We start from the raw sequence: 121,896 nt of genomic DNA on the forward strand, positions 1-121,896 counted from the left end.
GTGGATGGCCGGGTAAGTGTGCGTCGTTTACCTGGGGAAGTGATGGCGCCTGGAAGCACTTTGGGCGCCGATGTTCTGCTGGAATACCCTAGGTCCAGTCATTCATGGGCCTAGCTCTCTGACGTCTACTACCTACCTACCTAAACATCATTGCTGACCAGGTCACCCTTTCATGGCAACGGTCTTCCCCTCTGGCAGTGCAGTCTTTCAGCACGATAATGTGCCATGCCATAACGCCTGGCGTAGCCGAGTGGTTAATGGCGAGTGTGCATAGCACATCTTCCTTGAGTGGACCGGGGTTCAAGCCCGTGACTACTAAATACGATAAATATTTGTATTGAAGATTTATTGTAAACTCTACTGACTTGGTTGTCGTGCCGGAGTATAAACAAAAAATTTATTTATTATAACGCCCGGGTTGTGCGAGACTGATTCATAGAACACGAAAACTTCCAGGTATCGCCCTGTACTCCAAATTCCCCAGAAATCAATCCCATCGAGCATGTGGTTTGTGTTGGAACAGCAACTCCGATCTGCGGCATCTCAACTACAGACCTTACAGTATCTGATAGTTACATGTCGGTACCAGATACCGCAAGACACATTTAGAAATCTTGTAGCGTCCATGCCTCGCCGGGTACAAGCTGTTTTGGCTGCACATGGAGGATGCCTTATATTAAGTATGGTTCACCACTATCAGGCCTGTTTATACTTTGTAGAGGATATGCCGTAATTATATCCTATGACCATATTTTCTAACATCTTACATGACGTGCCTTTATGAAGTTTTGTTTGTGTTCCGTTAATTTTGTTGAGCACTGTAATTTTGATAACAGAAATACGGTATTTTGGTACATTGCTTAAACACAGTAGTCAATTCAGCTACTGATTGCTGGCAAATTGACCTGGCTCAAAGCCACCATTCCAGTCCATCTGATGTTGTAAAACCAAGTCACTACAGACTGTGCAGTATGACATGTTGCATTCTCATGCAGAAACATAAATGGGGCATTCCTCCCTATTGCTGTCAGTGTAAGAGCACCGGAATTGTCCAGAACGTCATTCAGCCATGTTCATTATTTTTCTCGGAGTGACAACCAATGGTCCAGACCCAAAGATAAGACAAGTACTCTCTGTCAAACTTCATAATTGGGTTGACACTATTTTAAATAGCATTTTATAGGCGACCGTCAAACCCACACATTAGCGTTAGCTGAGGCATATTATGCAAGAAAGCAAGCTTATACAGCATCAACCAAAAAAAAAAAAAACGACAAACAAACAGCCCTTCCCTTTTCACCCATCTGCTCACCCCAAATGTTTGTCTAGTTCAGCTTTAAATTTATTTAAGCTATCAACTTCCACAACAGCAGATGGAAGTCTGTTCCAGCAATTAACTACCCGCTGGCTAAAGGCAAACTTCCACACATCTATTCTTCAACTGTCTTTCCTCAATTTGGACCTATGTCCCCTCAGGTTCTTACTCTGAGCAAGCGGAGGTGTCCCATCAGCATTGAGCCTTCTCAAACCATTCAAGGCATTATGCAACTCGATCAGATCACCTTGTAGGTGCGTACTCTCCAGATGCAGCAATTTGCAGAACTTAAACCCTTTCTTCGTAAGCACACCCCTTTGTTCCTCTCACCAATCTTGTTGGCCTTCTCTGTACTCATTTTAGCAACTCTACATCCTTCATAAAATGAGGCCTCCAGACCTGTATACAGTACTCAAATTGTGGTCTGACCAGATTGCCTTATACAAAGGGATAATCACCTCTTATCTCTGCTTAGCAAAATTCCTATATCATTAACAAGACTGCATGACCTGCTCAGAGAACTTCACATCTGACTGCACAATCCCCCACCCCCCGGTCTTTTTCAATCTCCACTTCCCTGAGTGTAGTATGACACAGTTGGTACGTTTCTCTTGGGTTACTGCTACCCACATGCAGTACTTTGAATTTTCAATGTTAAACTTCAGATGCCACTTCTCAGTATATCTAACTTTTCTAGATCCTGTTGCAGTAGTATACTGTCTTTACTGCCAACCTTTTTATCATCTGCAAAATTGGACAATAAGCGTGATACAGCTTCATCAATATCATTGATAAATACACAAAACAACAATAGGTCCAGCACCGAACCCTGGGGAACTCCGCTAATAACATTAGTCCACGTAGAGCAATGTCCATTTATTACCATTCTCTGCCATCTTCCACTCAACAACCCTTTATCCATTGCAGTAACTTGCGCTTAATGCCATACCGCACCCATTTGTACAGCAGTCTTCCATGTGCAACAGTATCAAAAGCTCTCCTGAAATCGAAGTATATATAAAAACAACTTTGATATCGTATACTGGCGCCTAAGTAGCCAGGAGCAGCACGCACTTCTTGATTAGACCGTGGTTCGAGCCCGTGACTACCAAATACGGAGGATGCGGAAAGGTCAGGGAATGACCACCGCATATCCCTGGAGCAATATGGCCTTAGTTGCTAAAGCTCCTAAAAACCAAACAACAACATATCATATACTTGGGGATATATTTGCGCATCTCCAGTCCATGGGGACCTCCCCTGACTCTAAGGATGCTCTCATAATTATGGCTAAGGGTTTGCTTACTTCCCTTGCTGCCCCCGTCCTTTATAACCGGATAGATTCCATCTTCCCCAGGAGCTTTTTTTATGTTTAACTTCAACAATTTCTCCTCCACTTTGCTCTGTTATTGCCAAATCAAGAAAGAGTATGCCCTGATCTGTTAGTCCATAATGCAGGTTTCCAGCATACCAGTGTTCAATCCCCGTGCTACTTTTTAGGTGCGGCTGGTTCAGATTTTCTTTTCATGCATGACACCACTGCACATAGAGCTCAAATCTTAAAACTGAAAATACAGATTGCCATTGCCAGCACGATCAGTAGACTTAAATCCAATCGAACATGTGTGGGATGCAGTTCAGCGTTGCATCACATGACAGCCAACTCCTCAGTCACTTAGTGAGCTTAGGTCTGTAGTAGTGGAAGAATAGGATTTATTGCCACAATCTCATAGTAACCCTTATATCAAGTATGGTTCTCCACTATCATGTCTGTTCAGACTTTTTAGCATTAGCATTAGTAGAGACATTTGATGCAAGAAAGCAAGGTACATCAGCATCAGCCAAATGAATAAATAAATAAATAAAAAATAACCACTTCCACTTCACCCCTCTGTTCGTTCGAAAAAATACCTGTCCAGCTGAGCCTTAAACTTATTTAGGCTATCAACTTCCACGACAAGGGATGGAAGTCTATTCCACCGACCAACCACCCGTTGGCTAAAGGCAAATTTCCTCACGTCTATCCTACATCTGTCTTTCCTCAATTTGAATTTATGCCCTCTCAGGTGATTATTCTGAGCAAGAGGAAGAATCCTATCAGCATTGAGCATGCTCAAACCATTCAAGGCTTTATACACCTCTATCAGATCACCTCGCCGTGCCTAGTCTCCAGACACTGTAATTTGCAAAACTTAAGCCTTTCTTCGTAAGAGCACCCCTTTGTTCCATTCACTAATCTTGTTGCCCTTCTCTGTACTGGTTCCAGCATCTCTACATCCTTCTTGAAATGAGGCCTCCAGACCTGTATACAGTACTCTAGGTGAGGTCTGACCATTGCCTTATACAATGGAATAATCACCTCCTTATCCCTGCTAGAAAAATTCCTATATATCATCGACAATACACCATGAGCTACTCTTGCAGCCCGTCTGCACTGCTCAGTAAACTTCATATCTGCCTGCACAACCACCCCCAGGTCCCTTTCATTCTCTACCACTCTCAGCGTAGTACCACAGAGTTGATACGTTGCTCTGGGGTTGCTGTTTCCCATATGTAGTACTTTACATTTGTCAATGTTAAACTTCATTTGCCACCTCTCAGCCCAACTGCTCAACATTTCCAGATCCTGTTGCAGTAGCATAGTGTCAGTAGTTTCCTTGACAACCCTGCCAACCTTCGTATCGTCTGCAAACTTGGACATTAAGCTTGATATACCATCATCAATATCATTTATAAATACAGAAAACAATAATGGACCCAATACTGAACCCTGAGGGACCCCACTAATAACATTAGTCCACGATGAGCAGTGTCCATTGATTACTACTCTCTGTCTTCTCCCCCTCAACCACCCCCTTTATCCATAGCAGCAATTTGCCTCCAATGCCACACTGCTCCAATTTGTGCAGCAGTCTTCCATGTGCAACAGTATCAAAAGCCTTTCTAAGATCCAAGTATATAATATCAAAGTTATTCCCTGCATCCAGTTCTTTTGTGACTGCATCATAGTATCCAATGAAATTGGTCAGGCAAGACTTCCGCTTAACAAAACCATGCTGTGTCTGAGCTATAACTGAAGTGTTGTCTAGATGATCCTGCAGTGCTTCTTTAACCAGTGCCTTCATTAATTTTCCAGGAACAGAAGTTAAACTAACAGGTCTATAATTACTTGTGTCGCCCTTTGATCCTCCTTTGTGAATTGGGGGTCACATTTGCACATCTCCAGTCCATGGGTACTTCCCGTGAATCCAAGGAAGCTCTCATAATTATGGCTAAGGGTTAGCTTTCTTCCTTTCCGCCTCCTTTAATATAATTGGATGGATCCCATCCACCCCAGGTGCCTTTCTTGCATTTATCTTCAACAATTTCTCCTCCACTTTACTCTCAGTTATTACAAAATTCTCTAGCTTACTGCCAGAGTTGAATACACCTCTGGCATTACCCTCGCTGAATAACTTCTCATGTGTGGATGTCGATGCAAAATATTCATTCAGTTTGTTAGCTACCTGAGTAGGATCATCAACAGTTGACCCATCGATATCAAGTGGACCAATCTGATTCATCCCCTTCCTTCTAGAGTTTACATAAGTAAAGAACTCTTTGCTGTTTTTCTTTGCATCCCTTGCCAAAGATTTCTCGTAATCTGCCTTCGCCTGCCTAACCTCCTTTGTAACTTTGTTACAGATCAACTTGTATCTATCATAGGCTTCTGTGTCACTTGTTAATTTGTATGTATCCCATGCATTTTTCTTCTCTGCCATGTCTCATTAGTTCATTTGACATCCACTTAGGCCTAAACCTTGACCAATATTTCTTAGTTGGTATGTAAAGCCTAGTAGCTTCCAAGATAAGTTCTTTGAATGCTTCTCATTTTGAATTTGCTGTTCGTAACATCATCAGTTGGTCCCACTGTATAGAATTTAAATACTGTCTCAGTCCATCGTAGTCGCCTTTACGGAAGCAATAACCCTTCCCTTTACCCCTAATGGTAGTTACCTCTTTGAGTAAATCCCACTTCAGCACACTGTGATCACTGCCACCTAGTGGTTCATTTACCTGCAGATTCTTAATGCATGAAGAATCACTACTGATAATCAAATCAAGAGTATTACTCCCTCTAGTTGCCTCCCGAACATGCTGATGTAGAAAACAATCATCCAATAAATCCACAAAAGCCTTGCTAGTGTGTGAGTCACCAGCCCCCAAATTCCAGTCAATATCTGGGGAAATTAAAATCCCCCATTACAGAGACTCTCTGATTTGCTGGCCCAATCTATTTCCCCGTACAGTTCCTTATTATACTCATCAGAATCATTGGGCCTATAGCACACTCCTACTCTCAATTTTGATCTCCCAATGCTTATGTCACACCAAACTGACTCGACACTGCACTGTCCAGCGATATCGACTGGTTTCACTTCCTTGGATTTTATGTATTTCTTAACTAATAGCATATCCCCTCCTCCCCTGTCTATCCTTTCTGTAGACATTGCACTCCCCAAATTCCAGTTCTGTATTCATTATATCTGTGTGACACGTCTCTGAAATCCCCACAATATCTGCCTTTGATGTTTTGAGCAATACCTCAAATTCATTTACTGAACTCCTAGCATTGGTGTACACGCAAGTATACATGCACCTGTTCCTTTTTCTTAGCTACCCTAACACAACCTATGTGTTTATTTGTACCCCAGTGATTGCCAGCACTCTGAAATATCCCGCATCTTATTTTCCAGGCTGCGGCTCATTCCAATAGAAGCAGTGCAAGAATCACTTTCACCTCTGTGAGTGGCTACTGTTAATCTATTAGTCCTTGTATCCCCCCAATCTAGCAGTTTTCCAAACCACCTAACACTGCCTTGATAGCATCAGCAAACATTCTTGCACCCTTTCTATTTAGGTGTATCCCATCCCTGTAGAAGCAGTCTCTCCTGTTAACAAGTACAGACCAGGCTGAAAAAAATTCTACTCCATGAGCCTCGCACAATCCTTCCAGTGCCAAATTGATCGACTCCGCTCTCGTCATATACTCCCGCCTATCGTGTCTGGGCAGAATTGCAGACACTTTCAAATTCAACTCTAATTCACGGCTTTTTTTCAACAGTGACCTGTACTTGTTAAGTAATTCCACCGGTTTCCTACTCTTAATATCATTAATGCCAACATGTACAACTATGTCACCATTTGTGCCCTTAAAAGATGATATCCGCTCTACGTCATCAACCTTTGCCCCTGGCAGACATACCCTGGTCCTGTTCCACCTATCCTTTTTACAAAGCATGTTTCCCGTTTCCCTGACAATAGAGTCACCAACAACTACTAGTTCCTTTGGGACCAGCGCATTCTGCCTTGGAGGCTGCCGCTGTGTTGCGCGATGACCAAGTGCAAGCTCTCGCATTGGTGTGGGCAGCTGAGAGCTTCATGGACCCCTCACTTTTAATGCTTCGAGGGCATCCACCTGTCCTTCGAGCTCTGAATCTTCATGTTTTTAATAGGGGTACCATAACTGCACAGAAATAAACGTCCTAAAACCCTATGTGCAACTTTTTACTGGTGCAGTTGGTCCAGGAACGGCAGAAATGTACGTCCGCACAGGCTACCCTTGTTCTCGAACTCCTTGTAGAGGATACGCCGTAATGTCATGTGATCATATTTTCTAGCATCTTGTATTGACTTCTGAGTGATCTTTTTGATAATTCTTATACAACCCCTAAATGTCCCTTATACCCAGTGCTGTAGTCATAAAATTAGCAGAAGGTACTCTGCGAATATTACGTATGCAGAGTATACAATGATTATTAATCAAATTCCAGAGGTATACGGTGTATACCCGTATATGGCATATTTACTTATATATTTTTTTAAAAAAACTATAAGTATTGCCTAAGAATCAAATTCTAATTTCATTTAATTTTCAGTAAATATTTTAATATTTTTTTCAAATCTTTCAAAACCAGAAGGTATACACTGCTCACCTAAAAGAATCCAGAGAGTATACGGGATATACCCTCCACTACAGCTATGCTTATATCTATCTGAAGTTTCTCAGTTTCATTTTATTATTATACAGTACACCACCATACCAAATTTTGTTTTGCTTCATTGCAAGTTACACATTTTCCATGTGTTCTGTTAATGTTGAGCAGTGTACTAAACCAACAGCCATTGCACTTAAAGTATACTTCACCCAGGACATCACTACCTTGAGCCAGAGCAGCCTGACACTAGCAAGTAGAGTGCAGCACGGATATGGGCAACTACAGGCTGACCTCAATTAATGCAATTAATTTGTCCCGCGAACACATCGCCCAAACGTGTTAATAAATATAATCAATAGGAAAAATTATAATTGGTCCTTCATCTTCAGGAATGTCCATAAAGAATTTTAAAAATACCTTTTAACTGTATACCATGTAAAAGATAATGAAAATAATTATGGAATTAAATGTTTATTGCATAAAAGTTCTTCCCAAACTATGCACCACGGAATATTTTAAATTTTCGAGGAAACACAGCGATACTCGACATCTGTCAGACACCGCGTAAACTACTAGCTCGAGGTAGTTCAGTTTCGACATTTATTTAAGTTGTTTGGACCTAACTACTTAATAAACGGAACTGTTGGTCTAGATGCACAGTGAAAAAATTACTGAGACACTAAGGGCGCCATGAACTGAGAAAGTTTGGGAACCTCTGACATAAAATACACAGCGAAGAAACAATTTGTTACAGAAATATTTGAACAGTGTTGACTTTCTTTTCATCAATCAATTTCCGATAAATAAATAAATTTTGTTAATATATTCCGGGACTACCATACGGTCAGAGGAGTTCCCAGGTAGAGAGAACACAAGAAACAGCACCGTATTGTGGGCTTGAACCCGGATCACTCAAGACGTGTACTTATGCACCCGCACGCTTGACCATTCGGCTACAGCAGCCTTAAATGTTGTCGGCCGATAGCCGACAATCTTCTCTGGCCTTGGCGAAATATCGCAGAGAATCTCAAACCTTTTGTTTGAGGTTCTCTGTGATACAAAAGATTTCATCTAGTTCTTTTTACCGTTCTCCTTTGCGGTAACATTTTCATTTGGCTCGTATAAAAATTAGAATTTTAAACGAGTCTGCATTGACTTTATTGGCAGGAGACAAACAAGTAACAACACACTGAGGAGGGGAGCAGGCAAACGTTTATTGTCCGTCCAATGCGCCGTAAGCTTAACGTGTAATTCAAATCTTTTGCAACTATCACATAAAAAAAAGATCACGTTAACTGGAAATTTGCATTGTGTAAAGTGAAAAGTGGTATAATTTTTTCAAATAGCGTTAACTGAAAAACGCGTTAATCGAACTCACGTTATGCGAGGCCTGGCTGTATAAAAATTCCATACTCATTCAAATGTTTTAAAAAATTATAAACATACTAACCTGAAATACAGAAAAAAGCATTTCAGTTCCTGAAGCCTTCTTCAGGGTGATTTTAACAATCACACACTTCTCTCTTAAGTACACATTGCTCCTTACATGGCAATGCATTTCCACTGGTGAATTTGAGCTGTGTAACAGTGTGGGTGATCAATATAGACCTTGCCTTCAAACAGCCCACAAAAAAAATATAATAATTAAGCATGCTGCCCCATCAGGCAATCTTGACCAAGGGAAGTTATTCCTGGACATCATAGCTGTTTCTTGATTAATAGCTGTCTTATAGTATTTGATATTGTGACAGTGAAGTTTCCCCACCTTGCCAAAAATGTCATCATTAACAAGAGGAAACTAGGCCAATTCTTGTGCCAGAAACATCTAAATCATGCAGGCATGGTGGAAAGGTGCCAGTTTCCTTTTCCTCAAACAAGTAAGAACCAATAATGCTGAAAGACAATATTGCACACTCTCCTGTAACCCAGGCACTATGTAAAGGTTTGTGGTACAATACACAGGATTTTCATTGACCAATACCAAAAATTTTGCTTATTAACAAATTGGTGATGAAAATGTGCTTCATTAGTCAAACACATTGTGAACAGGTATTCATCCTTGTCCAGATGTCAGCAGACAAACTTTCAGCAGTTAATGTAATCACAAACCTTCAATGCCTGTATGAAATGTCATGGTGAAGTGCAGTTTATCATGGACTCTGTTCAAGCGTGCTATCCTGGAAACTGCAATGTTTTCTGATGTACACACCGGTTCTGCTAAAGACTCCTGGCATTGTTAGCAGAACCAGTTTCCTCACAGTTCTTAATAACACAAGAGTACAATATTGCATTATTAGTTATTGAAATGGCAGTGAAATAAGTAGAGCAGTGCAGGCAGTCCCATATCTTTATACTTTAATGTACTTGTGCACCTATCCAGCACTCAATGACTAATAACATTACAATGCTGACAACAAAGTTGAATTATCCCTACTGTAGTAGTGCACAAGAAAATGTTTTGTAATCATGTTTCTCTGCCACCATGCATGAGAAGCATAAAACATAAACACTAAGCATGAAGTGCTACCCAGCAGTTTCCTGAATCCCCTACCTGTGATATTATAGTATGCAATTCTACCACTAGGTGGTAATAGCACATACCTTTGTTAGCAGTTTGATGTGAACCTTGCTCATATAGTTTGCTTTCATGCTATTTTAAAAACTACCTTTCCAATCAATCTTTTGCTATTATGATGGATTAGAAATAACTTTGTGATCTCCAAAAACACATTCAGGATGACTCAACCTCCCTTCAAAGGTAATATCATAATATGACATGAAGATTCTGGTTTAAAGTAAGAATATTTAGTAAATCTTAAGAAAGCATATACAGTAGCATCTTGTTAATAAACTCAGTTCACACAAAATTCTTCTTTATACGAAGTACATATTGTTCAGCTGCAAAGGAATAGGATTTTCTTTTGCAGGGGACCGATATGTAAAGATATTTGCTTATTACAAAATTCAGTTAATATGTATCACACAGTTCATTTTAACCCCAAGAGAATGTCATTTTGTATGGTTAATACAAAGTTTGATGCGCATGACCACCCAGTTCTGCATTTCCCAAAAAAACAGCACAGACTTGTTAATTTACTTTATGTAAACAAAGCTAGTTTATGGTGGCTATAACACAAATACACTCTGAAAAACAATGTGTTATGCTAGTTGCAACTATTGTGGCATGATCACAAAGTCTTTTGTTATAATCTATTTTTATGCCATTTTTCAAAGGATCTGAGCTGATATTTTTTTTTTTTGAGCTTGTCTTTAGATTAATTTAAAGTCTGTTTATATTAAACACTAAGCTTTGTTTGTTATTTGGTTTTTAGGAGCATTAGCAACTAAGGCCATATTGCTCCGGGATATGCGGTGGTCACTCCCTGACCTTTCTACATCCTCCGTATTTGGTGGTGACGGGCTCGAACCCCGGTCTAATCAAGAAGCGTCTACTACACACTGCTGCTCCTTCCCACCTGGCTACAGAGGCGCCTAAAAACACTAAGCATGAAGTGCTACCAATATATGGTGACAAAATATAAACAGGGAGAATTAAGCCCTTAAATTAAATATGACTGATAGGACAGAATAAAGTAAAACAGACGATGAAAAAGAATAACATCCCCTTACCTACGATACTGAAAAACCAAAAAAAAAAAACTTGGAAGTGTATAACACTGGAACAGCAATGGGAAAAAAAATTAATTTAATGCAAAACATGAACTTGAAACTAAATGTTTTGAGTGATACCAACAAATGCATGCATCTAATTTGCCAGTACCAGGTCCAATTTTGCAAGAAAAGGTAATTATCTAGTTCAATGCATAATTAGCAACTTCAAATGCAACAGTGGCTGGATTTGAAGTGAGTTTGGATTAGGTGACAAAGAAAAGACCAGGCTAGTTGTGTTCCTGTAGGCCTGTTGAAAAATATAAGCCAAAGGATATTTTTAATCCTGATAAGAGAAGTATACTTTATAATTTACTGCCAAACAAAACACTTGCTGTTTGAGGAGTCTTGTATTTTATTTATTTATTTTTTTTTTATGAAAATCCCAAACGTGAAAGGTATCAAAACCTATAGTACTTAATACCGTGCATGGGATGAAGAGAAGTATTGGGGGGGGGGGGATGCCGGAAACTTTGCTCTAGAGACTAAACATGGGATCACTATTCTATTATGCTGTAGTGCAGACAGCAGTATAAAACTGACAATTTCTGGTTGGGAAATTTTCCAAGCCAAAATGTTTCAGGAGTTAAACAACTTTCATGAAATTATGAGGCCAAATGAAGTGCTTGGCTTGTGGTCAAATTTTCAGTCCTGGTTATTGAGAGTGAACAGAACAGCTTCAAAAAAAAGGAACATTTTGATGATTCTAGACCATTGCATTGCATATTCTGATGAGGAACCTAAGTTGACAAATATATAAATAAATAATAAATAAATAAATTTTCTGTTTATACTCCGGCACGACAACCAAGTCAGTAGAGTTTACAATAAATCGTCAATACAAATATTTATCGTATTTAGTAGTCACGGGCTTGAACCCCCGGTCACTCAAGGAACGCGTGCTATGCACTCTCGCTCCTGACCACTCGGCTACGTCAGGCTATATGGCTGCTTTCACTTTCTAATACCATCAGTTTTATGCAACTACTAGATCAAGACATTTAAAACCTCCTCAAGAGAGATTATAATGTCCTGATCCACCTGATAAGGTAATTGATCAGCAAAGCAGGAGGAGGGAACAATTTGCAACCAGAGTGGAATGTCTTGGATGTTTACTGTTATCGCTCGAGATGGTATTGTATCAAGTGTAATATTCAAAAGCTTCAGCGAGAATATGGTAAAAAAAAACATGGTTTATAAAATGAATATGATAGCAAATTTGAGGAGTTTAAGGTGAATGAATTTAATACCATGGCAACACCAGAAGAGCAACTGAGTACCAAATACAATAGTGAAGTTTTTGTTACTAGTTTTTTTTTTTTTTTTTTTTGTAGTTGGCGCATCGGCTTCTGTGGCCATAATGCACCTCCCAAGGTTTTTGCAGTACTTTGATCCAAGCCCGAGGCGGGATTCGAACCTGCGACCTTTGGGTTTCCAGGCAGGCACTTTACCCATCCGGCTAGCCTGGTCGGCTTGTTACTAGTGATGAAAAAGATACCCAAAATGCTTTGAACATAACAGAGAATGTGTAGGTCTACATAATCTCTGTGCTGTAGTTAAGAAAAAAATTGTGCAAACAAAATTAGAGTTTTTCTTTAAAACAGATTAATTTAATTTTTCTGTGTATACTGTACATACAGAAGAAATTAAACTGAAATAAATAATTAACTAAATTACACATTAATATTTCAGTTATGTTGTTTCTCTTCTCTTAGGTGATGATGAATAACTACATTTCCCACAAAATAATGAATGTTTAAAAGCTGTTTATGCTTGTCATTCATGTACATACAGGTGTCCCTATTTCTCTTTCAAAAATACACATCTTAAGATAGTTTGCATTACTAAGACTTAATGCATTGCATCTACAGCTACCACCACTGCTCTCTCTCTCTCTCTCTTTATATATATATATACACACATATATTTGAATAACGTTTGAAATAGTTGGAAACCGAATCTTTCATAATAAAAATAAAATAAAAAGGTAAAGCAAACATCAGAGACAGCAAAAAGCATATTCCTCTACATGATGCTTGAAATATAACAATAAAAATAAATTAGAATAAGAATAAAAAAAATAAATAAATAATAATAATGCCAGCAGAACAGTAAGACAGAAGAGCAAAAATAGTGAAATTAAACATAACGATCAAACCAACAGGGAGGAAAGAGTAAAAATATTGCAGCAGAAACTCTCTAAAATACTTTAGAATATCTAAAATGTAAAGATAATAAAATAATAATCCATCAAATTTCAAATGCCAATTAAACAGAAATTTAACGGCACCCCCTCTGATAGGCACCAGGTCCAAATTTAGGTGAAATATCACCAACAGAGATGTAAACCACTACAATAAAATAAAACAAAAATAGATTGACCATTATACCCCATCTCAACAGAGGACCACAAGGCCAATAAATGGTCAGGGAATTGCTGCATTTCGATCGCTAGACAAATGGCATTCGAAATTTGATGGATTATTATTTTATTATCTTTACATTTTAGATGTTCTAAATTATTTTAGAGTTTCTGCTGCAATATTTTTACTCTTGTTACCCCTCTCTTCCCTCCCTGCTGGTTTGATCGTTATGTTTTATTCACTATTTTTGCTCTTCTGTCTTGCCTTGCTGCTGGCATTATTATTATTATTATTTTTTTTTTTTAAAATTCTTATTTATTTTTATTGTTATATATATAATGTCCATTAGACTGGTATTCCATGTAAAGAAATGGCCAGAAATAAGCCCAAACAGAGTTCTATTATTTGTGGAAATCATTTTAAAGATTAAGAACTAAAAGCAGCTATGAAAGCCTGGTTTGATGCCCAACCTGAAGAATTTTTTGAAAGATTAAATTTGTTGTAAATTAAATAAAATAAGTGTATTGAATTTCAGGGTAAATACACTCTTAAATAAAAAAAAATTTAATTTTGTAACTATATCTTCTATATGCTGTTCTCAGAACTTTTTGACATTTCATAATACGAATTGAGCAGTAGGTACAGTACATATCTGAATGTGTAACAATCAAAATAAACAAACATACATCAAAAAACATGTCTCCAAGCTAATTTGTTGCTACCTAATAAATATTTATTTAGTAGCAGCAAACTAGTAGTTCAGAAATAGCAACTTTAAGTAACCCATAACGTGGCAGTAAAGTGAAAACTAAACCAAAAATAAAATTTATTGTAGTGTGAAAATTATTTCTATTTGAAGTAATTATAAGTACAAATAATTCTGTAATTTTTTGTAATAAAGAGTATATTAAAGTTTTTTGTGTTTTGACAAAAAAATTAGTATTTGTAGTGCATAATCTATTGCAGTGTTTCCCAAACTGTGTTCTGCAGAACATTGGTGTTCCATGAAAAATCATAATTAACAATTAAAGAAATAAAATAAATAAATTTTGCATATTTGTAGTGCACACCACTTCTGTATCATCATAATTTTTATCATTATTATATTAAATTTTTTTGGTTATTAATATACTGGCATAAACTAATAATCAAATAGACTGCAGAACACTTTATTTTAGCAGGCTTTTGCATAAAGTGTGCGTTGAGGTAATGACATCTACAAAAAAGTAGCAATGTAGTGATCTAATATGTGTATGATTTAGCCTGGAGTACACGGGTTGAAGGAGAGGGGGAAGCGAACTGATATAACTAAACTCATTTCCTTATATACATTTTTTTTTATAATTTTTAGTATTTTGAAATATTATTATTAAAATAAATTACCATGGATTTGTGGTTGAAAAAAGGAACTTAAAAATGAGAAGCAAATACTTCTAGTAGAGTAACTGTGGTTGACGAAAAGGAACACAATATTGCCACACCTTCAAAGTGAGGATGAACCATCACAGCCTTTTGTTCCCCAAAAATCCAAAGTGAAAAAATAGGAATAAACTAATAAAAGACCAAAACGAAAGTATGACAGTTATTTGAATTTCGGCTTTACACGTGTTGGAAATGAAGATGCTCCCGTTGCACAGTGCATCGTATGTAATAAAATATTAGCAAACAGTTCTTTGGCTCCAGCTAAACTCGTGTTTCGTAAGTGTTCTGTAAATATATTGTGAGATGAAAAGTGTTCCATGACTAAAAAAGTTTGGGAAATGCTGATCTATTGTATCCCATAAGAAATTCTTTGTTAATTACAACATTTCCTCAAATGTAACCCACATACAAAGAGATTTTACAGTACTGTAAAAGTTATAGATTGTTCAATTTATGATTTGGTTTACTTGGCCATATCCATTTTACAAAATAGATTATAATCTAGTAAATCATATATAAGATGACTGCTCAGCTCTTAAGAGTGCTGGCTTATAGAGCCCCCTTTGTAAATAAAACAAACAGATGGGAATTTTTCATTAATACAATTGATCTTCCACGTCAATTATGAGAAAACAAATCTCATAATTATATATTATACAGTCAGATTCAGCTCAAAATGTGACTGTAAATATTTGTGTAATAATACAGGAATGTCCCAGAAGTCAGAACACATGGGGGAAAAAATCCATTGTTTTCTTAAAGTTAAACAAACCCATTTCTAATTTGAAAATACTTTGGTCCTTGCAAGACATTACTGACAGGCACACAACCACCACTCTGATCAGGATAGTGTTGCAATTATTAGGCATTCCTGCAGAGGAGTGTTACAATTTCATGCCACATTTGAATTCAACATAAATCAGGATGAAACCCGAACTTGAATTCATTGAAGTGAACTTGGATCCACCAGTAATAAGACAGTGAGTTCAACAGTAATGTGGCAAATTGAATGCAATGATTACTGAATAATAGAATCTTCTTAAAGCCACCAGAAGATGCATATCACTGATTAGAATGCATGTTGCTGTTGTATAGTATTCAGCTGCTGGTTCTAAAAAAGCAGAGAAACCAGATACAGAATATTCTCATTAATCTGATACTGGATTATTTGTATTTTAAAGTTGCTACCATTTTCTGACCAACAATATATGGTTTTTATATGCATTTTAGTTTGGATTATTTAAATTACATCTACATTGAAATTCAGTCTGAATTCTCAAAACTTGTAAACTGGGTCCCAAAACTGTCTAATTCAAAAAGACTGTATACAAGTTTGAAAATTTTTAAGTGTATTGCTTATAGTATTGTTATATAGTATATGACATCTTCAAATTTCACATTTCTATTCACTTCTCCAAGAATTGTGCATATGTAATTGATTTTGTTTACACTGATGGGAGGGGATATATATATTTTAACTGCAAAAGACAAAACATTATTTTCCAAAATAAGTGATGCGCATCTTCAAGTCACTGCATAGATGCAATCAATTTGAGAGAGAATGAAATTAATGCTTCATATAAAAAAAAAAATTACAATTCTTCTTAAGGAATTTACAACAAAAATATGTAAAATCTTTAAATTTCTCATATGTAACAAAGATTGCAGAATCTTGTTTCTGCCCCATAATAGTCCTACTGCCCAACATAAAGAAGTTGTACATTAAAACAAGCACTGTGTTGTTTATTATGAATATCTGAATATACATTCTAAAGGTAGAGAATCCATATTTTGGGATTTATTTGCTCTTTAATACTGGAAACCATGCAGAAAAGGGTGATATTTCTCTCCTCCAGCTTTGCCATTCATTCAGTAAACTTCATAACATAGTGCTAACTACTCTTGCTAATTACAAATCACATAAGCCTGTCAGAGTGCTTGGGTGAGAGCAAGAGAGAATTCCCACTATGTGGGTACTGCTGGAAAAAATAATTTTTGGGCACATAAATTAAGTCACTATTTACAGAAGAGATTAACTAGGAAGCTACTTCCGGAGTTCTCTCATGTTCAATACTATTTTGTCGAGCTAAGTTAAAAGAAGAAAGATTAAAAGTGTTATATACCTCCATATTTGATCTGAACAGTTCTAACTTCCTGAAAAATAGGCTTTATTTATTTTAGTATAGTTGCATGGATCAGTTTCCTTTCAATAAGCAGCATTCATGCTGGTTAATCTTTTCATAAATAGCAACTTATGCCCATACACACACAAAAAAAAAAATAAATAAAAAACCACCTTTTTTTTCCACATATAATACAGTATTAAAATAGCAAATAACATTCCAAGACAGATATTTTCTCTAGCAGGTATGTACAATTATACATAATAAACAATATACACTTATTTTAATGTACAGCTTGTATACACCAAGCCGTATAATAGTAACGGCAGCAAAAATTAAAATTAGCAATCTTGTTAACATGTGCAAGAAATTCATCAGATTTCTCCACAGCAAAATTATCTTTCTCACGTGGATTAAATCAATGTGCTAAACTGTCTATTCACAAATGTCTATCACAATAAATGTTAAAGATTATTAATATTTTAAATAAGAATTACAAAAATTATGCACAGTATTAATAAGAATATCTGAATAATTAATACTGGTATTTTTTGAACTTGTATGGATACTTTGAACTGGTTTAAATCAAAGAGGATGTAGTGGCTTGACCTAGTCTTCTTCATATCATTCTAGCCTTCTGGGGCTGAATTCCAAAGTTACTGGTGATATTCCAAGCATTTATACTGTATTTTCACTTTCTACAACCAGCCTCCAGTTCTTGATCGTTTCCCAGTTGATGAATGAATGTGTGTGAGAGAGAGAGAGAGAGAGAGAGAGATAAAATAGTACAGGCGGGTGATAGATCAACAATTGCACAACTAACATTCGCTGCTGCAAAACTGTGGTACATTCTTATGCAGAAATTGTGTACCTATCATTCTTTTCTGTAAATATTTGCTTAAACAAGCAGGAATGGTTAATGGTTGAGAATATATCACGTTTGCCTCAATATAGAGATTAGACAATATAGATATTTCAAGTATGAGAGGCATTCAAAAAATAAGTTACACCTGCCACCATCTCTTGGTATAATTGCGCAACAAAAGTGGCACCTGCACAGAATGGAGTTCATATCGTGCGCCCCTGGTAGGTGAGTTTCGTTGACATAGTGGTAACTCCAAGAATGTTACTCCAAGTTCAAGGTTCGACTGTGAAGGAGTTGTTTACACGAAATTTATGGCAAAAAGGCACAACAATTAATGCTGCCTCATACTGCCAAACATTATGGTCTTTGCAAACGGCCATGAAAAACAAGAGGCCTGAAAAGTTAAGCAAAGGCGTTGTTCTAATTCAGGACAAAGCCATGCCACACAATGCATGTACAACACGACACTTGTTCCAAAGTTTTGGATGGAAGGTATGGTAACATCTGCCGTATAGTCCCGATCTTTCGGCTTGTGACTATCACGTCTTCAGCAAGCTGAAAGAACATCTAGGGGAACAACGATTTGCAAACAATGAGCAGGTGCAAACAGCAGTTCGACGGTGGCCGAATGACCAAGGAGTGGATTTCTACCATCAGGGAATCGAATGTTTAGTCACACGTTCCAAGAAGGTTTACACCAACTCGGCAACTATGGGGAAAAGTAGTGCAAGGTATGTGCTTTCTATTTCATAATGTTACATAACTCAATAAATGTCTCTTGGGCTACAATGGTCAAGTGTAACTTATTTTTTGAATTACCCTCGTATATCCATAATGCCTATAGCAGTAATTCTTAACCTATCCAACACTACAGGACAACTTTCAATTGAACTAATTTTACATAAACTACCAACATATTTTTAACTTTTTGTTTTTATTGAAGTAAGAGAAATCATCTTAATTTACTGTTGGAGATGTATTATTAACATTTATTCAAACAGATACTTATCAAGGAAACAAATTCATTATAAAAAATAAATTACTAGCCCCTTTCTAAAAATAAAATTAGTTTACTTATATTTGAACAATGCATGGACCCTCCTGCTAAAGTGTTCGCAGATTACAGGTTAAGAAACACTGTTCTAGAGTAGTAATGCTTACTGTTTCTAGGTAAATGAGAATTTTTCAATAATAAAATATAAAAAAAAAAAAAAACATTTTATTTACAAACTTAATCATTCACATATCAAGATACTTCTTTAGCTGCTGCCAGAGTTTTCTGTGCCATTTTCAGAGCTCCTTCTCTAGTGATGTTGCCACCAATAAATCCGCTTGAATGAACAAAAATGCAGCCTGGAATTTCACTACATTTACTTAATTCTTCATCCCGCAATCCTCTCCATTCTGATTTTATTGATAATCTACAAGGAAATATTTCAAGGTGTACTACAAGCCTTCTTACAACTTACAATATTTCACTCAACCAGTTATAAAAACCCAGAATCACATTTTTATGATAAAACACAGCCACAATAAACATAAAACAAAATTCAAAATACTATGGTAAAAGTACGAAAATCAGGACTTTACGAAAACACAATTTTTAAATTTAGCGGACTTTTGTGTGTGTGCGTGCATGCCACACATGCCCATCGACAACAAGCGAGCTCGTGGTTGCCATTTTGAAACGAGCAATCAAATCGTGGCAATGCTATAAATTTTGTCCTACTTCCATTTACCATATATAGCATACATATTTACAAGCCCATAATAATAGCTCTTAAAATAAATGAACTTCATGGTGAGAAGAGAAAGAAGAACATGTTGAAACTGAGTGACAAATTTTAAATATTTAAGAAACTAGAAATTGGTGTGAGCAATGCTGTTCTAGTGGAAACATACACTGGTGTGAAAAACTTAAGGACCACTCAGGTTTTCACCTGTAGCTTCTCATAGGAGTGACCTGGATATGGGAAAGGCATACCAAAGGAACCTTGCGCGGTAGAGAAACGATGAAGGAAACAACACAGACACGAAAACAAAACAGTACAGAGGGACTTTATTCAAAAATGGCAACATAGCACTGGCTGCAATTATACAGATGCATCACTGCCAAAGATGGAACAAAGGGAAGAGGTGATCCTCAGTGGGAGATAGGGCCACACCTAATATCGATGCAGGCTTTGCACCACGTGTCCATACTTAGAACAATGTTGTTGATAAGTTCTTGCGGTAACATCATCCATTCCTCTGTCAGCACCATCTTCAGCTGCGAACATTTTCTGGTGGGTGTGGATGTGCTGCTAGGTGTCTCCCCAGAGTATCCAATATGTGTTCGATGGGATTTAGATCGGTGGAACGGGCAGGCCAATCCATATGAACGGTGTCCTCACTTTCCAAAAGCATATCAAACGCTGCAGTGTGATGGGGTGTGGTGTTATCATCCATAAACACGAACTCAGGGCCAATGGCACTTGGGAACAGATGCACATGGGGAAGGATTACCTCAGTACAGTAGCATGCACCGGATACAGTACCACCTTCCAGTATCTGGAGTTGTGTACCTCCATCCAAGGTAACACCTTCCCAGATGAGAACACCTCGACCGCCATATCGATCCATTTCAATGATGTTTGTGGGGTGATACTGTGTGCCAACCTCTCGCCAGATCAGCTGAAGTCCAGAATCGCTGCTGAGACAATGTACTCTCATCAGTAAAGAGTACCTTACCCCACTGCGCTGCTGTCTAGTCCTTGTGTTCGATGCACCACTGTAAACAGTGTCTCCGATGGGCAGGTGTTAAAGGAACAATCCTTTGTGGAATCGTCTGACCACAGTACACTGCGATAACTTGAGCCCTGTGCAAGTGGTTTGCAATGGATCCCACTGTCTGGTGTTGGTCCCTCTTGGCCTGTAGGAGTAGATAGTGGTCATTATTGCGCATTGTTTTTCATGGACGACCACCACAGGTCCTTCGAACAGCTGTACCTGTTGTTCTGAAGGCCGACCACGCATGTGAGATGATGCTATGGGCGATACCGAACTCTGCAGCCACACTTCTCGCATTTCGACCTCCCTCAAGCTTCCCAATTATTCGACCCTGGGTAAAGTCATCCCGATGTTGTCTACTGGCCATTTCGTTGTCTGTAGCACTTTATGAAACCAATCGATCATCTGTAACAATCATGCTCACCATTCAGTAATTTGCACATAACTGAACTGCGGCTTTTATTTGTTTATGTGAGCCCTCTCATCACGATTCAAATTTTTGCATGTGCACCAGCTTTCTACTGAACGACCACAGTTATGCAAATTGTTTCGTTTGATTTTGTAGTTGTAACCTTTAGAAACAGTGTTGGTCCTTAAGTTTAGCACACCACTGTACAACATCGGAAAGTCTACAAGTTGTGATATAAAAAAGGCAAAGAATAAAAGTCTAGAATTCACAGCTTTGCGTGAGCCTCACAATAAAATTGCTGAGAGAAAGTTTACATTGGCCAAAATTAGAGAATCTTGATAAAGTGTTGTACGAATGGTTTTTGTTAAAACAATTGGAAGGTATGGCAATTTCTGGGCCGATGCTTATTGCCAAAGCAAGGTCTTTTAATAGAATCAGAGTGCACATTTAGTGATGGATGTCTTAGGAAATTCAAGGCTCGTCATGGTATTAGTCAGTTAGATATTGCTGGAAAAAGACAGTTGGCTGATAAACAAGCAGCAACAGAATACAGTGCAACATTTGAAAAAATTGTATCTGACTATGACCTTACAGCCGATCAAATTTATAATGCTGATGAAACAGCGGTTTACTTGAAGTGTTTACCCACAAAAACTTTGGCTGGAAACCAAGAACAAAATGCAATAGGGTTTAAGCTTAATAAGGAAAGAGTAACTGTTCTTATGTGTGCAAATGCTTCAGGTCGGCATAAAATTAAGCTTTTGGTGATTACTAAATTTCAGGGCTCATGGGCCTTTAAAGGATTTGTGCGCTTACCTGTGACCTATAAAGCCCAAAAGAATGCTTGGATAGACAAAGATGTATTTCACGATTGGTTTGTTCGTGATTTTGTTCCATCAGTTCATCAGAATTTGAGAAAATTGGGGAAGCCTGCAAATACAAAATGCCTGCTACTTCTCGACAACTGTAGGGCCCATCCGCATGAATCAAAATTAGTCTGATTGTGGAAATATTTTTGCATGTTACTTGCCACCAAACGTAACACCATTAATTAAACCCATGAATCATGAATCAAAATTAGTCTGATTGTGGAAATATTTTTGCATGTTACTTGCCATCAAATGTAACACCATTAATTAAACCCATGGATCATGAATCAAAATCAGTCTGATTGTGGAAATATTTTTGCATGTTACTTGCCACCAAACGTAACACCATTAATTCAACCCATGGATCAAGGAGTCATTAGGAACTTTAAATGTCACTATAAAAATTATTTTTATGACAAAAATGATGCATAAGAATATTGACCCCTCAGAATTTCAATGCAGTTTTACAATCAAAGATGCAACATTTTCACTCGCGACCGCGTGGAATGCAGCCAAGACTAACTCTTTTAAGAGCGTGGTGAAAGTTATGGCCGACCGTGATGTTTTCACATCTACAATCTGATCGAAATGAAGATTTGGAAAGATTTCACATAAAGCTGAAGGCATCTAAAGTGAAAGAACTGATGGAAACTGTTAAATTATGTATGGAAGACAACCCTTTACGCAAACTTAATGCTGATGACGTAGAAGAGTGAATATGCATTGAAAATGATAAAGTTACAGCGACTTTCACTGATCAAGAAATTATTCAAAGCATTATAACTCCTGATAAGATAGAAGAGAATTATTCAGAAGAACTTGGTGAAGAAAATGACAAAGTTGAAGAAGAAAAGATATCTTGGGTTACTGCAGAAAAGTCCATTGAAACGGTTATTAAATTTATGGAACAGAACCATAGCTTCAATCTTCAGGACGTCGTGCATAATAATTTTATCACAAAGAAATTACAAAGTCGTAAACAAGATGATATACGAAAGTATTTAAAGAAAGCAATAGAAGCGTCAAGCAGTGCAGCAGACAGAGTAGAAGCTGCAAGTGTTCCATCCACAAGCAGTGTAACAGACGCAACAGAAATCACGGGAAAGCACGAATAAATATTTCGTTAATAAACTAAAACAAATAATTAATTTATATAAAATATGTATCTTCTGTTTTCATTTATATACTATATTTTTCTTTTACATTGTTCATTTTTAAACATGATTTCAAGCATTACACGCTTTTTTTTTTTTTTTTTTTTTGTAGTGAAAATTTTTGTTTATATCTTTGTCAGGTGTTGACTTCATTTTTCTTTAAAACTGCTTGTTTCGATAAATGAAGCATGCTTTATTTGCTAATGAATAAACTGTAAAAATTTACCTGGTCATCTCTTCTTTATTCCATCTTACATTTGAATTTTGAAAGTACTGCCTGAGAATCCGGATCAACCCAGTCCCCGTGCACTCCAGATTTTCGGACTTTTACTGTATTACAAATTTTTAATTCTATATAACTAACATTAGATGAGGAGTATTCAAAAGCTTTCCAAATTACTATCTAAATACTTTTCTGAACGGATCAGATTTCAATCAATAAATTTTCGATCAGATTTCGATCAATACTTGCTATAAGCATTTGGCTTGAAAATAAAGTAATGAAACTTTTTTAAAATAAATTATGTACAGGGGTACATAATTCAGTAATCTAGTACCACAATTCTTGTAGCCCTAAGGTTACTGAAGGATCACACTATTAATCAGGAGATGGCTTCCATATCTCTTAACTAGATTTGTGGAGAACTGACTGAGGTCCAAACCAATCCTCATGTTCTGGTGGCATAATCTATTACCAGTGAGCCAACATAGAACTAAACAAGTTAAGAGAGCAGCTGGGATGTTAACAGCTTAACAAGGTCACCACTGTGCTTGTCAGGGAACAAGCACAGTGGTGCTAGTTGCCATAAAGACAGGTACCATCAACATTACTTATCTTGATGGGTGTTGTAGCAGCATATTTAATATTGTGCATCCTGATTCCTAGACAAGCATAGTGGGGACCTTGTTGACCTAGATGACATCCCACCTGGTATGTAGAATTAGCAGAACTCAATCAATATATCAGAATAACAGGTATTATCACAGAAACAAAGATTAATACAAGTGAGCTGCAGAGCTCACCTGTATTAATCTTTGAAATTAGTTTAAAAGAAACCTTGTCTGGAAAAAATTATTCAATACATTTATATCAACAAAATTTAAGATGGAATGTTTGGTGATTGAAATTTTATTGTGCATGCAGCTCAACTGAAGAGTCAAAAAGGAATGAAATGGATGAGTTCTTCACTAGATTACAAAAGAGTAAAACTAATAACAAAGAACAGTAATGTACAGAGATTGCAACAAGGGAGTAGGAGATGAAAATTAAATCTGCAGAAATATTTCAAGAAAATCTGGAGAGAAAGGTAAAGCTAATGATAATGGTAAAATGCTACTAGAATTCTATTCAAGGCACACACTCTTAACTTGACAGTGGTGGCACCTTATCCAATAGGCCCATCGGCAAAATATCTACTGGGCATTAATCTCCAATGTACGATTAGTGGCTATGTGCACGCTCGCTCTCTCTCTCTCTCTCTCTCTACATTCCCAAATATACAAACTAATTATGCAAAATGTATTGACAGATGAGATGCAACCATTTCTGTTACTATTTTTGGGTTCTGCTGTGTGCACAACTGCAGTTCTCACCGGACAGTTGATGCTACTGCCACAATAAATTATATACTGATTGCTTTACATTTCAGTTATTATAAATTAAATTGGTTGCTCAATTATTTATTTGACAAAAGATTAATAAGGTTGCATTCATAATTCTGAATTTTGCATACTTTGTAAAATTGAAAATGGAAGTGACTAATAAGTTTCATGTTAACATTTCATGTTCATAATTTTTTTTTTTTTTAAATTTTCAGCAGAATTATTAAAAGTTTTGCTTTGTTGGAAACCACAGGTGTAAAAAAAACATTTTTAAAAATTTTTCATTAAAAAACAATAAATAAATTACATGTTACCTTTGGGCAAACAATTAAAATAAATGAATCAAAAGAAAACTATGAAATTACAAAATGAAAAATAAAACTAAAATTATTTTTTCACTTTGCAGTTTCATAGTTTTCTTTTAATTTGTTTATTTTATTATAATTGCTTGGTCACAGATGGAATTTCAGCACAAGCTTACACAAAGGGAATATGACAGAAACAAGAAAAGCACAACTGATGATACTATTACTAAAAAGGATCTTTAAACAACTAGTTGAAGACACAGGAATAAATAGAGGATTCAAGATTGGAAGTGACTATAATCTTGTATAAAGCAAACTAAAAATGTTAATTAGTGCCAAAAATAATAGGTACAAAAGTGTTAAAACAGACAAAAACCAAAAAGTTCTCAGACTTGCCAACAACCATATGTGTGAAAGATACTAAAGAAAAATCTTAGGAAAATTATTGAAAAGACATGGAAAGCAAGAATTGGTAAGATAAGATTAAAAATTGTTTTGGCATTCATTAAAAACTGGAAGGGGTAGCACATAAACTACAGTAATTAAAATTGATAAAGACAAAGTTTAAAACACAAGAGAAGGATATTTTAGAATTATCAATTAAATACTTTGATGAGCTGCTAAACAAATGAACTGATGACATCAGTGAACGACAGGAACAATCAAAATGAAGAAAATTTTGGCTGTCATCTAATTCATTGAGGTGGAAAAAGATGATGAAAAGGCAAAGGGAGTAGATGAAATTAGAAGTGAAATGCCAAAGGGGAAGCAGTGACATTGTAATTATTATCACTTATGTCATTATCATTTCATTTTCAGTAAGAGAAATAAAAAAGACAAGAGGCTGCACATTTGACCTTTGTGTTATCAAGCTCTAACCCTTGTTTTTTTTTTTTTTTATGGAAACCACACACACGAGAGGTATTATAACCTATTGGGTTGGAGGTTGAGAAGATGAAAGAAGATATTTGTTGACATTAGACTTGAACTTCTGTAGACTGTAATTTTCAGGAAACACGTATGAAGGAAGGTTGTTCCAGAAAACGGCAGTTAAATGAATAAATGAGGAAGATGAAAAGTTGGTTCCGTGAGTTTGAAGTTGGACAGTAAATGGATGTTGGCTGGTGGCAGCATGAGTTCGGACTGTTTTCAAAGAGAGAGCGGGAATTATAGAAGCCAATTCAGAAGAACAGTGCCCGTGGAAGTATCTGTAGAAAAGAAACAGTACATCTATGAGACAGAGTGGAGAGACTCTGTTAGAGAGGAGTCATTAATTAACCTAACAGCCCTCTTCTGAATGGAATCTAGAAGCGTGAGAGAGGTTTTGAGGGCACTGCCCCAGATGTGGGAACAATATTCCATGGTAGGGCGGTTTTGCGATTTGTACAGAGTGAACAGCTGTTTAGAAGAAAAGTAACGCTGAGAGCGAAAGAGAAAACCAAGTTTTTTAGATGCAGAGGAAGTAATATTTGTAATATGCTTGTGCCAAGAGAGAATAGAAGTCAGGGTAATCCCAAAAAGAGATATATCATTTTGCCTAGAAATCGGAGTGCCCACAAAGATAAGCATAGGAACAGAAGAATCCTTTTTGCAAGATATAAGACAAGACTGAGTTTTAGAAGGATTGAAATCAACTTAAATCAGTATTTAAGGAATTGGTAGCAGATGTTCGAGAAGTTGAAGCTGATTGAGCAGGGCAAGGTTTTTCAAAATGGAAAGTGGAATGCAATGTGCTATCATCGGCAAAACTATGGATAGGATTTCCAGTCAATGGAAGAAAGTCATCAATATACAAGAGGAAAAGAGTGGAGGAAAGAACTGAACCTTGGGGAACACCAGCATTAGTGGAAAAGTTAGAAGAAAGAGAGCCATTTACCATCACCCTCGGTGAGCGATCAGAGAAAACTGGATAACCAATTACAAAAAACAGTTGGCAAACCATAAGATGGAAGCTTGTTTAAAGGACCTTTATGCCAAACATGATCGAAAGCCTTTGAGATGTCCAGAGCAACTGCTTGTGTTTCACCAAACGTTTCCATTGAATTTGTCCATAAATGGTAACATAAGCTAGAATATCACCAGTGAATCGACACTGACAGAATCCATACTGGCGATTGATGATCAGACAGAAGGTTTCTAGGTAGTTTAAGAGTTAGCGGTTAATTGATTTCTCCATTACTTTAGAAAGAGTAGAAATAATTGCAATGGAATGATAATTGGATGGGAGGTACTTGTCACCCTTTTTAGGAACTGGCTGGATACAAGCAAATTGCCAAGCAGAAGGAAAAACACCTTTGGAATAAGAAAGTGAAAAAAGGTGGCAAAGAACAGGAGTAAGTTCAGGAGCACAGGTTTTGAGAACAAGTGGAGAAATACCATCAGGACCTGGAGCTTTCTTAGCATCAAGATTCATCAAAAGGATATCAAGATTCGTCAAAAGGATATCAAAATAGTTCTGATATCCTTTTGACGGAAGACCACAGGAAGTATTGAATGGAGTGTGTTGGGAACGGTGGGAGGTGTTTTACCAAGATCATTAATACATGAGCTGGAAGAAAAATGGGATGCTAGCAGATCAGCTTTATCGTTGGCTGAAGTGACAACTGAACCATCTGGTTTTGACAGAGGTGGGAGCAGAGATGGGCAAAAGTTGCGGCTCACAGCTTTGGCAAGAGAGCAGAATGCTCGGCTACCATTAGGGCAAGAAACAAGTTTTCTAATCTTAGCCTGTTCAAAATCTAGTTTGGACTGATTAACGACTGCTTTACAATTGTTGCGAGCTTTGGTGTAGGCAGAAAATGAAACTGAAGAATTGGAAACAAACCAATTACGATATGCAACATTCTTCTCTTGAACAGCATTAGCACATTTTTTGGAAAACCAAGGTTTAAATAAAGGATGAGATTTTAAAGTGGAGCGTGCAATAAAGGATTCCATTCCTACAAGAATAATTTCGCTGACACGATCTGAGCAAACATTGACATCAGAAGTTCTGAAACAGTATTCCGACAAAGGGAAAGAAGAAAAGAAATCTCACAGGCCATCCCATTTTGTATTCTTGTAATGCCAGACGATATGAGGTTGGGAATAGTCATGAGATAAAGGGTCCGTTGGAGAAGAGAAAATCAGCAAGTTGTGATCTGAGGTACCTAAAGGATCACTAATTTCGACCATGTACTTAGAAGGGTTGTTTGTGAGAAAAAGATCAAGCATGTTGGCTGTATGGTTAGGATTGTCCAGTATTCTTGTAGGTAAATGAACAATCTGTGCAAGGTGATTAGAAATTGCAAAAGCCCCAGCATCTCGACCAGCTGGGTCGGTGTGACTAGAAAATGGAAGCCAGCTGGAGTTGTGAACATTAAAATCACCAAGGAAAATTTCCTCGCTGTTAGGAAAGTTGGACTGGAGAAAGTCAAGTTGCAAAGAGAGGAAATCAAAGAGCTCCAAGTGATTAGTGGAGTTTGGAGAATGGTAGAGACAGATGAATTTGACACAATGGGGCAGAGAGATTTTAAGCCAGAGAAGATCGAAAAGAGGAGATTCCAAATTACCAAGTCTCTGACAGGGAATATCGGAACAGATATATGCACAAGTACCACCTTTAAGGCGAAAGGAATCGTACAGTGAATAATTTGGGCAACTGAGTTCAGCTGTAGTTGAATCAACCGATAACTGAGATTCTGTCAGAAAAAGTACATGGGGTTTGGCAGACTGCAAGTGGAAATGGACAATGTTGAGATTAGAATTGAGACAACGTATATTTGTGAAATGAACTAGGAAGTGTTTGGGAGGTTTAGATTTTTTTGCAGATGAGCTTACTCTATTAGTTTGACAAATCATGGTGTATTCAATAGTAAGAAAAGGTGTGTGTGTGTGTGGGGGGGGGGACATGCTGTATGAAGTAATGAAATTTTTGGATATGGCGTACGCAGGGTAAGAATATACCCAGATCCTTGACATAACATGGCCTCGACAATGCTCCCCACGTACACACTACTTAGACTCCCTCCAGTCACTATCTAGCAGAGCAGAGGTAGCAAGATTATACACTAGCTGATCTGGAAGCTTCCTAAAGAGTTACCAATATAAATTTGATAGGACAAAAAATAGTCACCATAATTACCAAGTGAGAGTCCTGCAATAATGAAATGCAAGACTGCAAAATCATTTTGAGTGTAATTTTATAATTTCACACAGCTCCACAGCATGCAGAGTTGCTTATATTTTAAGAAGGTATGTGGTGGTGGTGGAAGGGAGAGTTTCTGTCATTGTAAATCTCAATATGGCTGCATAAAATTGGCTGTTCGGTATAAAACAAAAACAATTACATTTATGACATTTTAAAATTATGACTTAATTATCTAAAAATTATTAAATTTCAAGTATATAAAAGGCAAAAAGGGAAAGTTTTCTTTTAACAAAAGATATTTTAAAATGAATGCTTAAATACAATTGGCATCAAGACTGTTGTACAGAAATCTCACCGATTTTCGAAGCTTCCTAGGAAAAGAGGAACACACTGCACTCTCCATTTTCCATTTAAATCAGTATAAATAACAAATTTGATTCCTGGCTTAATATCTAGCTCTTCTTCTAGAGCCAACAAGTGATCTTTCCATGGGCAGCCACCGTCTTTTAATTCAATTATTTCTCCATTAGGATCCACCTAAAAATATCATAAATTAAAAAAAGAGCTAATGGAATAAATGAAAGTTATTCTAATGGTTTCTTAATCATTTGTCATTACAATAATTTGAATTTAAGGAGTTTCAATTTCAAAATACTTAACTGCAAAAAAGTAAAACAGTAGATTCTTGATTACCTAGTGATCGAATATTAACTGCTTAGATATCCACCAAACAGTTGCAAGATGTATCTGAGCCATGCACATTATTTGTAAAGCATACTTGTATACCTTAACTTAGTTCAAGGTATCAAATGTTTATTACATTTTTAAGTAACATACTGTAAAAACATAATACCTGTATGTTTTTAAGTTATTGTGATTGCATTTTTATTACCACAACAGCTTTTCAGTAGGTGATGTAACTCCAAACAAAGGAAAATATAGAATGTGCAACTATGGGTGCAAGCAGATAACATCCTATGAGATACATACACATTACAGTTATGCATACACAGCCAGAAAGTTAGTACTAGCGAGTCACTGGAATTAGGGGCCATTCACAAATTCATTAACACAAGGCCAGGGATGAGATCAGGTAAAATATTAATGCTTTGTGGGTGGGAAAGGAGCATGAGATTACAGACATTTTCCTAAAAATAAATATATAAATAATGCTACTACTTCAACTAAAAATTACAAACTTTAAACTCAATGATTTTAAATTTATTATTTCTTGTTTGAAATTTTTATTATAGAACAATGAGGTAGAGATAAAATCTGTTGTTATGGAGGGAGGAGATGTTCACAAAGTTAAAAAAAAAAACCAAAAAAAAAAAACGCTATGTAATTTGTGAATAGCCCCTTAGCAATTAATCAAACAGCAAAAGGTCACTAATGGCACCTTTCAATGGTATGGAAAAGTTTTCTGTAATTCTATTCTTGTTAGCCGATATCATTTTGAAAACGTCATCAGAAAGCTGATCTAAACTGAGTTTTTGCTTATGACACAGTGACAAAGGAACTGGATGCAAAAAATAAATTTGACATCATATACTTAGATTTCAGAAAAGCTTTTGATACTGTTGCTGTGCAAATTGAAGCAGAGTGGCATTAAAGGCAAGTTACCACTTTGGATAATGGGATGGTTGAGTGGGAGAGTTTGTTATTTATTTGTTATTTGGTTTTTAGGAGCATTAGCAACTAAGGCCATACTGCTCCGGGATATGCGGTGGTCATTCCCTGACCTTTCCGCATCCTCCGTATTTGGTGGTGATGGGCTCGAACCCCGGTCTAATCAAGAAGCGTGTGCTACGCACTGCTGCTCCTTCCCACCTGGCTACAGAGGTGCCTGTTGAGTGGGAGAAGGCAGAGAATTGTAAACAACGAGCACCGCTCTTCTTGAACTAATGTTATTAGTGGATTCCACCAGGGTTCAGTGCTGGGCCTATTGTTGTTTTCAATATTTATTATTATTATTATTATTATTATTATTATTATTCAATTTATTCCATATGCTTCACCCCTGAACAGCCTTCAGCTAGGAGGGTGCCTATATACATTTGTACATTTTGACTTAGACAGCAAACATAGAAGTCGTACATAAATTACACATATTATTATTATTTCTATTTTATAGAAACAGTTTCTATATAATATTATGAACATTAGTTTCTTTATCTAACAAACATCTAAAGTGAGCAAATATAGCAGATAAAAATATATACAGTGACACGAGCAAAAAGGTAGAGACATATAAACACATACGCGTCCTAATGTGTGCATATACAACCAATACATATACATACAAAACACATAATGATTTAAAACAAATTAATCCTTCAGCAAAGTAGAGTTCATGGGAGATTCCATCCTGAAGGAGATAATCAGGAAACTTCTACAGTTTTATGTGGTGGTACATGTCCTGTATCTTCTCAGATCTGTACGCTTTCTCATCACAGAACTTGTGGGGATCAATCTTCAGGGTGTTGTACGTTTGGAGGATGTTAGACGGAAAACATCTTCTAAGCATAGTTAAATTCTGTAATAAGCTTCTTAGGGGAATCCATGAACTATTGCAAAGGACGCAGGAAAGCCTAGGACCTGCAACAAGATTATGGACATTTGGAGCGTCAAAGCGATCGGTGAGGAGTTGACAGAGATTACGCAGATTTCCTGTAATGAGCAACTGATTCCAAGGGGTGCAACCAAGGTTAGCATACATGATTGATCTCGAGATGGTGAAAGGGAGGCCATTAACACGGTTCAACCACCTTAAAATCCAGAACTCGATACCCATGAATTTTTTGATGTTAGTGAGGGAAGCAGAGGACCAGATCGTCGAGGCATACATGGGAATCGGAACAAGACATGTTTGTATGTAGTGAGTGGCAAGTTTTTGGTTGTTTACTCCAGTAAGTTCCTGTCTTATCGCCCACATTGCTGACAGAGTTTTTGCTTTAGTGTTGGCAAAGTGCTGTTGGAAGGTCAGGCCTTCATCCCAGGTGAGCCCTAGATCAGTGTGATGAGAAACCTTTTGCACTCTAATACCATTTATGTAGATGTTTATGTTCATCTTCTTCTTCAGGTTGGTGAAAGACATTTGTGCTGACTTGGTCGGATTTATGGATAGGCCAATATTCTCAAGATAATGGTCAAGTTCTTCTATTAGGGCAGTGGCATGGGCGTTGATTGCTTCAGATTTGTCATCGTGTTTTGACGAGATGAAGAGTTTTATATCATCTGCGTAAGAGCTGCAGTCAGGATGCGTAGAGAGGAAGGGGTCCAAAGCGGCAGCAAAAAATAGTGCGGAAAGGACGCCACCTTGGGGAACTCCTCTGTAGACGACGTGGTTCGATTGGAAGGTTCTATGTTCTACTCTCAAATGCCTTTGTTTGAGAATGGAAACGATGACTTTTAATAGGCCTCCCTGTATTCTGAAGTGCCTTTCAAGTATTGTCATCAAGGAATTGATTGAGACATTATCGAAAGCAGCTTTAATGTCTAAAAATACTACATCAATCTGTTCTTTGGCGTTCAGAGTCATTTGGATCCGAAATAGGGTGTCCATTAGATTAGTCACAGTTGATCTCTTTGGAATCACAGTGTGTAAATATGGTGGTCTTTTATGGAAAAAATGCATAACAAGAATTGGCAGCAGAGTCTTCTCGAACAATTTTAGTAAATTGCAGCTTATAGAGATTGGACGAAAATCCTTCTTGTCTTTCGGATGTTTGACTTTAGGCACGGGTTTTACAATATAATGTTTCCATATTTCAGGGATAATTCCAGTGTGTAGGGTTTCTCTAAATATGTGTAGCAAGACCTCGATGATGAATGGACTGCTTACTTTCATGATGAAGAGGGGGAACATATCAGGGCCAGAAGTGGATTTATTTGGGAGACTATTTAATGCCTGAATTATATTTTCTTGTTATGGTGATTTCTGTTAGTAGAGGTCTGATATCAAGATTGGATCCGGATGGAGTCATGTTATTCATGTAATTTACCAGCCAACTGGTATTGTCTGGTGCGAGAGAGTTATTCTTTAAATTAGGGTCTGGAGAGATTCCGAAGGTACTGTTCGCCCATTCCCTAAATAAAGTTTCATCCATGGTGAAGTTGGTATTCTTGTTGTTATTGATTCTTTTAGACTGTTTAAGCTTTTTAGAAATTGCAAGGTTGTACTCTTGGCGTTTGTGCTTTAAGAAACAGGCTCGTTCTTTTTTGTTCTTTTTATTAATGATACTGATGAAGGCATATCAGATTTAATGTCTTGGGTTTGCAGACATTACAAAAAATTGGAAAGATGGTTAATGGACAGTAATCAGGTTATGTTAGTGCAACAAGATTAGAAAAATTAGAGCTGAGAAATAGAAATTGAAGTTTAACATTGACAAATGCAAGGTAACCACAAGGGTAGCAGTAATCCCAGAATAACATACCATCTGTGTAGTACCAACACTCGAGTAGTGGAGAATTTAAAAGACCTGGGTTAATTGTGCAGTCAGACATGAAGCTATCTGGTGAGGGAACAAAATGATACCCTTACCAAGAAACACTTCAATTTTTCAAGCTGCAGTTTCTGGAAACTAGGTACCCAAAAGGAGGTCTGATTGAGGTGTTTAAAGAATAGATTGAGAAGCTCAATGCTGATGGCATTTTTCCTCTTGCTCAGACAAAACACATAAGGAGGCATAAGTTTAAATTGAGGAATAGAGTGTAGAAACTTGCTTTCAGCCAGTGGATAGTTGACTGTTGGAACAAACATCTATCTTTTGTTATGAAAGTGGGTACGGTGGACTCTTGCTTTACAATATTAATCCATTCCAGAGACATCGTGTCGTGAACCTAACAACACGTTTTTTGGTAATTTGTTCCAAGACCTCGGAAGTTGAAATTTTCACTATATAACTAAGTTATTTATCTCTCTAAAATGTGATTTTTATAATGGAAATTGCACATACTGATTTTAAAAAAATTGATTAAAACACAACATAAAAAAAATCACTTCAACTAGAGGATGCAAAAACAAAACACACAGCCAATGCATTTACAAAGGCTGCTATTGGCTGAAAGGAAGGATCACATGGTCAGGTTGGAGACAATCGTAAAGTGAAATAAGTAGGTGCCTCAATATGGTCACTGGTTAAAATCAGCCATTTTATAGAATCAAATTTCAGAAAACCAATCTAAATCATTAAAATGCACTACACTGTCATCATTATCATATGTTCGGTTATAAGAATCAATTTTGAACATCTTTGTGATATATTTCTGGAGGTCACAACCATAAAACAAAAACAATTTGCAGTTTCCCATTTATTGGGCTTTTCTGTTACAGCAATCTGTTATAAACGGGTAGTAAACTTGATCTTAATTGCAATAGTACCGATAGTTGGAATTCTGGGATTTTGCGTTATTATGGTAAAATGTTTTCTCTTCCACGGAATCTTCAATCATATAAAAAACAAATAAATTTTCAGAATCTTTCTTCATTCTTATTTTTTATTTGTAAACTTGTTACTCCGTCTCACTTGAGTGTATCGTGTTATTTGCAATTTTATGCATGCCATTATTGATTGCTTATTTATTTTTTTTTTTTTTTACTGTTTTTAAATTTTACAACAAAACAAATGTCAGGGAACAGAAATATCTATTAGTTAGCAAGTACATATTACGATAGTAATATTAAGCTATGTAGGTAAGCGTAAATTTATTTTTATTTTGCTAACCTGTGGAAAATATTCTTCCGATTGTCAAGTATCATTTAATTGGCAAGACAATAAAGTGTAAATTTGTGCTCTATATCTTTACTTTTATATCCCATGGATAATATTCCTCCTATTTTCGTTTATCAGAATTGCCATTTAATAGAATTAAGATTCAATTCGCAAACATGATCATAATGACCGCTGCTCACCACATATCGTATAGTGAACGGAGAGTCCACCGTGAAGTGATTTGATCATACAGTGAACCAATCGTAAATTGGTGGTCCACTGTAGTTTGAATAAATTTAAGGAAAAACTAGACAAATTAGAGGGGATGGGCAAGTGATGTGGAAAAAGCGTTGTGTGCATGTGTTTTATAAGCTTGCTTCCTTTTATCATTTGTTACTACTAATGCTAAATATTAATCTACTTTCAGATGAAGGAATGCAGCCTCCCTTTTCAGCATACAAATAAATCAGATGACAAGGATACCCTATTACAATCAAGTGCTAAATTTCTCTTTTAATACCCTTACTACTCAAGTTTTCAGGCCTACTATAATGGGGAAGAAGGATTAATTACTCTATATATTTAATATGGAAGCCGTTTTCTTTACTCTGTCAGTGTGAACTGACGGAGTAAATAAAACGATCAGTTAAGATCGTTTTCTTCCTGCCCGATCAGTAAGATAGGCTTAACTGATCGGGCAGGAAGTGATCTCAAATTGAAGCTATTTCTTCCTATCTAAGTTGTTAAAATTTTAAAATTCCAAATAGTTTTATTTTACTTTTACGGAACAGGCCAGTTTTGTAGTACAAACGAGAATAGTTCAACATTCACTTCATAGATGGAGCCACAGAAAGATGTTAACTGTTAAACAAACAGTTGTCTAAGTTTATGAGGCATTTTTTTCTGTTTAACAATTTGCACATTACACAACTGTGTCCTTTGTTCTGGAAGAAAAAAAAATAATAATAATTCTTTACTAGTGCTGCCTACCTTAAAAGAAAGAACTAATCGTTAGGATTCCATTACACTGCTCGCTCACTATATGTCCCCCCATTGCACACGCAACCTCATACCCCCATTGCCATTCTATACATTTAAAACGTATTTGAAATGAAATTGAATTAGATCCTAATCTAATAGTTCTTGACAGTTTGATTCCTTTTGTTTTTGGCCACAACCTTACTTATATAAATGCCGTTTTGCTGCATGCTATTCTTGCTGCAAAAAATGACGAGTGTGAAAGAATCAATTTAGAAATTTTAAAAAAGGATGCCTAGTGATTCATTGCAATATAAGAGTGTTAACACAATTATATCTGAAGATACTGAAGAACTTTTGTGATATCCAACTGAATTCCTGGATAGCCTCAGTTTAAGTGGTTTACCACCCAACATTTTAGAGTTGAAGGTAGGAGCAGTTGTTATTTTACTGCGAAATATGGCAATTTCAGGAGGATTGATCAATGGTACGAGACTTATAGTCAAAGTTATGCATCAGAATTGTTTCGATCTAGAAATAATAACAGAAGAAGTTAAAGGAAAACGAATACTGTTACCGCGTGTAGATTCGACTTTGCCATTCTCATTTAAGAGACAGCAGTTTCCTATTCGGCTGGTTTTTGCAATGACTATAAATAAAAGTCAAGGGCAAACGTTTGATAGTCATAATTTCGCTTACTAACACAGTATTTAGTCACGGCCAATTGTATGTAGCAATATCTCTGATCAGATCATTCCAGCATGTTAAGATAAGGTTATCAGAAGGGCACAAGAATACAAAAAATGTCGTTTTCAAAGAAGTATTATACAGACTGTACTATATTTTAAGAAGTTGGGCCACGACATGAGTGTCATGGTACCTTTTTACACTTCCACACTGACTTTATCCAGAAAATTGAGGAAGTGTAAGTGAAGAACAGAGTGAGAGGTTTCACCAGGACATTAAAGACATGGAGATGAGGTACCAGGGGCAGTGATCAGTTTTTAAAATGAAAGGGGAGTTTTTAGTGGACTTTTTCCTATTCTACCCTTTTCAGTAGTATTTTTAATATGTATTTGAAAATTGCGAAATTTTTGCAATGGGTACTGCTAGTTTAAGTCTTAAGTACCACATTTTTCTAAAGGAATTTCATATACTTTCATGTTGGCTAGAAGATACCCAATATTGTACACTATAGAATCCTTTATCATTGGCACCGAGAGCAAGTTGATCCCAATTCAACATTTTTTTCTTCTTTGTAATCAGGAAAGGCCACAACAATGGAATACCACTTTTTGCCGACAAATGAATTCAGAATAGTCAGCTTGACTTTAATGGTTGCAAAACACATGGAGTCAATAAGTAAAATTCAATTCCATGGCTATTCAATGCCACAGGAACAAAATACAACATTCAAACATGCTTTATTTTTTACTAAAAAAGAGCATTGAAAAACATCACACAGCATCTCTCTCCAATGTGGAGAGAGATGCTGTGTGATATACAGGATACAGAAAAAACTCTACTGACAAACTTGAACAGATGATAGAGGGTACCAAACAAAACATTTTTTGTCAAGTAAACATAGGTCATAAACGAGTCGTTATAGCAGCAGAAGCTATTAAAGGGTTGTAAAAATCAGAACAACACATTCGGTAATTTAATTTTGTTTAATGCATATGAATCATTTGCCGTTGCACACAAAATAGAAAAAACAATCCATAACATAGTGCTCGAACATACGACTACCATCAACATTAGCATATGCATGCATTGAGAGGTCCTCGGAGTGGTGCGTATCTACCGCTAATAGCATAAAAGTGTAATGTCATATGATCAGTACGGGTACAGATAGGGAGCGTTCATTGTTGCAGAAATGGTGGATATTCATTTAATGTACAGCGCAGCAAATGGAAATGGAAGAGAGGCTTGCAGGATTTATATGGACGCTTCCCAGACAGAAGGTTGCCTCACCACACAACATTTGTTGCGATATGCCAAAGATTGCAGGACAGTGGCTCTTTCGGTGTGAATATGCATGATACTGGATGTCAATGCACTAATAGGACACCCCGGTTTGAGGAAGTTTTGCAGATCTTCACTAATACTCCTTCTACCAGCACAAGAGCCGTTTGCCACCGATTGGATGTGCAGCATCGTTTGGTGTGGGATGTGGTGCATGAAGCTGGACTACATCCTTTCTGATGCCAGAAAGTGCATGCACTAGAAACTGCTGACTTTGCCCACAGTGTCAAGTTCTCCCACTGGATTTTACAGGAAACCAACTTGCAGCCTGATTTTTGCCAATAATGTGCTTTACACTGATGAGGCATGTTTCACCCAAGAGGAATTGTTCAACAGCCGCAACAGTCATATGTAGGCAGAGAATAATCCCCATGAAATGGTTGAACATGGCTACCAACACAGGTTTATGTATCAATGTATGGTCAATGTATGGACTGGCATTGTGGGAAACATTTTAGTTGGACCATACATGTTGCTTGCACGTTTAGATGGATGACTCTGTGTTTTCTAGCACACACTTCCAGAGTTGTTGGAGGATGTTCCTCTGATTGTCCAAGCACAAATGTGGTTCCAACATGATGGCGCACCACCACATTTTGACAGACGTGTACGCACACACTTACATACAACCTTTCCAGGCAGATGGAGTGGTCGAGGTGGACTTGTAGCCTGGCCAGCAAGGTCGCCTGATCTGACTTGTCTGAACTTTTTCTTTTGAGGATACATGAGGACTCTTGTGTATGAAATGCCAGTTGACACAGTGGAGGAACTTATAGCATGGATTGTTGTAGCAAGTGCAGAGATACAAGACAATCCTAGGAATTCAATGCCTACAACTTTCAATGCTGCGTCGGTGTGAGTTATGCATTGAACATCACAGTCGCCAGTGCGAGCACTTCTTATGAATTGTTTTTTTTCTATTTTGTGTGCAACAGCAAATGGTTTGTATACATTAAATGACATTAAATTACTGAATGTGTTGTTCTGATTTTTACAACCCTTTAATAGCTTCTGCTGCTATAACGACTCATTTACGACCTACGTTTACTTGACAAAAAATGTTTCTTTTGGTACCATCTATCACCTGTTCAACTTTGTCGGTAGAGTTTCTCTGCATCCTGTATTAGGATGCAGAGAATTCAAATTAAATCCAAATGAATCGAATATTAGACAGTGAAAATAAATGTAAAATTAAAAATGAAAATAAATAATAAAAAATGGCAAAGCAAACATCAGTGGCATCAACCATGCAAAAACCACATGTTGCATGTATTTAACTATAATAAAATGTCAGGTAAACATAAAATAAAATGTGACAGTAGCATGGCAAACCAGAAGAGTGAAGATATATTGAATGTATAAAAAGAAATAGTGTACTGTTAGAGAAACGTTCCTAAATAATTTAGAAAATAGAGTCCAGATTAAAAGAAATTTAATGGTGCCCCCCTCTGATAGATGCCTGTTTCCAAATTACGTGAACTATCACAATATGTGAACGTTATCTACCAATAATACAGACAGATAAGTTTTTTTTTTTTTTTTTTTTTGATTTGGTAGTTGTTGGCGCATTGGCTTCTGTGGCCATATTGCACCTCCCAAGGTTTTTGCAGTACTTTGATCCAAGCCCGAGGCGGGAATCGAACCCGCGACCTTGGGGTTGCCGGGCAGGTACTTTACCCACTCGGCTAGCCCGGTCGGCAGACAGATAAGTAAAAATAAAACTAAAAATAGTAGAACATACCATAATATCAAATTGAATAGAAAAGACTGACCATTATACTCCATCTCGTCAGTGGATCACAAGGCCATAATAGTCAAGGAACCACTGCATTTTGAGTGCTAAACAAATCCATGCCACGACAGAATGATATTATTACCAAAATGCAGATGCAATAGATTTGCATAACGGTGGTCCGTATGCAGTGCTGAAATTATGGGACAACAAAAGTGATACTCACGTGGAAAGAACCACACTACTAAGCAGATAAAGCAACCACTAATCTTATATATATATATATATATATATATATATCTGGAAATATATATACACCGATGAGCCAAAACATTATGAGCACCTACCTAATATGATGTTGGTCCTCCATGTGCAGCCAAAACAGCTTGTACCTGGCACAGCATGGACTCTACAAGAGTTCTAAATGTCTTGTGGTATCTGGTACCAACACATAACCAACAGATCTATTAACTCCTATAAGGTCCGTGGTTGAGACGCCACAGATCACGGTTGCTGTTCCAACACAAACCACAGGTGCTCGATGGGATTGATGTCTGGGGAATTCGGAGGCCAGGGCAATACCTGGAGGTCTTTCCGCGAACCAGTCTCGAACAATCCGGAGGTGTGGCATGGCACATTATCCTGCTGAAAGATGGCACCGCCAGAGGGGAAGACCGTTGCCATGAAAGGGTGTACCTGTCAGCAATGATGTTTAGATAGGTGGTAGACGTCAGAGTGCCCCGGCACATGGATGACTGCACCTAGGGTTTCCTAGCTGAACATCGCCCAAAGCATGACACCGGCACAACTGGCTTGTTTTCATCCCACGGTGCATCCAGGCGCCATCACTTCCCCAGGTAAACGATGCACGTGTACCCGGCTGTCTACATGGTGCAACAGGAAATGTGATTCATTGGACCAGATGACCTTCTTCCAATCACTCAAGGTCCAGTTTCAATGCTCACATGCCCATCGTAGACACTGCTGCCAGTGAACCGTGGTTAGCATGGGCGCTCTGAGCAGCCTGCAGCTATGCAGCCCCATTTTCAGCAGGATATAATGTACTGTGTGTTGTGACACATTACTCCTGTCACCAGCATTCCAATTACCGGCGAGTTGCACCACAGTTGCCCTTCTGTTGCCACATACCATCCGGATGAGCCTTCGCTCACCTCGAGCATCGATGAGCAATCGGTCGTTCAACACCTTGCCGGCGGTTTGTGGGTTTTCCCTCCTTGAACCACTTTTGGTAGGTACTAACCACAGCTGACCAGCAGGACCCCACCAGCCGTGCGGATATGCTCTGACCCAGTCGTCTGACGATTACAATTTGACCTTTGTCAAACTCGCTTAAGATTGCTGCCTTTCCCATCTGAAGAACAAGACTAACACTGATTAACGGAGCTCAGCATCAGGTGTTTATTACAGTGTCCTGACCTGCGGCGTAGTTCACCTGCAGTTGCTTCGATTTGCATAATGACTCACTGGTCATAATGTTTTGGCTCATCGGTGTATATAGCGTAATCTATTTCTATAGCCTGGGGCACCTCCATAGCCAGGTGGGCAGGAGCAGCAGTGCGTAGCACACGCTTCTTGATTAGACCAGGGTTCGAGCTCGTGACCACCAAATACGGAGGACGCGGAAAGGTCAGGGAATGACCACCGCATATCCCCGGAGCAATATGGCCTTAGTTGCTAATGCTCCTAAAAACCAAAAACAACAACAACATTCTATAGCCTACTCTATTTCCACATATATATATATATATATATATAAGTTTAGTGGTTGGTTTGTCTGCTTAGTAGTGTGGTTCTTTCCATGTGAGTATTACCTTTGCTGTCCCGTAATTTTAACACTGCATATGGACCACCGTTATGCAAAAATCTATTGCATCAGCGGTTTGATAATAATATCATTCTGTCATGGCATGGATATATTTAGCGCTCGAAATGCAGCGGTTCCCTGACTATTATGGCCTTGTGATCCACTGATGAGATGGGGCATAATGGTCAGTCTTTTCTATTCAATTTAATATAACGTATGTTCTACTATTTTTACTTATCTGTCTGTATTGTTGGTAGATAACATTCACATATAGTGATATTTCGTGTAATTCGGAAACAGGCACCTATCACAGGGGGGCACCATTAAATTTCTTTTAATCTGGACTCTATTTTCTAAATTATTTAGGAATGTTTCTCCAATAGTACATTTCTTTTTATATATTAAATTTATCTTCACTCTACTGGTTTGCCACACTACTGGCATACATTTTATTTTATTTTTACCCCATTTTATGATAGTTATATTTAAAAAAAAAAAAAAAAAAAAATATATATATATATATATATATATATATATATATTATTTATTTATTTATTATTTTTTTTTTTTGAAATCTTTACTTCATAAACAAATATTTTAATGGCAGCTACGTTAAAAGCTTCCAATTTTGGGAGTCCAGCAGATTTTCATACTAAGAATATCTTGCAAGAACCTAAACTAAATGATATCTTTAACCTAACAGGTTGTTCTTTTTAAAATAATATCATGCATTTCTTCAATGTGTATTTAACTAGAGAATAAAAAAAAATTCAAGCAGAAATCTCTAATGGTTGCCACAGCAAAAACACCTAAATTTAGCATGTAAAAATCTAAAACTGGTATTACAAAATTTAATGCAATTGATAATGGGTTAATGGCTTAAATGATTTGGTTACATTTAATATTATTAAATATGGATATTGTGCCTTAAAAGCAGCTAGAAGTGCTTGTCAAGGCAACCAGTTATGGTTAATTAAATTAATTCTTATGGAAAAGCTAAGAGTACCAAATGGGAACAACTGTGTATATACGAATATAAAGGAACACTTAACTAGCACACATTGAGAATCCAGTTGTGGCAACCTAACTGTATGTTATCACAAATAATAGTATAATGTGATTAGTCGATAACACAAGAACTTCACACTATTAGTAATATAGGAGAGGATATTGTTATGAATGCAAACAATTAATATTAAATAAAGATCCATGCTGTGTTGAATTTTGGAAAGCTAGTGACACAAATACATATTTAAGTGTACTTATCTGCTCTCTCCAGTGGCTAAGTAAAAATAACATAGGAGAAAATGATGATTTTATGTTGCATATAAGAGCTGAATGAAAATAGAAACAGTTAATTTCAGTATGATAAAATCCAAAAACAAAGTATTAGTTAAGATTACTGATTGTATCAAAGGCAATGACATCAAACTATAATTACTGGCAACATGCTGTTGCTTTGGAAGTGTCTCACTTACTGTCATGGTCAAAAATACAGTCAGTCCCTATCTGTGTTGTCATGAGATGTACTGATGTTGCTTTCAGGAAATGTACTCTGAACAGCAGTATACCGATCAAAAGATGACAAAATTTTTGAAGTGCTGGTATTATTTGAGCGGACTTTTCTGTTGCTGCAATTTGAATTGGGTTCAATGTTCACAATCAGCCTTTTGTCAAGGTGGTGAATTAGGCAGACAAAATAGAGACCTTAAGTGTGTTTCCACTGAGAGTTTTGATGGGTTACTTGTGAATGCAAGAAGCATCTAAGAAGTGTCTTCTATTGTAGTGTTCTATCTTAAGAATCTCAGAATTCTTTCAAGTTCATCCTGTGATCTTCAATGATGACGTGGTATGCTGTATTGCTTTTTTTGTAGTTTTCCAAGGCTGCTATGCATGCCATATTCATAAAACATACATATGGAGCTAGCATTATATCTGTCCTATATAATATATATATTTTTTCAATGTTACAATCTAATTTATATACCAGGTCTTTAGTTAGTTGGGGGGCTCTTGATCTCAAGATTAGTCTCAAATTCTTACCCCTATGGAGTATTTGCACACTGTGTCCTCTCTTTTTGCTAATCTGTTAATGTTGTCACCTATCCTTCAGCAGTAGAGTAACAAAAATTTAGCCTTGTCTGAGGTGCCAGCATATTAAAAATTGTTTAAAAATGAAAATAAATCATACACAAAACACAATTCTGCTTGAAGTAAAATACTAACCTCATATCTTTCCTTTAAAGCTCTTTCCACCAATTCCCTAGCAGGCCACCAGACATTACCATAAAATAAAACCCTCTCCGTAAATTCTTCTCCAACTAATTTAAATGCTTTATAGAATCCTGGCTGCAAAATACATTACATATCAATTAAACATACACTCATTAGATCTTATTAGAACAGATATTGTTGTTGTTGTTATTTGGTTTTTAGGAGCATTAGCAACTAAGGCCATATTGCTCTGGGGATATGCGGTGGTCATTCCCTGACCTTTCCGCTTCCTCCGTATTTGGTGGTAACGGGCTCGAACTCCGGTTCGAGCTTCTAATCAAGAAGCGTGTGCTACCGCACTGCCGCTCCTGCCCACCTGGCTACGGAGGTGCCAGAGAACAGATATTATAAGGTGTAACAGAGCAAAACAACCAATGGAAAACTCAATAACTTAATGAGTTTTAAGGGAGGAGAAAAGATATGGAAAAAAATCATTACTAACACAAGATCTAAAGATTAATTTCTTCTGAATTACAATATATAACTAAATTAATGTCAATTTACTGGTAAGAGGAAATGCTAATAATAAATGTTATTATAAGTAAATATAATAATAAATGTCAAAAGCCAACAGGACACACTCCAAACATATCTAGTTTACAGGCAGCTGAAGCCAGGGGAATTTGCATCAATTAAATACAAGATTAACAACATTCACAAAAGAAAAGCATACATCCAATTTGATAATTAACATCATATGTCAAGTTCAAAGTTTTATATTGTACATACATTTAACCAAGTTAATTACTACACGTGTTCATGATACTGAAAAAGACTACACAAAGGAAGCAGAGACAAGTAAGGTTGAAAGATATGGGAGACTAGAAAGAGAGAAAGAATAAGTTTGATTATTTCTTTCTTGTATATTTGGTTACATCAAAATAATGTAGGATCAATATTAATCTGATAAACAACTGTGATGGATGGATAGGAAAATATTATTCCTGTGCACCAGTCAAATGATCTAATGATGATGATATTCTATTAGCAGTTGGGACAAGCAAGAGGTATCAGTCTGATTTGTCTTGATGGAAAATGCCATCTAACCTTATCCCAAATAGAAGTAAATAGAAATAAAACCTTTGAACGTTTTAGCAAAAGTACACAGTAATTTTAATTGGATGAATTTCAATTTAGACTGGAATACATTACTGACTTAGATATGGTATGGAGGGGGCTTATTTTAACTCATTTGCCCACCTCGATATGAGATATTCAACAGCTAGATGCCTTTTATGATTTGACTTTGCAGCTGCTGACCTGTACACTAAAGAATAATCATTACTTCTATATCCTTCTAACAGTAAAAAATGCTTCCAGCTCATTAATTCCGCATTAGACATTTCTAACTTCTATTAGCAGTTGGATATATGATTTTATAAGTATAACTTATTCTTATCTGTGTAATTACAACTATTATACAAACAGATTGCAAAAACAATGCCTAAACACTACATAAATAACGATAAATGTCTTTAATGGGTGGCAGCAGCAGCAATTTAGTACATAAGAAAATTAATTTCAATTAAGAACTCCTTGGGTGATTGAAACAGGTACACAAATTGCAAGATTAAATCCATATACTGCCAGAAGAAATACAAGGCCCATTGCTGAGTTGGCACACTAGCTGCGTAAAACAGTTACAGAAAGGTTGTAAAACTTCAGACTCTAGTGGTTTATTTATTTATTAAACATTTATTAATAAGAAAAAACTATACAAAGTATGGTAATACAAGGATAGTTACAGTTGGATGCAACTTTAACTATCTCAACAAGTCATAAATGAACAAGTCAAATATAGACAAAATGAAAAAAGGTTGCTTTCAAAAGATCAGAAAACATCCTTGAAACAACCAACCCAAATTTATTAAAATATGGTAAGTACAGAAATAAGAATAAAATATTCTTATTCTCCTCCATTCTCTTCCCTCCACTCTTTAACCATTGTTCTTTCCCACTTGTCACATGATGAATTTGCTTTTAAACTGATCTGTTCCACCCACTGTCAAGTTGATAAAGAGGCACTCTGACTTTGAAGCTTCTTGTCTTGTAACCACTTTTACCTTTATTTGATCTTATTCATGTTATGTTGTTGTTGTTTTGGTTTTTAGGAGCATTAGCAACTAAGGTCATATTGCTCTGGGGATACGCGGTGGTCATTCCCTGACCTTTCCGCATCCTCCGTATTTGGTGGTCATGGGCTCAAATCCTGGTCTAATCAAGAAGTGTGTGCTACGCACTGATGCTCCTGCCCACCTGGCTATGGAGGCCCTATTCATGTGTATTTTTACCAACTTTATTATTTTATCAATTTTTATATTTATCATATTTTAACAAAGTTGTGCGAGTTGTTTCAAGAAATTTTAACTGGTATGACTAGATGCTCAAGATTTTTTATAATAATGCTTCTGAAAAGTTGTTTGTAAATTAGTGTATTTTTTTTTTTTTACCACAAGATGCATTTTTATGTTTCCTAAAATTTCTTTGTTTTATGGTCCCATATCCACCATTCCTTCTCTCCATCCCTCTGTATCACTTCTCTTCAGTTTTACCCTCCATCACATCCTTCATCAATCCCTCACCTCATGACACATCTCCAATTCAATTTCTCTTCTGCTTTCTAAGTACTTTATTAAATAATCTCCTCTAATGCACCTTTCTCAAAACTCCTCATTTCTCACTTTATCAACTCATCTTCTCCATACCCACATCTCAAAACTTTCCAATATTCCAATATCGTTCATTCTCAATGTTCATGTCTCTGTTCCATAAAAGTACCACATTCCATATCAGACACTGTACCAATCTTTTCCTTAAACCAATTCCTAGCCTCCCACATAATATGCTTCTTTGCTTCTAAGTTTTTTTTTACCTATTGCTATTCTCAATTTTATTTCTCTGCTGATCTTTGCTTCTTCTACCATTCTGCTTCCAAAATACCTATACTCACTGACCTGTTCCATTCCCTGTCCTCCTATTTCAATATTTAACTGATGTATTTCTCTTCCACTCTCATAATCTTTGTCTTATCAATATTTATTCTCATCACAGGCCTATCACAAATTTCCTTTAGCCTCTGCAAATCTAACACTCACAAAAACTTCCCCCCCCATTGTCACCCTATACAATTCCTTATCATCCATTGTCTTTCACGAAATACCCCTTTAACCCCTTTCCAAATTCTAGTATTCACCTCCCTTTATATAACTATACACCGATGAGCCGAAACATTATGACCACCTACCTAATATGATGTTGGTCCTCCACGTGCAGCCAAAACAGCTCGTACCCCACGAGGCATGGATGCTACAAGATTTCTAAATGTGTCTTGTGGTATCTAGTACCAACACGTAACCAGCAGATCCTTTAACTCCTGTAAGGTCCATGGTTGAGATGCCACAGATTGGAGTTGCTGTTCCAACACAAACTACAGATGCTGAATGGGATTGATTTCTGGGGAATCTGGAGGCCAGGGCAATACCTGGAAGTCTTCCTCATGTTCCGCGAACCAGTCTCGAACAATCCAGGTGGTGTGGCATGCTGCATTATCCTGCTGAAAGATGGCACTGCCAGAGGGGAAGACTGTTGCCATGAAAGGGTGTACCTGGTCAGCAATGATGTTTAGGTAGGTGGTAGATGTCAGAGTGCCCGGCACACGGATGACTGGCCCCAGGGTATCCCAGCAGAATATTGCCAAACGCATGACACAGGCTTGTTTTAGTCCCATAGTGCATCCAGGCACCATCACTTCCCCCAGGTAAACGGCGCATAGGCTGTCCGCATGGTGCAACAGAAAACGTGATTCTTCAGACCAGACTACCTTCTTCCAATCACTCAAGGTCCAGTTTCGATGCTTGCATGCCCATTGTAGGCACTGTCGCCGGTGAACCCTGGTTAGCATGGGCACTCAGACCATTTTCAGCAGGGTTCAATGTACTATGTGTTGTGACACATTACTCCAGTCACCAGCATTCCAATTACTGGCGAGTTGCGGCACAATTGCCACATACCATCTGGGAGAGCCTTCTCTCACCTCGAGCATCGATGAGCCGTGGTCATCCAACACCTTGCCAGCGCTTCGTGGGTTTCCCCTCCTTGAACCACTTTCAGTAAGTACTAACCAGGCTGACCGTGAGCATACTACCAGCCATGCCGTTTCGGATATGCTCTGACCCAGTCGTCTGGCCATTACAATTTGGCCTTTGTAAAACTCACTTAAGTCCGCTGCCTTTCCCCTCTGAAGAACAAGAGTAACACTGATTAACGGAGCTCAGTATCAGATGTTTTTTATACAGTGTTGCAACCTGCACATGCGCTGTAGTTCACCTGCAGTTGCTTCGATTTGTATAACGACTTGCTGGTCATAATGTTTGGCGAGTCAGTGTATATATACCAGGTGGTTATAAAATTAAGTTTCCCTATTCAGGTGACCCTAGTGTCAAAACGGTTAGAGATAACACTGTGAAAATCGGTGGGTATGTCATTTAGGGTATGGGGAAGCGATCTGTAGAAGAAAAAAAATTTGTTCAAATTTACACCACCAGGGAGAAATTGGCACTGTAAACACGAGATGGAATGCTTAACTTTAGATGTGCTGATCGGGCTGGCCAGAACTGTGGAAAGTCTCTAGAAATGACGCGATCATTTCTGAATGTTGAACGGAGAAGTTCCTTCACTTGTTGACCAACGTGGGGAGGGGCACCATCTTGCACGAACACTACAGTCTCCAAGCACTGCCTTTCTTGCAGAGTGGGAATAATGTGATCTCTTAGAAGAATGCAATACTGTGTACTATTTACCGTTCACCTTACAGGGCCACAAGGTGTAGACTCTTCAAAGAAAAATGGTCCGATCATAAACTCTGCTGTGAATCCACACCATACTGTAATGTATGAACTTGGTAGTGGTCTTTCATGCACAGCAGATGGACAAGAAGAGAGAGAGAGAGAGAGAGAGAGAAATTAATGTATAAAAGTTACCGTTAATGAGTTACCAGTGTGGAAGAGAGAGAGAGAGAGAGAGAGAGAGAGAGAGAGAGAGAGAGAGAGAGAGAGAGAGAGAGAGAGAGAGAGAGATCCCTTTAGTTACTTGTGTTTCTGTGTTTCATGCATTACAGTAGCTATAATTTGTTATAAATTTGTAGTTCTGTCAAAATGTAGTCCTTTGCAGTCCTGTCAAAATATATTTAAGTTTGACAGAAGAGGTTTTCACACACTGTTAGCTTCAAATTGAAGATGCTAAATAAAAATCTTGTAAAGATTACTTATTAATTTACTTATACTGTAATACCTTGTGTAACACGGTTTTGATCAGCGCAGATTTTGCTATGACGCGATTTATAATTTTAAAATATTTACGATTTTAAAACAAATCTGAATGCAACAACACTGCGTGTGGCAACATTCCTGCCTGCAGTTCACACTTTAGTGTTGTATTAGCGTAGTTGGAGGACAGTTGTGTTTGCTCGTTATCGTCTCAGTTGCTTGTGGTTATACTGACTATCTCGCGGTTTGCATTGTGAAAATTATATTATTAATACAGTAATTATGAGTGAAAAAAGGAAAAGCCAACAAGATAGTGCATCAAACAAATGTAAATGGTTATCACTAGAACAAAAACTTGAAATTATAAACAGTCACAAAGATGGTGCATCATTTGCTAAAATAGTACATGATAAAGGAATGAACAAGTTGTTGGTTAGAACTGTAATTAAAAACAAAACAAAAATTAAAGAACATGGAATAGCCACCTCATCATATATGACAAAAGTGACTTTTAAACAAAGGACTTCTACTATGGATCATATGGAAAGTCTTTTAATGATTTGGAGTGAAGACTGCAACCAAAATAGGATCCCTTTAAGTCAGATGACCATTCAAGCCAAAGCAGCAAACCTATGGAAAGTGATAAAAGAAAATGAAAAAGATGGAGATTGTACTACTGAAATTTTTCTCACAAGTCATGGATGGTTTTATAACTTTAAAAAATGAATGGGACTTCACAATGTTCAAATTGCATTCGAATTGCGAGTGCAGACAATGATGCTGTTGCAAAATTCCCCAGAGAATTAAAAGAAATTGTTGAAAAAGGCGGCTACAAGGATGAGCAAATATTCAATGTAGACAAAATGGGGTTATTCTGGAAGAAAATGCTTTCAAGAACTTATTTAGCAGCAAATGAGAAGTCGCAGAAAGGATATAAACCTTCAAAAGACCGGCTGACATTTTTATTAGGAGGAATCGCATGCAGTGATTGTAAATTAGAGCCTTTGCTTGTTTACTGTGCTGGAAATCCACAAGCTCTCAAGGGATATGCAAAAAAGCACTCTATGTTATGTGATTTTCAAACAAAGAAGCGTGGGTAACGCGTGCATTGTTTGAAGATTGGTTCACAACTTATTTTTGTCCTACAGTCAAACATTACTGCCAGACTAATGACACAGATTTTAAAATTTTACTCTTATTAGACAATGCCCCTTCTCATTCCAGTTTCATTGGCAACTTGAATGTAAATGGTAAAATTGTTTTCCTACCACCCAACACGACATCATTATTGCAGCCAATGGACCAAGGAGTCATTGCTGCATTTAAGGCCTATTATTTGAGATGAACCTTTTTTCAAGCTATAAGGGCTACGACAGGAAATGGTGCAATAACCTTGACAAAATTTTGGAAGAATTACAGTATCAAAAATGCTATTGAAAATATTGGTGACTCATGGCTTGAAGTAATGGCAAGAAACGTGTGGGCTGTACAGCACTGTGTTTTACCACACTGTGCTAAAGATTCTACAGAATTTGAAACGCAAATTAATAACATTTCCAAAAATGTCGCTCAGCTTGGAAATGATCTGGATTTGAGAATTTAATTGCCACAGATATACACCAATATGTGGAATCGCATTCACAAGAGCTTGATGGTGAAGCTCTTCTGCAAATTGAGGACCAGCAAGCATACGAAGATGAAAAGAATGATGAAGATGTTTCTGATTTTCTTATGAATGCTGATCCTAACATCAAATGAAACTCTAGAGTTCGACATGCTATAGAAAATGCAGTTCATTGTTATAGAGACATGCATAGTGAGAAACAGAAAAAATTTTTTTACAAGCTTCTTTGTTGAACTTTTTTTCAAAACAATAAAAAATTATGGCAAAGGTAAAGAAAGCATACAAGAGGAGTACGCAAAAGTTCGATAAATTTACCAGTAAAAGTACTTGGCTGTAATGGCATTTGTACTGTTGCTTGCTCGGTAAACATACAGTGGGTGTTATCAGTCAGGAATAGAAAGTGAATCCCATGGGAGCTTGAACCCCTCCCAAAGTGGAGAGGATAACTTGACCTTTTTTATTTAGAACCACTGGTGGACTAGTGGATAAACTATTTATTAAGAAAAAAAAAAAAAGGCAAAGGTAAAGGAAGCCCACATGAGAAGCACGGCAAACTTTCAAAAAGTTTACCAGTGAAACTACATTACGAACATTTTTTACGATGCCAGAACTTCTGATGACTCTGTTCATGATTCAATTAGTGATTCTAAAGTAAAAAGGTCAGGTTACCCCCCCCCCAACACTTTGAGAGAGTTTCAAGCTCCCATGGGATTCAACTTCTACTCCAGACCGATAACAACCACCATCTGTTTACCGAGCGAGCAACAATACAAATGCTGTTACGGCAAAGTACTTTTACCAGTAAATTTCATCAAAATTGTTTCTGGTTTTCAGTAATAAACATTTCTAAAAATACATGTTTTTAATTTTTTGGTACCAAATAATAAATAATTGATCACCGGTAAAAAAATAAAAAATAACAGTAATCCATTGTATGTAATAATGTATTGATTAGTGTGGTTTTCTATAGTGCAGTACTTCCTTGAAACCAATTAACCACGTTATACAAGGTATTACAGTATTTCATATTTCAAATATATGCAATAAAATATTTTTTCTAAAATTCTAAAATATGGGTGAATCTTATCATCCAGTAAATATGATAATTTGATAACATTCTGTGAAATTAATAGAATACTCCACTATGTGCAGTATTCTATTAATTTCTTTTTCTGCAAATATACAATACTACACTGTTTATGACACAATGTTTGTTGATGAACAAATAAAGATGCATTACTTAAAGCATGTAAATCAGTAAATGTAAAAACAAAACATATCAGTTTACCTCTTTGTAAAAAATTTCAAACTTAAATAAGTTATATTCTACATTGTGTGCTAAATATATACTATTTATTTCTGAAAGTAAGATAACAAATGACTGGCACCTAGTTTTTTTCCAAATATGAAACTAAACTAAAGATCTCTTGAGTTTTCTGACTTTCTTAAATCTACCCATATACAAAGACATGCACCTGCCTCTTCACTGAGGGTTAAAATTATCCTTGCTATTATTATCCTTAAAATTATTAGTTAGAAAAATTTAAATATACAACTCTTTTAACTTGGTAGATGGCCACAGAAACAACAGTTAATTAATTCTTTCAGTAATCTGATTTAGAATACTCCTTTATTTCAATGAAAAAAAAAAAAAAACATGCTTCCTTCTAGAAACCTTTTCCTGAAATTATTACAAGTTATTGCCATGTAGCTCTGCTTACCTTCAATATTTGAGACATCAGTTGCCCCACCCACAACCCTGCTTCTTCCTATTGAGATCTACACATGACATTGTCGACCACAATAGCTAAACACATATATGAACTTAACTTTATTAGATTTTTTTAATCACTTTTACAACTAAATAGTAATAGTATTTGCCATATAGCACAAGGAAGCCACAGGCTTTTGCTGCACTGAAAAAAAAAAAAAAAAACCACAAGTAGATAACCAAATGCAAATTATATGCTTCCCTCATGAAACAGGTAACTTTTTACCTTTTGATCCAGTTGACCTTTGAATTTATTCAAACTGTCAGTCTCAACTATCTGTGAGGACAACTTCTTCCAGCTATCAAAAACTTGCTGGCTAAAAGAAAATTTCTTACAATCTAATCTAAACCTCAACCTTGTAATTTGAATTTATGACCCCTAGTTCTGGAATTCATTATAACAGTGAGAATTTCACCCTCATTCGTTTTACCAATCCCTCTCAGAGCCTTATAAACCTCAATTTCAACTTTGAGGTGCCTGGTTGCCAAGCTCTTTAGCCCACAAAATTGGAGTCGTTCCTCATACGGTAGTCCTGCCGACCTCACCATTCAACTTGTCCGCCTCTGGACCCTTTCAAGAAGTTCAATGTCTTTTTTCAGATGAGGTCTCCATAACTGAACACAGCATTCCAAATGTGGTCTTACAATTGCCATATAATGGTTGAGTTCAATCATTTTATTAATGTAATTACACCAAGGATCAACCCTGCATAGTGATGACAATGAATTTTAGTATTCCTTCACTACAGTTTTAACTTTCAATTTGTACTGACTGTAGTTATAATTCAAAAATATGGCCAAGAAATCAGATCTCTCACTGTTAGCTTGGATACAAAGTACATCAACACACCTGCTCATTTAATCCTTCTTTTTGAGACAATAAACTTTAGTGAAAAAACAATTTGTTTAATTCAAAAATAATAATAATAAAGCACAAATAATCCTTTATTTCAAATTGCTTTATGCTTGCTTTTTGTTTTCAAAAAGATATCTTGAATAGCGTAAAAAGTACAATGATCATAGCTCGCTAACATAACACTTGCTATGCCAACAAAATTGGCTGTCATTGTTGGTGAAAAATTGCACAATTTTAAACAATTTCTATTCTTTAAAAATTCCAAAAAAAAATGAATGGTGAGCAAAGTACATCAATGTGCCTGCTCATAACTTTTTTAAATGCACCTGTTCTAGGGTTGGAATAGGTGCATTAAAAAAAATCAAGTTTTCAACTAGGCTGGCTGTTTTAACTCCTCTTTAAAAAAAAAAAAAAAGAGCCACTAAATTACTTGCAGTAAACATTAAACACTTCAATGATGATGATTATGTCCTGAATACACAATTTGAACTATAACCATCAAGATACACACTCCACCATTAAAATAATTTCAATTTTACAATCTACTAACTCACCTCTGTATCGCCACTACCTGACTCATTCCAAGCAGGATTTAAATGCTTGACTCTAGAGCTGAGATTTGTAGATATAAAGTATCTGAAAATTAAATAGGCAAGTTAATTATTTGATGCAACATTTTATAATACTAAAACAAAACCTGGAAGATACATTAGAAATTAGGAGGGTGGTATAAATATGAATGAGAATTTTTTTTTAATCAATTGTTATCCACAGTAGGCATCAAGAAGTAAACTGTTACTTCTTGAGATATTCTTCCTCTTTATCTAAACACTTCTGCCATCTTTGTACTAACTTCCAAATGCCTTTTAAAAAAAAAACTTTGTAGTTGGTTGGTGGAACAGACTTCCATCCCTTGCCGTGGAAGTTGATAGCCTAAATAAGTTTAAGGTTCAGCTGGACAGGTATTTTGAACGAACAGAGGGGTGAAGTGGAAGTGGTTTTTTTTTTTTTTTTGGCTGATGCTGCATAAGCTTGCTTTCTTGCATCAAATGCCTCTACTAATGCTAATGCTAGTTGTTGGAACCAGAACTGTATGGTACCAATGCTTTGCTCATTATTATGAATACCACTTAGGAACTCTTAATGGTTCAAACAAATAATAATCAGAAGGTGCTAAATCCAGTCTATGGGAGAAGGTAAACCCTACTTCAGATCCTTTTGAGATTGTTAGCATGGCTGTGTGAGGCCTGGCACACTGCCTTGGTGGAAGCAGATGCCTTTGGCTTTGCCTTATCCTTCAATAACAATCCACATTAAATAAAGCACACATTTATTGTCCCGCTGAACTAAGAGTTAAGCATTTGGTGAAATTTTTCACTTTTACTTTCTTCTTATACAGAAACTTTATAACAATGTATAAGAGAACTTGGCAAATCCAATTCATATACAACTCCAAATACTAATTAAACTAGTCTTACCAGAGCTAATGATCACCCCATTACTTGATTTTTCCATAACTGATTTGTATAAACATTCTTCTTTTAAATTAAACTTTCAGTTTAAGGAAGGGGAAAAAAATCATAAGGAATAAAATCACTTAGAAAGGGACAATGTGGTACCTTATGAATGTTGTATTTTGTCAGATATTCTGCTACATAAAGGTAGTAAGGGGATTATATTACCACAATGAAAAGGGTTTATCTTATAAGGAATACATTGTGTATATGTTGCTAGGTGAAAAACCCTGACACACTGGGTTTTCATCCAGCAAAAAAGGTCAATTTGCTTGTTTACTAGACATAAAACTAGAATTTCCAGGGGGGGAAAAAAGCATGCTACCCTTGCCTGAGACCAACTAACTCAGCTACATTGTGAAAAAGGCCGTGTGAAGAATTTTTACACTATGTAAAAATTTCTCACATCATCGAAGAGATTTGAACTCTAATCTTTATCATATGGTGTGGGGGGGAGACGTCAATTCTACCAAATGCACTACTCATGAGGACACGAAAAGAGTTAACATTTTCCCATTGTTGTCGGCTGTCTAACCAAATCATGCATATATGCTGGAATCTCTCCACAGAATGTCTGCTTTACAGATTTGCCTTCAGGAACATCGTCAAAGTGAACTATGCCTCACTCAACATTGCACAGTTCTTGCATTGGTTTCAATTCCATTCCCATCGAACACATATGGGACGGTCTGGGGAGACACCTAGCAGCATGTCTACACCCACCAGAAAACGTTCACCAGCTGAAGGTGCCACTGACAGAGGAATGGACGATGTTACTGCAAGGACTTATCAACAATTGTTTTGAGCATTGTTTTGAGAAATCCTCATATTTTGACATATAAGAAAAGATCAGTGGCAGCCACATAACTTGTATCACTGTAAATATTCTCCATCAGTGTTTGCAACAAGTTGAAGTGAGCATAGATAGTAAAAAATTTATTTTGTACCATTAACAAACCTATAAATTTAATTGTAAAGTAAAATATGTATAGCAAAAAAACTTCTTTAATTGAGTAACTCCCCCTGAATGTCTGCTTAATATAAATTCTCAAGTGAAAGAAACAAAAATAAAAAATACAGAAATACAAAGATTGATAGGAAACATTAAAAACATTACTTTCCTTGATTTCAAGAGAATCAAGGAAAGTAATATGCTTTATGTGTTTTTAAAGTAATGCGTTTTATCTTGTTTTAGAGTAGCATTACTTTAAAACTCTTACAATAGGACATAAAATAAAAGGAACAAATGCAAGAGTAAAATAAAACCTGAACAAAGTGGCAAAAAGAGAAATAATTTTTTTCATATTCACTGGTGGGGGAATTAGGGGTTTTAGAGAGTTGGAAAGTCCAAATTAAAAAGGCAGACCTTATGAGGTTTGCCTTTGGGATTGTGGATTGGAGAGGAGGTTGATGCAAGGGAGTTTGGTGGGGTTCAGAGCAGAGTTAAGTAGCTGCTTTTTGGCAGAAGGGAGAGCATCAGTGACTGAGATTTTTCTTTTTTTTTTTTTGGCAGATGCACAAAAAAGTGCACTTTCTTACATCAGTTAGTAGCAATAATAATATCAATAACAACATTTTCAGTTGCCATCAAGAATACAGTCAGTCCTCGTATAGCACGATAGTTTGTGTTCCTAGAAACCCTCGTGCAACGCAAAATCGTGCAATATAAACAACAGGCCCTATGGGAAAAGTAGGGTTAGGTGCCGACCACCCAAGATTGAACACACATTGGTAACCATAACATTACCAAACACAATAAATAAAATACTTACGTATTTTATAACGATTAAAATACGTAATAAAAAATAATATTGTAATTTTTTATAATATTTTTTATTATTATATTATAGTTTATTATAATATAATAAAAAATACGTAAGTATTTTTTATGAATAAAATACTTATGTATTTTATTACGATTATTACGTAATAAAATAGTGCTAATGCTTTTGCTTCTATCGTAAGAAAATTTGTTTTTTGTTTGATTTTCTATCCAAACAGATGACAGCCGTTCCATCTCTTCCAATTCTTTGTGTCTTGATCTAATGGATTTTAATTACACTTTGAGTTGTTCCTGCTATGAAAGTTATTTTTATTTTCTCTGCATTCTTTGTAATTCTCGGTGTTCCTCATTTAGGTCTGTAGCACGTGCAATATCATATGGTCTTTCATTTCACTCAAAGTGTTTCACAATTTCATATATTTTCTCTCTATCCGGGGAAACCCCAGTGGGCTGGAGGCCGGTCTGATTTTGGCCATAAACCATAGTATGAGGCCACTATAAATTTTCCTGGGTAAGAATTTTTGACCCAGTCCGCCTCTGTTTATTGATATTGCTTTTCTTTTTCTCTCTGAATCTGCAGTGTCTTCACCAGGACTCTTCCTTTTTACACCTTTTAAGTATTTTACTCATTTTTAGGGAATAAAGCACAATTACAAAACGAGGAGGCAAGCTTGATACACATAAACAAAGCTGCACGCGTGTAGCAACTGAATAAACAACACCGTAAAGGCAGAGATACACTATTAACACCTCACATTTTACTAAAGCACATTTCTAGGGGTTACTACCATGAAACAATAAAAACAATTTCCAGTTGCGTTTCTGTTAGTGGAATTTGTTATAAACTGGTAGTAAACTCGATCTAATTGCATTTGCGATTATACCGATAGCTGGAATTGTGTTGGTTTTTACATTATTATGGTGAAATGTGTTTCCCCTTCACTGATATAAAAAACAAATACATTTTCAGAATCTTCTCTTCATTCCTATCGTGTTGCGTTCAGTTGGGGTGATTCCGCATTGGACTGCCATTTCTTGTAAACACAAAGGCGAATCGTGCATAAGCGAATTCGGTTCGTGTTATATAAGATATCGTGTATGATCGAATTCGTGTAGTGTAAACACGTGTTATACGAGGACTGACTGTAATTTGAACTAAGAAAAGATCAGAAATATAATTGTGATATCAATCACTCTGTCCAAACACTCTTGAAATGGGGGGTAGGTTCAACATGTCTGTCTTCTAATTTAAATTTAGTTATAATCAACTGCTTTAGCCAGCAGGTAGTTGATTGCTGGAACAAACTCCATCTGTTGTTGTGGAAGTTGATGGCTTAAATAAATTCAAGGCTGAACTGGACAAACATTTGGAATGAATGGAGCAGTGAAATGGGAAGAGTTTTTTTTTTTTTTGGCTGATGCTATATAAGCTTGCTTTCTTGCATCATATGCGTCTGCTAATGCTAACGATGAGTGCTTCCAATATGTGTAATTTATATACATTATTCAGTGTTATTAAAATTTTGCATCACCTGACTAAGGCTTGCATAATGAACTATAACAAGGAACTGATAACTCAGTCAGGCTCAATATATTCCACAAACTGTATTTGTGATATAATATGACTGCATGTTAGAATTATTTGTGCCAGTTACATATTTCACTGGACAGTTCTGACAATTAATTAAGCCATGTTATTTGAATTATTTACATCACACATGACCTTCTTGGGATTCTCGAATAGAGAACCAACAAGAATATGAAAGAAAGACTAACGTATGTATTCAAAAAAACAAAATAAAACAAAAAACAGTGTAATTTTATCCACAAGCAAATGGGATAGATAGGTAACGATACTTCCCAGATTAGCCTTAAGATGTATGTTAGAACTTGAGAAATGACTCGGATTTCATTAAATAAGGATAGGGGTAATGTAGACTCCATCTATTAATGCTCATCTTATAAAATGCAATTCATGTTCAAAGTCTGCATCTGAAGAACGCTATCCTTTAGTGTTGAGTACATGTTTTCTGCAGCAGCATATTCGAGAGGCAACCAGAAAGGATAATAACGCTTGATCTGGTTATCAGCAGTGATTATTTTGTGTATAAAGAATTTGCAAATAAAGGTACCACTAGGTAGCAGTGATCACAGTGTGCTGATGTGGGATTTACTTAAAGATATAATTACCATCAAGGGTAAAGGGAAGGGTTTTGCATTCGTAGAGGTGAGTACAATGGTCTCATACAGTTTTTAAATTCTGTACAGTGGGACCAACTGATGATGTTACCAACAGCAAATTCTAAATGGGAAGCATTCAAGGAATTATTCTTGGAAGCTACTAGGCTCTTCATACTGATTAAGAAATATTGTTCAAGGTTTAGGCCTAAATGGAAGTCAGATGGAACTAATGGAACTAATGAGACTCGTGGCAGAGAAGGAAAATGCACAGGATGCATGTAAATTATCAGGCAACACAGAAGACTATGGCAGATATAAGCTAGTCTGTAATCATGTCACAAAGGAGGTTAGACAAGCAAAGGTAAATTACGAGAAATCTTTGGCAAAGGATGCTAAGAAAAACAGCAAGGACTTCTTTACTCATATAAACTCTAGAAGGAAGGGGATGAACCAGATTGATCCATTTGATATCAATGGTTTGACTGCTGATGATCCTGCTCAGATAGCAGATAATTTGAATGAGTATTTTGCATCTACATTCACACATGAGGAGTTATTAAGGGAGGAAAATGCTCAGAAGTTTTAACAAACTGTAGAGTGCTTAATGATTTTGTAATAACTGAGAGCAAACTGGAGGAGAAATTGTTGAAGTTAAACATAAGAAAGGCACCTAGAATGGATGGGATCTATCTACTTATATTAAAGGAAGCAGCTAAGGGAGTAAATAAATCCTTAACCATAATTATGAGAGCATCCTTGGACTCCGGAGAAGTCCCTACAGACTGGATATGTACAAATGTATCACCAATTCACAAAGAGGGATCTAAGGGTGGTACAAGTAATTACAGACCAGTTAGTTTAACTTATTCCAGGTAAAATAATGGAGTCACTAGTTAAAGATGCATTGCAGTATCGTCTAGACAAAACTGCAGTAATAATTCAGGCACAGCATGGATTTGTTAAGGTAAAGTCTTGTCTGACAAATTTGACTGGATACTATGATGTGGTTACAAAGGAACTGGATGCAAAAAATAATTTTGATATCATATACTTGGATTTCAGGAAAGCTTTTGACACTGTTGCACATGGAAGACTACTGTACAAATTGAAGTATGGTATTAAGGGTAAGTTGGTACAATGGATAAAAGGGTGGATGAGTGGGAAAAGATAGAGTGGTAATCAATGGAGTCCCCCAGGGTTCGGGTGTTGGACCCATTGTTGTTTTGTATATTTATTGATGATATTGATGAAGGTATATCGGGCTTAATGCCGAAGTTTGCAGATGATCCAAAGGTGGCAGGATTGTTAATGACAGTGTGCTGCTGCACCAGGAGCTAAAAAAGTTAGGCATTTGGGCTGAGAAATGGCAACTGAAGTTTAACATTGACAAATGCAAAGTACTGCATATGGGTAGAAGTAACCCCAGAGAAATGTACCAACTGTATGGTACTACACTTAGGGTGGTAGAAAATGAAAAAGATCTGGGAGTAATTGTGCAGTCAGATATGAAGTTTTCTGAGCAATGCACACAGGCTGCCACAGCAGGTCATGGGGTATTGTCAATGATATACAGGAATTTTTCTAGCAGGGAAAAGGAGGTGATTATCCCTTTGTATAAGGCAATGTCAGGCCACATCTTGAGTACTGCATACAAGTCTGTAGCCCTCATTTTAGGAAGGATATAGAGTTGCTTTAGTGTGTACAAAGAAGGGCAACAAGATTGGTGACGGGAATGAAGGGGTCCTCTTACCAAAAAAAGGCTTAAGTTCTGAAAATTGCAGCGGCTGGAGACTAGGCACCTGCGAGATGAGCTGATTGAGGTATATAAGGCCTTGAATGGGTTGAGCACACTGAATTCTGGTGGGATTCTTCCGCTTGCTCAGATTACAAACCTGAGGGAGCATAAATTAAAATTGAGGAAAGACAGTTGCAGAATAGATGTGCTGAAATTTGCCTTTAGCCAGTGGGTGGTTAACTGCTGGAACAAACTTCCATCTGTTGTTGTATAAGTTCACAGCTTAAATAAATTCAAGGAGGAACTGGATGTGTGAAACTGTTTTTTTTTTTTGGCTGATGCTACATAAGCTCATATGCTTGCTTTCTTGCATGACATGCCTCCATTACTATTACTACTACACTGGTGTGCAAAACTTAAGGACCAACACTATTTCTAAAGGTTACAACCATAAAATCTTTACTTAAGATGCTCTTTATTGATGAGAGTAGATTCAGTCTCAGCAGTGATTCTGGACGCCAGCTTATCTGGCGAGAGATTGGTGCACAGCCTGCAAACATCACTGAAAGGGATCGATATGGCGGTCGAGGTGTTCTCGTCTGGGGAGGCATTATCTTGGATGGACATATACAACTCCAGATACTGGAAGGCGGTGCTGTAGCCAGTGCACGTTACTGTACTGAGGTAATCCTTCCCCATGTGTGTCTGTTCCGAGGTGCCATTGGCCTCGCGTTCATGTTTATGGATGATAATGCCATACCCCATCGCACTGCAGCTGTTGATATGCTTTTGGAAAGTGAAGACATTGTTCATACGGATTGGCCTGCCCGTTTCCCCCGCTTTAAATCCCATCAAACACATATGGGACGGTCTGGGGAGACACCTAGCAGCATGTCTACACCCACCAGAAAACGTTCACCAGCTGAAGGTGCCACTGACAGAGGAATGGACGATGTTACTGCAAGAACTTATCAACAAAATTGTTCTTGTTTGTTGTTTGGTTTTTAGGAGCATTAGCAACTAAGGCCACATTGCTCTGGGAATATGCGGTGGTAATTCCCTGACCTTTCCGCATCCTCCGTATTTGGTGGTGATGGGCTCGAACCCCGGTCTAATCAAGAAGCGTGTGCTATGCACTGGTGCTCTTTCCCACCTGGCTACGGAGGCAGCTACACAAAATTGTTCTAAGTATGGACAGGCAGTGCAAAGCCTGCATCGACATTAGGGGTGGCCATATCTCCTACTGAGGACCACCTCTTCCCTTTGTACCATCTTTGGCAGTGATGCATCTATATCATGGCACCCAGTGCCATGTTGTCATTTTTCAATGAAGTGCCTCTGTACCATTTTGTTTCCGTTGGTGTGTCGGTGTTGTTTCCTTCATTTCTGTACCTGACAAGGTTCCTTTGATATGTTTTTCCCATATCCAGGCCACTCCTATGAGAAGCTACAGGTGAAAACCTGACTGATCTTTAATTTTGCACACCAGTGTATTACTACCTATGTGTGTAATAGAGGTTTTTTATACCCAGCAGATAGAGTGAACTGAAATGTAGAACTGGCCATGAATGAGTTGGTCAAATTTAAAAAATATATGCTACTACTATTACTTTCAACCCTAAAGATGAAACAAATTAAACTTTGCTAGAAGACTGATACTTACTACGGTGGTTCTAATACATCAGTTAGCAGTTTTATGAAAATATCTGCAAATCTAGTAAATAATTTGACCTGTAACTTATATAAAATGGGGATAGTGCACTATTTTCAAAGAATAGTTAAACAGATTTCTGCAAAAAATGCTGATATGCCTAAGCCCATGGGAGTCCAAAAATCTGGTTGAAAATTTTTGAATTTGTGTGTGAAACAATTACCCAAAAGCAGAAAAGAAGTAGGCGTGATGATATCATCTGGTATCAGCTTGGTTCACTTCTTCAGGGTGGTATCCAAGTTCAGCAGTTCTGACATTTGGTTGAAAGTGAAATTGACGTCCACGTTGGCTGTTAGTATACAAAGAACTATCTCATAAGAGGCTAAAATGTTTCAGAAAAATGTTGTTAACTCAAAGTGGATGTGAAAGAGACTTAACAATATTTATTAAAAATAAAGACAATTTGGAGAAGGCAAATGATGTGTAAGAAATGACAGGACAGAGGACAACCAGGTTTCTATACTTTTATAATGTCAAACAATTATGGCATGACCACATTAACAGTTTCCTTATGTCACTGAAGAAACTGTCAACTTTATTTTTAGTTGTTGTTATACTGAGTGAATTGTCTAATCTGTATATATCTTAGTTATATGTTACATGTAAAAAAATCTGCATTACACACACAGAGGTACTCAATGCTGTAAGATATTGTTCTTCGGATGCAAACTTTGGAAATGAATTGCAGCATATAAGATCAGCTTTTCAAGCTAGACTCTACCCCCTCCCCTTAATTAATGAAACCATAGCACATGTTAAGAGTGCCATGATCCTTACCTTGTAAAGTTAATCCACTCCAGGGTTACAGCAAATAGTAATCTTGCCATATCACAACTGGCTTGCAGATAAAAATCAGATATTTTTCAGAATGCAGACAGCAAAGTCACATACAATATAAGTGATTTTATTTACCTAATTAATTGTCAGGAGAATTGTTAAATAAGTAGATGCAACATCATATTTCCACTCCAATACTTCTAAAATGCAAGTGTATTATCAATAAATACAGTTTACAGAATACAGTGGTGGGCCAGAATGAGTTATCAATTCATTGTCATAAGTTCGTTACACATGCATAAATAAAAGATGATGTAAAAATTTTAATTAAAATGAATTATCAATATATAAATTAAATATAATGAAAGCACTCACCATAACTAAATTTAAATTAGAAGACAGACATAGGATGAATGCCAGCCTCTGTGAAATTCTCAGGAGTCTGGCATTTGGACAAAGTTAGCCTTCCCTGGGACAATCAAAGGCAGGTTCTTCTACCCCCCCCCCATGACCATCACAAGTATATTTCTAATCTTTCTGCAACAATTATTCTTAATAGAAATTGAAAATGCAATATGAAAAGAAGTACTTCTCTTCTTGCCATTGCAATTGCATTCAACTGCCTTCTTTCTTTTTGATTTTATGCCCTACTTCAGGTGTTGGGATTGACATTTGGCTAAAATGCATGTCTTTTTAATTTCCCCTGCTCGTATATTTCTATCTTTTCACACAAAAATTTAAGCAAGCAGATATTCAAAGGGGGAGCCACTTAATGAAAGAAGCTGCTTTTTTTGCTATATAAATATCTTACATCACTGCAGTACAATAACTAGAAGCTTACAGGGCTATAACCATAAACTGTATATAAAATAAAATGTAATTTTCTTCTCTGAAAAGCAAAATATAACTCATAACCCGTTTTCTTTTTTTAACAAGCCACTTCCTCCATTTTAAAATATTAACAAAAAAAAAAAAAAAAAAGTGTTAAATGTGACAATACCTGGGTGGATCATCATGTGTACTTATACCATTATCAATAGCATCTATTTCTTCCATGAAGTTTTCATATACTTTATCAAAAATGACACTAGTTTTTGGACTGCTGGGCTTGGTATTCAATAAATGAGCAATAATACGATGACCAAAGTGGCAAAAGACTAGACCAGCACTACTTAATTTTGTTACCCAACGTTTATCTGGACAGAGGCTATGCATGGATTCGTTAAATGTTCTGTAAAACAAATACAATACATATAATCATATACAATATTAAATAAAAACCAAACTATTTAATACAATACTAAATAAAAACCAAACTATTTTTAATACAATACTAAATAAAAATCAAACAATTTTAAGAAACACAATATATATTAATTTCTTCTTGTGTTTTCACAAGAAATTAATATATAACCATGTCCATTCTTAGTTTTGCACATACCTTAGTTGTTGTTTGTTTGTTATTGGGTTTTTAGGAGCATTAGCAACCAAGGCCATATTGCTCCGGGGATATGCGGTGATCATTCCCTGACTAGAAAATGGAAGCCAGCTGGAGTTGTGAACATTAAAATCACCTAGGAAAATTACCTCACTGTTAGGAAAGTTGGACTGGAGAAAGTCAAGTTGCAAAGAGGGGAAGTCAAAGAGTTCTAAGTGGCTAGCGGAATTGGGAGAATGGTAGAGATAACAGATGAATTTGACACAATGAGTTAGAGAGATTTTAAGCCAGAGAAGATCGAAAAGAGGAGATTCCAAATTACCAAGTCTCTGACAAGGAATATCGGAACGGACATATGCACAAGTACCACCTTTGAGGCGAAAGGAATCATACAGCGAATAGTTTGGGCAACTGAGATGAGCAGTAGTTGAATCAATCAATAACTGAGATTCTGCCAGAAAAAGTACATTGGGGTTCGGCAGATTGCAAGTGGAAATGGACATCATTGAGATTTGAATTGAGACCAAGTATATTTGTGAAATGAAATAGGAATTGTTTGGGAGGTTTAGATCTTTTTGCAGATAAGCTTGCTCTCTGTTTCTGTTATGATATACAAGTTAAAAGTATACATATATATCATAGCCGACTGGACAGAGACCAAAAGGAAAAGAATTAAAATTACAGAAAAAAATAAATAAAGTTAAGCTAAAAAGTTAAGATCATGCCAATAGAATCCTGTAAAAAATGAAAGAAATCTAAAAGAAGCAAAACTTACTGTGTGAATGGACCGGAATACGCTGAACGTAATCTGAGACCAAAGGAGCAAGCCGAAAGTTCACGCGTAGTGAAGTTGAAGTTGCCCTGGGTGGGAGGGGGAAGGTTTTCTACGATTTTCGCTGCCGACCCTTTGAAGAAGTAGTTCAAGTCCTAGGACCTATGGCTTTGGGTACTTACATTAATTTCATTTTATTTCAGGTAATTGTTTTTTGGCATACATGTGCTCCCAATTTTTCCATGGTAATTACACCTGACAGTTCAGCACCCCCACCTAATACACTGGTAATAACCAGTGTGTGTGTGTGTGTGTGTGTGTACATATCAATTAAATCAAGTCCAATGAAGATTTTTTTTTAAATGGTAGGGTTAGGTATTTCAAAACAGAGCAGTATTTTTATATACTCCTCACATGTTTCTTTATGCTTCATCAAATTAATGCCAGAAAAGTTGGCAAGATATAAAGCTTCAATATATCTTGTTGAGAAACCAGTTCATCAAAATATGCATGTGCCAAAAAAAATTCTTTAATCAGAGCTTAAATTATCAATAAATAAGCTGAGCATTTATAATAAATAAAATTACCTCTGGTGATGGTCATAACGCTGTTTACTTGGATCAAAGACACCACCAACATCCACAACAATATCACATTCATTTAAAATATTTTCATTCCTGGATCTAGATATAAAAAAATAAATACAGATAATATATAAGAGCTCACATACAGAATGAACAAGAAGTAACAAAAATTTTACCTTAAAACATACGTAAGCAACAATAAGATCAGAGTTGCTATTCCAACACAAACCACAGATGCTCAATGGGATTGATGTCTGGGGAATTTTGAGACAATACCTGGAAGTCTTCCTCACGAGCCTTGTGTAGGCAAAGTTTTTACGGCTCAGGAAAATAGAGTAGTTTTTTCTGTTTTATTAACTTAAATTGGCATATTAACTTATTTTCTAGAGTAGCTTTATATTCCTAGTTATAATACTTAGTTTAAATTTTAACTTAGATAGAGATTTTGTACATTATTACTTAGTATCGGTAAGGGTATCCAACCCACATGTTTTACAAATTTTGCAGAGCCAGCGAATGGGAAGTTTTTTAGCTATATTTGGCCGCTTTATTGACTACTTGTTATATTAAATTATTTTCTATAATTAGCTTATAGACCTAATCAAGATCCTTGGTTGTTTGTTTGTTATTTGGTTTTTAGGAGCATTAGCAACTAAGGCCATATTTCTCCGGGGATATGTGGTGGTCATTCCCTGACCTTTCCGCATCCTCCGTATTTGGTGGTTACGGGCTCGAACCCCGGTCTAATCAAGAAGCGTGTGCTTCGCACTGCTGCTCCTGCCAACGTGGCTATGGAGGCGCCCAAGATCCTTGCTTTATTCTGAATTGAGACAGCAAGATTTTGGAAGTTAATTAATACTTAAGTGTCCGTAGATTTACTGTTCGTAACTTGCCGCCATTGTTATACGATACGTTATATCCCGAACTAGATAGTGTTAGCTTAGTATAGTATAGTATATAATATTATCAATTAATCAGTAAAATTTATTAATCTTGTTGAACTTCATTGTCAATTAAATTATACTTTTTAATTAAACACATATAATTACTTAGATTTAACATAATTAATTAATACATAACTTGATACAGAAGTTATATAAAGAAACTCAAAGATAATACATGATACTGAAAAAATATACAGTGTTACAACTGCATTGGGATACAAGTTTAGTGTTATAATTTTGTACTGAAATTGAAATTTTATTGAAATTAAATCAAAATCATGACTCAGACCAGAGCAGCAAAACAAAAGGCTCAAGCTAAATGGAGTGTAGCTCAGAGGAGTACTGAGGGGTAGAGTTGCCCTCCGAATCACGGCCTTTTAAAATGCACTGCTTGCTTGATGTTTGTGGTGCAATCATGTACGGGAAATGATATTCTGAATCACGGCCTTTTAAAATGCACTGCTCGCTTGATGTTTGTGGAGCTGTTGTTGTTGTTTGTTTGGGTTTTTTGGCGCATTAGCAACTACGGCTATAATGCGCCAAGACTAGGTAATATTATAAAAAAAAATTTAAACTCTCGGTGACCTAATTAGTAAGGCCACCGTGTCCAGATATATAATAACAAAGATATAAGAAATAAATCAATAGAGACGTAACAATAACATGAATTAAATACAATTAAAAACTTTTATTGATTTAAAATAGCTAAAAACAGCAGACACGTTGTCATTGTCGGATAAAATCTGACTGAGTGTATAAGGCTCAGTCAGATGATTAAAAGCGGTAAAACGGGTGGTGCTAAAATCTGGACAGTCAATTAAAAGGTGTCTGATCGTTAAAATTGTGCCACAGGACACACACATAGGCGGGTCATCAGCCCTCAGCAAAAATGAATGAGTTAAAATGACTGTGTCCTATGCGGGTCCGGGCGAGAACAACTTCCTTGTCTTTTAGTTTCATTTCTGATCTACAGCAACCTCTCTCTCTGAATAGCATAATAGGTAAAGAAGCAAATCTCTCTGAATTCTTTTTGTATATAAAACAAATAAAAATGTATGACCGTTTCTAACTGCCCACGGTGCAGTTATCATAAATAACTCAATTAATTTAGGAGGCGCAATATGGCCTAAGTAGCTCGCGCCAGAAAACACCACAACAACAACAACAACAACTTCCTCCTTATGATTCCTGCGCAGACTAGACTGCCACGGTTCAATTACAGGCTTTATATGATATAATTTATTCGCAGTCTGTCTATTCCATGAGTCCTGCCATTGGGAGTGTATCTTTTGGTGTATTATTTACCTGTAGTCTGTATAGGGGACTGACAGGCAGCGGTTATTATTGGGAATTGCTGATTTGGCTGCAGCGTCAGCCAAATCATTTCCCTTAATCCCAATGTGGCTAGGAATCCAGCAGAAGCGGATATCATATTCACGTCCACGGAGGAAGTGAATCTTCTGCTGAATACTAGACAGAACTGGATGAGGATTATATCTCACAGATATTAAAGCCTGTAACATGCTAAGAGAGTCGGAATATAAAATGAACCGTTGATATTGGCATTTACTAATGTGATCCAAGGCTAACTCTACAGCGTGCAGCTCTGCAGTAAATATGCTGCATTCAGAGGGAATCTGCTCCGATGTGGTGGTGTCTGTAAAGACAGCAGCAGATCCCACATATGATTCCGACTTCGAACCGTCTGTGTAGACTGGCGCGAAGTCGGAATATTCAGTTCGGTGTGCTGAATGAAGCTGCAGGTAGACAGATGATGGAGTGTCCAACTTTCCCCAATTTCTAAGAGACAAGTCATATTTCGGGACATGAGCATGCCAGGGTGGAAAGGGTTGCTTTGGTGTTTGGGCAACCTTGTCTACCTTGATATTAAGTTCTTTGATTAGCTCTTGGAGACGAATACCAAAAGGACGATTGGCAGTCTTGCGGGTATTGTATAAATTTTCCCATCGTGGTTCAAAAACGAAGGGCCACGTAGGTTTGTGGAGCAATCAGGTACGGGACATGATATTGCCAAGGGGGGGGTGTCATTGTGTGTGCATGATGTAAAGAGTGTGAGGTAATGAGGCGACAACTCAGCATTGTTATAGGCCTATATGAGAGCTTGAAGAACAGGATGGATGCCCCGAAGGATCTAAATTGAGGGGCCCATCAAGCTCCGAGCTGCCCACATCAACGCCAGAGCTTGCACTTGATCATCACGCAACACAGCGGCAACCCCCAAGGCAGAATGCGCTGGTCCCACAAGAACTAGTAGTTGTCGGTGACTATTGTCAGGGAAACGGGGAACATGGTATGTAAAAAGAATAGGTGGAACAGGACCAGGGTCTGTCTGCCAGGGGCAAAGGTTCATGACGTTGTAGAGCGGATATCATCTTTTAAGGGCACAAAAGGTGATATTGTTGTACATGTTGGCACTAATGATATTAAGAGTAGGCGACCAGCAGAATTACTTAATAAGTACAGGTCACTGTTGAATAAAAGCTGTGAATTAGGGTTGAATTTGAAAATGTCTGCAATTCTGTCCAGACACGATAGGAGGGAGTACATGATAAGAGTTGTCGATCAATTCAGCCCTGGAAAGATTGTGAAAGGCTCAAGGGGTAGAATTTTTTTCAGTCTGGTCTGTACTTGTTAATAGGAGAGACTGCTTCTACAGGGATGGGATACACTTAAAATAGAAAGGGTGCAAGAATATTTGCTGATGCTATCGAGGCAGTGTTAGGTGGGTCAGAAAACTGCTAGCTTGGGGGGATACAAGGACTAAAAGATTAACAGTAGCCATTGGCAGAGGTGAAAGTGATTCTTGCACTGCTTCTACTGGAATGAGTAGCAGCCTAGAAAACAAGATGCAGGGTATTTCAGAGACTGCTGGGAGTCATTGCGGTACAAGCAAACACATGGGTTGTGTTAGGGTAGCTAAGAACAGGAACAGGTGCATGTATACCGATGCTAGGAGTTTGGTAAATAAATTTGATGAATTTGAGGTATTGCTCAGAACATCAAAGGCAGATATTGTTGGGATATCAGAGACGTGGTGTCACACAGATATAAGGAATGCAGAACTGGAATTTGGGGAGTACAATGAGTACAGGAAGGATATACAGGACAGGAAGGGAGGAGGGGTTATGCTATTAGTTAAGAAACACATAAAATCCAAGGAAGTGAAGCCGGTCGACATCGCTGGACAGTGCAGTGTCGAGTCGGTTTGGTGTGACATAAGCATTGGGAGATCAAAATTGAGAGTAGGAGTGTGCAATAGGCCTAATGACTCTGATGAGTATAAGAAGAAACTGTACATGGAAATAGAATGGGCCAGTAAATCAGAGAGTCTTATAATGGGGGATTTTAATTTCCCAGATATTGACTGGAATTTGTGGGTTGGTCACTCACACACGAGCAAGGCCTTTGTGGATTTATTGGATGATTGTTTTCTACATCAGCATGTTCGGGAGGCAACTAGAGGGAGTAATACTCTTGATCTGATTATCAGTAGTGATTCATCTTGAATTAAGAATCTGCAGATAAAGGAACCACTAGGTGGCAGTGATCACAGTGTGCTGAAGTAGGATTTACTCAAAGAGGTAACTACCATCTTTGGTAGTTACCTCTAGGTAACTACGGTGGTCTGAGACAGTATTTAAATTCTATATGGTGGGACCAACTGATGATGTTACCAACAGCAAATTCAAAATAGGAAGCTTTCAAAGAATTTATCTTGGAACCTACTAGGCTTTACATACCAACTAAGAAATTATTGTTCAAGGTTTAGGCCTAAATGGATGTCAAATGAACTAATGAGACATATGGCAGAGAATAAAAATGCATGGGATACATATAAATTAATGAGTAACATGGAAGCCTATGATAGATATAAGCTGGTCTGTAACCAAGTTACAAAGGAGGTTAGGCAGGCAAAGGCAGATTATGAGAAATCCTTGACAAAGGATGCAAAGAAAAACAACAAAGAGTTCGTTACCTATGTAAACTCTAGAAGGAAAGGGATGAATCAGATTGGTCCACTGGATATTGATGGTTCAACTGTTGATGATCCTGCTCAGGTAGCTAACAAACTAAATGAGTATTTTGCATCTACATTCACCCATGAGGAGCTATTCAGGGAGGTAAATGCCAGAGGTGAGTTAAACTCTGGCAGTGAGCTAGATGATTTTGTAATAACTGAGAGGAAAGTGGAGGAGAAATTGTTGAAGATAAGCAGAAAAAAGGTGCCCGTGCAGATGGGATCTATCCAGTTATATTAAAGGAGGTAGCAAAGGAAGTAAGCAAACCCTTAGCCATAATTATGAGAGCTTCTTTGGACTCAGGGGAGGTACCCACGGACCGAAGATGTGAAAATGTGACCCAAGTTCACAAAGGAGGATCAAAGGGCGACAAGTAATTATAGACCTGTTAGTTTAACTTCTATTCCAGGAAAATTAATGGAGGCACTGGTTAAAGAAGCACTGCAGGATCATCTAGACAAGACTTCAGTTATAGCTCGGACACAGCATGGTTATGTTAAGGGAAAGTCTTGCCTGACCAATTTGATTGGATATTATGATGAAGTCACAAAAGAACTGGATGCAGGGAATAACTTTGATATTATATATTTGGATCTTAGAATAGCATTTGATACTGTTGCCCATGGAAGACTGCTGCACAAATTGGAGCAGTGTGGCATTGGAGGCAAATTGCTGCTATGGATAAAGGAATGGTTGAGGGGGAGAAGACAGAGAGTGGTAATCAATGGACACTGCTCTTAGTGGACTAATGTTATTAGTGGAGTCCCTCAGGTTTCAGTATTGGGTCCGTTGTTGTTTTCTGTATTTATAAATGATATTGATGATGGTATATCAAGCTTAATGTCCAAGTCTGCAGACGATACGAAGGTTGGCAGGGTTGTTAAGGACACTAATGACAGTACGCTGCTGCAACAGAATCTAGAGAAGTTGAGTAAATGGGCTGAGAGGTGGCAAATGAAGTTTAACCTTGACAAATGTAAAATACTACATATGGGAAGCAGTAACCCCAGAGTGACGTATCAACTCTATTGTACTACACTGACAGTGGTAGAGAACGAAAAGGATCTGGGGGTAATTGTACAGGCAGATATGAAGTTTTCTGAGCAGTGCAGATGGTCTGCAAGAGTAGCTCATAGTGTCTTGTCAATGATATACAGGAATTTTTCTAGCAGGGATAAGGAGGTGATTATCCCCTTGTATAATAAGGCAATGGTCAGGCCACACCTTGAGTACTGTATACAGATCTAGAGGCATCATTTTAAGAAGGATGTAGAGCTGTTGGAATGAGTACAGAGAAGGGCAACAAGATTAGTGAATGGAACAAAGGGTTGCTCTTACGAAGAAATGCTTAAATTTTGCAAATTACAGTGTCTGGAGACTAGGCACCTGCGAGGTGATCTAATTGAGGTGTATAAAGCTTTGAATGGTTTGAGCATGCTCAATGGTGATGGGATTCTTTCTCTTGCTCAGAATAATCACCTGAGAGGACATAAATTCAAATTGAGGAAAGACAGATGTAGGATAGATGTGCGGAAGTTTGCCTTTAGCCAGCAGGTAGTTAGTTGGTGGAACAGACTTCCATCCTTTGTTGTGGAAGTTGATAGCCTAAATAAATTTAAGGCTGAGCTGGACAGGTATTTGGAACGAACAGAGGGGTGAAATGGGAGCGGTTTTTTTTTTTTTTTTTTTTTGGCTGATGCTGCATAAGCTTGCATCTTGCATCATATGCTCCTACTAATGCTAAAATGCTAATAAGCATAAACAATCTTTTCATATTACTCAAAATAAAATAGCTTTTCCCTGAAATTGCACAAAATCAAAAATCAAAGGATATGTTTTGTTAGGAATGTTTTATTTATGCTGTATGCAGTGTAATACTCTGCATTAATTTAATAAACTTTAACAAGCAAAAATTAAAAAAACGTAACCAGAGGAATTTTCCAACTGTGCAGTTTCATATGGTGTGATCAAAACTCTTTTTTTTTTCCTAATTGTAATAGAAAGAAAAAGAATCACCACATCAAAAGTTAATGACACTTAATGCCACAAGATTTTTAGCTTAATTGTGAGAGATACTGAGCAGTTTCTATTGCAATTAATATTAATAAGTAAATGAAGTAGGCTCTCAATCATTCTGATAATGATAATATTTTGATAATATCCAACTTGGGAGTTTGTTATCAGTCTAGAATAGAAAGTAGTAAAGAAAATAAATTGAAAATTTAAAATATTCTAAGTGTTACCATGTTCATCTAATTTGAAAAGTGCTTATACCAAAATTAATACCTTTCAGAAAAAAAAAAATTTCATGGAAATTAACAATGACTAGCTACTCTTTAACCCAGCAGCAGTAGTGTAGAACCTGACAGGTACTAGACTTTTTTTTTTTTTTCATGAAAAAGCTTTTTTTATGGTATTGCAATATATCTGGTTATCTTAATGGACTGCAGTACTTATTGTATGTAATGTTTTAATATTGAATAAAAAAAGTAACTACTTAAAAAATGCTTTGTTTAAATGTTCTTTAAAAAAAAAAAAAAGATATATATATATATATATATATATATATATATATATATATATATATATACACACACACTTTTTTTTTTTTTTTTTTGTAGTTCTTGGCGCATAGGCTTCTGTGGCCATAATGCACCTCCCAAGGTTTTTGCAGAACTTTGATTCAAGCCCGAGGCGGGAATCGAACCCGCGACTTTGGGTTGCTAGGCAGGCACTTTACCCACCTGGCTAGCCCGGTCGGCGTGTATATATATATATATATATATACACACACAGTCAGTTCTGCTAACAGAGTATGTGTTCCTAAAAATCTCCTCATTAGGGGATTTCTTGCATTAAAAACAACAGGGCGTACAGGAAAAATAGGGATGGGACAGGGTACTCAAAAAAATGTTTAGTGTGGTAAGTAAAACACTAAAAAAAAGTTAGAAATCCAATAAAATTGCTAACACAGGTTTAAACATCTTAAATTTTTAATAAATAAATAAATAAATATAGCACTATAATATATACATACTAATTGATATTTCTGTTCACTGACTTTTTTTTTTTTTTTTTTTTTGGATTGTAAAATTTAAACAGTAAAAAAAGATAAGCAATCAATAAGGACAAACAAGGCATATGCAAACTGTGCAAGTGAGATACGCAGTAACAATTTCATGTATTAAAAATAGGAATGAAGGGAAGATTCTGGAAATTTATTTATGTTTTTTATATGATTGAAGAGAAAGGGGAAACATTTCACCATAACAACATAACCCAAGAATTTCAGCTATCGGTATTATCGCAAATGCAATAAGATCCAGTTTACTATCTGTTTATAATTAGATTGCACTAACAGAAAAGCCCAATAAACTAGGAACTGCAAATTGTTTTATAGTAGTGATCTCCAGAAATGTATCCTTCTGCTCATGCTATCTGTTTGAACTGAAAAATGTGACCTCCTGAAAACATGAGTTGGCCTACAATATCACCTAATTATCAAGTGAATACAGTGAATGACAACAGCGTGTCTCCAACCAATACATCTACAGTAAATAGGAAATATAGCTCTCACACATTTGACGTTTTTTAAGCGAACTTGTATGTATTGCTGCACAGCTCGCTACGTTCAGCTTGGTGCCAGGTTTTGCATTCACCTGTTGTTACTTGCAGATGAAATCCAGTCGTGTTGAAGCAAATTCGCACTGCCAAAATGCATGTTATAGCAGAACTGACTGTATCTATAAATTCTGCTCAAAATGAAAAAAACAAAGATACAGGCATAAATATAAACATGACACTCACTTCAATTTTCCAGTTCAGAGAAACATTAAGATCACAAAATTTCAATCTTATGTATGAGTACATATTAATGCATTTTGTTAACTGAATAAACAAATAATAATAATCAAGACAAAAAACACATTTTGTACAACAATTAAACATAAAAGAAAGAGGAACTACTTGAAATGGTGAAGGTGTCTATAGAAGACACCACCACACATCAGCGTATGTGCCAATTTCAAACAACACGTGTGAGAAACACGTTGTTTAAGAGCCAAAAACTAGCATGTTGGAGTGAAAGGTAAAAATAGTAAATAGCCATGCAAGGACCTAACAGGTTCTTTGCATGTATAAATCTAAGTAAACAATAATTCTTCACTTCCAAACCATCTTGAACAAAAGTTTAACTATATTTAGGAAAGTAGGGAAAAAAATTCAGCTTTTTTTAATCATTAATTGACAGGTAACATGCAACAATTATTTTTAAGATGGACCAGCCAGGTCACGTGTGATGGATACAAAGTTAATGTCAGTTTTTTAAACAAGTGGTTAGTAACCAATCATTTAATTTTCCACAAAGTGTATTTCTGTGAACATTCCAAAGCAACAAATTCAGTTCATTTGCTACATTCCACACAAGTGAGGAACTGAAGGGGGTTGGAGGCAGGAAGCTGACAATGGGTATATGGTTGAGCGAGATTATCACCCTGATTGGGATGACACTCAGCAGTGGCTTTTTTGCAAGCTGGGCAAGGTGAATGGGGGCCTGTTATCATCTCACTATTTTTCTTGAATTGGTTTACACAAATTCACGAATGATATGTACAACACTGCTCCGTGAATTCTCTCCTTATATACAGATTAGAAATGTAGGTGAAGTGGGAGAGAGCAAAGGTTCCCCTACATTTCTTCAAAATTGCTTGTTGCATTTCACAATGACACTGGGAAGTTATAAAAGAAAATACTTAACAATTAAATGTTCAGCTCACAGTGTACAGCTTATCTTCAAAGAAACGGATATAATATATTTTTTTCCCAATACCTCAACCACCTGATCAGGGAATTATTTCCTCACTTATATGCAGTTATCACCACCTGATTGATTAATTAGCTTCTTGTAGGCATGGTAAACAATCACAACAAAAAGACTTATCTACTTCAAGCTACTACTAAAATGGTGTTGTAGAAATAATTGCAGACCTTTCTGGAACAGGATGTGATCCAGCCAAGGAGGATGTCTTTATGTGCTAGGTACACGGAGTATGAAGAAATTAGGCACAAACTCAGCATTCTGATGGGCGTTTATGAGAGTCTGAAGAGTAGGGTAACATCAGAGCTGACGTTCAGCTCTGATGTTCAGTTAGGTGCAAAAAGTAATTTTGGCATCATATACTTAGATTTCAAGAAAACTTTTGATACTGTTGCACATAAAAGACTGCTGCATAAACTGGAGCAATTCTCGTTAAGGGCAAGTTACTGCTATGGATAAAGGGATGGTTAAGTGAAGGAAGATAGTGAGTAGTTATCAATGGGCACTGTTCTTAGTGGACTAATATTATTAGTGGAGTTCCCCAAAGTTCAGTGCTGAGCCCAATGTTGTTTTCAATGTTTATCAATGATATTGATGAAGGTATATCAGGCTTAATGTCTAAGTTTGCAGATGGTATGAGGTTTGGCAGAGTGGTTAATGACAAACATCAGGGAAAGCTACTGCAACAAGATCTAGGAAAATTAGATCAATGAGCTGAGTAATGGCAGTTGAAGTTTAATATTGAAAAAAAAAAAAAAAAAAAGTTACTGCATATGGGTAGCAGTAACTCCAGACTAACTTGTCAACTGTGTTTTACCACACAAACAACAAATTTTGCAGTCAGAAGTGACTTATTTTCAAAACTGTCAATAAACTAAGTTTCTGTTCCAAAGCCTCTCAGAAATATGTATGCAGTAGACTCGATTTTCCGGGATAGATGGTAAAAAAAAAAAAAATTCCCAGATAATCGATTTCCCGGTTAATCCTAAAATACAGTAAGTCCCTGACATACGTTATGTAAGTCGAGTTTAATGTAACTTTGGAATGACTAATAAAATATTGTTACTATATTCCTGATATGCCAAAATTACAAAAATCACATAATATCCTCAGAACAATGAAGAAAAATAGTTATATATTTTTAATTAGTTCAATTAAAAACTTTATCTGGGCACGGCGGTGAAGTAGCCGGAGTGGCACATAAGAAAAGAAAACAAAAAAGGAAGAAAAAAACGCGTTATTGTACTGTAAAAACTGATTTGTATTTCGATTGGTTATTATAGTTGACTAGCTTTGGTTATTATAATAGACTTTTGGTACCGACTTAGAGGGGAACAGGTATCCTGTGTGTTATCAGACACTCAGCCTAAAACACTGATGGATCCAATATCTCTCTATTACAGAAGATTTAGGAGAAGTCCGGTTGGCCTGCCTCCCTAAAATCCACTGATGCACACCTTCTCGATGGTAAGCCCTGTTAATTCACTTAGGTGGCAACGAACATGTAGAGTGGTTCTCTTCAAGACACCTGGTCAGCGTGAAGAGGAAAAGACCAAACCCTACAGCAATGAGAGCACAACAATACAAATGGCCCTCAGTCCCCAGCAGCTTTCACTCTCCCTCTTACGGCAGCGAGAGGATCAGAGTGGAAGCAGAGGGTGCTAAGAATCTCTGGGTACGACCAGGCTGCCATGCACGGAAATTGAACTTGGCCTGTTATAACGTACGATCACTCATCGGTGAAGACAGGATATTAGAGCTGGAAAAGGAATTAGAAAATGTGAATTGGAATATCATCGGTTTGGCTGAAACAAGAAGAAGAAATGAATTGCTTGTAAGTTTATCAAGTGGAAATCTGCTGTACACCAATGGAAACAGTGAAAGGAGTGAAGGTGGAGTTGGGTTTCTGGTCCATAAAGATTTTAAAAACAACATTTTGGAATTCAAAAGTACATCACCAAGGGTGTCAAGACTAATATTCAAGATTTCTAAGAGGTACAAGCTAAAGATTATAATGATTTATGCACCAACGTCGAGCCATGATGATGAAGAGGTTGAAGAAATGTACACTGAAATTGAGAGTCTTCTAGATGAGCAGAAAACCCACTACACTATTATTATGGGGGACTTCAATACTAAGGTTGGAAAAAGGCAAAACAGTGCAGAAAGAGGAACTATAGGAAATTTTGGAATTGGTGAAAGAAATAAAAAAGGTGAAAGACTTGTGGAATTTGCGGAATCTCAAGGACTGTCAGTAATGAACACGTTTTTCAAGAAAAGGGTGAACAGAAAGTGGACATGGAAGAGTCCAAATGGATTAACAACTAATGAAATCGACTTCATCCTCACTAACAGAAGATATATTGTGAATGATGTTACCGTCCTGAATAAGGTAAATGTTGGAAGTGATCACAGAATGGTAAGATGTACACTTGATATAGATGTAGGAAAGGAAAAAACTGACTCGAGTAAATAATACAAAGGTCTTTGAAATAACAGAGGAGGAGAAAAAGCAGTATGTACTGGAACTTAAGAACAAGTTTGAGCTTCTGCAGACTGCTCAGGACCAAGATATCGACCAGGAATATTACAACTTTCTGAAAGTGATAAAGCCCAAGAAACCTATAGGGAAACAGAAATCCAAAGAAGAAAAAAATTAGTCAAGAAACACTTGTCATGATGAACCAAAGACGACAAATGAAGAGCAAGAAACACACTGACAGGGAGAAAATTGAGTATACTGAGTTATGCAAAGCCATTAGAAAGAGACTCAGGGAGGACATAAGAAGATTTAACACAAGAAAAGTAGAACAAACATTAAGGGAAAACAAAGGATTTAAATCAGCAGCCACGAGCAGTAATACAGAAAGACAAATGATACTGAAACTGAAGAATAGCGATGGTGTACTTATAAACAGCAGAGAAGGCATAATTCAAATAGCAGAAGACTACTATAGAGAATTATACAAGGAGCAAGGGAATGATACCAGCAGTGGGGAACATGGATTGCAAAGTAGCAACACATACGACATATCCGATATTCTTCCTGATGAGGTAGAACATGCATTGAAGAAAATGAAGAATCGGAAAGCCCCGGGGGAAGATGAAGTTACTGTAGAGTTGTTAAAATTGGGAGGAAGAGACATAACACAAAAACTGGCAAGGCTCTTCACAAAGTGCATTAGAAAAGGTGTGATGCCTAAGCAGTGGAATAATGCAATCATAGTTTTGCTGCATAAGAAAGGAGATAAATCAGAAATTGGAAATTATAGACCAATTAGCTTGTTATTTCATATCTACAAGTTGTTCACAAGGGTCATTACTAACAGATTAGAAAGAATACTTGATGAGAATCAACCGAAAGAGCAAGCTGGCTTTAGGACAGGATTCTCAACTATGGATCACCTTCACGTAATATCACAGCTAATGGAGAAAGCAAATGAATATAAAATACCATTATGCCTAGCATTTGTGGATTATGAAAAGGCATTTGACTCCATACAGCATAAGGCAATGTTTCGGGCTCTGGAAAGACAAGGCATAGATACTCCATATATTATGATTATGAAGAAAATATATGAGAGTGCTACATCCTTAATTAGACTAGACAAAGACAGTAGCAAATTTAAAATCGAGAAAGGAGTTCGACAAGGAGACACAATATCTCCGAAGCTGTTTACTGCTGCCCTTGAGGAAGCTTTCAGAAGATTAGACTGGTCGCAGAAAGGAGTCAATGTGAACGGAGAGTACCTAAACCATTTACGATTTGCAGATGACATTGTGGTCATAAGCCACGATCCCAAAGAATTAGAGGAAAATCTTAATCAGTTATGCACAGTTAGTAAGGATTTTGGACTAAAGATGAATATGGCTAAAACAAAAGTAATGATGAACAAGTATGCCACGGAAAGGGAAATAATGATTGAAGGAGCAGTAATTGAAAAGGTGGAGTCATATACTTATCTGGGACAAGTTATTAGCTGTAATAATGATAAATGGCTGGAAGTCAAGAGAAGAATAAATTTTGGATGGATAGCATTCAGGAAATATAGTCACATACTGAAGAGCAATATCCCAGTTTGTCTGAAACGTAAAATAATGAACCAATGTATACTCCCCACCATGACTTATGGAAGTGAAACTTGGGCCTCACCAAAAGAATGGAAGAGAAGCTAAGAACTACACAGCGAAGAATGGAACGAATTATATTGGGAATCAGACTGTTAGATAAGAAGAGAAACACATGGATTAGGCAGCAAACTCAAGTAAAGGACATTCTTATCAAAACTAAAGAACTAAAATGGTCTTGGGCAGGACACATAGCTCGAAGAAATGATGACAGATGGACTAAGAAAATAACAGAATGGTACCCAAGAGGAGCTAGAAGAAAACCTGGAAGACAAAGGCGGAGATGGATAGATGAAATTCATGAGTTTCTGAGTAGTAAATGGATGGCCAGTGCTCAAAACAGAAGGAACTGGAAAGTTGCTGGAGAGGCCTTCATCCTGCAGTGGATTGAAAATGGCTGATGATGATAATGATGATTTGGTACCGACCACACCAAAAGTCAACACTTCTGGTATTCTGTCTTCTTCCTTTATTGTGCCCACCATTTCCACTGAAAAATTTGAATCCCGTGTGATACTTGTTGAGTTTGGCCATTTTCATACATCCTTATTATTTTAATTTTCTGATTCCAACTCTATCGCTTTCCTTTTCTTGGTAGATTTACTAGTGCCGCTGTCACTTATTCTCTTATTCGGCACCATGATAATGGTCAAAATTAAATTTTCTGAAAAGAACTTCACAGGGTTAAGGTGAAAAACTCACTATTATCACCCGATGCGAGCTCACATTTTACTAAAGCACATTTCTGGAGGTCACTGCCATGAAACAATAAAAACAATTTGCACTTTCCGGGTTACTGGGCTTTTCTGTTAGTACAGCTAATTATAAATGGTAGTAAGCTCAATCTTACTGAATTTGCGATAATACCGATAGCTGGAATTCTGTGGGATTTTACGTTATTTTGGTGAAATGTGTTTCCCCTTCACTGCAATCTTCAGTCTTATAAAAAAAATGTAAATAATGTAACGTAAGTCCGAAGTTACATAAGTTGGAGACTTACTGTATCGAAAAATGTTCATACATAAAAAGTATGGTGATAGATAAAAAACAAAAAACTTACCATGCACTACTTGCATGTCCAATACGCGAGTAATTGACACGCATTTATTTTTTCCGCTGTTGCTTTGAAATCTAATAGCTTCCCTTTATTTTTTACAATGTCGTGTATGGTTTGGTCACCAACATAATGATTCTTTACACATTTAATTAACAAATGCACCCTTTTCAAACTTTTGAATAATTTGAAGTTTTTGTTTAATTGAAAGCACAACACCTGTGTTTGCCCACCATTTTCACGATTTCTAAACAAACAAAAAAAAATTCCGACATTCCTGACATAAATAACAAAACAAAATTTGTCCTTTTGTGGTGCGACGGAACAACAATTGATGTGACGCACTAAAACAAACTAAACATTTGGTCTTTTTTTTTTTCCTTTTTTTTTTTTTTAGCAGTGGGTGCGAAGACAGCGGGTGTTGCAAGATAATAGGTACACTAATCTCCCAATGAACTTATAATGCCACTTCTTGTCGCTTATTTATGACTTGCAAAACATATGTTTATACCTATTGTAGTTATTACTTGAATTTTATGATTTCTGGTTGATTTTTTTTTTTTTTTTTTTAATTTGGAGTCTTGAAGCGTCCCAGTTAATCCGATCCCAGTAAATCGAGAGTCCGCTGTATTTGTTTTTATCTAATTTCTGGGTTGGTACTAGACTCAGGGTAGTGGAAAATGAAAAAGACCTGTGCATAACTGTGCAGTCAAAAATGAAATTCTCTAAGCAGTAGACAATGCCAGGACAGCTCATGGGGTTTTGTCGATGATATACAGAAAACTTTGCTAGCAGGGATAAGGAGGTGATTTCCCCTTTGTATAAGGCCATGGTTAGGATGCATCTTAAGTACTGTATACAGGTCTAGAGTCCTTACTTTAGGAAAGATGTAGATCTGCTGGAATGGGTACAGATAAAGGCAACCAGACTGGTGAAGGGAACAAAAGGGTGCTCTTACCTAGAAAGGCTTCAGTTCTGCAAACTGAAGCATCTTGCAACTGGGCACCTGCAGGGAGATCTGACTGAAGTGTTTAGAGCCTTGAATGGATTGAGTAAACTGAATGTTAATGATATTCTTCTGCTTGCTGAAGACACTACACACACGAGAAGGCACAAATTCAAGTTGAGGAAGGATGGTTGCAGTTGCAGGATAAATGTGTGGAAGTTTGCCTTCAACCAGCAGGTAGTTGACTGTTGGAACTTGCTTCCATCTGTTGTTGTGGAAGTGGATGGGTTGAATAAATTCAAGGAAGAACTAGACAAAATTCTTGAAAGGTACGGATGAGTGGACTGGGTAGGTTTTGGTTTTTTTTTTTTTTTTTTTGACTGATGATATATACACTTGCTTTTTTGCATCATTTGCCATTACTGCTACTAGAGTTTGGAGCTCTTGTTATTCTTAGTGCATCAGCTTATTAGATCATGGAATGTCAGTTCTAACGGTAATCTACTACAGTTTATAACAGTGTCAGGCAGGGCTGTATTTTATCACCTCACCTTTTTAATCTTTATGCCGAAGATATCATGCGTGAAGCTTTGAAAGATTTAGAGACTGGCATCAAAATTGGAGGACTGAAGATAAACAACCTTCGTTATGCAGATGATACTGTGCTAATTTGTAATTCTAAGGATCATCTTAAAGAAACTCTGAGGAGAGTATGTGAAGCAAGTAAGAAAAAAGGATTGTTTCTAAATGCGTGTAAAACTAAAATTATGATGATTGGTGATAATCTTGATTCCAGTAAAGTGAAGGTTAATGGGCAAGATATCGAAGAAGTTGATGAATTTGATTACTTAGGGTCAAGGATAAATAAAAATAGTGACTGCTCAAACGATGAAAAGAGACGATGGGCAACTGCTAAAACGTTGGTCGCTGATCTGACAAACAAGATCATGATCTGCCCCTAAAGACGAAACTGAGAATCATTAATTCGTTAATTTTTCCAGTTGCCACTTATGGATGTGAAGGATGGAATCTGAAAAGAATTGATAGGAAGAAAATTGAGGCATTTGAAATGTGGTGTTACAGGAGAATACTACATATTTCTTACTTGGATCGAAGAACAAATGAGTGGGTATTGAATAAAATTGGCAGGCCTAAAATTCTTCATAGCATCAACAAACGAAAACTCAGGTTTTTTGATCATATAGTAAGCAGGGAAAACTTTCTGTTGAAGAATATAATGGAAGGGAAAACCGAGGGGAAGAGGTGCAGAGGAAGACCTGCAACTAGGTGGAAGGGTGGGATCAGTGAACTTCTGGGCATGACACTTTGCAATGCTGCTCGTATAGCACACGATCGATGCAGTTGGAGGAATTTGTTGGTGGCCACAACAGCTCCTCAGGGAGCTATGAGAATGAAAATACAAAATTTTCATTCTCAGAAAACTTAAATTCCAGGATAAAACTCACTCCACAGAGTCCACTACTATCAGAACCTCACTACCTGAGGCCCACACATTTGAGAAACTCACTTGTGAGTTTCTCTCTGTGAGTTAAAACTGATTGACAAAAGACAAGGAAAAATATATACTATGAAGACACTTTTAATGCTGTGCATAACCACACTTAGATAAAATTGCCCAAAAGTTTCTTTGTTAGAGTTTGCTAATAGCAACAAGGAAACAGACGTTACTGAGGAAATGTTCAAATATCTGACAAAATATTGAGTTTGTTTGTTTGTATTGAGGTTTAATTGCGCATGGACTACGGGGGTCATAATGCGCCAGAAATATTGAGTGAAAATGATGATAATGCCAACAATAAAGTTCCAGTTGTAGTAAATTCAAGTGATGCCAAGATTTTAGAAAACATTCATGTATACTTGCACCATGTAGCAGAGAACAATATCATAAGTTCATCTCTCACGATGCTTGAAGACATAATGATGAAAAGTAAACAACAAATTTTGTAGCCAGAAGTGTCAGTAAACTAACTTAGCCATGAAGTAACTTGGTTTCCTGTTACAAGGCCTCTCAGAAATATGTATATTTGTTTTCATCTTATTTCTGGGTAGTTAATTTTTATGGAACACTTACAATTTTTAGACTCTATGAACATAAAATCAAATCCTTTCACATATTGCTAAAAGCAGATTCATCTGTATTTGTTTCCAAATATAAATACAATTAAGATTACTAGAGTATGTATACATGCTGATAGTATTATCTATATATAAATATACATACACAATTTGTATACACAGTGGAACTTCTCTATTACGAACTTCTATTTAACGAATTTCTCTATATTACAAATTTTTTCACAAAACATTGCACCTTGAAACGAAATTACATGTAAAATTAACCCCATATAACGAAGTGTTAGTCTCTCTATAACGAATTTTTTAAAAAAATTAGTAAAAGCATTTTTGAAGATTTTCAAGCATTTACTGCTAAACAGCCGATCAAATATACTGCCTCCTTCCTTCCAAAATTGCGCATTAGCATCTGGAATTAAATAATCATCCTTTTAGTGAACACTTGTGGCCATTGAAGCCCGTAGGAGGGTCTTTGTTTTATTTTTGTTACAGTTATTAAACCAAATGAGTTTTCTTAAAAGTGGTCGTAAACTTTACAATAAATAGGGTAGATTTGTAAATGAATGTTGGTTCAGGGGAAAAAGAAATTCGCTGCGGTAAACTTTAGCATGCTGCGGCGGCAATACATAGAATGCTACCATAGTTGGTTTTTAGTAACGCCTACTGAGTGACATTCGCTTCTCACCTCAACTGTATCACGTGACCTTCGTGTTGATCATTATATGATATGTCCATTCTCATTTAACTGGACTCCCAGTAGATGGTTTTCATTAATTTTTTTATTTTGTTCGTTATCAATCACTTAGGCTATATGCTCTTGTTTTTTTTTTTTTTTTCTGAAAAGTAACATACAGCATACGTTAATCATAAATTTTCTTTTGTGTATATATGAATGAAAGCAGAATAAAAGAAATTCACAAAGTCGTATATTCTTCAAAGTGAGTGATACTGTTGAATTGGCAAGCGAACGTCATTGAGTAGGCGGTACTAACAATTCACTACATGGCCAGCGCACCGAAGTTTGCGGTGTATGTATCGGCAAGAGCTATAGTCCAGTAATTTTTACAATTACGAAAACAATGTTGAAGAGAAAGTGTTTAAGTATTAATGATAAAGCAAAGATTGTTATGATATTGACCAGGGTTTTAAGAAAAAAAGATGGTGTGGAGAAATATGGCATATCTGCAAGCAGTTTATATACGATTTTAAAAAAAAAATCGAGAATCAATTTTAAATGCAATTGAAGGAGGAGCAGACAAGAAGCATATTAAGTTGTGTATATATGAAGATGTTGATAAAGCTGTTCTAAAATGGGTGCAAATGATACGTGAAAAGAATATCCCAATAACGGGCCTAATAATTAAGCAACAAGCTCTGAAATTTGCACAGTCCCTTGGACATACAGAATTTAATGCGAGCACTGGGTGGCTAGATAAATTTAAGAAGCGCCACAGAATTGTGGAAAAGTTATTTGCGGAGAAAGTGTTAATGTAAGCGAAGAAGATTGCAACAGTTGGAGGAACAATACCGATTTTGGAAGAATATGAGCATAAGGATGTTTTTAATGCTGACGAAATGGGTTTATTCTTTAAATGTTTACCGAATAGAACACTTGCTTTTAAGGATGATAAATGTTTTGGCGGAAAACAAAGCAAAGAAAGAATCACTGTGCTAGTTGGAGCAAATATGACAGGAAGTGAAAAATTAAGACTAGTCATTGGAATATCAAAAAACCCCAAGATGTTTTAGAGGCACAAAATCTTTGGAAGTTGACTACACCTTTTAATAAAAAAGCATGGATGGCAAGTGATATTTTTGAAGAATGGATATTAAAACTAGACAAGCGTATAAAAAACAGAAAAAAGGAAAATCGTGTTGGTAACTAACAACTGTCCGGCACATCCGGCCAGTATTTCTGCCAAACTCAAAAGTGCAAAGTTGTTTTTACCACCAAACGTAACGTCAAAACTCCAGCCAATGGACCAAGGCATTATTAAAAATTTTTAATTTCATTATCGAAGGAGAATAATAATGAAGATTGTCAATGCGTTATCAGAAAATAGAAACTTGGAGGTTACAATTAACCTTAGAGATTGCATCTCTGAACTGGCAAAAGTTTGGACAAACAATGTCACTGAATACACTATTCAAAATTGTTTTTCGAAAGCGGGATTTGCATTGAATACAGAAGTCAAACAATGACTGGACAAACAAGATGAACTGCCCCTTTCACAACTGAAAAACTTTTGGACATTATTAGAATCGTCTGGAAACATCGAAAATGAAATAACACTGGATAGTTATGTTTATGTAGATCACAGCAGAACATCCAAATGAAGATGGAATACTGCTGAACAGTGTTAGAAGTGACCATGATCACGAAGAAATTAACGATGACGCATCAGAACAACCCGTAGAAAAGCCAACTTGCGAAGAAATGATTAACGCTTTTAAAACGGTTCGTATGGATCTACAGTTTTGTGAAAATGTTCCTAATAATGTTTTTAATGCTCTGAACAAATGTGAGATTTTCTTTGAGAATCAGACAATTTTTTAATTGTACTGCGCAAAAACGAAAATTACAGATTTTTTTAATTTCCTTAGATGGATAGAAGGATGGCTTCAGGGCAGGAGGCAGAGGGTTGTGATAAATGGCTATTCCTCAGATTGGGTTGATGTAAGAAGTGGGGTTCCCCAAGGATCAGTATTAGGACCACTGTTGTTTTTAATTTTCATAAACGACATTGATGAAGGGATAGAGGGCGTGATGTCTAAATTTGCAGATGATGTTAAAATTGGTAGAGTAGTTAATGATCACTGTCAAGCTGAGCTTCTTCAGAGAGACCTAGATAGACTTCAGGAATGGTCAGAAAAATGGCAGCTGTGCTTTAATCCAACAAAGTGTAAGGTATTACACCTGGGAAACAGTAATCCCAAAATAACTTATTCACTTGGTGGAGTTCAACTAAACCCAGTACTGGAGGAAAGGGACTTGGGTGTTACGATACGGTCAGACATGAAATTCTCTGAGCATTGTAAACAGGTTGCAAGAAAGGCCCATGGTGTCCTATCGATGATCTATCGAACTTTTGCAAGTAGAGATAGGGACGTGATAATCCCATTATATAAGGCCTATGTTAGACCACACTTGGAATATTGTGTTCAAGTATGGAGACCGCACCTAAAGAAAGACATCGAGCTTCTTGAAAGGGTGCAAAGAAGGGTAACTCGCCTGGTGAGATCGGCAAAATGGCGTCCTTATGAAGAAAGACTTCGAATATGTGGGTTGCAGAGTTTGGAAACTAGACACCTTAGAGGAGATTTGATTGAGGTGTTTAAGGCTCTGAGAGGTATCAGTAAAATGAATGAGGACAAAATTTTCAAGATTATAAATGATGCTAGAACTAGGGGACATAAATTCAAGTTACGGGGGGAAATGTTTAGATTGGACTGCAGGAAGTTTTATTTTAGCCAGCGAGTTATAAATTACTGGAATAAGTTGCCTTCGTGGGTGGTAGAGGCCAACAGTTTGGGGAAATTCAAAGGTCATCTGGATAGTACTTTCGGGTAAGGGAAGCGCATAGGATGATAGGTTTAATTTCCTTTTTATTTTTTTTTATTATTATTTTTTATTTATTAATTAAATTATTTTTTAGTTATTTATTTTATTTTATTTTTTTTTTTGTTTTTGTTATTGTTTTGATCGGATTTTTTTTTTTTTTTTTTTTGGCTGGTGCAGCATAAGCCATAGGCTTTCTTGCACCATGCAGCCGTTACTGATACTAATACTATTTGTGATACTTGCCGGCGAAAATTGTGTAAACGTAATTTAAATAAGTGTTTTTGAAATAAAATACATTAAAAATAAATGTAGATTCGTTTTCATTTTCTAATTAGATAACAATTTCTAATAAAAAAGATATTCTCTGTATAACGAAATTTCTCTATAATGAATTTTTACGCCGGATTTATCGAATTCGTTATAGGGAAGTTTGACTGTATATATATATATATATATATATATATATTTTTTTTTTTATTTATTTATTTTTTTTTTTTGATAATTGTCATTATCAAAAAAAATATATAAATATATTTGAAATAAATATTTCAGTAAACATCTTACCTTATAATTGATGCATCTTTATATTCAGGTAAAATCTTCAACATATAACAAGCTAGCACCTCATCGCAATGGAATGTTCCATCATGTGTTCCAATCTTAACACTGTCATGGCATAAACGCTTGACATGTGGTTTTAAATCATTGCAAGCCATTCTAAGAACTATAATAAAAAACATTAACATTTAATTATAGGTAATTCCAGCCTGAAACTATAAGATAATAAGAACTACTAAAATTCTTGAGAAGAAAACTTTAGCATTAAAACAAAAGAACACAAAATATAACAGAGAATGAAAATAGCTAACAAATTTCTGTGCCTACTTCCCAACTTTTAGAAACTGAAAAACCGAAGATATTTTAACAGAGATCTGGCTTTAGCCAGATCTCTATTAAACAAATGCTTTGGAACAGCATTTCAGCACCATCCTAGACTTTCTCCCAATTAATGATAACTAATCAATGCACATCAAGATGTTGCATTGGGTAAATTACATGTTGTCACAAAACACAACAAACTGTATTTTAACATTCTCTGCTTTTATTTATATATTTAAATATTTTTTTTCATTCTGTTCAATTATACAGTATTTGTTAATGCTGAACCAACTTTCACAAATCAATTACTATGCTGCAGTCAGATCACTGAACAAATAGGAAGCAACCTAAGCTTCTCACAAACAAATTCTCTTAAAAAAAAAAAAAAAAAAAAAACATATTTAAACTCACATAAATTTCTTTAAACAACAAACTATCTGATAACCAGGCCAGTAACAATGACTAAAATCCACCAGAATCATTAATGCTACTTACAAAAAAAAAAAAAAAAAAAAAATATAGACACTACAATTAAGATATTAAAAGTTAAATGTTTATTATAAAATTCGAAATATGTATGCATACCTGTCAAAACATGTCACATACTTTATATCAAGTCCAGATATATTTTTTCACCTAATGATGTAAACACATACCAGCATTTGGCTATATACAAGCAAAACTACCTAACATTTCTTTTAAGCAATTATCATTAAATTTGGCTTATTCAAAATTTAGAAAAATAATGTATCTGCATATCTGAAAAATAGGCACAAACTTGAATAAATACAGGAAGAAAACTAAACTTGTTAGAAAGCCAGATTATTGGAAAACTTCTGACTACATCAGAAGAGTTGGCAGGTTTTACACATTTCAGAGTATAAGTCAATCTCTATTTTTTGTCTCAACTTATACTACATTTGCGGTATAGATTGAATTACAATCAACTTTCACATCTTGTGTAGTGGCATATTACAGTGATCTCTGCATTAATCACTGTTAACTTTTTAAATTCAATTATTTCTGCTCTTCCCATTTAAAGTTTACATGGCACAGTAAACTGTAAAGAAAGCAACAAATGTATGTTACCCCCCCCCCATACAGAAGGTTAAGAAACCAAAAACAAGAGGCATAGATAGGTGATGATGTGACATCATTCCTATTGATGCTATATATGTACATGGTAGGGTTTGAATATACAACTCAACCATTGCCTGTTTAGTGCTGTGAAAATTAGTTTCCTTGTAAACACTGCCTCAAATATGTAAATATATGAGCTCAAACAATAAATTGTAAATATATTTGTATTAATTCAAGTCATTCTAACCAAAAGAAACATAGCTTTAATTCAAGTTTAGGATTTTACACTCAATGTATAAGTCAAACTTAAAATTTTAGATGATTTTTTAGTGCTTAAAGGGTCATTTATATGCTGATGGTCATTATACACATGTTCTAGGAAAAAATATAGTTCCAATCAAGCTTCCTCTTGGATGGGTTTGATTGGATTTAAGCAATGAAAAATGGACTACCAGCACCATTCCATAACCCAGCATCTTTCATATTAGATGAAAGGTCAGATGACACACACACAAGAAGATGTAAATTTAAATTGGAAAAGGATGACTGCAGAATTAAATGCATGAAAATTTGCATACATTTGCATATGTATGAAAAAAAAAAAAAAAAAAAAAAACAGAAGAAAGCAATAGGTGTTTTTTTTTTTTTTTTTCAGTCCAAACTTGGGACTTGAAATTAAATTTCACTAAAAACATATGCATTATATTAAGATACAACTACAGAATTGTTTTAGTGGTACCAGTATGCTTTCAAATGTTTGTGCAGCCAGGATCTTTCTGCCTATAGATCATCTGCAAGACACCAACTCATTATCAATGTGTCAAAAAAACTGTTACAGGCTTTACCCTCTTCACAAACACTGAGTCAAAGTTTTGTTTACAACAATGTGGGGCCTAAACACTGCTGCCAAGAGCATTTCCAAAAAGATCTGAATTTTTGAATTTACATTGAATATACTCTTGCATGCAATGTTGCTATGAATTGTTAAAATACCAATTGTGACTTCAGATAATTTGTTGTATTTCCTTCTGCACTTGCCAATTTCTAACTAAAGACCAGGAACACTACACACAAATTTTCTTATTTTTTCATAATAGCTTTTGGTGGGTTCTAATTTTTTTTCATTTATCTGAGAATGCTAAACATCTATTGCTTCACCTTCAATGATACTAACACATACTACTGGAAACTCATCCACAAAAAATTCAAATTGAAATTTTAATTGAAAATGCATTTTCAAAAAATTAAATTTGTCTCAACAATTAAAAGAATATTTTGTAGTGGGAACTTGTGCACCATGTAATCACATGCAGCAATAAAGTGCTTCCTCACTAATCAAAAAAAAAAAATCTCCCCTTGTTTCAGACACACCATAAACTTGACAGGTAGAGGTGCCTATGACTAATTCAGAATTATACTTCTGATAGTCTGCTATCATAATCAACTTCCAAAAGGAAAGTAAAAGGTTTAACTGTTGGTCTAACACATTTGCGCATCACATTATAAACAAAACAAGGAGTAATGACCTCAGTAAATGAATGTAGACAAGTTTGATGGAAGAACTATGCTGCATAGCATTCAAAAAGAATTATTGCAAAATACTGTCTTGTGATTAGCTCACTGTAAAAGGCAATCGCTAGGCAACATCTTGGGTACTGCATACAGGTCTGGAAGTCTCATTTTATGAAATATGTGGATCTACTGGAAAGGATACAGAGAAGAGCAACAAGATGGGTGATGATAGCAAAACTGAAGGATCTGGAGACTATACATATATGAGATCTGACTGAAGTGTTTTAGATATTGAATGGATTGACTAAATTCCATGCTGATGGAACCTTTCCTCTTGCTCAGACTACACGCAAGGGGCTTAAATTCAAATTGAGGGTGACTGATTTTTGGAACAAACTCCCATCTGGTGTTGTAGATGGAAGTAGTTTAAATAATTTTAAGGAAAAACTTTTAGAGAGGATAGACAGGTGAATTAGGAAGTGTTGGCTTTTTTTTTTTTTTTTTTTATGGCTAATGCGGTATAAGCTTGCTTTCTTACATCATTTGCCACTAGTACTAATAATAATAATAAATCAATTATTAAATATCTGAAAATTTTTCTACCTTCTTAATACAGTCAAACTTCTATTGCAATAGTTTCTGGAGTGATTTTTATGTTTTTTTGTATGGAAATTGCATGTGAGAACCTGTCACGCTACCCACCTCCAGCTTTGCAACTATTTGGCTTTTGCTCAAAGAGTAACATGGTACCAGAAAAGGCACCAACACTGTGTTTGTTTAACGTTTTGGGTGACTTGTTTTGTTTCTCCCACTAGTTAAAAAAAAAAGATCTATATTATTATCCTAGTTATTTTTGAAAGATTTATTATTTCACAGAGTAAAGATGTTTATACAAAACCCAATATTCTCTCCAAATGACTTGCTACACTTTGGGAAGCAAGTTAGATAGTTTCGAATTTCAGATGCTGTGAAGCCTGCCAAGTTTGAAATAAACCTTAAAAACAGAAGTAACTAATAGTATTAAATATATGTTTTGTTTTTTTTTAATATTTATATACATAATAAGAGGAATTATATGTACATTTAATGGTCTTTTTAAACTGGAAAATGGAAGAGAATAAGAGACTGATGTTTCTATTTTATGTCTAAAAGATTTTTTGTAAGGTTCAACAGAATTAATATTTTTTTGTTTTGAAAATAAAAAAAGTATAAAACACAAAGGTTTTACAATTTTCTTATTAAAACTTAAAAAGCACACACAATAAGTAATGAAGTAATGCCACCATTTTTGCTACATTTTGGGCACCACTACTGCTAGGTTACAAGGAAACACTCTGTATTCCTTTGGCATCTTACTGACAGTCATCATTATATCAAATTTAACTTTGCACTATACAGAGTAAATATAGTTTAATATTACAATTAAACCATATTTTCTCTCAGAATTTTCTTGTTAACTCATAGAATTTTAAAAAAATTCTGAATGGCAGCTTTGAATTCATTGGTTCTTCAAGGAAAAAAGGTCAAATGTAAATGAAGATATAAAAAGACCACAATATACAGTCACTTTCAAAAAATGGAGAAAACTTTTCTCCATTTTTTGAAAGTGAAAGTTTTGTTAAAGTTTCAAAAAGTTCCCAGATACTGATGCAGATTGAATTCAAACCGTGTGTTAGTATCCATTCAATTCAGAATGAGCCTTGCCTATCTATAACACCTTTGACAGAAAATGTGGTCCTGTTTAATGTTTTGTAGTAAAAAGTGTGTTTTGTAGTAACTGGGCATTTGGGGCCGATCTTCTGGCAGAATCTGTTGCAATCTTCCTATTTCATAGTGGGTCCTCACAACAATTTTGGTACAAATTTTGCTGATACTCAGTGCATGCCAAGGTTTCCATTCAAAATAACTTGGCATGATCCAAAAGATAATTCCAGTTCATTAGCAAATTCTTCAATGGGTTAACTGCTGATCAAAATGGATTTTTTTCACACATTACAGCAAATATTTCATCGCAGCTTGAAATTGAATGTTGACCTAAATATTGATTGACCCCTTCAACAGATTCTTAGCTGTTCTGGGAACACTTTATCCCCTGATAAACAAAAGACTTACTTAAAGGAGCATCACCAAATGCAATTCTTAACGTTTGGAGGATTTTCACTTTACTTTTCCCATCCTTCAAACAAAATTTGATACACACATTGTTCCACTTCTGTATCTATTGCAATAAAGGCTTAAGACACTTCTGAACTTCGACATGTGCTGCTCGTTAATAGTTTTGTGGAATGTGAAGCAGCTAAACTAGAAAGGTCAGCAATAATCTGATGACTTCTCTCCTATGCCTACCCCTTATCTTGACTCTCTACCTCCAACATTTCTTTTGTAATAAATAGTCTTAGAACTTTTAGATTGGAATAATTATTATTAGTGTATGTATGTAAAAACTACATTTTTTATGAGAATTTATTTTTTAGTTATCAGTTTAAAAATGATCAAATCCCATATATTTTATTTTTGAACATAAGTGATCTCCTCAAGCTGGAAATCTTTTAAAGTAATTCCAATTCCCAACTAATTAAGAATAGAATAACCTCAAACATTACAGTACTTGACCTTTAATGAAATAGTGATATTGTTCATAAAAAAAATGTGAAAAAGTTTCCTAAGAAACCTCCCTCCTATCTGCTTGAAGGACTTTTACCTATTTCTGTTATTATACCTTTACTGAAAATTTCAGATAAAATATTGTTACAGGTTTTGACACAAATTTTTTAGAGCATCAGACTACTACCGTCAGTTCATTATGGCATTTCTAGGTGGTTGGCAATTACTTATATGACTCAACTTGATGATATGACCCATCATTCTTGGCAGGATAAACAGAATGTGCATTGTTTCTTCCTTGATGTTATATCTGCTTTGATTCTCTTTGCACCAGCCCTACTGATTACATTATTAAAAATCTCTTCAATTTTTTTTTGGTCCCATTTTGAATTTATTTCAACTTCTTTTATCTGAAAGATACTTATTATTTTACCTTTAATTCTCAAGTATTTTTTTTTATTTCCCTACTGTTGTACTTCCTCAAGAAGGCTCACTTACTGCATTTCTTTTTCTCATGCATATCATACTGTTTTAGCTATCCTATTCTATATATTTTGCAATCTCAGGTTTTTAATGCTGCCGCTTCTTCTATCAGTCATCCCATTTGCTAGCAACATGGTCTTCATTTTGTGCTGTGCAAGTGCACAGCAAAATGAAGGCCATGTTTCTAGCATTTTTCGACTGTGAGGTGTAGTCGACCACAAATATGCTCCACAAGTGTTGTCTACCACAAATATGCTCCTATTTATAGGAGCATATTTGTGGTAGACAACACTGGTAAAACTCAATGCTTCCGCTGCTGACCACTAATAATGATTATTGCAAAAAAGCTTCCCTGAAAATTCTGTTTCCGAGTCTTCATCTGTCAACATTTTCTCTAAATGGCAAAGTTATTTTTTTTATGAAACCCTCAGAATAGATAATGGATGTTGCCTTTTAATAATTTTTTTAATTAACAGTAATTAGTGATTTTATATGCATAACAACAGAATGTCACTATAATGTTTGGTGTGAAAAAGAAGCAATACTGATCATGAATGGATGAAATAACTAAGTTTTCCTTTATCAATATAGACTGCTTTTCACTATACCATTTGTTTGTTTGTTCATAATAAAACATTTAAAATCAGGAATTATAACTTTCCTGAATATAATTTTCCATCCTTATTTCCTATTTGGATAACAATATTTCTTAAGAGTTTTCTCACAGCAGTTTGACTTTATATGTGTATTTTACATGAAGGATATTTGCATAACACTAATGTATCTACAAACAACACATGTATATAAGAATAACCACCAAGTGAAACTCAGAAAATTATAATCACAAGAAAAGCACATCAGAAGTCAAAGAAAGAAATAACTGTTTTAAAATCCCACCACTTCACATATACATGCTAATGATCAATTTATCTATGCATACATTTAATTTAAAATATTTGCAGTGTATAAATACAGAATATATAAACAATCCTAGTTATTCTATTCAGTGAGTAATTTGAAATAGCTTTGCTGTATTTAAATATGCAAAGGACCTAATATAAATAATACAATCAGTTAAAACTAAAAGGCATGCCAAAATCTCACCGTTTTTTATAAGGTTGCTTGAATTTAACTTCTTATAGTGATTGTACATTAGAATTGTTTTCCAAGTAGTTTCTTTGTAACTGGTCTGGGATAGTAAAGGAAAAAATTATACTACTGTTAGAAACTAGTTTATATATTATTATACAAACTCTATTTTGTACTGAAACAAATAACCACTTCTGCAATACACTTGATATTCATTATTTGGTAATAAAAGTTCATTACTGATTTCTGACAACTAAAATGTATCCAAAAATAGAGTAGAGTGAGCTACAATAGTGTACAATTGTATTCTTCTTCTTCCAAGTTGTAAAATTCAGAATCAACTATTGTACCAAAAAAATCATTCTATTATGCCAAAAGTTCATTTTAATGTATGTCATTCAAAATTATTTTAAAAGAGCCATTATCTGTTCGGTAAGTTCTGTTGCACTTTCTAATATACAAAAGTGGTAATTCTTACTTTATTTTACTTAGATATCAACTTTAAAATAAAATTAATAATAAATAAATGTATTAGTCGTAGAATGCAGACGTTTTCCACTTATGCAGAAAAAAAAAATTCGCAATCACTCATGCTTTTTCCACTGCCAAAAAAGTGACCTTTTTCCACTGCCAAAAAAGATACAATTAATTCCACTTGAACTTTACCAAATTCTACACCTCAGCCACCTTGGCAGGTATTCAACTCCAATTATCTACAAAATGCTATCCAAAGATATTCAGAGTCCTGCTAAGGTTATATATGTATCCCTGGTACTTGTGTCATCTATTGGTGACAAGATACCTCCTCTCATTCATTTTATTTATTCATTTCATTTCAAGACCTTATATGTTTCAATGAGATCTCCCACAACTTGTCTAGCTTTGCCAAGCTTAGAGACCACACCTATGCCATTCCTCCAATGGACAATATTCAGCGCTCTTTACCAGTCACCATCTGTGTAACTTCCATGTCATTTATTAGATAAATCCTCAGACTGAATACAATATTCTAAGTGTAGTATTAGTCTCACACCTTCTCCCTACTTGCAAAGATCAAATAAATCATTAACAAGGCAGGAAGAAGCTCCTGAAACACACACAAAAACAATAGGCTGGAAACAGCTCACCAGATATGTCTCTAAGATGGACAACTTCCCCACCTTGCGCCAACAATCATTACTCGTTGAAGTCCATTATACTGAACCTCTTCCTGTGCTCATCACTAATGTGGAGTTATGGATTCATGTCAGTTGTACACATACACATCTGTCAACTGTTGACAACATTCACCTTAACTGCAGTCTTTACGCTACATATAAAATCTGTTTATACTGTTAATTCCTAAGTCTCTTTCCACTGTAACCCCCTAATGTCTTACTCATATTAAATGTAGAGCACAAGAGCCTACATTTAGTATTAGCAAAATGATACAAGGAAGTAAAGCTTACATGGTAACTGTAAAAAAAAAAAATTTTTTTTACCTCATTTAATCTGCCCATTTCTGCTAATAATAATTTTGAAGTAGTGCAATACCTGGTATCTCGTTGTGAGGTAGCCACAATATGAGATAAAATCTAAACAATGTTGTTACACTACATATGTAGTTAAACTTATGGGTAAACCATGGGGTATTTACACCGATATTATATAGTTAATTTCTACCCATAACATATTATGCCTTGTATGTCTTCAACATATTATCATTATCTTCACCATTTGGCATCTCTCATATTGTGGAATTAATTTCGCAACCATGATGGCATGACTGCATTATCAGGGTACCTGCCCGCCCACTGATGAGTGAGCCAACAAGCTCCGAAACGTGCCTGGGTGGTGCCCAATGAGAATAAATAACAGTAGTCTCCTGTACTAGAGAAGCATTATTTATTTGAAGTAGCGGTATCTCGTTGTGAATGTAGCCACAATATGAGATAAAATCTAAATGATGCCGTTAACACTGCATATGTAGTTAAACTTATGGGTAAACTATGGTGTATTTACACCCGATATTATATAGTTAATTTCTATCCATAACATATTATGCCTTGTGCATTTAGTCTTCAACATATTTTTGCTTGTGTATATAAATATTTTTAAAATATGTCAAAAAACATATTTGATACTACTACTACTTCCACTCTTTCAGATTTATTTTAAATTTTATATGCTGTAAGCATGCAAAATCTCAAGGTAACATATGCTGCTTCCTGACATCAGAGAATACTGTGTTCATATTATGCAAAAACAATAACATATCTTATGTTATTGGTTTTGTAGTCTTACATACAACTCTTGTAAGACTGCAAGTATTAATAGAACTAGTGGGAAAGGATTTGAAACTTTATAGCAATGTTATCATTTCATGTCAACTGCTACTGTTCACATAAATAATTGCAAAGTTGACAACAAGGAATCTGAGAGGTTGTCATGTGCAATTATTCTAAGAAAAGTAAAAAATCACTCCAGAAATCATTACAGTAAAAGTTTGACTATATTTAGGAAGGTAGAAAATATTTCAGAGTTTTAATCATTGATTAGCTATTAACACAGGATCATTATTTCATAAAGGCACCTGTCAGGTGCTATATCATCGCCAATAAGTTAAAGCAGCATAGCTTGGTTCTGGTCACTAGCCACCCTCCCTAGCTTCAAATCATCAAACACCTTGAGAGATTCCCCATACTCCATCTGTGTCATTAAAGATGATTAAAAACAAAAGGGACCCTATTTGATATAGACATTTAAGATTACCTTCTGTCTTCTGTCCTTAGGGGCCAGTTCAATCCACGTGAGGATCATCCCTGTAATTTAAACACACTCTAGTTTATACAGTTACCATCATGCAGTATCATATAAAAAGCTTATCCAGCTATGTAAGGTCTAAGATGTTTCTCGCATCCAACTATTTTACGACATCATCATATTAAGGATTGAAAATGCCAGAAGGTTATCAAATTGTAGAAGGGTGCTTAACGAATTTGTAATAACTGAGAGCAAGTGGAGGAAAAACTGTTGAAGTTAAACATAAGAAAGGCACCTGGGGTGGATGGGATCTATCCAGTTATATTAAAGGAGGCGCCAAAGGAAGTAAGCAAATCCTTAGCCATAATTATGAGAGCATCGTTGGACTCAGAGGAGGTCCCCACGGACTGGAGATGTGCAACTGTACCCCCAATTCACAAAGGGGGGGGGGGATCAAAGGGTGACACGAGTAATTACAGACCAGTCAGTTTAACTTATGTTCCGGGTAAAATAATGGAGTCACTGGTTAAAGATGCATTGCAGAATCATCTAGACAAGACTGCAGCAATAATTCAGACACAGCATGGGTTTGCTAAGGGAAAGTCTTGTCTGACAAATTTGATTGGATATTATGATGTGGTTACAAAGGAACTGGATGCAAAAAATAACTTTGATATTATATACTTGGATTTCAGGAAAGCTTTTGACACTGTTGCACATAGAAGACTACTGTGCAAATTGGAGCAGTATGGTATTAAGGGTAAGTTGCTACAATGGACAAAAGGGAGAAGACAGAGGATGGTAATCAATGGGTGGTGCTCTTCATGGACTAATGTTATTAGTGGAGTCCCACAGGGTTCGGTGTTGGGTCCACTGTTGTTTTGTATATTTATCAATGATATTGATGAAGGTATATCAGGCTTAGTGTCAAAGTTTGCAGATGATACCAAGGTTGGCAGGGTTGTTAATGACAGTAATGGCAGTGTGCTACTGCTACAGGATCTAGAAAATTTGGGAAGATGTGCTGAGAAGTGGCAACTTCTCAGCACATCTTTGACATCAGTGGCAACACTGACAAAAGCAAAGTACTGCATGTGGGTAGAAGTAGCCCCAGAGGAATGTACCAACTGTGTGGTACTACACTTAGGGTGGTAGAAAATGAAAAAAAACTGGGAGTAATTGTGCAGTCAGATATGAAGTTTTCTGAGCAATGCAGACAGTCCGCCAGAGCAGGTCATGGGATTTTGTCAATGATATACAGGAACTTTGCTAGCAGGGAAAAGGAGGTGGTGATCGTCCCTCTGTATAAGACAATCGTCAGGCCATGCCTTGAGTACTGTGTACAGGTCTGGAGGCCTCATTTTAGGAAGGATGTAGACTTGCTTGAGTGTGTAGAGAGAAGGGCAACAAGATTGGTGAGGGGGAATGAAGGGATCCTCTTACCAAGAGAGACTTAAGTTCTGAAACTGCAGCACCTGGAGACTGGAATATTATCCACAGGCTATAAAAGTAAAGATATATTAAACACAAATTTACCCTTTATTACCTTACCAATTAAAAATTAAATGATATGTGAAAATCGGAAGAATATATGTGATAATCGGAATAATTAATACGTACTGTAATATGTACATACTAACTAGTTGACATTTCTGTTCAGTGACATTTGTGGGCTGGGGTTAAAATTTAAAACAGTAAAAAAGATAAGCAATCAATAATAAAGAACACGGCACACACAAATTGCAAGTAACACAATACGTGCAAGTGAGAACGGAGTAACGAGTTACAAAGCTTTAAAAATAGGAATGAAAAGAAGATCTGAAAATAAATTTTTTTTATATGATTAAAAATTTCATGGAAGTGTAAACACATTTCACCATAATAACCCACAGAATTCCAGATGTTGGTATTATCGCATATTCAGTAAGATCGAGTTTACTGTCTGTTTATGATAGATTTCACTAACAGAAAAGCCCAATAAACAGGTGACTGCTAATTGTTTTTATTGTTTTATGGTTGTGAGCTCCAGAATTTCGACCGAACCATGGGGTACCGTCAGAGACAATTGTAGGGTAATCTCCAGTGCTGTGGTCTCCTGCCCCGATTAAACGGCATGCTGTCCCAATTAAGCAAAGTAAACCCTGGCTATTTTCTCGATTGGGTTCTGTTTTTTAAGATTTGCCCTAAATAAACGGCTGCCCCAATTAACCGGTGGCCCAAATAACAGGAATCCACTGTACTTTGCATTTAATTAAGAAAAATTTTTTCAGGGATGGGGATGCAAAAAATTTTGTCAAATTCAAACAGGGAGCCTGTATGATTTTGTGATAACTGAAAGGAAAGCGGAATATAAATCATTAAAAATTAATGAAGTAAGGCTTCTGGGATGGATGAAATCTATCCAATTACATTAAAGGAGGCAGCAAAAGAGATAAGGAAACCTTTAGTCGTGATTATGAGAGCATTCTTGAATTAAGGAGGTCCCTGTGGACTGGAAATATGCAAATGTATCCTCAATCCGCAAAGTAGAATCAAAGGATGATATGAGTAATCACAGACCTGTTGGCTTAGCTTCTGCTCCAGGGAAAAAAATCGAGCTACTGATTAAAGAAGTAATGCAGAACCATATGGACAGGAATGCAGTCACAGCATCCATTTGTTAAAGGGCAATCTTGTCTGACTAATTTGACTGCATACAATGATAGAAGAACAAAGAAACTGGAGGCAAAAAAAGTAATTTTGATATCATATACTTGGATTTTCAGTGAAGACAGGATATTAGAGCTGGAAAAGGAATTAGAAAATGTGAATTGGAATATCATCGGTTTGGCTGAAACAAGAAGAAGAAATGAATCACTTATAAGTTTATCAAGTGGAAATCTGCTGTATACCAATGGAAACAGTGAAAGGAGTGAAGGTGGAGTTGGGTTTCTGGTCCATAAAGATTTTAAAAACAACATTTTAGAATTCAAAAGTACATCACACCAAGGGTGTCAAGACTAATACTCAAGATTTCTAAGAGGTACAAGCTAAAGATTATAATGATTTATGCACCAACATTGAGCCATGATGATGAAGAGGTTGAAGAAATGTACACCAAAATTGAGTCTTCTAGATGAGCAGAAAACCCACTACACTATTATTATGGGGGACTTCAATGCTAAGGTTGGAAAAAGACAAAACAGCGCAGAAAGGGGAACTATAGGAAATTTTGGAATTGGTGAAAGAAATGAAAGACTTGTGGAATTTGCAGAATCTCAAGGACTGTCAGTAATGAACACTTTTTTCAAGAAAAGGGTGAACAGAAAGTGGACGTGGAAGAGTCCGAATGGATTAACTACTAATGAAATCGACTTCATCCTCACTAACAGAAGATATATTGTGAATGATGTTACTGTCTTGAATAAGGTAAATGTTGGAAGTAATCACAGAATGGTAAGATGTACACTTGATATAGATGTAGGAAAGGAAAGGAAAAAACTGACGAGTAAATAATACAAAGGTCTTTGAAATAACAGAGGAGGAGAAAAAGCAGTATGTACTGGAACTTAAGAACAAGTTTGTGCTTCTGCAGACTGCTCAGGACCAAGATATCGACCAGGAATATTACAACTTTCTGAAAGTGATAAAGCCCAAGAAACCTATAGGGAAACAGAAATCCAAAGAAGAAAAAATTAGTCAAGAAACACTTGTCATGATGAACCGAAGACGACAAATGAAGAGCAAGAAAAACACTGACAGGGAGAAAATTGAGTATACTGAGTTATGCAAAGCCATTAGAAAGAGACTCAGGGAGGACATAAGAAGATTTAACACAAGAAAAGTAGAACAAGCATTAAGGGAAAACAAAGGATTTAAATCAGCAGCCATAAGCAGTAATACAGAAAGACAAATGATACTGAAACTGAAGAATAGTGATGGTGTACTTATAAACAGCAGAGAAGGCATAATTCAAATAGCAGAAGACTACTATAGAGAATTATACAAGGAGCAGGGGAATGATGCCAACAGTGGGGAAGATGGATTGCAAAGTAGCAACACATATGACATACCCGATATTCTTCCTGATGAGGTAGAACATGCACTGAAGAAAATGAAGAATCAGAAAGCCCCTGGGGAAGATGAAGTTACTGTAGAGTTGTTAAAATTGGGAGGAAGAGACATAACACAAAAACTGGCAAGGCTCTTCACAAAGTGCATTAGAAAAGGTATGATGCCTAAGCACTGGAATAATGCAATCATAGTTTTGCTGCATAAGAAAGGAGAAATCAGAAATTGGAAATTATAGACCAGTTAGCTTGTTATCCCACATCTACAAGTTGTTCACATGGGTCATTACTAACAGATTAGAAAGAATACTTGATGAGAATCAACTGAAAGCGCAAGCTGGCTTTAGGACAGGATTCTCAACTATGGAGCACCTTCATGTAATGTCACAGCTAATGGAGAAAGCAAATGAATATAAAACACCATTATGCCTGGCATTTGTGGATTATGAAAAGGCATTTGACTCCATACAGCATAAGGCAATGTTTCGGGCACTGGAAAGACAAGGCATAGATACCCCATATATTATGATTTTGAAGAAAATATATGAGTGCTACCTCCTTTATTAGACTAGACAAAGACAGTAGGAAATTTAAAATTGAGAAAGGAGTTCGACAAGGGGAGACAATATCTCCAAAGCTGTTTGCTGCTGCCCTTGAGGAAGCTTTCAGAAGATTAGACTGGTCGCAGAAAGGAGTCAATGTGAATGGAGAGTACCTAAACCATTTACGATTTTCAGATGACATTGTGGTCATAAGCCACGATCCCAAAGAATTAGAGGAAAATCTTAATCAGTTATGCACAGTTAGTAGGGATTTTGGACTAAAGATGAATATGGCTAAAACAAAAGTAATGATTGTTATTTGTTGTTATTTGGTTTTTTAGGAGCATTAGCAACTAAGGCCATATTGCTCCGGTGCGGTGGTCATTCCCTGACCTTTCCGCATGTTCCGTATTTGGTGGTGACGGGCTCGAACCCCGGTCTAATCAAGAAGGGTGTGCTACGCACTGCTGCTCCTTCCCACCTGGCTACGGAGGCGCCTACAAAAGTAATGATGAACAAATATGCCACAGAAAGGAAAATTATGATTGAAGGAGCAGTAATTGAAAAGATGGAGTCATATACTTATCTGGGACAAGTTATTAGCTGTAATAATGATAAATGGCTGGAAGTCAAGAGAAGAACAAATTTTAGATGGATAGCATTCAGGAAATATAGTCACATACTGAAGAGCAATATCCCAGTTTGTCTGAAACGTAAAATAATGAACCAATGTATACTCCCCACCATGACTTATGGAAGTGAAACTTGGGCACTCACCAAAAGAATGGAAGAGAAGCTGAGAACTACACAGCGAAAAATGGAACGAATTATATTGGGAATCAGACTGTTAGATAAGAAGAGAAACACATGGATTAGGCAGCAAACTCAAGTAAAGGACATTCTTATCAAAACTAAAGAACTAAAATGGTCTTGGGCAGGACACATAGCTCGGAGACATGATGACAGATGGACTAAGAAAATAACAGAATGGTACCCAAGAGGAGCTAGAAGAAAACCTGGAAGACAAAGGCGGAGATGGATAGATGAAATTCATGAGTTTGTTGGTAGTAAATGGATGGCCAGTGCACAAAACAGAAGGAACTGGAAAGTTGCTGGAGAGGCCTTCATCCTTCAGTGGATTGAAAATGGCTGATGATGATGATGATGACTTGGATTTTGGGAAAGCTTTTGATACTGTTGCACATATATACTGCTGTACAAAATGGAGCAGTGTGGCATTACTTAATGCTATGGATGAAGGGATGGTTGGGTGGGCGATGATGTTATCAATGGACACTGCTTATCTTGGAATAATGTTATTAGCACATTCCCCTAGAGTTCAGTGCTGGCCCACTGTTGTTTTTTATATTTATTAATGATATTCATGAAGGAACATTTTATATTTATTAATGATATTCATGAAGTTTGCCGATGATACAAAGGTTGGCAGGGTTTTAATCACATTAATCAGGATATGCTATGACAACAAGATCTACACAAGTTAGGCGGATGGGCTGAGAAGTTTAATATTGACAAATGTAAGGTATTTCATATGGGGAGCAATAATCCCAGATTAATGTACTAACTTTTTGGTACATTAATCTGGGATTATTGGAGAATGAAAAAGCCTTGGCAATAACTAAGCAGTCATAAAGGATATGAAGTTCTTTGAGCAGTATCCCCAAGACAGCTAATGGGGTTTTGTCAATGATATACAGGAATTTTGCAAGCAGGAATAAAGAAGTGATTACCCCACTGTATAAGGCATTGGTCAGGCCACATTTCGAGTACTGAGTACAGTGCTGAAGGCCTCATTTTAGGATTGATGTAGATCTGCTTGAATGGATACACAGAAGAGCAAAGAGAGTAGTCAGAAGAATAAAAGGATACTCTTACCACAAAAGCCTCCAGTCTGCAACATACTGCATCTGGAGACCAGGCACTTGTGAGGAGAAATGATAGAGGTGTTTAAGGCTTTGAATGAATTCAGTAAGGTCAATGCTGATGGAACCCACCTTCATGCTCAGACTATACACATGAGGAAGTATAAATTCGAACTGAGAAAGGATGGTTGCAGGGAAGATACGTGGAAATTTGCTTTCCACATATCTACCCTGCAACCAGTGGGTGGCAATTTTTGAAACAAACTCCCATCTGGTGTTGTAGAAGGGGATAGTTTGAATAAATTCAAGGAAGAATTAAACAAACTGTTATAAGGGAAGGACAAGTAATCTATTACTTGTCATCCCTTATTAAGATTTCCTCTTAACAAACCCATGTCTTAAGTACAACTGCAGCCCTGTTTAGATGATCCTGCATTAATTCTTTTACCAGTGACTCCATACAAGCTTGCTTTATTGCATCATTTGCCATTACTGATATTAATCTAAACAGAGAAAAATGAAGAGGTTCCAAGCAGGTTTCATTACTTGAATCTCATTAATAATTAAGGAAGACTGCATTTTTGACAATATTTGTAGCTATCTAAATTGAGGCTTTACAAAAAACAGTCATTATATATTATGTATGTAGATCTAAATGTTAAATTATTTTATACCCACCCTATATAAAGACACAATCAAAATGCTTGTATTTAACTGATAAAAAAAATTTATATACAAAGAAATTATATACACTTAAGTTAGTTATAAATCAGTTATACAAATATATTAACAAAAATATATTTGTTATGTTTAGTAACGAAAGAAAATATATTTCTTTCGTTACTAAAGAAATTATACATCGCAAATTGTACAATCTGTAAAGAACTGAATTGGTCAATAAATCTTATTAAGGATTACAAAATCCAAATCATTTAAGCAAACTTCGCTAGAAAGGGAGAATGGAAAAATCAGCTCTAACAGCAACTGCACATTGCAGCAGCTAAGAAGCATTATTTCAGAAGAATTAACAGCAACATATTTCACGTAAAAATGAAACTTTCATTTTAAATTAAAAGCAAATCTTACAAAAAGAGCATTTTTTTGAGATGTTATTTGTATTCAACTGCAACAGAATAACTTACCTGGTTACAATGGAAGCAGAAAAACCAACAACAAACATGGCTTGTTACTGATGGTCCACTGAAGTCAACATACTGTATATAGAAAATTTCCTACACAGTAGAATAGCATGCATAAATCTCAAATTAGCAATCACAAATGACAAATATCTCCACATATAAAAAAATGATCTGCCTTTCTGCATTATTATTCCTTACAAAGTTTCACATAATTTTAACAGTAAAAAAAATTAAATAAGAGTGTTATGAAAAAAAAAATATATATTGAAAGAAAGTGCAGCAAATATAATTAACCTTGTTAAATATAAATTCCTATTCATAACACAAACATTTGTGTTATCAATGAGAATTTATACAATTATTTTTGTAATACTCTAACAAATTTTGGGCACGATTTATAATAGGTTTGCTCTGCTTATTAATATAAAGCTGCCAGCTTCTGGCTTTCAAAAATATGGACACTAGATAATTGTAAACAGGACCTTGTTTAGAAAAAGCTGAAAGCAGGAGATTTTCAGGAAAAAAGCAGAAAGTTTTTTGAAGTTCAGACTTTGGACTTGAAATTAAATTTTGCTCATATACATTTTATATTAAAATACTACCAAAGGATTGTTTACCAGTACAGTAATGCTTTTAAGAATTAAATTATTATATTTTATCCTTCCGTGTGCATTTGTCAGTTCCCCAAATGAGGACCACTGTATATCAATTCTTTCTTCTTTCATAATACAGTAGTACTTAGCAGCTGCTTCCACTGAAACTATAAAACTGATGCTACAAAATGTATATTTTTCATTTATTTATCTTCAATTATATTGAGAAGTACTGGAAACTTGTTCACAAAAAATTTCAAATTTTAAAATGGCACATTGCCAATTGATGAAATTTAAAAATTTTTCCTCTTGACTCCCCATGACCTTGGCAGCAGAAATGCTTCAAAGTCAGAATAACCTTGTGATTGTCTAGTGTGGTAATCTACTTCCAAAATGGAAGTGGAAGATTTACGAACAGTTTTATAAGAAATTTGCACATTATCTTCTTTGACATATCTAGGAATAATGACCTCAATACATGGATTTGAGAGAAACTGGATTGAAGAGTTCAGATTTTGCACACAAACATTTAAAAGAAACAAGCAGTTTGCTTTATTCAAGCTAGAAGAAAGAAATTATTATTATTATTAGCCATATGGTGCAAGGAAGCCTGAGGCTTATGCTGCACCAGCCAAAAAAAATTCCCGAGTTACCGTGAGAGTGAGAAGTAGAAAGGAATCACCAAGAAAGAGAAGAATGATGATGATATCCAGCTCAGGACCCTGGGTTTGCCAAGTACATACTCACCAGATGTGAGCCCCTGGGGTGAATAATGTAAACAGAATTTCTGCATGAACGAGGATAACGTGCCTAGAGTTACTAGCTTCCTTGGCCTGCCTAGGATTCAGTGTGCCACTAACTAGTGATCACTTGTACTTTTCAAGACTCTGGGAAATGCTCATATAAAACTTTTCTCACCACCACTTTAAATAGATTTGTTGCCACTCTCCTGCCAGTATAGTTAAATATTTACACAAAGGCAAACATGCACCCATATGCTTTTTTTTACTTCGGTGGCAAACGTCAATTGAAATAATTTAAATCTATATTTGCTTTTAACATTTCTTTCTAGATAGTGGTAAAAGTTTACCAAATATTCATCCACTAAGTTTTGATAATGCCCTTATTATAGGTCTAAATAACAGAAAGAGAGAATATAAATTAAAAAAGGTGTGGGTGTGTGTGTGTGTGTGTGTGTGTGTGTATATATATATAGTATATAAAACAGGGGTAAAAAAAGATAAAAAAGGAAAAAGGGGGAAAAAAGGAAAAGAAAAGAAATGTACCTGGATGCGCAAGGCTACAGAACAGGATACAACTATAAAATAAGAAATAGAAATAATTGATAGAGGACACAGTAAGATGGGAAAGTTATTGGAGGCGGGGGGAGATTCACGTGTTAATTTTAACACACAATTGCATTTTTATCGACGTGTGAAAGTTTTAAGAGTGCATAGTGCAGCAGCTCTCTTCTTAATTGGTCCAATGCAATTAATTGTAGAATAATTTTGAATACTTTGTGGAAAGGTCAGGGAATGACCACCGCATATCCCGGAGCAATATGGCCTTAGTTGCTAATGCTCCTAAAAACCAAACAACAACAACAACAATACTTTAATTTACTAACTAATATAATTTTAACTACACAGTCCATAATTATGGATAACATAAAGGTTCCCCATCAAATAAACAGTAACTATTCGTCATGCATGCAGTTTATGTGAGAAGCACAGAGCGTTTACAGAGGGTTAGAATATCATTGGCAAATACTAGAGTGAGGCACGAATTATCTGTATTTTGTTACGACTTTTAAATACAACCATATATGCACAGAAATCTCAAAAAGTAATCACTTGGAAAAATATTATTTTTCTGGATTGAATCAAAGAAAGGCTTAAAAAACTCATTTTACTTATTTATTTATACACCAGTTATAATCTCCTGTTTTGCCTTAGGAATTGTGTTAACACATCATCATAAAATGAAGGTCTTTTATTCAGTTCCACCAGCAATGTATTTTCAATGGCAAGTAAACTTAGGCTGCATAACCTTTCTTGCATTTGTGTTTCTCTATAACACGTATGTATTCTCTCATAGCCAAAAAATAACACTTGACTGTAGCAGTAGAACTCAGAGTCGTCATGATAAGTTCCACTAATTTATAAATTTCCTTGAATGCAACCTGAAGTTGATTATCTTGCATGAATTTTAATGGGTGATGCACTGGTTTCCTCGCAAATTCATCAAAAGAAAAGAGTACTTTTAGTTCATTTTTCAAGCACGTAGTCAAAATCTGATCCATGGAAATCCTTTAATTTTTCTAGAATACCATCAGGAAAGGTTTTCACATACTGATCATATCTTTCACTACAAAGGAGTTGAAAAAATTCAAGTTTCAAAAGTGAAGAGTATCTTTCTTCCATTTCTAGGCACATGTATCGACTATTCTCTAGTATAATCGAAGGCACATGCTCTTCTCCTCTTCTTCAGATCCTTTTTGTTTTTTAGGCTTCGGCTCATCAGCTATATGCTTTTCCTTTGCAGAAACCTAAATATTATCAGATCCATGTTCATTGTCATTCCTAAGGTTTTTCATAGTATCTTGCACCTTTTCACAACAGTACAATATGTCATAGGATGAAATTTGCAGTATATTATTCAAGACATCAGTTTAATGAAAAAACTTTCAAGCCTACAGACCAGTAAGGCTCCTGGAGTTGATGGAATATACCCTATAATCTTAAGAGAGGCGGCAAGCGAGTGCATTGAACCATTGAGGCTAATTATGCGAGCATCACTAGACTCTGGGGAGATTCCCTTGGATTGGAAAAGTGCAAATGTATCTCCCATACATAAGGGTGGCTCTAAAAGTGAAGTTGGAAATTATCGACCTGTCAGTCTGACTTCAGTAGTTGGGAAAATCATGGAGGCAATGATCAAGGGTGGAATTCAGGATCATTTGTATCGAATTGAAATTCTCAAGGATACCCAGCATGGTTTTGTAAGGGGAAAATCATGTTTAACAAACCTGGTTCGCTATTTCGAAAGGGTCACTCACGAGCTGGATTTAGGGAATAATTTCGACATTGTTTATTTAGATTTCAGCAAAGCTTTTGACTCAGTCCCACATGAGCGGTTGCTTTATAAGCTGGAACAGGTTGGAATCACTGGGAAAATCCTTAGATGGATAGAAGGATGGCTTCAGGGCAGGAGGCAGAGGGTTGTGATAAATGGCTATTCCTCAGATTGGGTTGATGTAAGAAGTGGGGTTCCCCAAGGATCAGTATTAGGACCACTGTTGTTTTTAATTTTCATAAACGACATTGATGAAGGGATAGAGGACGTGATGTCTAAATTTGCAGATGATGTTAAAATTGGTAGAGTAGTTAATGATCACTGTCAAGCTGAGCTTCTTCAGAAGACCTAGATAGACTTCAGGAATGGCAGAAAAATGGCAGCTGTGCTTTAATCCAACAAGGTATTACACCTGGGAAACAGTAATCCCAAAAAACGTATTCACTTGGTGGAGTTCAACTAAACCCAGTACTGGAGGAAAGGGACTTGGGTGTTACGATACAGTCAGACATGAAATTCTCTGGGCATTGTAAACAGGTTGCAAGGAAGGCCCATGGTGTCCTATCGATGATCTATCGAACTTTTGCAAGTAGAGATAGGGACGTGATAATCCCATTATATAAGGCTTATGTTAAGACCACACTTGGAATACTGTGTTCAAGTATGGAGACCGCACCTAAAGAAAGACATCGAGCTTCTTGAAAGGGTGCAAAGAAGGGTAACTCGCCTGGTGAGATCGGCAAAAGGGCGTCCTTATGAAGAAAGACTTCGAATATGTGGTTTGCAGAGTTTGGAAACTAGACACCTTAGAGGAGATTTGATTGAGGTGTTTAAGGCTCTGAGAGGCATCAGTAAAATGAATGAGGACAAAATTTTCAAGATTATAAATGATGCTAGAACTAGGGGACATAAATTCAAATTACGGGGGGAAATGTTTAGATTGGACTGCAGGAAGTTTTATTTTAGCCAGCGAGTTGTAAATTACTGGAATAAGTTGCCTTCATGGGTGGTAGAGGCCGACAGTTTGGGGAAATTCAAAGGTCATCTGGATAGTACTTTCGGGTAAGGGAAGCGTAGGATGATAGGTTTAATTTCCTTTTTATTTATTTTTTATTTTTTTTTATTTATTAATTATTATTATTTAGTTATTTATTTTATTTATTTATTTATTTTTTGTTTTTATCATTGTTTTGTTCGGATTTTTTTTTTTTTTTTTGGCTGGTGCAGCATAAGCCATAGGCTTTCTTGCACCATGCGGCCGTTACTAATACTAATATGCCAGGCCTAATGGAAGAAGATAAGAATGTTAAGAACCTAATAAATTAAGTGTAAATAATGGCTGAATTAATAAGCCAAATCATATTTACAAAAGCTAGAAAGGAAGTGGTAATTAATGCATATTAAAAAATAGTAATAAATGAAAATAAAAATGAGAATAATAATGAAAATAAATGGTACATAGATCAGGTATTTCATCAGGGAACTACACCCGATCATGTACCAAAACACCGTGTTTCTATACAAACCCATGCTGATGGAGGTAGCATTAAAGAATAATATTATTGAATAATAAATGTTAGAAAAAAAACAAAATTATTGAAACCTCCAGAAACATGAGTGAGGTAGCCCCAACGCAGTGTGTAAAACTGTTAAATTAAAAAAGAGTGTAACAGGCAGCAAAACTGTAAAATTGTTAAATTAAAAAAGTGTAACAGGCAGCAGCATAGAAATGGGAAGTAATACAAGGTACGGGGGAAAAAGTAGTAAAAAAAGAGAGGCGAAGATATCGAGAATAAGAAAAGAAGGAATGTCCTTCTTAAATTAGGCCTGGCCCGTTGTTGTTAATAACTTTCCCATCTTACTGTGTTCCTTTATCAATTATTTCTATTTCTTATATATATAAAGGGGCGTGTGTGTGTGTGTGTGTGTGTGTGTACACACACAAATAATATTCATGACAAACCTAAACAGTACAGCAATTAACAATTAAAATTGCAAAACTGTAATATTATTTCAGTGATTAGCCATCAACTATAGACATAAAAACAGTTCCATTAACAAGGTATGTAGTTTCACAGACTCCAACTGATTTCTCATATTTTTCACAAAGACTACTTATACCATTTCAACACTGAAGTTAATTTTGAGCATGAACATGATGATTAAACATATAATAAAAAACACGTGCACATGTTTTCTGATGGTATATTTAATAAATAAAGAACATTCCTGAATTTAGCACTAATTTTTTAATCACCATAAAAAAAAAAAAGAGAGAGAGATCAAACTGCTTATTCTGAAAGCCTCTGTAAGCATGGGAAGGAGGAGAATCAATGAAGTAGTACAGAAAGCACAGCCATCAGATCATTCTCTGTGACTGTACAGCTGTTTCACTCAGAGAGGCTTAGATTCAAACCCATCAAATGTGGAATTCTTAAAGACTATTCAATTATGCAAAGTCTTTCAGCTTACACAACATGGAAACTGGTCTGTAAGCACATTTGCATAGACATAATGCACAACAAACTATATCAACTAAGTAATATGAAATTTCACACACAACCTGAATATTCAACGAAATAAAAATTCTCAAAAACAAGATAGCCTGATCACAAGCATCATGTAGAATAATTAGCACACACTTTACTATGAATTTTTCTAACTCTAGGTTCGTTGGAAAAACTGATCTAGATTTAGAATAACTATTCTTGAAGGAACCAATTCACAATTTATTTTTCAAGTGAAATTTTGTGAAAGTTCCCGAAGCACAAATGTAGTAGTAGTAGTAGTGGCATGTGATACAAGAAAGTAAGTGTATGAGCTTATGCAGCATCAGCCAAAAAAAAAAAAAAAAAAAAACACACCATTCCCTCCAAATGCCTGTCCAGTTCCTCCTTAAATTTATTCAACCTATCAACCTCCACAACGACAGATGGAAGCTTGTTCCAGCAATTAACCACCTGCTGGCTAAAGGCAAATTTCCACACATCTTTTCTACATCGTCTTTTCTTAATTTGAATTTATGCCCCCTTAGGTTTGTAATCTGAACAAGTGGAAGGATCCCATCAGAATTCGGCGTGCTCAACCCATTCAAGGCCAGATACACCTCAATCAGATCACCGCACAAGTGCATAGTCTCCAGCCACTGCAATTTGCAGAACTTAAGCCTCTCTTGGTAAGAGGATCCCTTCATTCCTCTCACCAATCTTGTTGCCCTTCTCTGTACACGCTCAAGCAAATCTACATCCTTCCTAAAATGAGGCCTCCAGACCTGTACGCAGTACTCAAGGCGTAGCCTGACCATTGCCTTATACAGAGGGACAATCACCTTTTCCCTGCTAGCAAAATTCCTATATATCATTGACAAAACCCCATGACCTGCCCTGGCAGCCTGTCTGCATTGCATAGAAAACTTCATATCTGACTGCATGATTACTCCCAGGTCTTTTTCATTTTCTATCACCTTAAGTGTAGTACCATACAGTTGGTACGTTTCTCTGGGGTTACTTCTACCCATATGCAGTACTTTGCATTTGTCAAGGTTAAACTTCAGTTGCCACTTCTTAGCCCATCTGCCCAAATTATCTAGATCCTGTTGCAGTAGCACACTGCCATTACTGTCATTAACAACCCTGCCAACCTTTGTATCATCTTCAAACTTCGACACTAAGCCTGATATACCTTCATCAATATCATTGATAAATATACAAAACAACAGAGGACCCAACACCGAACCCTGTGGGACTCCACGAAGAGCAGCACCCATTAATCACCACCCTCTGTCTCCTCCCACTCAACCATCCTTTTATCCATTGTAGCAACTTACCCTTAATACCATTCTGCTCCAATTTGTACAATAGTCTTCCATGCGCAACAGTGTCAAAAGCTTTCCTGAAATCCAAATATATGATATCAAAATTATTTTTTGCATCCAGTTCCTTTGTAACCACATCATAATATCCTATCAAATTTGCAGGACAAGACTTTCCCTTAACAAACCCATGCTGTATCCAAGCTATAACTGAAGTCTTGTCTAGATGATCCTGCAATGCATCTTTAACCAGTGACTCCATTATTTTATCCGGAACAGAAGTTAAATTAACTGGTCTGCAATTACTTGTGTTACCCTTCGATCCCCCTTTGTGAATTGGGGATACATTTGCACATCTCCAGTCCGTGAGGACCTCCCCTGAGTCCAAGGATGCTCTCATAATTATGGATAAGGGTTTGCTTAGTTGCTTTGCCGCCTCCTTTAATATAACTGGATAGATCCCAACCGCCCCAGGTGCCTTTCTTATGTTTAACTTCAACAATTTCTCCTCCACTTTGCTCTCAGTTATTACAAAATCATTAAGCACACTGCTACAATTTGATAACCTTCTTCCATTTTCAAACTGTAATGATTCCTCACGTGTGAATGTAGATGCAAAATACTCATTCAGTTTGTTTGCTATCTGTGCAGGATCATCAACAGTCGAACCATCGATATCAAGTGGACCAATCAGATTTATCCCCTTTCTTTTAGAGTTTATATAAGTAAAGAAATCCTTGCTGTTTTTCTTAGCATCTTTTGCCAAAGATTTCTCGTAATCTGCCTTCGCCTGCCTAACCTCCTTTGTGACCTGATTACAGACTAGCTTATATCTGCCATAGGCTTCTGAGTTGCTTGATAACTTACATGCATCCCATGCATATTTCTTCTCTGTCACGAGTCTCATTAGTTCATTTGATAACCTTCCTCAACCTAAACCTTGAACAATATTTCTTAATAGGTATGAAACTTTTAGTAGCTTCCATGATTAATTCCTTGAATGCTTCCCACTTAGAATTTACTGTTGGTAACATCGTCAGTTGATCCCACTGTACAGAATTTAAAACTGTCTGAGACCACTGTGCTCACCTTTACAGAAGCAAAAACCCTTTCCTTTACCCCTGATGGTAATTATATCTTTAAGTAAATCCCACATCAGTACACTGTGATCACTGCCACCTAGTGGTTCCTTTAGCTGAAAATTCTTAATACACGAATGATCACTGCTGATAACCAGATCAAGAGTATTACCCTCTCTTGTTGCCTCTCGAACATGCTGTTGCAGTAAACAATCATCCAATAAATCTACAAAAGTCTTACTAGTGTGTGAGTGATCAACCCACACAAGTTCCAGTCAATATCTGGGAAGTTAAAATCCCCCATTATAAGACATTTTGATTTACTAGCCCACTATTTCTCTGTACAATTGTTCATTGTACTCATTCGAGTCTGTAGGCCTATAACACACTCCTACTCTTATTTTTGCTTTTGCAGTGCTTATGTCACACCAAACTGACTCAACAGTGCACTGTTCATCTATATCAACTGGATGCACTTCTTTTGATTATGTTTTTCTTAATTAACAGCATGACACCTCCTCCCTTCCTATCCTGTCTATCCTTTCTGTACACATTGTACTCCCCAAATTCCAATTCTGCATTCCTAATATGTACGGTCAAGGCAATTTTATGATAATTACATCAAACTATTACAAAATCTGAAGCTACGCTAAATATAAAAATGTTACATTTAATTAGGGGGGGGATCACAGGGTTTAGATCATTTAATGTATAACAGACTGCATATCTATAGTCAAGGATTAACTTATTAATTGTTGATATTATTTTCTATATATAGAATAATGGTAAAACAGCCTTATGTAACAGTAGTAGTGACAAATGTTGCAAGAAAGCAAGCTTATATAGCAACAGTTAAAAAAAAAAAAAAAAACACTATACATTTCACCATGCCCTCCAAGAATGGCTAGTTCTTTGAATTTATTCAAACCATTCACTTCCACAACAGATGGAAGCCTGTTCCCACAATCAACCATCTGCTGGCTGAAGGCAAACTTCTGCACATCTATCCTTCCTCAACTTAAATTTATGATCCCTCATGTGTGTAGTCTCAACAAGAGGAAGAATGCCATGTATTGTTACAATATCTGTAATCCATTATCTGCTGAAACATTTATACCATACACTCAAAAATTTTAAAAGGGCTGGTTAAATAGTAAGAGAAGAAAACAGTTATAAATGGCCACTGCTTTTCATTGACGAAATGTTATAGTTGGAGTCCTACAGGATTCTGTGTTGAGTTCCTTACTGTTTTTAATAATTATTAATGATATTGATATATGTATTTCAAGTTTAATATCTACATTTTCTGATGATATAAAAGTGACCAGGGTGGTTAATGCCATTAATTCAAAATCTCTAGATACGATAAGCAGATGGGTTCAAAAATTGCAATTGAAGTTTAATATTGATAAATGAAAGGTACTGCATTTAAATAGCAGCAAACCCATAATAACATACCATTTTGGGGGTAATTGTATAGTCCAATATGACGACTGTATAAAATCTAAGCGGTGCAGACAAGTTGCCTAAAACAACTCATAGGTTTATGTACAACATACAGGAATTATGCAAACAGGAGCAAAAAGGTGATTATTGCACACTAAAAAGCAGCATTCTGATACTGCACACAGGCTGGATGGCTGCCAAACAGATACCTGTAGAAATCTGACTTCAGCTAGAAAAAAGCTGACTGTTGGAATACATTGAATTTTTTTTTTTTTTTTGACTGATGCTTTATAAGCTTGCTTCCTTGTATCATTCTGCCAATACTGACCAAACTGAATATGTTAGATTACAAATATCTAAAAAAATATACCACTATAAGTATATGCAGGCTGCACAATTTTTATAGTATTGTTTTGAATAATAAATCAAATTTTCTAATTTAATATACTCTGGCTCGCTTGTAACACCAGAATGAATAAACTAAGTGGACCAGCACCACTAAACCAGTGTAGAAAACATTTTTTGAATTTTTTTAATATAAAATATTAACTTCGATAAAATGTATAATTCTATAACCCCCAATTTTGGGGATAGAAAATGCCCCCACCAACCAACACATTCTGCAAGATTTTTATTCAAACCACACGTGACTAGCATAGTGATATTCCCACCTGAGATTCCTGGAACCTACTATACAACTTTATAGTAGTGAGGCGCTCTGTCAACACCGGAACTTACGACAGGATATGTGAAACCGACCCTTCTCTCAAGATGGTGACGTCCAGGGTACGTAAATTTACACATGCGTAGTGATCAGGGGCAGCTGGTAAAATCTAGCTGAATTCATTGATGAAGTAACATATATTGGTAGAGAAATAATCATTATAAAGTCAACTTCCATGTGATGAGTGGTATCCCATTCAATAAGAATGGAAATGGCAAAACTTGGATGAGCCCACGCAAGAAAAATGTACTTCCCATGGATTTTTTTTTTTTAATACCTACTTTAGATGAATTCTAAATAGAGGGTAGGATGAATGTTTACTTTAATGCAAAAATAGGCATCCCTGAAAGTTTATATTAATTCCTTCATGCTAACCTGAACTTAAAATACATAATGATATGAACTATCTACTGTTGCCTCAAGTTTGATTCTCCATAAGGCTTTGTTTCTGCTTGACTAGCAAAAGAAAATGATATATTGAAACTGCACAGCTAACTTGCTATTTGATAATTCAACTTATCTCTCAAAATGTTATGTTTATCTCCCTTTGAAAGTTCAGAAAAGTAACTAACTCACCTTTGATTATCGTAAATTTTGCTTTCCCAACGCATACAGTGATTTTTTATTTTTATTTTTTCGGTGATTCCCAGCTATGCTTCTGTAGACGAGACTATTGACTGGCGTAAATGCTAGTCAATAGTGTGCCTTGGTAATCTCGCACCATGTCATAGTATATGAAAGTTGCCATAAAATATGGCGGAGCCAGGAGTGATAAACATTAGTTTCAGACTGAATTATGCGATTTGATTAATTAAATAAGACTATATCTAGATGTTTTAAAATTTCCGAATATGTGTAATAATGAGTAAGTGTAAAAGTAAAAATACTTTTAAAGTATAAAAGAAAACAGGATAAGTTTATTAATTTAATATGACATCGCCTTCGTCGTCTCATCCGTTTGGGTACGGTCAACCGTCAGGGAACACGTTGGGTATGGGTGTTCTAGGCCTCCCTCAGACGCCACGAAGTTTAAGTGGGCAGCAGTTCACTGGAAGATTGACGGGAAATACAAATCATATACCGGGACATGTAACCCCCACAAGCTCTACATTAGGTAACTTCCCCATATGTTTTCCCAACAATTTGCCACAGCAACCTTCGCCCAATAGGGTCGGAAGTAGTATGACAGGACTATCAAACTTTGGCCTTTCACAGAGTTCTAGAGGATTTCCAGGACAAAATATGTTAAGTAGTGGGATTCAAAATTCGTTTTCAAATACTCCAGCATTGGACTTATCAGAATTTCCTTCCCTTACAAACAGAAATTCGGACAGTAGTAATGCAAATTCAAATCCTAATCCAATGGCAGGTAGACCCCCATATGTAGGTATGGTAAAGCAGCCAACAAACGATTCCAGTGAATTTCAAATTCACAGTGAAGATTTTCCTGCATTACCTGGGAGTCAAAATCAGGATAATAGCCAAGAGAATATCAAATTACCAGGTGGAGGAGGATGTTTGGAATCATCAAAGGAAGCAGCTCGTTTCCTTAGTGATAAAAACTCACAAATTCTGAAGCATGGAATTCAAACATCAAAAGATGGACGAGTAACAAATATCCCACCTGGAATGGTTACCGATCAGTTTGGGATGGTTGGGCTACTTACATTTATTCGTGCAGCTGAAACTGATCCTAATCTTGTTTCCCTTGCATTAGGCAGTGACTTAACCACATTAGGCCTGAATCTCAACACTCCAGAAAATTTATATCCTAATTTTGGTGGACCATGGGCTGAGCAACCCTGTAGGCCTCAAGATATTGATTATCTTGTGCCCTCTGAATATTTGGTTAATCAGTCTATTAGAGATAAACTGGCGCCAATTAAATTAAACAGATATGGTGAGGACTTGCTGTTTTATCTATTTTATATGTTCAGTGGTGATCTGCTGCAATTGGCAGCCGCTGCTGAATTATATAACAGAGACTGGAGATTCCATAAAGATGAGCGAGTGTGGATAACTAGGGTCCCTGGCATGGTACCAACTGAAAAGACTGGCACTTTTGAAAGAGGAATGTATTACTTTTTTGATGCAGCAAATTGGAGAAAAGTAGCCAAAGAATTCCATTTAGATTATGAGAGGTTAGAGGAAAGACCTCATATGCCATCACCTCACTATCATCCAACATAGGCAGATATGACTTACAACTTTTGTATATTCTGTGAAATAAATATTGTATTCATGAGTGTAAATATTCTTAATTTATAAGTAATTACAAAACATAGTGATTAAGTGCTATGTATTTTTCCATGTAAATTGAGCATTTTTAATTCTGGGTCATTAATTTTTAAATGATTTAAAATGAAATTTATTACAAAATAAACAAGTGGTTATTCATTCCATTCCCTTCCATTTAATTTTAAAGATCACAAAACATCGCCATTCCTTATACAGTAACCTCTTAAACCATTTTTAATTTATAAAATATGACACAAGTAATGGTTCCATATAATTTCAGTACAGAAGATATTTGAATACATAAAGTCTGAATTAAAGAACTTAACTACTGAAAAACGAAACAATAGTACATTTTGAAACAGAATTTTACTAAGCAACTCTTTTTGCTGTCAGTTCAATTAAATTGGAAAGTATACTTCTGGATAGGGGAACCTTATTCCAATCAATGGTCACTCAAAGCTATCTGATTATAATTAAGCCAGTAAGTGAGATGTGGAAGAATCTGTGCAATAAAGGGAACTCGATAGTATTATGTGTTATTTTAATTTGCTATTTTTTACATCAGTAATGTATGCCATCTGAGAGCAGTAGTATATATATGTTTTCAGTTATATCTTTAAGTCCAGAGGACACAAAAATATGGGGTCTGCTGTTAACTGTGTGCCATTGTATGGTTGTCATAATAGTTAACTCCTCTTGCCATATGGTTGCCCTGGAGTGTAAAAAAAACTTTTTTCCCACCTTTTTTGTAATGTAGCAGCTGAGATTAATTGCTGAAATTGGAAAGTTCACAATATCACTTATTTCCAGCTTTAAGGTTGGGTGCTGGATAGGTTATTACCCCATTTTTCAAATGCACAGTACAAAAAAAATGATTTTACTAAGGTGGAAGTAATTATCATTATGGAATAATAGAAAAATATATAATTGCTAACATTTAGTATGTACATACCCATACATACTTATAGCTACACATAATATACACAATTTGTCAGTCAGTCAAAAGATCAAGGTTTGTTTATTCAGTGGGAAGACCTTGATATCAGCTTCTACTTCGTGCATAGCATTGCAAAGAAGGTAGGAGAATATTTTCGCAAAATCAGTTTGCAGTCATTTGTCACACTATAGAAGGTAGATTTACAAGGAAAGGGTTGCCAAAAATCCGATTTTCAATAGCTCATCCATCAGCAAAGAAAAACATGAGGTTGAGAAGCTTCCAAAACAAACTTTATTTATTACAAGAAAGAAATAGATCTTTCACATCTGACTATCTTTGAAGGTCATGACTATCTCATATTTAGCAGAATTGTTGAAAGGTGCCACCTATGGGCAGAAAATTTGCACATTGTCAGAAATCTGATGTCCGGTGTGTGGAATAAGTTCACTAAGGTTTTCCTTTTCTTCTGTGATGTTTTATAAAAAGCAAGCAAGTTCATATTTTTTCCAGATTAATGCTGCCACTTCTCAGGAATTATCCTTATAGAGTCATTATAAATCAATCATTAAACTGGATAATAGACTTAAATATCTGTTTTTTACTCTGCACTGCTCATTTTTCTCATTGTGTAAGGCATCTTTTAGACCCTAATGCTTAATTCATTAAAAATAGCATTTTTGTCCCAATGTAGGACAGGACAGTACTAAGCTTTACAGTCACAGAATCTAATTACTGGAGTGGCTACTTGATTAAATGAGCCAAAAAAGCAATGCCAGATATAGTAGAGTTATATCTTTTGTGTCAGACATATTGTATCAGATGAAATTGGTAATATGATACCAATTAGGATACAGAAAGATAAATTGTTAATATTGTCTAATCTAATTCAGATTGTAAGTTAGGCAAGCAAATCTAGTTTGGCATATGTAAACCTTTTCAGATATTGAAACACTTGAAGAAATTATATAAAAAAAAAAAATTAAAAATGCTGGGCTTAGTGTTCTAACAGTCAGTAATTATATTAAGTTGAATACTAATATATATTCTAAGGGAGGGAGAATTTTAAAGATTGAATGAGTGAGTTACAAGACCTACTTGAGAAGACTTCCATTTTGCAAATAGAAACTGAAAATCAGATATCAAATTGTTTTGGATAGTAAGAGAAAAATCAGTTTCTTGTTTTGGACATTTTAAATAATTATTCAGTGATAGACTTGCCTACAGACAGAAAATGTTCAACATTACAAAAATTACTAAGACATTCCAGATAACTGTCCATCTTATGTCATTATTAACATATTTTCCGACATCAGCATGCACAGGATTTCTGTCTTTTCTTGGCATTATATAATGTATTTTATAGTGGAATAACATCAGCATCTAATAATGTGCATAAGGGAATGTTGTTCCACTGATAAAATTTGATATTTTAAGTGCAAATGCCTTGAATTTATTGTTGAGCACATTATTTTTGACATCCTATTAAGAAATTTAAAGGAAAGTTTAATCAAAATCTGACTGCTTGGATTAATGTCACAAAAGTATGGACATCTCTCATTGCAGTGAAAAGTGTGAATGATTTGTATGCAAGTTATGAAAAGGTTTAGAAGTATGCAAGCATTAGTGGAAATATCACAAACAGATGAATCATCATAAAGGGGCTTAAGCATCAGGTACCATATCAGCAATTTGTTGTGTATAACAGCCACATTTGAACCTTGCAAAATCACCCACAGCTGATGTAGTGAAAAGATGAAGAAACGAGTGATATAGGTGTGTGTGTGCAGATGGTTAGGCAGGTAAAAAAAACTGATAGAGAGGAATTGCCAATCCTTGAAGAAAGGAGTGAAAACAACTGAGCAAAGACCTTGAAAAATGTTACTTTCAAACTTAAGGAGACACAAGATTGTCCATAAGTGCGTCCATGGCCCATAGGTAGCCACACAACATGATTTTTCATGGCAGATTTGCTTATGCTCACAAACCCCACATCATTTTCAGTAGTGCCTAGACCATCATCCTTGAACCATGAACAGTATAAATACATCGTATGAAGTAATTAGCTGCATTACAGAGTTTTGAGATTAGTGTGTGGAGGGTGCTTGGGAATGTCATCTACTGCAATGTTCAGAGGAAGTGGATCATAGTGTAGAACTGCTTGTAGTTCAGACCTAGACTGTTGCTTGTAGTGCCAAACATCATCAACAATGTTAAGCCATACACTGATATCGTGGACAATTCTGTCATACTAAAACTGGTCTTTTAGCTCTATGGAGATGGGCCCATCATGTTCCAGCAAGATAATGCTCCATCCCATACACAGTAGTGTAGTATAGAAACCAAGTTTGAGGAAAACAGAGTCCAACAAATCACCTGGCAAGTCCAGAGTTCACACCTGAATCTGATTGAACACCTTTGGAATGTGGTATCAGCATATATCCAATACACCTTCCTTCTACATCTGAATTGGCAACTGTGCTAATGGAGAAATAGCTGCCTATTAACAAATTGTTTAAAAGTGTTCCACAATGGATCACAGCTGTTGTTTGGAGCCAAAGGTAGAATATACACCTAAACATGGTGATGTCTAAATAACTTTGGTAGGGTAGTGTACACCTTTGCCTGTGTTAAATATGCAGTTTATTTAAATATTACCTTAAGGTGATGGTGACAAAAACTATGGATATTTAAGCATATGGAAGCAGCAGGTATCATTGAAGCATTATAGTTTTTTCATTCAGTTACAGGGATGAAGACTCAGCTGGGGGGATGAACCTGGATATGTATATGCACATAGAAACATGTACCTTATTTTAATCAATTCATAACCACATACTTTTTTGTGAGATTTCTTTTTATCATTTAGGTCCTTTG

The 121,896-nt window shown here is 36.1% G+C and overlaps 2 protein-coding genes across 2 annotated transcripts; one reads left to right on the forward strand and one right to left on the reverse strand.

Moving 5' to 3' along the window:
• Nucleotides 1–18,981: 18,981 nt before the first annotated feature.
• LOC150086173 (MYG1 exonuclease) lies at nt 18,982–116,555 on the reverse strand. Its single transcript, XM_090374816.1, has 10 exons — nt 116,424–116,555; nt 105,123–105,212; nt 94,780–94,864; nt 87,682–87,841; nt 65,537–65,632; nt 63,740–63,970; nt 53,593–53,674; nt 43,476–43,598; nt 29,328–29,509; nt 18,982–19,156 (listed from the first exon to the last, which is right to left on the reverse strand). Exons 3-10 carry the CDS (start codon nt 94,826–94,828, stop codon nt 18,982–18,984), a joined length of 1,098 nt encoding a protein of 365 aa, XP_090230942.1. The 5' UTR covers nt 94,829–94,864; nt 105,123–105,212; nt 116,424–116,555.
• Nucleotides 116,556–116,724: 169 nt separating this feature from the next.
• Rga (CCR4-NOT transcription complex subunit regena) lies at nt 116,725–118,037 on the forward strand. The gene has a single exon (XM_090373759.1). The coding sequence runs from the start codon at nt 116,778–116,780 to the stop codon at nt 118,035–118,037; it is 1,260 nt and encodes a 419-aa protein (XP_090229885.1). The 5' UTR covers nt 116,725–116,777.
• The last annotated feature ends 3,859 nt before the right edge of the window (nt 118,038–121,896 follow it).

The sequence above is a fragment of the Mastigoproctus giganteus genome, chromosome 5, assembly GCF_048544385.1.
Source record: "Mastigoproctus giganteus isolate SK-2022 chromosome 5, ASM4854438v1, whole genome shotgun sequence".
In the NCBI taxonomy this organism is placed as follows: domain Eukaryota; kingdom Metazoa; phylum Arthropoda; class Arachnida; order Uropygi; family Thelyphonidae; genus Mastigoproctus; species Mastigoproctus giganteus.

Bases quoted from the DNA above. Each gene is read 5' to 3' on its own strand.
- LOC150086173 (XM_090374816.1), bottom strand. From the start codon at position 94,828: ATGTACAATCACTATAAGAAGTTAAATTCAAGCAACCTTATAAAAAAC. The intron at 65,633-87,681 runs GTAAGATGTTTA...TTTTATATCTAG, and splicing joins AAAGATGCATCAATTATAAG to ATCCAGGAATGAAAATATTT. The intron at 53,675-63,739 runs GTATTGTCACAT...TTTAATTTTCAG, and splicing joins ACACATGATGATCCACCCAG to ATACTTTATATCTACAAATC.
- Rga (XM_090373759.1), top strand. From the start codon at position 116,778: ATGACATCGCCTTCGTCGTCTCATCCGTTTGGGTACGGTCAACCGTCA.